The sequence below is a fragment of the Eumetopias jubatus genome, unplaced genomic scaffold, assembly GCF_037043125.1.
Source record: "Eumetopias jubatus isolate StellerSeaLion01/CBP00866 unplaced genomic scaffold, mEumJub1_p1.0 scaffold_8, whole genome shotgun sequence".
Classification (NCBI taxonomy): Eukaryota; Metazoa; Chordata; class Mammalia; order Carnivora; family Otariidae; genus Eumetopias; species Eumetopias jubatus.
Window position 1 is genome coordinate 85,236,454 of NW_028274814.1, and position 135,756 is coordinate 85,372,209.

The 135,756-nt window shown below is 56.9% G+C and overlaps 7 protein-coding genes and 1 long non-coding RNA gene across 26 annotated transcripts in view; 4 read left to right on the forward strand and 4 right to left on the reverse strand.

Annotated features, from left to right (window-relative positions):
- Positions 1-4,218: 4,218 nt before the first annotated feature.
- Positions 4,219-37,359, forward strand: LOC148163779 (prolow-density lipoprotein receptor-related protein 1-like). The gene is made up of 15 exons (XM_088025248.1): positions 4,219-4,757; positions 13,206-13,328; positions 15,747-15,884; positions 17,966-18,085; positions 19,266-19,394; positions 19,510-19,773; positions 29,309-29,471; positions 29,553-29,775; positions 30,778-30,967; positions 31,431-31,574; positions 32,763-32,999; positions 34,162-34,342; positions 35,232-35,454; positions 36,789-36,989; positions 37,274-37,359. The coding sequence occupies exons 1-14, from the start codon at positions 4,691-4,693 to the stop codon at positions 36,921-36,923; spliced, it is 2,337 nt and encodes a 778-aa protein (XP_087881374.1). The 5' UTR covers positions 4,219-4,690; the 3' UTR covers positions 36,924-36,989; positions 37,274-37,359.
- Positions 15,106-24,198, reverse strand: LOC114214892 (uncharacterized). Of its 6 annotated transcripts, none has more exons than XR_003610503.2 (4): positions 24,110-24,198; positions 19,572-19,840; positions 19,252-19,377; positions 15,106-16,261 (listed from the first exon to the last, which is right to left on the reverse strand). It is a non-coding gene; the product is annotated as an uncharacterized LOC114214892 (long non-coding RNA). The 6 variants fall into 6 exon arrangements; XR_003610504.2 differs by lacking the exon at positions 15,106-16,261 and adding an exon at positions 20,792-21,073 and having other exon boundaries at positions 18,173-19,377; positions 24,110-24,191; XR_015768709.1 differs by lacking the exons at positions 15,106-16,261; positions 24,110-24,198 and adding exons at positions 20,792-21,073; positions 21,755-22,912 and having other exon boundaries at positions 18,173-19,377.
- LRP1 (LDL receptor related protein 1) lies at positions 37,274-85,279 on the forward strand. The gene is made up of 75 exons (XM_088025246.1): positions 37,274-37,399; positions 39,569-39,709; positions 39,828-39,953; positions 40,676-40,792; positions 41,241-41,321; positions 42,911-43,078; positions 45,998-46,180; positions 46,611-46,811; positions 47,964-48,209; positions 48,421-48,618; positions 49,852-50,056; positions 50,233-50,397; positions 51,048-51,292; positions 51,514-51,645; positions 51,966-52,193; positions 52,438-52,612; positions 52,697-52,791; positions 52,974-53,123; positions 53,250-53,390; positions 53,736-53,870; positions 55,730-55,861; positions 56,110-56,244; positions 56,451-56,580; positions 56,722-56,848; positions 57,260-57,411; positions 57,512-57,636; positions 57,973-58,350; positions 59,661-59,850; positions 63,293-63,497; positions 63,851-64,043; positions 64,804-64,929; positions 65,128-65,256; positions 65,545-65,664; positions 65,813-65,926; positions 66,193-66,342; positions 66,422-66,544; positions 66,783-66,899; positions 67,081-67,209; positions 67,460-67,582; positions 67,737-67,877; positions 67,965-68,155; positions 68,998-69,181; positions 69,289-69,374; positions 69,552-69,671; positions 70,227-70,414; positions 70,551-70,756; positions 71,265-71,453; positions 72,043-72,191; positions 72,629-72,722; positions 72,842-72,958; positions 73,213-73,332; positions 74,130-74,252; positions 74,368-74,493; positions 74,867-74,983; positions 75,694-75,800; positions 75,904-76,036; positions 76,907-77,026; positions 77,154-77,276; positions 77,584-77,724; positions 77,846-77,980; positions 78,058-78,177; positions 79,005-79,273; positions 79,826-80,004; positions 80,523-80,629; positions 80,885-81,001; positions 81,487-81,663; positions 81,790-81,930; positions 82,041-82,214; positions 82,525-82,686; positions 83,042-83,216; positions 83,362-83,463; positions 83,618-83,682; positions 83,795-83,885; positions 83,975-84,119; positions 84,286-85,279. The coding sequence occupies exons 7-75, from the start codon at positions 46,099-46,101 to the stop codon at positions 84,424-84,426; spliced, it is 10,371 nt and encodes a 3,456-aa protein (XP_087881372.1). The 5' UTR covers positions 37,274-37,399; positions 39,569-39,709; positions 39,828-39,953; positions 40,676-40,792; positions 41,241-41,321; positions 42,911-43,078; positions 45,998-46,098; the 3' UTR covers positions 84,427-85,279.
- Positions 85,280-88,935: 3,656 nt separating this feature from the next.
- On the forward strand, positions 88,936-97,587 carry NXPH4 (neurexophilin 4). The gene is made up of 2 exons (XM_028110741.2): positions 88,936-88,992; positions 96,733-97,587. Exons 1-2 carry the CDS (start codon positions 88,936-88,938, stop codon positions 97,585-97,587), a joined length of 912 nt encoding a protein of 303 aa, XP_027966542.1.
- Positions 97,588-101,026: 3,439 nt separating this feature from the next.
- Positions 101,027-106,036, forward strand: SHMT2 (serine hydroxymethyltransferase 2). The gene is made up of 12 exons (XM_028110986.2): positions 101,027-101,161; positions 102,164-102,361; positions 102,868-102,947; positions 103,118-103,318; positions 103,586-103,667; positions 103,804-103,926; positions 104,055-104,194; positions 104,543-104,708; positions 104,900-104,999; positions 105,087-105,242; positions 105,324-105,431; positions 105,565-106,036. The coding sequence occupies exons 1-12, from the start codon at positions 101,129-101,131 to the stop codon at positions 105,690-105,692; spliced, it is 1,515 nt and encodes a 504-aa protein (XP_027966787.1). The 5' UTR covers positions 101,027-101,128; the 3' UTR covers positions 105,693-106,036.
- Positions 106,037-106,968: 932 nt separating this feature from the next.
- Positions 106,969-108,533, reverse strand: COXFA4L2 (cytochrome c oxidase hypoxia associated subunit FA4L2). 2 transcript variants are annotated; one of them, XM_028111009.2, is made up of 4 exons: positions 108,477-108,533; positions 108,008-108,096; positions 107,127-107,187; positions 106,969-107,025 (listed from the first exon to the last, which is right to left on the reverse strand). In XM_028111009.2, the coding sequence occupies exons 1-4, from the start codon at positions 108,531-108,533 to the stop codon at positions 106,969-106,971; spliced, it is 264 nt and encodes an 87-aa protein (XP_027966810.1). The 2 variants fall into 2 exon arrangements, with proteins under 2 accessions (XP_027966810.1, XP_087881750.1); XM_088025624.1 differs by having other exon boundaries at positions 107,127-107,238.
- A 6,531-nt stretch (positions 108,534-115,064) lies between these two features.
- Positions 115,065-122,661, reverse strand: STAC3 (SH3 and cysteine rich domain 3). 2 transcript variants are annotated; one of them, XM_028111035.2, is made up of 12 exons: positions 121,928-122,661; positions 121,021-121,087; positions 120,484-120,751; positions 119,935-120,032; positions 119,641-119,713; positions 118,644-118,741; positions 116,998-117,064; positions 116,766-116,815; positions 116,379-116,464; positions 116,152-116,203; positions 115,927-116,064; positions 115,065-115,498 (listed from the first exon to the last, which is right to left on the reverse strand). In XM_028111035.2, exons 2-12 carry the CDS (start codon positions 121,084-121,086, stop codon positions 115,400-115,402), a joined length of 1,095 nt encoding a protein of 364 aa, XP_027966836.1. In that variant the 5' UTR covers position 121,087; positions 121,928-122,661; the 3' UTR covers positions 115,065-115,399. The 2 variants fall into 2 exon arrangements, with proteins under 2 accessions (XP_027966836.1, XP_027966837.1); XM_028111036.2 differs by lacking the exon at positions 121,021-121,087.
- A 1,415-nt stretch (positions 122,662-124,076) lies between these two features.
- R3HDM2 (R3H domain containing 2) overlaps positions 124,077-135,756 on the reverse strand; it is a 157,539-nt gene continuing 145,859 nt past the window's right edge. For all 12 annotated transcript variants that reach the window (XM_028110770.2, XM_028110767.2, XM_028110776.2 and 9 more), the window contains 8 exons: positions 135,722-135,756; positions 135,092-135,246; positions 133,849-133,949; positions 128,510-128,679; positions 127,732-127,879; positions 126,327-126,424; positions 125,908-125,992; positions 124,077-125,106 (listed from right to left, as the gene is read on the reverse strand). The exon at positions 135,722-135,756 is cut by the window's right edge and continues 126 nt beyond it. In XM_028110770.2, coding sequence (XP_027966571.1) covers positions 124,766-125,106; positions 125,908-125,992; positions 126,327-126,424; positions 127,732-127,879; positions 128,510-128,679; positions 133,849-133,949; positions 135,092-135,246; positions 135,722-135,756 — 1,133 coding nt within the window. In that variant the 3' untranslated portion in view covers positions 124,077-124,765. The remainder of the gene's footprint in view (positions 125,107-125,907; positions 125,993-126,326; positions 126,425-127,731; positions 127,880-128,509; positions 128,680-133,848; positions 133,950-135,091; positions 135,247-135,721) is intronic.

Consider the following 135,756-nt stretch of genomic DNA (forward strand, 5'->3'; position numbering starts at 1 on the left):
AACTTTTTTTTAAAAGATTTTATTTATTTATTTGACAGAGAGAGACACAGCGAGAGAGGGAACACAAGCAGGGGAAGTGGGAGAGGGAGAAGCAGACTTCCGGCTGAGCAGGACCCTAGGATCATGACCTGAGTGGAAGGCAGATGCTTAATGACTGAGCCACCCAGGCACCCCTGGAAGAAACAGAATTTTATTCTTAAGAATAAAAGGGGGGGTGGGGCGCCTGGGTGGCTCAGTCAGTGGAGGATGCAACTCTAGATCTCAGGGTTGTAAGTTCAAGCTCCACGTTGGGAGTAGAGATTACTTAAAAATAAAAATAAAAAGCCTTTAAAAAATATAAAAGTGGGGTGACAAGAAGCTGAGGCAGAGAAGGACTGAATAATGAGTACTATAGGAGAAATATAGAAAAGAAGGTGTTTATAGCCATATCTCATTTGCCACTGATTAATTATATTGTCTCCTCTCCCAGGGCAGGTACCCCTAGTCCTAACACTCCTATCAGCCTCCTCCAATCAAGAACTCTTCATCCTGGTTGTATATAAAGAAGTAAAAGATATGATCCTTGCCCTTAAGGAGTTTTTGGTCTCCTGGTGGGCACAGAACTCCCAAACTGAGTGCTAAATTCTAGGTAGTGAGATTATCTTGAGTGTAAGTTTGGAAGAGGATAGGAGAGATTTTCTGAGGAAGGTAAGCAGGAGCTGGGAGAACAGTATAACTAAAGGCTCAGGTGGAAATATAGATTCTCTCATCTTACAGAGACACCCTCAGCAGTTCACATACTGGAAATAACCCAAGAGCCCAACAATCCCAGTAGATTGTCTAGCAAGGAGATTCCAAGCAGCCAATATAAAGAGTGAGCTAGATGTGTGTTTAATATGGAAAGGGATCAAGATAAGTTAATTAAAAAGGTAGTTCCAGTACAGTATATATTGTATGAGCTCATTTGTGGTTTTAAAGGATGAAGGATGGGACACCTGGGTGGCTCAGTTGGTTGGGCGTCTGCCTTCAGCTTAGGTCATGATTCCAGGGTCCTGGGGTCAAGCCCCACATCGGGCTCCCCACTTGGTGGGGGGCCTGCTTCTCCCTCTGCCTGCCGCTACCCCCTGCTTACGCTCTCTCTGGCAAATGAGTAAATAAAATCTTTAAAAACATAAATAAATAAAAAATAAAGGATGAAGGATCTCTATTTATATTTGTTTGTCGTTAAAAAAAATTTTAGGGGGGGCGCCTGGGTGGCTCAGTTGGTTGGGCAACTGCCTTCGGCTCAGGTCATGATCCTGGAGTCCCTGGATCGAGTCCCGCATCGGGCTCCCTGCTCGGCAGGGAGTCTGCTTCTCCCTCTGACCCTCCCCCTCTCATGTGCGCTCTCTCTCTCTCTCTCTCTCTCTCTCTCATTCTGTCTGTCTCAAATAAATAAATAAAATCTTAAAAAAAAATTTTAGGGGTGCCTGGGTGGCTCAGCCAGTTGAGTGTCCAACTCTTGATTTTGGCTCAGGTCATGCTCTCAGGCATGGGAGATCAAGTCCAGCCTCAGGCTCCGTGCTGGATGTGGAACCTGCTTAAGATTTTTCTCTCTCCCCCTCTGCCCCTCTCCCCTAAACAATAAACTAAAATTTAAAGATTATAAATTAAAAAAATTGTTTTAAGGGGCGCCTGGGTGGCTCAGGTGGTTGGACGACTGCCTTCGGCTCAGGTCATGATCCTGGAGTCCGGGGATCGAGACCCACATCGGGCTCCCTGCTAGGCAGGGAGTCTGCTTCTCCCTCTGACCCTCTTCCCTCTCGTGCTCTCTATCTCTCATTCTCTCTCTCAAATAAGTAAATAAAATCTTAAAAAAATTGTTTTAAAACACCTTTTGAAGGAGGCCCAATAGTAGGTAGTAGTCGGTATTGTGAGATTGGGACTGAAGAATAAGATCTTGGAGCACGGCAAGTTTACTTTTACCTTCCTGTACTTCCTTCCTACACTTTTCCTGTACCTTTTTATACTCCTTGAGGAGTTTTTTTAACTAAGTATTACCATGTCTAACAGGTAAAGAGTTCACATTTGATTCAGTTGTCTATAGATACCCAGCAGAGTTTCACCACCCAGGACGAGATGCAGAGAAAGCAGTTTGAGGAAGATTACCTTATGAAAGATTAGATACCAGAGAAAAAGGAATGCGATGCCCCTCACAGCTCTCTGGGGCCACACATATGGTCGCTCCAGATAGCTTTTTCCTCTCAGAGCTGTCCTAAGTCTGTTTCACTTGGACCACTATATTAGGAGGGGGGGGGTCCTGGGAAAGGAAGGAACCTAGTAGACGCTCATTAAAAACAGTTGGCGAGGGACGCCTGGGTGGCTCAGTCAGTTAAGCGTCTGCCTTCGGCTCAGGTCATGATCCCAGGGTCCTGGGATCAAGGCCCACATCGGGCTCCTTGCTCAGAGGGGCCTGCTTCTTCCTCTCCCTCTGCCAGCCTGTCTGCCTACTTGTGATTGCTCTCTCTGTCAAATAAATAAATAAAATCTTAAAAAAAAAGAATTTAAAAACAGTTAGTGAGTCCTTGCAATGTGTCTATCATGGTGTTGGCCCATGCGGGCTGGATAAAAAGATGAATACAACCCCAACCCTGCCCAGAGAAACTCTCTGGCAGTGGAAATGGAGGAAATTTGAGCTATATTTCAAAGGACAAAATGACAGGCCTTGAGCATAGGCTTGCAAGATTGGATATAGAAGAGAAAGCCCTGATGAGGAACTGGCAAAATGTTTTAAGTTCGTAGCCCAGGAGACTAAAAACAGGTGGCTTTGGCCCTGAGCAAAGTGAGCCCAGAGGAAGCTCTGGTTTGGGGAAAATGTCCAGTTCCTTCTGGATTCTTCTCCCTTTCCCTGCCATCAGTGGGACAAGTCGCCCATGCTGCTCTGCTTTCCACCAGGGACAGACTGGTGTAAGGACTTGGGGCCCTTCCCATTCCTCAAGTAGAATTTAAAAAGCGAGAAGGGTGGTGCAATCCTCTCTCATCTCTAACATCAATTTCTGTCTGGGAGCCGACGTTGCCTGCTGCCTCCCTGAACTCTGACTTCCAGACACCAGAAAGTCAGACACCCGAGATCCAACCTTAAAACACCGCCCAGAAGGGGGCAGTGGCCAGAACCACATTCACCGGGCTCTGGGAACCGCCCGGCGCCTTCAGGACTCAAAGTAGCATTCCCATGCGGGCTCGGCTCGGGCCGGGACAAAGGTCCGGCACTCAGCCGACACCTCAGAACCCCAGGCCTGGAAGCAGGGGTCCACAGTCCCGCGTCTAATTCCAAATCCCTGTTGCTCGGAATCTAAAACCCCGACTTGTTGGGAAATCAGTCAGAAGGTATAAAAAAAAAAAACAAACAACACCAAACAAAACATAAATGAGCCCAGACCTCTTGGGGTGAAGAGGGGTGGCCCTTCCTCAACCCCACCCGCTGGTGACTCACCTCCCTCCAAACCAGGACTCGCCCCTCCCGTGCCCGGTGCCAGGCGAGCAGGGTGGGGCGGGTACTAAGGTGGGCTCCATCCTCAAGCCCTGGGCGGACCGACAAGCTCCGGCGTGTCCCCGCGGGTGTCCCTGTTTACTCTGAGCCCAGGAGAGAAGTGGGGGCGGGCCCTCGCAGCCCCTCCCCCACCCTGCCCCCCTTCTCCAAAGGCCCCAATCCCGGTCTCGGTTTTACAAAGTCTCCAAATCAAACCTCAGCTTTTCCCCGTATCTTCCTCGCGGACTGGCGGCCCCTGCCCCCACTCCAGGCAGGAGAGGCACAATCAGGGTTCCCCGAGGAAATCAGGCCTCGGCCCGGACCCCGGAGTCTTGGGTCCCTAGACGGAGCCTGAACTCCCAGGGCATGACAAGAGTTTCAAAGAGAAGCCCCTCAGCTCTCGCCCACTGCCAATCTCCCCTCGGCCCTTCAGCTCTCTGAGGCACGAGGGAGAAAGACCCAGTCGGGGGAGAAGGCGCTCCAGACCCCACACGGCTGGAGGGGGTCCGGAGACTTCCACCCTCGGACCGCTGGCCAGAGCTCCAAAACCTTGTCGCTGCTCTGACTCCCCCTCCCCAGGGCAGCGCGCCAAATCGGCGCATGCGCACTCACAGGATTGCCGCGTAGCTCTTTCTCCCCCCCCCCCTTTCCCCGCCCCTTCTCTCCCTCCCTCCTTTGCCCGTCCCCTCCCTCTACCCCCTCGCCCCCCCTCCCCGGTCGCGGCACCTCAGTCCGGGGAACAGTGGTGCGAGCTCCAGGCCCGTGCACTGAGGAGGCGGAAACCGGGGGAGCCCCCAGAGCTCCATCAGGCCCCTTCCAAAGGCTCCCCCACCCGGTCCACGCCCCCCACCCCCTACCCCGCCTCCTCCCAATTGTGCATTTTTGCAGCCGGAGGCGGCTCGGAGATGGGGCTGTGAGCTTCGCTCGGGGAGGGGGAAAGAGGGGAGAAGAGAAAAGCTGGGGGTGAAGGGTTTGGATTTGGGAGCAGGGGGCGGGCGCACCCCCGTCAGCAGGCCCTCCCCAAGGGGCTCTGAACTCTACCTCTTCACCCACGCCCCTGATGCTCTTTGCTTAAGGATAGGATAAGAATAGAGGAGGAGGAGGGGAGAAGGAAGAAAAAGGGGGACCCCCCAACTGGGGGGGCGACGGCAAGAAGCAGCAGGACCAGAGGGGAGGGGGGTGCTGCTTGCATCAGCCCACACCATGCTGACCCCGCCGCTGCTGCTGTTGCTGCCCCTGCTCTCAGCTCTCGTCGCGGCCGCTATCGACGGTGAGTGAGATTCCCCGGCCCCCTTGGACCCCTGGGGACACCCACTCCCCAGCCCCCACTCCTGCGCTCAGATGGGGAAGGGAGACGCGGGAGGGGGTGCCTTTTGTTATCCCAGTCCAGCTGACACAGCAGCGGCCCGACTGGGGGCGGGGATGGGGGTCCGATTTGGAGGATGGGGGCCCTGGGCAAATGATGCTTCCGGGACCCCCCAGCCCAAACAAAGACCAGAGGCCTGGGGAGGGAGAAGAGGGCTCCCCTTTTTTCTGATTCTGGGATCCAGAGGCCTTCTCTTCCTATATCTGGTTGGGGAGGGCCTCAGCCTCCCCTACATCCTCCCCCCACCCCATCTGAAATGTGAAGGAATCCGGATTTGCAATGTACGGCTGCAAAGGGGGGGGGGGGCTTTTGCAGTGGCCTCTGAATCTGAAAGGGGAGCTGGGTCAGGGTTGCCCCGCTGGGCAGAGGGCAGGCAGGCCCAGGAAGGCTGTGGGTGGGGAGAGGGAGGGCCTCGGGGAGGGCCCCCTGCTTGGGTGTGGAATCTGGGCCCGGGAGACCAGGCTTGGAGGCCTGGGTCTAGGATCCAGCGGGGCTGCCCGCCTGGGTTCCTAAGTGGGCACTTCCCCCTCTCAGGGCCTCTGTCAGTAGCCTGGATAGGGCTGTGTTGGGGGGGGGGGCAGCGATGCTATGTGACTTTGAATTTTCCTTCTTAATTCCTGGGAGCTTTGAGACGAAAAACGTCAGATGTCATCATTGGGGAAGGGGACTGGAGAATGGCCTGGAATGCTGAGGTGGGAGCGAGGAGGAAAGCTGGTTTCTCCCTGACTTCTGGCTTGATCACAGTTTGGACTGAAAGGAGAGTTGGAGGTTGGATGGGGGTTATGGCTATGCCCCTGCCCCCCAATTTCCTGCTCCTTTAGTAAATGTGTTTGTTTCTCTCCATCATTTCCCCATCTCCCCCCACACACACTTTGTATACTGCAGTTAGGCTTTAGCTAGAACAGCGTCCTTTTGGGGAAATGAGGAGCCCCCTTTCCCCCTTAATGTCAGCTATTTTTCTTTTCCTTGTGAGTCACTGGTTCAAGTCTTGCCTAAGCTTTGAGCTGGGATCATGGGGTTGGGCTGGGCTGGGCCCCTGATTTGAGGATCTCATACCTTCCTGTCACTTTAGTCCAGCCATCCAGGAAAAAAACTGGGCCCAATACCATCATGCACCCCTCCTCCACCTTCTAAATTTTGCCAGATTGGGATTGGGAAAGTTTTTCTCCGAAACCAGATTATCTCTCCCTATCCTCCCCTCCCCCCAACTCTCTTCAGTTAGAGGAGAGAGGTAAGGGGGTCAAGAAGTAACTGTGCCCAGAAAGACAGTATTTTCTGTGACCCACAATGATGCCATCTTGGGGACTGTCTATCCCCTTGCTCACCACTACCTCAATTATCTGCCCCAGAGGAGGAAAGAGGCTCTTTCCTGAATATTCTCTAGATCATCCCTCACAGGCAGCCCTAGCCCATGACTTCCTCGTTATACATGTTCTTTCCTCTTTCTCTCAACCTTGTGAGGTAGAAGGGGAAACCAAGGCAGAGAGGTTCAGGTGCATGACTTCTAGGAAGAATAGAAAAAACATTTTAAGAGAGAGAGTCCCATCAGGAACGCCATGATGGAGTTAGGCAGAAGCAAGAGGGGTCTCTGTGGAAAGCAGAAAAAGGTCCCCAGCCCACTCAGGAAGGGCCCTGGTTGCTTCACCCCCAAGGTTCTAAGGTGGTTCTATTTACCACGCTATAGGTTGGTTGGTGGTGGGTGGAAGTGGGAGATACTGGTCATGTTCTCCTTAACTGTCTCCCTCCTCTTTCTTAAAATTTCCACTGAGCCCACATCTGTAACCCAGCTCAAACTAAACTGTCTCCAAAATCCCAGGAAGAGGACCCCTCCCCAGACACACTCTACTGCTCTTACCTTGGGAATGGGAATATGAATCATTGGTTCTACCCCGCTCTGAAGGGTGGGAAAGGGGAATTGCACAGACCTTTAGGGCCAGTGCTATCCAGGGCAGCCTAGAGGATTCTCTTATCTCTACCCCTGCCCTCATGCCTTGGGCCCACAGACATGGAACGTTGTTTGCTTTCCAAAGAAGGAAACCTCCTGACCCCAGATACCTTAGTGTCTAACTTTCCTCTCTGCTGCTATCACAGGCCTAGGGGCCTTCCCCACCTCTTCTGCTTTGTCAGCTATGCCTGAACTCACATGGGGTTCCCTTCTCTTTGAGGAGCAATGCCACTCCACTAGTAGGCAGAATTGAGTGTAGTTGCTACCAGGGAGGATGGGGAAACAAATGAGGTGGGGGATGGGCAAAGCGGTTACTGAGGACCCTGCTGAGATTAGGAACATCTTGTTGTGGGAAGGGCAGCCCCAGCAGACCGGGCTCAAGGAAGGCGGACTGCCTCCTACTCTCCACACCCCTCTCCACACACCCCTTCCTTGAGCCAGTGTATTACCAGTTATCAGACAAGCCACACAGTTGAAGTGAGTTATGAGGCTGAGGTGTTTGCCTCCTGGCTCTCTGAGAGAAGGTTCCAAACTCCTTTTTTCCCCAGCCAGACCCAGATCCTTGAACACCTCCCTTCCCCCTGGTCTTTCAAAGCCGAGATGTGTAGCGCATTGATTTGGGCATGGGAGGGGTATTTTGATGTTCGAGGTTGCTTCACAAGACTTCCTTTTCATCCAGTCTTGCTCCCCCTTCCTCCATTTTCTCCATATTTTTCCCCCACCCTTTCCACTGTCACTGAGCTTCTTAAGGATGTCAGCTGGGGTCCTGGCCAGACCCTGTCCACATCCCCCCACCTCTTCCAAACTCCTTCCTCTAGGAAGCCCTTCTTTACTCAAGTCTAACTTTCTTTCCTCCTGCTGCCGTCTTAGCCTTTGCACATCAGAACCCCAAGCTTGTTGCCCTTCAGTAGTCTCTTGTTGGGGTCCCCTCACTCTGTGGACTCGCCAGCATTCAAGCCCTCTGGCTCTGGATTGGGGGGGTCATCACCCTTGGGGAATCTGGGTACAGTTGATTGGGGCCATGCAAGGTCCTTGACCTGGTGGAGCTGGGTGCCGGGTGTGAGCATTTGGAGAACTCAGTCCCACCGCACTGTGTTCAGTCCCAGATTTCAGCCCAGTTAGCAGGATCCTGCATTGTTTGGAGAAGGAAGCAGTTGGCTCTGGAGTGCTTCCGGTGCCGTGTCCCCAGGCACCAGTGTAAAACCTCCCCAGGAAAGAGGTGAAGGATGGTGGGAGAGAGGTATTTGTACCTCTTGCTCCCTCAGAGGAGATGAGAGTCTCTCCCAGGCCTTGGCTTCCCCGGGTGAAGAGCTCCAGTATTCTTCCCCCACCTCCCTATTCTGTGGGAGGCATTAACCCCTGTTCTGGGTATCCCTCGGGTCACACACTGCTAGGGCAGGGACTCTGTCTCCCTGAGTCAGGATATATGCTGCCCCCACCCTACTCTGAGTCTCAGGAGGCTTATTATTTTCTGGGTCATCCCAAGACAACCGTGCCATTATCTTGGCAACTTCTGGGCTAAGACCCCTTCCTGTCTATTTTTCCTCCCATCTGTTGTCATTGGTGTGTGCTTTCTTGGCCTCTTGGGACCTCTGTCTCTCATCCTCTTGGCTCATCTCTCTCTGGTTGCCCACCCTTTGAGGCATTCTCTGTCTCGCTTGGTCTCCATTGCTTGATTTGTCTCTGCCTGTCTCCATCCACTTCCATCCAGGCCTGTGGGTGTCCCCAGAACTACCTGAGAACAGACGTCCCTCCTGGGTTTTCCCACCTGCTCTCTAGTCCCCACCTTGTCATTTTGGAGCTATTGTCCCCCTCCCAGGTCAGAGTTGGGATGTCCCGTTGTACAGCTCCCCCCTCCACTTTCCTCCAAACTTCTCTCTCTTCTTCCCCCTCCACTGAGTTTAGGAATGGGTTTTGGAGAGAATGTTTCCGGAGGAAGGGAACTTGATACCCTTCGTGGGCTGAGTAACAGGGGAAAGGAGATATTTCGGAAGGAAAGGGGGAGGTTAGACTTCTAGCAGAACTTCCCTATGACCTGAGAACTGGGGAAAGGTGTGGGGAATAGGTCAGGAGCTCAGAGCTTCTGCTTCTGCTGAACATAAGCCATGTGTGTGTGTGTTGGAGGGTAGGTGGAAAGGGCTTATAAAGGCCCGGTGAGAGATATATGATGACCTCTGGAGGCATTCAAGGGGTCTGAGTTTTACTTATGGGGAAAGGAAAAGACGGTGGGGAGGTCACTGGTCAGGCTAATATCCTGCTGAGTCAATATTGACTCAGGATGGAGGGGGGGACCCTTCCCCTCCCCTGGCAGTCCAAGCCATCCCGTCTGTACGTCTGTCCAGGCCGCAAAGCAGAGGCCCAGACTCAGGAATGACAAAAATGTGTCTGAGCCTCACTGAGCTGCGGGAAGGAGCCACCGGGTAACACCCAAAATACATAAAATTCAGTGAAAAGCTCTCGGTTTGGGTCTGGGAGGCCCTGCTGCCCCACCCCCATATGTTTGAAAGCTTAGATTCCTGTAGGCTCTGCCCCCCAGCCCCTGGCCACCCCCTGGCTCCTCTGTTCCCTTAGACATTTCATGTGGTTCCCTTTAGAAAATATCCCCCAGCCAACACAGCCTATCTCTCCCTCTGCTGTGTCTGCTCTTGAAAAAGACCTCAAGGGTCTCTTTCACACTTTCATGGCCTCAAGTCTCCTGGTCTTTTAGGAAGAAGTGCCATCTGAGGTCTCGACTCCCTTCCTCACCCTCACTGCTCCCACCGGGATCAATGGATGGGTCTCCTCCTCTGGAGAAGACTCTCTCAGGGTCTGTTCTTTCCTGTCATCCTCTCTTCTCTGGCCAGGCACTCTTACTCCCCCCTTCCCCACCCCACCCCCAAGGTCCCAGAATGGGACAGAGGACGACAGCCAAGGCTCAAGCAGGGCAGTGGGGTCCATGTTGTGTCTGGACACACACCCAAGCCTACACCTCCTGTCCCGGCTCCAGCTTGGTGGCCCTGGGGGCCATGGCTGGGCTGGGTGCCTGGGCTTGAGGGGGGGGGCAGGGGTGCTGGCCAGAGTTAGCATGGCGGTCACATTCATCTCCAGGCAAAGCTGAGAACAGACGGCCCCTGTGTCCTGGCGTTCTCGCTGCAACCTCGCTCCCTCTCCTCCCTCTTCAGTCCTCTCCTCCTTCTTCTCCTTCCTCTGTCTTCCCTCTCTGTTCCGTTCTTGTCCCTCTCTGCCTCTTCCACCACCCCCTCCTCACTCCAAGGAGCCCTGAAGGTCACTGCCACCCCCTACAATCTCTTTCTCCACTCCTCTTGCCAGAGAACCAAAATGTTCTCCCTGCTGGTTCCTTTTCTTCATCCTCTTTCATCTGGCTCCATCCTCATGGCCAGTGAGGAAACCACCTGTTTGTTCAGGTACTAAATCGCTCTGTGCCTCAGTTTCCTCATCTGTGCGGTGGAGATCGCAACAGTTCCCACCTCCCAGGGTTGTGAGGATTTCAGTGAGTTAACGCGTACAGTGTTTCAGATCAGTGGCTGACGCAGTGACCAGGTTGAAAGGTGTTAGTTAGCTCATATCGTTAGGAAGCCCCAGTTCTCATGAGGGGGTTAGGCAGGGGAGGCCAGTGGCTGCTTGCTTCTGAACTTGGGGCCATGTTGTTCCTTCACCTAAGCGGCAGGCCACCAAGATGGGTCTTCTGGGTGCTGGCGTCAGATGCAGAAGGCTCCGCTGAGGGGAGTGGGGTTGGCTGGCAGTTCTAAGCCGATTACAAGTGCCCTACCCCACCCCCACTGCAGCTCCCTCCCACCTCAGGGGGAGGCTTCTCTTGGCTATGTAGACTGCCCCAAAGTAGGTTATTTGTTTCTTTCCTCCCCACTCCCCCTGAAGGAAATCAAAGACAGGCCTCAGCCTTCAAACTCCAGATTCCTGGGGCTTTCTCCACCATCCCTGACAGGAAGGAAGTGCTTTCACATATCTCTCCAGGATCCTTGTGCTGCCCTGTCCCGTGGGAGCAGTGCAGCGCCCCCAAGTCCCTGTGCCCTGGGCCCGAAGAGGTGCTGCTGTGGGACAAGGGGCCTGAGTGCGCCTCTTCCTTTCCCTCCCCCCACCCCCCACTCCCCTCCCTCCACACGAGCACATCTGGTTTGTGAATCTCTCTCATTCCAGCTTTCGGGAGTTTGCCAGCTGCTGTTTCCTCGGCCGAGTTCAGGCCAAAAGTGGGGGTGGGGGACAGCGGCGGCAGGGCGGGGCGGGGGGGGGTGCAAAGTGAAGGCCAATGGAGGGGAGATCGTGGCTGGGACATGGAATGGAGGGGGGGTTGGAGTGGCCAAACAGTGACCTCACGGGGCTATGAGCTCTGCCCTGGGGAGGAGTGGGGGCAGGGACTAAGTCCATGTGAAGGGGTGGGGGTGGCATGGGGGCCATTTCTGGGCTCCAAACAGCCCATCTGCCTTTAGTCCCATTCCAGCCCCTTCTACCCCCACCCCCACCCCCCCACCAGCCAGTCTTGGCTGGCCAGGGGAAGAGGACCGGTCTCCGGCATGCTAACTAGGCTGGCGGGCTGTTTCCCCGGGAAGACCTCACAGCTGGCCCAGTGGGGCAATGAACTCAGCATTATCCACCTCCTCAAGGGGCCTTTATTCGCTGCTCAGGGTGGGAGGTAGGGGAGGAGGACGCCGGGGGTGGGGGAGCCTGGCCAGGCCATCCCTGATGTGTTTCCTGAACTCGGCTCTCATCCTGGCCAGGGGCCTGAGTGCAGTCCCCTCTGCCAGAGATGGGGGTTAGGGAGGGAGGACACGGTCTCCGTGTGGCCCTCCTCAGACTCTACCCTCCCTGCTAGGAGCCCTGACATACTTTATTTATGCTCTGTCCCAGTCCTGAGCTCATTCCACCCTGCATTTGAGTTAGTTGTGTACAGCTGTCTTCCCAGGGGGACTGGGGCTCCCAAGGGGGCAACTCACTCCTCCGTGGCACCCCAGTGCCTAGTGCAGTACCTGGCACAGAGCTGGTCTTCAGTGCATGCCAGCTGAATGGAGATGGAATTGACGACAGGCCAAGGAAAAGGCGATGAAGGGCTGGGAGACTAGGAGCCCAGCCCTGGGTAGGGACAAAGGAGGGTAGAGGGCTTTTTTTCCCATGGAGGACATGGTGATGGGGTTGGAAGGAAGAGCTCCGAGTATCTCTCAGTGGGAGTGGGAAGATTGATGTGGACTGCAAGGGTTAAAAGCGTAGAGTTGGCTCAGCTGGTTTCAGGCCTGGTTTTGTCACTTGCCTGCTATGTGACCTCACCCTCTTTGGGGCTCGGTTTCCTCATCCATGAAATGGTGGTATTAGTATTACCTATTTTGTCATATTATGGAGAGGATTAAATGAGATAATACATGGAAAGAACTGGTTTACCACAGTTCCGGTACATGCTGAGCCCACAACAAGAGTTAGTGTTACCATTCTTAATTCCTCCTTGAAGAAGGAGGTAGGAAATCTGAGTAAGAGCAGAGGAAGCCTGGTGGGGTTGAAGGGTAGGGCAAAGACGTCCTGGGCTGAAACCAGCTCCTGTAGGTCACCTCAGTCATCCTCCTGCCTCGGATCTCCAGTTGTGGCATCCTAAGCAATCTTAGGTGCCTCTTATCTCACACGACATCTACTGAAAGTCCTCCCTGAGGTCTAACCAGCAAGGAGGGCTGTGTCTTTAGAGAACGGAGGTGGAGGCAGGGCTCCCCCCGCCCCGCCCCACCATGCCCTCCTGTACCCTGCTGATACAATCTCCAAGTCACTGCTGTGCCAAGGGCACCCCCCCACACTTCCTGTCCAGGGGCCTGGTGGTTAGGACTTGGAGATGGGCAGGCTGATGGGTTTCAGGCAGCAGGAGTGTCCCAGAGGGCACACTGAGCAGAGAGGTTAGAGAAGAGCAGTAGAGCGTGCAATTCTTGATCTCAGGATCGAGTTCGAGCCCCATGTTGGGTGTAGAGCTTACTCAAAAAAAAAAAAAAAAAAGCAGCTGTGGGGTCCTAGTGGGAGGGAAAGGAAGATAAAGAGAAAACCTGTCAAAGGCCTAAATGCTCCATCCTTCACCATCACTCTCGGTCGGCAAAGCTGGGGCTGCTGGTATCTGACCAGAGTAATGCAGAACGGCAAGGGCTTTGACCCTAAGGACTGGGAGGAGAGGCACACTGGACAGGCGGCATATGGGGCTGGGTCGGGGGCTGTAAAATATGTTCCCTGCCTCCTTCCCCTCCTCCCACCACAGGCACACGGTGTTCAGGAGCGACCCACAGCCACCTGCCACCTCTAGGCACCTGGACTGTAGCTCAGAGTCTGGGCCAGATGGGGACTGATGCTGGGGAAGGAAGAGGAGCCTAGGGGACTTTAAGGGGCCTCCATCCTTCATTTACATCCTCATTTTACTTCCTTACTCCTAGCCCCTAAGACTTGTAGCCCCAAGCAGTTTGCCTGCAGAGACCAGATCACCTGTATCTCAAAGGGCTGGCGGTGTGATGGTGAGAGGGACTGCCCGGATGGATCTGATGAGGCCCCTGAGATTTGTAAGTACCTTTTCTGATCCTTTCCCCTAAACACCTTTTCCTTTTGGCCCTGGCAGTTTGGGATAAGGACAGTTGATCTCTAGCCCGGGGTGGACCTTGCTCTGTGATTGTTTGTCCATGACACAGCTAAAATTCTCCCCCTTTTCAAAGTGCCCGGCATGGTGCCTGACGTGCTCAGAAATGGCACCTCTGATTGCTCCGTTAATGGCTGCACCCCCAAGCCTGTCAGCGACTTTGTTATCTGGGCTGACAGCTTTGCTGGAAGGAGAGAGCCTGGCTTCCCTGCCCTTCTGGCTCGGTCTTCTTCCCATCTCGGAGACTTCTGACTCTTGATAAGTGCCCCCAGGTCTTGCCAGGTCGCCTTCCTATCCTCAGGCTCCCAGGCCAAAGGCTACTGGCTCTTGCTCAGTCTCTGTACCAGAAGCCCCACCCCTGTGCGTTTCCCGCCACCCCCGCCTTCCCCTGCCCTAGTAAGTGGTGTAATCAGAGGCAGCTGTTTAAACTGGGAGAAAGGTCCCCACCCAGCCTTTACCCTGCCAGTGGGGGGTGGAGGACTTGCTGGCAGGACCCCAGAGTCCTGGGCAGCTGGCTGAGTCCTGGGGTCTCCACCTTCAGCCTCTCCCTGCTTGGCTAATCTGGGCCACGGTCTAGGAGACCCTGCATTCCTAGGTCTGTCCCTGTTCTCTCTCACAGCTCCATCCCCTGGCCTCTCCCCATACCCTCACCCACAATTATCAGGGGTAATTTTAGGGCCAGAAAGGGAGCCTCCAGTTCTCTCTGCCTCACCCCCATACCCTGCCCTCGAGGGGTGGGGCCAGAGATATTCTGCAAGCGTTTCTATGGTGAGGGTGGTTCATCTTGACTGATGCCACCTTTATGCCCTACATTTTTTTTACCCTCCCTCGTGCTTGATGTTGGGGTAATGAAAGCCATGCAGAGGGGCCAGGTCTTCCTTTAGTTGGATGCAAACCCCACCTTATACACATCCCCACACTGTTCCCCCTCATATACGCTCCCAGGCCCATCATACACACAGCCCCTCCTGGACACCCATGTGGCCCTCCCCCACCCCTCCCGCCACCCCGAGACTAAGGCAAATGTCAGCACAGACATATTCTAACTGCAACAGAGTCAACACTCTCAAACGGGGATGCAGAAGCCCGACCTCAGACAGACGCCCCCAGACACTCACATACAAACTCAAGACTCAAGATTCAAACTGCGTACTCCTCCCCAGGCACACATGGACAGATGCACTCACATGCGGACACTCTCTCACTCACACACCCTGTCCATTGTGGAAGCCAGTAGGTAGTGATCTGTCTCTCGGCCCACGGGCTCAGCCAGCATCCTAGTCTGCGTGGCTTCCTTAGGCTTCCCTGAGGAGCTCTACCCTGCTCGCCTTGGCCCACCATCAGTAGGCCCCAACCTTTGATGCTTCTCAAATCCTTCCAGCCAGGCAGGCTGCTCTGGGGTCAGGCATTTAAGAGTGGTGCTGTCCAATAGAAATATAATGCAAGCCACATATGCAATTTTGAAATTTTCTAGTAGCTACATTACAAAAGGTAAAAGTAGGGGCACCTGGGTGCCTCAAGCAGTTGGACGTCCGACTCCTGATATCGACTCAGGTCTTGGTCTTGGGGTTGTGGGTTCGGGCCCCCGCACTGGGTTCTGCGCTGGGTGGGGAGCCTACTTAATAAAAATAAAAATAAATTAAAAAAATAGAAAATTTAAAAGTAGTTAGGTGAAGTTAATTTTCACTTTATTTTACCCAACGTATCTGACATATTATTTCAGTATATTAATCATAGAATATTAGTAATGAGATCTTTTGCATTCTTTTGTGTGTGGGTGTGTGTGTAGTATTAAGTCCTCCAGAGCCAGGGTGCATTTTATACTTCCAGTTCAAACTGGTCACATCTCAGGTACTCGATAGCCACATATGGCTGTTGCTATGTGTTGGACAGTGCCGTTCCAGAAAACTTGGTCTGGCTCTCAGCCCCAGGCTCTGGGCCCTGGGGAGCTATGGGAAGGTGGTGTTCTTTAACATGTGAGCCTCCCTGCCGAGGACTCTTGCTTTCCTTGGCTCATCCAACCCTCTCACTTCTAAACCTCGGCCTGTCTCCTGAGTGTACGATGGTGGAGGTGTTGGGATCCATGGGTATCGGGCACGTGGGGAGTGGACTCTGCTGAAGGCCTTAGTTCTCCCCTCTCCCTGGGTGTGCGGCTCCCGTCGGGAATGGTGTAAAAGAGCTCTAGGTGGGAGAATCGAAGCAGCCCCCGAGGCCTCCTGAGATGGAAGAAGTGCAGGTGTCTGAAACGCCACTCTCCCTCTCCTCATCCCCTCTCCCGGTGGACAACTGGCCAGACAGCCAGTGTAGCCGGCTCGCTCACGCCAGCCCTTCCATGTGCCCCCAGGTCCACAGAGTAAGGCCCAGCGATGTCAGCCGAACGAGCACAATTGCCTGGGCACCGAGCTGTGTGTTCTCATGTCCCGCCTCTGCAACGGGGTCCAGGACTGCATGGATGGTTCAGACGAGGGGCCTCACTGCCGAGGTAAGGGCTCTTCCACCTCTCCTGCCCCAGGAGATGGATGCAGTGAGTTCTCAGCTGGGCACGTGATGGGTTTGGAGGCCCAGTGCCCGAGGACTGTCCTCACACCTCCGGTGGGGATGAGGCATTGTCCTATTCCGGTGCTCCCAAAGCAGTGGGCCTTTGGGCTTGGGGCTTAGTCAACAGCCCTGCGGGGATCAGCTGGGGCCCCGGCCCGGGCACTTCTCTTCAGCTGTGTGTGCCTGGGCAAGTCACTACCTCTTTCCGGACCCCAGGATCCCACCTACAAAATGAGAGCCCTGCACTAGATCAGTATTTTCATCTTTTGTTGTTGTTGTACATCGTGGGGTTCTTTCTTCAAATGGTTTCTTAAATGAAACCTGAGTATGAACAGGGAAGGGCAGATGCTGTGATTGAAGCTGGGGGTGGGGATGTGGTGTTTGCTTCACCCTCCTCCCCGCCAGCCAGTGTCCCTGAGGGCATCCCCTGGGGAAGTGCAGATCGTTGAGACACTCTAAAGTGGCTTGATGGGAAGGTCACCCAGGCTGAGGAGGAGGGAACTTTAGGAGGATAGGTCCCTTCCCCTCTACGGCTCAGGTCACCAGCTCTACCGTTCTTCCCCTGAAGGCCCCCGTGGGTCAGGGAGAACCTGGGTCATTTGAGAGCAGTGGGGGAGGATTTGTCCGTAAGGCGGAGCCTCGGGCCTGCGAGGAAGGGACTAGGGTATGGTGACTTCTCCCTTCTACTGCGCTCCCTGGGTGAGGGTGGCGTGCTGCGCCAATACGCTTGTCAGAAACATCTGCCTGTGGGAGGAGACACATCTGGATCCTGTTCGCCGAGGGCAAGGAGCGTGGAGCAAGGAGTTTGTGGAAGATTTTTATCCTTTCCTTGGGTCGAGTTTGCATGTTTTTGTCTAGAGCTCCTGGGATGGGATGCAGAGCTTGGGCCTAGGGGCTGACTTTAATGGCCATGCCCATCACATCTTATCGCACAGTATATGTTCAAGTTTGCTTCCTTTTGAATTCTTTGTCGGCATCGAAGACAACAAAGAACCTTGAGAACCTAGGGTTTGAACTCCCTTCTCTGCTATTAGAGAAGTTGGGCCTCCTTATCCTCCTGCCACATGTCCAGAAGAGAAATTCTTTTCTAGATTTTCCTGAAAAAACAATATCATCCCCGCCCCCCGCCCTCCCCCGCTTTGTGGGGGAAGCCTGGCCAGGCAGCACCTTTGGGCTCCCGGGTGGAGGTGGAGAGGAGAAGAAATCAGTGGGGACTGGCCCCCCCCCCAGCTCCTCCTGGCAGGCTTAGTGCCTCTGAACATCTTAGCATCTCGGGCAACGCTCTCTTCTAGATGGGGGGGAAGCGGGGGTGTGAGGCAGCTGGACAAAGGGGTCTTTGTGGCCAGGCCGCCTGGCCCCACGCAAGGCCATTAATTGGGTCGCTGGTCTTGGGGGGGCAGCTGCTCCCCCACCTCTTCCCCCTCCCGTCTCATTCCCTTCTGTCTCCCCTGTGGAAGTGGGTCAGTGGCAGGAGGAAGATTAGAGAAAGGTCCTGAGGGAACCAGTTTTGTTCCTCTTCCCCTTTTCCACCTGGACCTTGGACCTTCTCTCTGAGGCCTCCAGGGCTTAAGGGATGGGTTAGACGGGTGCTTCCAGACCAGAGCTGGGATCCTGAGGGGAAAGACTCCCGCCCCATGCCCACTCCTCCCCCTCAGCCCCAAAGCCAGCGTTGGAGTTCCTGGGCCGTGCAGATAAGAGGCAAATGAAGGGACCGAGACTCACTGTCCTCGCTCCCTGTTGACCCCAACAACGGCCAGAACCCCTCTCCACGGGGACAGAGGGAGTCCAGAGCTACCAGAGCAGGCAGATATGGCCTCTAAGCCATAATTGGCTATGGGACCTTAGGCCCAACTTGTACCCTCCCTGGGTCTCAGTTTCCTCACTTGCAAAATATATTAGATGATTCCTGAAGCCTCTTCCATCTCCGATGCTGTGGGCCTTGGAAGTGGTTTCCCAAGGGTTGACGGGAGGCGGGGGAAGGTGGCAGTCTGGGGGCCTGAGTGTGTGCTGCCTGCCCCCACGCAGAGCTCCAAGGACCCTGTTCTCAGCTGGGCTGCCAGCACCACTGTGTCCCCACACTCAACGGGCCCACCTGCTACTGCAACAACAGCTTTCAGCTGCAGGCAGATGGCAAGACCTGCAAAGGTATGTGAGCACATGTGCTTATGTGTCCGTGTGTACACCCTGGGGGCGGGGCGTGCGTGGCTGGGGGGCGGGCGTGGGGTAGGGCCGGCGGGTAGGAGGAAAGTGAGATGGAAGGTACAGACAGGAGGCCCGCCCCGAGGCGTGACTGTGAGCCCTGACCACTTGCTGCCACCAGATTTCTAAATTCTTCTTAAAATCTCATGGGTCGGATATGTGAGTTTTCTTGTAAAAACCTTAAAGCATTATAGATAAAACAAAGGCCCCTTTGACCAGTCCTCTTCAGCTCTGCTCCCTTTCCCATCTCTGGAGGTCAACTGTGTTATCGGTTTGCTGCCTCAGTCTCTAGGCCTTTCTCTGCGCATTGGAATGCATGGATCCGCGGATAATCTAATTGAAAGTATTGTTTATGTGCGCATGCCCTTTTCACATAAATATCACACGGTACATACCTTTCTTCAGTTTTTCCACTCAGTATGTTCTGGAGATTTTTCCGTATTAATATGTAGAGATCTACCTGTTCTTTTAGAAACCACTATGAAGTAGGACTATTACCACAGTTTACTTGGCCATCTCCCTATTGGTGAGTGAGATGTTCCAATTTCTCTCTGTCACGAACAGTGCATCCTCTTCTGTTTTAAATTTACCTCCCTCGGCTCTTTGCACAAATGCCACTTTCTCAGAGAGGCCATCCCTAAAATCATAATCCACTGCCTGCGTTCTCTACCCCCATCTCTGTTTAATATTTTTCCCACCAGTCACTTTCCACTGCACTAGCCCTTCTAACATACAATTTACTTTTTTGTTTTGTTTATTACTGAAATACCAATATTTCATTTATTGTCAGAATTTATATTTCATGAGGGCAGCAATTTGAATATATTTTATTCACGGCTGCATCCTCAGAGCCTAGGACGGTACCTGGCATCGAGCAGGTCCTCAAGGAATCTTTTCTGAAGGAACGGATGATGTGCACATATGCGGGGGTTTCACGAGGGCAGATTCCAAGCCTGGACTTGGTAGGGGATGAAGTTTGCACATCTCTCCTTGTGATAGATTCTGTCAAATTGTCCTCCAAAGTAGCCATAAGGATGGACAGCCCCACTGGTGGGGTCTGAGGGCACCCACTTTCCTACCCTCTTTACACGAGGAGATGACCACACTCTTACCCCTCTCCCGGCAGACTTTGACGAATGCTCAGTATACGGCACTTGCAGCCAGCTATGCACCAACACGGACGGCTCTTTTACATGTGGCTGTGTGGAAGGGTACCTGCTGCAGCCAGACAACCGCTCCTGCAAGGCCAAGAATGGTAGGTGGGGTCCCCTGAGGTCGCAGCAATAGATGGTCCCCGTGTTGCTCTGGGGGGCGGCCTGAGAGGTCCTAGAGCCCCTTGTCATATCGCCCCCTCTCTCCTCCATCTACAGAGCCAGTAGACCGGCCCCCCGTGCTGCTGATTGCCAACTCCCAGAACATCCTGGCCACGTACCTGAGCGGGGCCCAAGTGTCTACCATCACACCGACTAGCACACGGCAGACCACAGCCATGGACTTCAGCTACGCCAACGAGACTGTGTGTTGGGTGCATGTTGGGGACAGTGCTGCCCAGACACAGCTCAAGTGTGCCCGCATGCCTGGCCTGAAGGGCTTCGTGGATGAGCACACCATCAACATCTCCCTCAGTCTGCACCGTGAGTCGCCTGCTCCTAACTTGGAGAGCAGGGGAGGGCGGGGAAGATGGAGCAAGCTGGAGCCTCCCTAGGACAGAGGCAGAGGGTTAGACAGGATGACCCCTGTCTGGGGCAGGAGTCTAAATAAGAAGCCCTTGACTGAGGCCAAAGCAGGGGGCTGCACAAGATGACCCCTGTTGGGGGGCAGGGGCAGACTGATGGCTCTGCTTCCTTCCCTCTCTCTGAGCTTGGTCTCTAGATGGCTCCTGATTTTTGGGCCAGGGCCAAGGAAAAATGCTAAGGGGGCAATGAATGGTCAATCTCCAGAGACCGGGGACTGTCCCTTCTCAGAGAGAAGAGTGTTGATTCGACCGCAGAGGGGCTTTCCCATGTAGCAGGAGGCAGGGCAAGGGAAAGAAAAGGCCTGGAGCCCAGGCGGAGCCTTGCTAGGTTGTGGCTGAGGGCAAAGATGCCAGGGTCTGGCTGGGTCTATCTCCATGTTCTGTCGTTTTCCTTGGGAACATCATCAGAACAGACCCATGGCTGCAGGGTGAGTGTGGGGGTCCTGAGGCTGTGTGGGGGGCTTTGTGACAGTGAGTGAGACTAGAGGAGGAGCAGAGAGCACTGGGGCCACAGGAACATTTTAAGACCTCTGGGATGTTTCCATTCAAACTCCTTCCCTGGGCTGTACTTTGCTGTCTTAGGGGTGGAAGAAGGGAAATACCTAGGGATGGGGCCAGGGCACAGATCCACTGCCAGAGGCAACCCTGCTCATCTCAGATGCTGTTACATAAACAAACAAACATCTGGCACCATCACATTTCCAGGAAGCACACTGCAGAGATGAGGGGGAAGATCTGGCCTTGGTTGATCTGACCCCCGGGAGGGAGGATAATTTGATCTGTGACCTTGAGTAAATCAGAATTCCCTGTGCCTGCTTTGATTTCCTAATCTGCATCATGGGTTTGAGCTTGCCTGTCCAGAGCAGATCAATTGAAGTGAAAGCAAGAGGCAACCCATAAGGTTTAGGATTGTGAACCTTGGGCCTGCTGGAAGATCTTCATTCTTTGTTGCATCCCCGTATGATGATCACCACAGAAGACAGATCCCAGGAGGACACATGGGCTTAGTTCTGTACTAGCAGGGGTTCCCCGAGAGCCCTTTCCCTCTGTGGCCTCGTCAGCTCGTCCGCACCTCGGCTCCAGGTCCTCCAGAGCATCCCAGTGGTGTTTCTGGTCTCTTGGTCACCAGGGCTCACTTGCGATCCGACATGTCTTCCTTGGAATGCTGGGCTGGGGGCTGCCACACTTGGTTGGCTGACCTCTCGAGGGGTGGGCAGATCAGGGAACTCAGTGGCAGAGAGGGTAGCATAGGGCGAGACCCCTGAGACAGCTGCCCTCTCCCTGCTCCTTGTTGACGGCCCCACCCAACAGGCCTGTCTGGACAAACAGCTCTGGCAGCTCCCTCCCTGGCCCTGCCTCGGGGCCAGACGATGGGCTCGTGGGTAGGCGGCTGGCGAGGGCGCCCTGATGGGAAACTTCTCGGCTTTTGCTCTGGCCTGGCCCTGTCTCCTGCCTTCCTCCAAAGGAGAAGCAGGAAATAAGCTCAGGCGGGTACCCCTCCCTTGGCAAACAGAGCCTTGCCTCCCAGTCTGTTAGATTCACTGGGCCCCTCTGTGGCAGAGTCCAGGAGGCAGGAACAGACCAAGGTTCCTGGGAGAAATGCTAGTGGGGCAGACGAGGGGGTTCCCATTGCCCCAGCCTCTGTGCCTCCTCCCAGCCCCCACCCCACCCCACCCCCCATGCCGCCTGAATGTCTGGCTGTCACCCTGAGGATAGTTGTTTTGCTCTCATCCCACAGACTAATTATGGGCCCTGCGATGAGGATGTCCGAAGTGTCTCTCCCTCTCCCCAGCACCCTCCCCCATCCCTAGCTCCGCCCCTTCTCAGGAGAAGCTGAGTGGCCTGTCCTGGTGTGCGGGTGGCTGGTCCCAGGCACTCACCTGTGCAGTGGGCTGCTGGCCTGTAATTAGCTCCCCAAGGGGGATGAAGAAGAAAGGTTGCTGCTTTCTCCTGCTTTCTCTCTGCCCCCTAGGGGAGCCCTCCCTGCAATCATCCCATTCCTGGCTATGACTGTGACCTCCATTGCACCCCTGGGAGGGAGCCCCATGCAGGAGGGAGGAGTCTGACAATTGAGAGGTGCTGGAGCCCAGAGGCCAAGAGGCAGAGAGAGCCAGCCTGCTTGCTGGTGTGGGAAGAAGGGGGAGCCTGCCCCAGAGAAAACTCTGGTAACAGAAATAGAATAGAAAAAAGGAAGGAGGCCAGGAAGTGAGCCTGTTTCACATGGGTCCTAGGGCATGTGTGTGCCAGACCTGCTCGGAGTCCTGAGAGCCCTCAGAGGGCCCCTCCAAGACCCTGCCATGCTCAGTGGTCGGTGCAGCTTCCAGGAGAGGCTCTGTGGAGCCAGCTTGGGATCGAAGCTCCTGCTTTTTCCTGTCTTGATCCCAGCTCCTTCCCTCTGTTTCTACTCAAAAGTTGGGGGACACTCTCTGACCAACTTCCTCACATGATCTGGAAAGTGTGTGTGTGTGTGTGTGTGTGTGTGTGTGTGTGTGCGCGCGCACGCGCGCACGCACACATGCACTTTACTCCCTTAACTGAGCCCCGGCTGCCAACACTTCTTCCTCTGTCTGTGACTTTCACTGGCCTGGACTGGGGGGACTTGGGGCTGAGTCCTCACCACTTCCCCTCCCTCCTGGGATGTAAACCCAGGGCCCATCCTCCCCTCTGCCGCTGTCCCAGCAGCATGGGGAGGTCTCTGTGGATTCTGATTCTGTGACTGGAGAACATGGTAGTGAGCCAGAAGACCCTTAGGGAGGACTGAGGCTGACCCCTCAGTTTTGTTTTGTGTTTTTTAAAGATTTTATTTATGTGACAGAGACACAGCAAGAGAGAAAACACAAGCAGGGGGAGTGGGAGAGGGAGAAGAAGGCTCCCAACTGAGCAGGGAGCCCGATGTGGGGCTCCTGGGATCCTGACCCGAGCCAAAGGCAGACGCGTAACAACTGAGCCACCCAGGCGCCCCTGACCCCTCAGTTTTTGATACTGCCTTTCCCAAAGCAGGGATGCCTTGATTTTAAGTGGAACGTGGATGTGCATTTTTTTTTATTGTTATAGTTTTTGTGTAATACCCATTAGGAAACTCCTATAACTAGCACATCAAATCTATGATTTCATAGATTGCTTAGGTTGCAGAAAAATAAGAAACATGAGTTGACTTACAGAAACCGTAGGTAAATGATACCTATGTACATAAATGTACATAACCATGGCAAGCATTTTGAAAGTCATACGCAAAAGACTGAAGTCGTAGAAACTAAGACCCAGAGGGGGCTGTGGGTCTGGTAGTGCCACAGCCAGGCCTGCCCTGCCCCCTCTGCCTCTCACCTCTGACCGCCCACCTCTGACCCGGCTCAGGGAAGCTTAGGCTCCGCCCAGCCCCCTGCAGGGCTGCCCCTAGGCGGGACTGGAGGTCAGATGTACTGACCCACCCCCCCCAGCCCCCCCACTCCCAGCCCTGCATTGCTTTAGCTGTGCTCCTCTGACTTGTCTTCCCCTGGCTTTGAGGATGTTTTCACCCTAGAAAGAGTGAGGGCAGCATGCAGGAATGGAGCCCTGGGAAGGGGTGTGTGTGGGGAAAGAAGGTTCTGACGCTGCACATAGAGGCCTTTTGAAAGGAAATAAGTTTTGCTGAAGTCACTTAGTTTTGGACTGTGTATGCGGGGATGCTCTGGAAGGGCCCTCCAGGGTTCTGGGGTTTCTTCCTTGTACCATGCCACATGGGGAAAGGAGTGAGGAGGCAGAAAAGGCCCCCTACACTGCAAGCAGCAAGGTTGCGAAATGAGTCCCTAAGTCCAGCTGGCCAGTTTCTCGTATCCCTCCCTCCCTCCTTGTGTGCCTGTGTGTATGTGTGTATGTGTGTGCTTAAAATCACAACAGGAAATGGGTAGTGATGTGTCTAGAGGGAAGGCAGAGAGGGGGGCAGAAAGTAGCCCCCCTGAGTCTGCGATGAACTGACCTCCCTGGCTGGAAAGGGATCCGACTTCCCACTGAACTGGGCGGCCTGGGCCCTCTCTGCCTCCCACCCTATACATATGGAACCCTTCCAGATTTTATGTATGAAAGCCAGCCACCACTCCCCACCCTCTCCCTTGGCCTTCCTCACCCTCAGGGTGTCAGAATCCTGGGGGGCTCTTGCCAGCACAACCTTTGGCCTTGGGCCACCCATGCCCTGGTGCTTTTGCTCCCCGCTCCCACTCCCATCCTGAGTTTCCGAATCATTTCACAGCCCTTCTCACCTCTCCCTGGCCGAGCCAGCCCCACGTCTCCCGGCTCAGCTCCAGCCTGGCCTCTCCTCCCCCGCTGTCTCCTTGAAGCTGCCTCTCCACCCAGCCTGCTCCCAACACAGCCCCCCTCCCTGTTTTCAAGCCACAGGAAGTAACTTAAGCAAGAGAGATGCATTTTAGAGCCCAGCAAGGATTTCTCAATAGTGGGAAGACCCTGGTTCTGATTCTGAATCAGAGCTGCAGAATCTGGGCCTCTCATCCCCCGGTCCAGGACTGACCGCCTTTGTGGGCCTGGGCCAGGCAAGGGAAGAAGCGGGGCATACACCCCAGGCCAGAAGTACAAGCAGGGCAGGAAGGGAGCCCAGGACACAGAGGCGATGTGCTGCGGCTGAGCCCTGGCCTCGCTGAGAGCAAGAGGTACTGAAGTCAGGAAACAGGGGCGTGAGGACGTGCCATTTGGCAGAGCTTCTGCCAGGCCTGCCTGGCTGTCTCTTACCTACTTGCAAAGCCCCCAGACTCCTGATCATCTCCCCTGGGCCTCCCTCTCCCCACCAGCCCTCAGGGCAAGAGCCCTGAGTGACTCTAAGAAGCAGGAGGATTACCAGACAGATATGTTCTCCCACCGTCTTGGGGCCAGAGAAGGAAGATCCTGGCAGTCGAAGGGAAGGGAAAAAGTGATGTCCCAGCGCTAGGACAACAGAGTGAGGACTCAGTGCTCAACAAATATTTGTTGAATGAATCAGTATATGTGTGTCAGACACTGGGGACAGAGATGAAAGATAGCACCCTGCCCTCACAGTATTTGTAGTCAGGTAAACAGGCTGTGATAAAAGGAGTGACTGGGGCTTACGGGAGTCTGAAATACAGAAAGCTTTCTTCTGGGGACCTGAGCTGAGTCTTGAAGAATAGTAGGTATTAGCCCCAAATTGCCCACCTGGAGGGCCCACCTGTAGTCAGGAGGCCACGGGGCTCTAGCTGAAGGCACAGACGGTAACTTGTTGGAGAAGGTAGGGAAGAATGGGGTCAAGGTGAGGGGGGACGATGGTACAAACAACAGCTCCCATTTGTGGAGTGTTAATTATGTGCCAGGCCCTGTGCTAAGTGCTATGAATGTACCATACCATTTTGCAGATGAGCAAACTGAGACTCAGACATTAAGTAACTTTCCCATAGTCCCATTTACAGATGAGCAAACTGAGACTCAGACATTAAGTAACTTTCCCATAGTCCCATTTACAGATGAGCAAACTGAGACTCAGACATTAAGTAACTTTCCCATAGTTCCACGGTTGGAAGGTGATAGAACCAGGATTCATACCCACTCTCAGTGTCTGGAGCCCTGTGCTAAATGCTGTTAAGGTACCATACCATTTTACAGTTGAGCAAACTGAGACTCAGACATTAAGTAACTTTCCTGTAGTCACATTTACAGATGAGCAAACTGAGACTCAGACATAAAGTAACTTTCCCATAGTCCCACAGTTGGAAGGTAGTAGAACCAGGATTCAAACCCGCTGTCAGTGCCTGGAGCCTGACTGGGCCCAGGGCAGAGCAGAGTGATGGGAGAGGTGGGGAGGTTCCTGGAATAAGGACCAGAATGCAGTGTGTTCATTGGGGATGTGGTTAAAGTGGGAATGGGGTTTACCCTTGCTCATCCTTCCTCATCCAGAGACCTCATGCCCTGTCCTACAATCTTTGCGTATATGGATGCATTGGGGGATATTTCCTCTGGGCACAGAGGCCCCCTTCCTCTCCCAGATTTATTTTAGGGTGAGTGACTAGAGTCCTGCAGCTGAAGCCAGGGCCTTCTTGGGAATGGTGGGGCAGGGGTGGGGGGTTGTTTTTGGAAAAGCAGCAACTGTTTAGGGAAATATCTCTTGAAGTTGAGAAAAATGGGAGTTATGTAGAGGGCAGGGTGCTGAGCATTGGTGGAGGTGGAAGGAGAGTGCAGGGAGGACTTATCAGTTACAAACACACACCCCATGTCTATTCTGGAGCCTGGAAGTGAAAGTCTTTTGTGACATCACTGGCAAGCTGTGGTCTGTCCTCTGACTGTCTCACCTCCCCCCTCCAGCTTCCTAGCCTCCTCCTCTATGCTCGAATCCCCAAAAACGTGACTCCCAGCCTACCCCAGACCCTTCCCACCACATAGCATTCTTCCCCTTAGGTTTACTTGAGATTCCCCTGTCTTCAAGATTTGGGGCCCTTGGGGGCGCCTGGGTGGCTCAGTCGTTGAGCGTCTGCCTTTGGCTCAGGTCCTGATCCCAGGGTCCTGGGATCAAGCCCCACGTTGGGCTCCCTGCTCCGCGGGAAGCCTGCTTCTCCCTCTCCCACTCCCCCTGCTTGTGTTCCCTCTCTTGCTGTGTCTCTCTCTGTCAAATAAATAAATAAAATCTTAAAAAAAAAAAAAAAGTTTTGGGGCCCTTGGCCAGAGCCCCTCTGGAGGATGCTCTGGGGTCAGCCCTGAGAAGACTGGGCCACAGGGGACCGCTGCCTTCTGAATGTGTGGGGCCAGAATGTTCAGGTCTTCTGGCATCAAACCCAGGGATCAACTTGCCCCCCATGCCATGAGACAGGCCAGTGACCCAGACACTGCCCATAGGGGAGCCCAGGAGGGAAGGTGCCCTCTCCTAATCTGAGCCCATCTGTCTACACTGGCCTTGGATAGGTATGAGTGGCCATGTGTGTGAGTTTGTGTGGTGGGGCAGGCAGAGGAATCTGGACTTTAGGAGAGAGGAAAATAATGTGGTGGAGGGGGGTTGTATAACAAAGGATTTTTGCTTGCGACTAATAGTCTCCAGCTGCAAAAATACCAAAGTGGAGGCCAGGCCGGTCTGGGGACGCCCGTTCTTGCCAACTCCTCACCGGCCTGCTGAGTGGGGCCCTGCCTGGCCTTTGGGAGGTGGAAGGGGAGACCGGCCAAGGGTAAATAATCTAGAGCAAGGACGATCCCTCTGCCTGCTCTCCCGGAATTGGCAGGGAAGCCAGGCCAGGAGGGAGTCTCAAAGGTCGGCCACGTCCTGGGAGGCACAGGGGGGCGATTGTGGAGCTGCACCTGCGATGGGGGGGGCATTCGATCTCTTCATATTTCTTCCTCCTTCCTTCTTGCTGAGGGAAGGGTGGATGGGGAGCAGCACCAGGGTGTTGCTAGCCCTGAGCTGGGCAGTGACTCAGGGAAGCCTCAGGAAGTTAGAGAGAAGGATGCAGCTGCACCAGCTGGTGCTGGGAAAATGGCTTCCAGTGAAGTTTCCTTGCATGCCATCAGCCCCCCCACACCGTGCCCACCGAGTAAAGGACGCGCGGCCCCATTTGCCTTCCAACCTACTTGCCGGCTAGCTGCCCGGTACTGCAGCAGGTCTCCCCCCAGCCACCTTAGGGACTTTGGGTTTCCTCCAGAGGCCGCCTAGTGGCATTCATTTTGATCTGTTTTCTCTGTGGTCACAGTGTGTGGGGCAGTGTGATTGCCTTATCCCAGCCCCGGGCCCTCTTCCTCTGTGGCCTGGGACCCGCACTTCCCAGGCTGCTCTGCCTCTTTCTTCCCCTATCTGCAGGATGAGCCAGTACTAGGAGCCCAGAGGAGACAGTGCTTGGGCTTGGGGGTGCGTCAGCAACCACAGGGGCAGTGCCTCTACTCCGTGACCTCCTTCTCTGGTCACCTTGAAGTGAGGCTTAACAGGGGAGCGGGGGGCCTGGGAGGACCTGAAGAGGAAACCAGTTTGATGAGAGCCCCGAATTGGCTCTTGCTCTTCCTCTTCCTCCGTGGCCTAAGTCCTGTGACTCTGAGTCAGTGTCAGGGCCTAGCCAATTTCCTTGGGAACCACGTTCCTGTTCCCTTTGCCCCCACCCCCACCCACTGTTAGAAAACAGCCCCTGAATCCCTGTGGGGGGCGGGGAGGATTAAAAGGGGGTTGAGCAGAGTGTCTAGTTATTATACCCACAGCTCTGTGGGGGCGGAATAATCCCTACTGGGTTTGAGTGGGGGTAGTGTGTGGGAGTAAGTTGCAGCCAAAGGCAGGTGGTCCCCAGATCTCTTTACCTGTTGGGGCAATTGGTGGAGGTGGAGTGCAAGGCAGGGGTCCCGAGGAGTCACTGTCTTAGGAGATTCCCAGTTTGCAAGAGGTGTTCCCTCTGGTGGTGGTAGTTGGAGGGGGCAGTGAGTGGATGGGAGCCAGTGGGTCTTGGAGAGGAGGAGCCCGAGGAGGCCCGCAGGGGTCCCGGTGCTCAGAGTTCCCACTGAGTGTGGGCGCCCGGTCTCCATCCTCCTCTCGTCTTCACCTTTCTGAAGCTCCCCTTCTTTGTGAACCGTGCCTCGGTTTACTTTCAGAGTCCTTTTATGGCCCTCCTCCTGTGTTCTCTGTCCTCCAGCCCTGTATGTTATTCTCTGCTCCTTCCCACCCTAGGGTAGGAAATTGAGCAATAGGGACATTGAAGAAACGGGAACGGGGGTGAGTAGAGGAAGTTTGGCCTATGTCACTGGTTCCAATCTTTTGATACCATGGACCTTCCCTTTTCCATTTCTGTGGGTGCCATATTTTGACATACTTTTCTCTCAGATTGAATTTATTAATGGTGTGCCCTGCTTTTCCATTTTTAAGAGTCACACAACATGTACATGTCTGGTTAGTGCCCTGGCTGGCATGAGATAACTTGACTTACCATAGAACGATGAAAATTCAGCCAACATCAAACGTGCGTGATGTTTTGTTAGCCTGAGTGCTGGTATCTCAAGCAAAAGCATATGTAAAAATAGCGGAATGAACTTGGGGACCTGTCCTCACTGCCCTTTGGTACCCCAAGAAGATGGTCCCGCTCGGGGAAGGGCTAGAGCTGGGGAAGCTTGTCCATGAACTAATCAGCCAACATGGACCCAGTGCCTCCTGTGTGCGGCCCTGAGCTCGGTGTGTGGAGCAGGACTCTGTGGGAGGGCACTCGGACACTTGTCTTTAGAGAAACCAGATAGGTTTCTCAGACGCTTGTCTTTGGAGAAACCAGATAGAAACCAGCTAGGAAAGATGGCAAAGAGTACAAGGCAAAATGTGCCCTTGCCAAGAACTCCCATAGGAGCTCAGAGAGGAGGGAGAGCTAGAGCCTCCATGGTGAAGGAGGTCGCCCCAGAGGAGGTGGGCTTCCAGGGGTGGGTTCTGCACCAACAAGGGTGGGCATGTCTGTAGGAGGACCTCCCCCCATAGCTCTTTCATTCACATTTTCCAGACGTGGAACAGATGGCCATCGACTGGCTAACAGGCAACTTCTACTTTGTGGATGACATCGATGATAGGATCTTTGTCTGCAACCGAAACGGGGACACGTGTGTCACTTTGCTGGACCTGGAGCTCTACAACCCCAAGGGCATTGCATTGGACCCTGCCATGGGGTAAGAGGCGTGGGCCGAGGCTGTGGTGGGAGGGAGAGTGCCTGATGTCCAGAGCCCAATTAACATGCCCTCTGCCCACAGGAAGGTGTTCTTCACTGACTATGGGCAGATCCCAAAGGTGGAGCGCTGTGACATGGATGGGCAGAACCGCACCAAGCTGGTTGATAGCAAGATCGTGTTTCCTCACGGCATCACGCTAGACCTGGTCAGCCGCCTCGTCTACTGGGCTGATGCCTACCTGGACTACATTGAGGTGGTGGACTACGAGGGCAAGGGCCGGCAGACCATCATCCAGGGCATTTTGGTGAGGGGAAAGCTTTTGCAGGGCAGCCATTCCCTAGGCCTCCCAGTGAGAGGGAGGACAACATGGGAGCACGTTTGCCTTCTGGTGGGAAGCGGGGTAGACATGAGCCCCTCAAGGAAGGGAGTGGATATGGCTTCTACTCTGATGGAAACAGGTCATTTTAGAGACATCTTTTACTTCCCTCTTCTCACTTGATCCTTACAACAACCCCGGGGAGATAAGCAGGCAGGTGTCTCCGTTCCCTTTTGGCATTAGAAAAAGCAGGGTTCAAAGAGGTTAAGAGATTTGCCTGAAGTTACACAGCTGGGAAATAGCACTGGGACCAAGTCTAGAAGCCCTTCCAACTCAGAGATGGCACCTCCATTCTGGGATCATTGAGGTGACCAACCATCCCTGTTAGCCCTGGACGTGCCACAAACCAACAAATCCCTTTGTCTTGGACAAGCTGGAACAGTCAGTCACCTTGGATAAGTTAGGGTGGGTAGCAAGGGCTGTTACCAGGCTTGCTTGGGGCAGGTCTGTCCTCTCAGTCTTCCCAAAGCTGGTGGCTAGAGTTGGGCTAAGAATGTCCTCCTGCAGACAGAGTTTAGGGCCCAACTCCAATTCAGTCCAAAATGGTTCAATCATCCACTGTATGCCTGAGCCTGTGGGGGATGTGGTTCCTGCCCTCAAGGGGTTTGAGCAGAGTGGATGGGGTGAGTCCATAAATCACCAGTCAGTGGATAATAGCCAGAGAGATGGAGCGTGAAAGGAGAGCCTGTGTCTGGTTAGAAGATCCCAGAAGCTCTTCAGAGAGATACTCTGTGAAGGATGATTGGGATTTTGACAAGCAAAGATCTCAAGAGCCAGAGGAGACAGGAGTAAATCGTGGAGTTAGACAGCTGTGGAATGAAGTGGGGAGTGCAAATAATGAAATTTGGATGGGAAGCCGAGGGGCTCTCCAGGACAGAGGGAGAATTCCCTTCTCCTCTCATGCTGACCATTCGTACCCGCCCGTCTCAGATTGAGCATCTGTATGGCCTGACCGTGTTTGAGAACTATCTCTATGCCACCAACTCGGACAATGCCAATGCCCAGCAGAAGACAAGCGTGATCCGAGTGAATCGATTCAACAGCACTGACTACCAGGTCGTCACCCGTGTGGACAAAGGAGGTGCCCTCCATATCTACCACCAGCGGCGTCAGCCCCGAGGTGAGTGGGGCCCCGCAGCCCCTGCATGGGCCCTCCTGTGGGAGTGCCCGGTTCTCTCATATCATGACTGCTTCTTATAGCAATCCATCCCGGACTAGCTCCCCTGGCCCCCCAGCTTCCCCTGCCAGCCCCTTCCTGCCCCTCAGCCTCTAGATCCCACCTCCATGGAGCCCCTGCACCCAGTTCTGCTCAGGACATATGTTGCTCCTCCCAGTTCCCTGGCTGCTTCAGAGTAGAAGCACCTGACCACGGGCAGTGGTGTGACTCTCTCCCCTGGCCACAGAAACGGCCACCTGCAAATCTGAAGGCAGAGAAATCCCAGTCCTGTGGTTTCTAAAGCTTCAAATGGGACAACAGGCTTAAAGACCACAGCAGGAAGGAGTGTGGTCAGACCTCAGGAAGCCTTCTCAAGGCCTGGGCACGGGGGCTCTGGAGGGGCCTGACTACTCTCCCCTGCCTGCAGTGAGGAGCCACGCCTGTGAGAATGACCAGTTCGGGAAGCCAGGCGGCTGCTCCGACATCTGCCTGCTAGCCAACAGCCACAAGGCACGGACCTGCCGCTGCCGCTCCGGCTTCAGCCTGGGCAGTGATGGGAAGTCATGCAAGAGTGAGTGACCGCGGCGGGGCGGGGCGGGGGGGTGTGTGCCTGCTGGGATGGGGTGGGACATGTCCTTGTCTGCCTCCCCACAGCCTGGCCGTTTCTGTCTGAGATGCAGAGAAATGAAGGGATTTACCCATTTCGCCTCTAGTGGGGGGCTGAGACGGAATTTGAACCCACATCCAAGAGCAAGGCTTTTCCCATTACCCTCCTCGGGCTCCGTAGAAGTCTGTCAACTGGCCCATTCAATTCATTCATTCATTCATTCATTCACTCAACAAATACCTCGTAAGCACGGGCTATGTGTCTGGTGCTGTCCTGGCCATGAGGATTCGGCAGTGACGAGATAGATGTCGTCTCTGCCTTACGGAGTTTATAGTCTGGCAGGGGAGACAGACGAGTAAAAGTAACTCCGGGTGGTACCTGGTGTTAGGAAGAAAATAGAGTAGAGCACAGGCCTGCTGATGGCAGTGAGGGCCCCAGCTGGGGTGGAGTGATCAGGGAGGGTTCTCTGTGGAGCAGGGATTTGAGCCAAGTTCTCTATGAAGGGAGGAGTCGAGTCATGTGACCACCTGAAGGCAGAGGGGATCAACAGTGCCAGGCTTCAAGGCTGAGAAGGGCACGACATGAATGAGGGGAGACAGGAAGGAGAGGTTGGATGGGATTCGAAATGGGACGAGGAGCTCTTGGTGACTTTCCAGTAGAGAAGTGACGTGATGTGCTTCACATTTGTCAAAAGATCATGCTGGCTGGCCACTGGGTAGAGGATGGACAGCAGGGGAGTGGCAGGAGGTTCCTTCTGTGGTGTAAGCAAGGGGTGATGTGGCTTAGATAAGGATGATAGCAGTAGAAGTGATCCAGCGTGATCAGAATCCAGCATTTTACCACTGAGCAGTGAGCACCTAACTGGAAACCTGCTACTTGCTACTCTTGCCCCATCTCCTACCCTTAGAGTGGCATAGGCAGACCCCCCCCAGGGTGCTGTCCCTGGCCTTTACGTGTTTATGGATCTGTCCATGTGACCCCAACCTCCTGCCATACCCATATCCCCTGACCCAGGAGAGCTGGGGCATTGCAACCTCTTGGGCCGTGGCCCTGGAGGCATGGTGGTAGTGTGTGTGTGTGTGTGTGTGTGTGTGTGTGTGCACGTGCACACACACGTGCCTGACTTTGTGCCCCTCCTTTTGCCTGCCCTAGAACCAGAACACGAGCTGTTCCTTGTGTATGGCAAGGGCCGGCCAGGCATTATCCGGGGCATGGATATGGGGGCCAAGGTCCCGGACGAACACATGATCCCTATTGAGAACCTCATGAACCCCCGGGCCTTGGACTTCCATGCTGAGACTGGCTTCATCTACTTTGCCGACACCACCAGCTACCTCATTGGCCGCCAGAAGATCGACGGCACCGAGCGGGAGACCATCCTGAAGGACGGTAAGTGCCCCCAAAGTGAGGGCTGTGCAGATGGGACTCCCGAGGGACACCCACCTGGGAAAGGAAGCCACGTGAGGCCTGTGCATCGCCTTCTCAGCGCCCTGTCAGCATGGAGAGTTCCCTGCTGACTGGCTGGCTGGGCTGGTTGGCATGGAGATGAAGGGATAGACAGATTGACCCCTGTGTGACCCCCTTCTTGGCTGAGCCGGAAAGAGGCAGGAGGATGGATGGGTTAGGCAGCGTGGGCCGTCCTTGCCAACCCTTGGGAAAACTCGGAGTCTCTCTGCCGTTGGCTCTGAGCTCCGGAGCTGCACACGGGACACAGCCCAGGAGAGGCCTGAGGCCTTGAATAGAGCAGCTCTGCCAGCACCTGGGTGCCCATAGAGGTCCTGCACAGCCCTCACAGTCACCAAAGCTGCTTGCTTTACTTGTCCTGTGAAGAATATGTTTTGGGACCTGAACCCAGTTTTTCCCTCTGAGCTGCTTGGACAGGACAACACTACATTGTCTCCTCGATTTCCATCTGCCTCTGAGCTCCTGAGTTCTGCCCTTTTCCTGCTGGGTGTCAGGAATTCCCAAACCTGCACTTGGGCCCCCAGGACAGAGCTCTCTACCCAGTGAATCTGGCTGACGCCCAGTTACTGCTCCCCACCCCACCCCCAGTCCTGCTCATTGAACCTCAGCAGTCAGCAATCATAAGACTTTGGGGAAATCAAAAGTAACTCATCAGGAAAAGATTGGGGTTCCCTATACCAGGGGAGCTGCTATGTAAACTTGAGAGGAACACTTTGGCTAAGTGAAAAATCACTTCCTAATTTATTCATTTTGTTAGCTCAGGACTTTTGGGCCTGGGATGTTGTGTCACACTTATGCCCAGAGCCACACGCACATTGCTTCAGCTCACCCTAGCTCAGGCTCAGACAGGCCCTCATATGAGAGCTTGCATCTGCCACATAGGTTCACGGGCTGCTGGCCGCAGTTTTGAGAGCCCCGGGGCCTCAACGCAGTCTCCTCAGCTCCTTTTCCAATGCCCCACCCCAGCCCACCCACCATCTTGGGCACAGGGTGCTCCCTGCACGGCCTGGGCATTGGGTTGCTCAGAGGCAGGCAGTGTTGAGGTTCCTTTGAGGCTCTCCGTCATGACCCCCTTCACTCCCTGCAGGTATCCACAATGTGGAGGGGGTAGCTGTGGACTGGATGGGGGACAATTTGTATTGGACGGATGATGGACCCAAGAAGACCATCAGTGTGGCCAGGCTGGAGAAGGCTGCTCAGACCCGAAAGACTTTAATCGAGGGGAAAATGACACACCCCAGGGCCATTGTGGTGGATCCACTCAATGGGTGAGTCTTCCCCGGGCCCGGGGGTAGGAGGAGTCAGGAACTGTGGGTCTCAGAACTGGGAGGTGAGACAAGAAGTGTACAGGGGAGAGCAACCTAAAGTGGGGTGCTGAGGCAGGAATCAGAGGCTGAATGGGGGAAAGGTGCCCCATCTTCAGGACAATGAGAGTGATGCCTTAGACACATACAGAGAGATCTGGTCCTGTCACTCCCAACTTGGGGCCCCCTGCGGGCTACCCTTGCCCTTGGAGTGAGAACCACATTCCTTATCAGGCCTGGGCTCCCACAGGATCTGCCTGCATCCCCTCAACCTCATCTGCACCTCTCTGCTACCCTTGGAAACTCTGTCCCCACCACTCGCTGTCTATTCCTCAGACCCCCCAGCTCTTCCTGCCTCAAGGCTTTTGCTCTGGGAGTTGCTTTGCCTGGAGCTCCCAGACATTTGCAGATCTAGCCCCTTGTCCACATTCACACCTAGGCTCAAATGCTGCCTCCTCAGGGAGGCCTTCCCCAGCTGCTGCCCAGTCCACTCTCTATACTGTCACCCTGCTTCGTGTCCTTCCTGGTTTTTCTCGATCTCCAATGTGTGTCACCTTCCAGTTGACTTGTTTCTTGTCTGTACCCCTGGGTGGGATGTGATCTCCAGGAGAGTAGGGGCCTTGTCTGCCTGGGTCTCCACTGGGTCCCCGAGTGCCAGAACTATGCCCAGCTCACCGTAGGCACTCGACAAACACTGGCTGAGTGGAGGAATGAACGAAATGTGGGGGCGAGGGTGGAGGAGGCAGGAAGCCCCTGGGGGGGAGCTCTGGTACAGCACACGTGGATCGGGATCACACAGCAGGCTGCGGAAGGCACCGGTGGCCCATGGGTGCTGACCAGTCCCTGCCCACAGGTGGATGTATTGGACAGACTGGGAGGAGGACCCAAAGGACAGTCGGCGAGGGCGGCTGGAGAGGGCCTGGATGGATGGCTCACACCGAGACATCTTCGTCACCTCCAAGACAGTGCTTTGGCCCAATGGGCTGAGCCTGGACATCCCAGCAGGGCGCCTCTACTGGGTGGATGCCTTCTATGACCGCATCGAGACCATACTGCTCAATGGCACAGACCGGAAGGTGGGCAGGCACGCACCTGTGTGGGGGTGTTCTTGTGTGCTTTGCTAGGTCACGTTTGTGTGTGGATGGGGCTTTTTTTTTTTTTAAGATTTTATTTATTTGAGAGAAAGAAGAGAACAAGCAGGGGTGGGGGCAGAGAAAGGGAGAAGCAGACATCCTGCTGAGCAGGGAGCCCCACGTGGGACTCAATCCCAGGACCCCAGGATCATGACCTGAGCTGAAGGCAGACGCTTAACCGACTGAGCCACCCAGGCGCCCCTGGACGGGGCTTTTTGTGTGTGAATGTGTGGGCATCTCTGGATCTAGGCCCATGTGCTTCATGCATGTCCACCTCTGTCCCTGTGGATGTGCGCCTCTCTATGCTGTGTGTGTGACGTGTCCTGTTGCCTGAGGATCGCTTCTCCAAGAGCGTGTCTGGGACTGCATGCTGTCTGTGGGCTTGACCACCCATGTGCGTACCTGAGCGGACAACTCGTGTGCATCTCTGCACGTTTGTGCACACACGCACAGCACACTTTGGTGTGCGCCTGCTGTGTTTGCCTCTGTGCAAGTGCAGGACTCCTAGAGACGGCATCGACACACACTTTTTCACTGGGTTGGCCATATGCTTCGGGAGTCATGTACATATCTAGGCATGTGGACTGAGCCTTTTCCTGGTATAGAAGGCCCTTGATGATCTGGCCCCTGCCTCTCTCTGTGGTCTTATTTCTCCCCCTGTTCCCTGTACCCTGACATTTGAGCAAGTGACACAAGACAGCTTGGAATTCCCGGCACATAGTGTGCAGGGTGCCCCCCCGAGCTGTCGCTGACGCGGTTTCCCCACTCCTCCTCCCCTGTCCCGTGGCTCAGGAGACACCTTCTCCGGATGTTGTCTCCAGACCCCTCTTCCAGCCTGGATTACCGTGTGTGCCCTCCATGAGACAATAGTGGCTTCAGGGCAGGGACAGTGTCTTTTTTCATACCATAGCTTGACCCTTAAGAGACCTGGCAAATGCTTGTTAAGTGAAGAAATGAACGGATGAATTCTGGCTGTCTGCTCAGTACTCTGCGTGTGTGCGGACGCATATACCCATGTTGGAGGGGCATGAATGCATATGAATGGATCCAAGGGAGGACAGTGTGGACAAGTTCCCCATCAGCCTCCTGCTGGGTCCAGGGTCTGGCACCTCAGTGTGTGCAAAGCTGTCACCCTCAGGGGCTCCTAGGCTAAGGGGGGAAACAAGACCCACACCCAGGACATGGACACGTGAATGAACAAAACGGTAACCCCCCCAGGCCTTCCTCAGGCACCCCATTTCTCCTCAGCTGCTCAGTAACTTCCCCTCCATTCTTAGATTGTATACGAGGGTCCTGAGCTGAACCACGCCTTCGGCCTGTGTCACCACGGCAACTACCTCTTCTGGACCGAGTACCGGAGTGGCAGTGTTTACCGCTTAGAGCGGGGCACAGGCGGCGCCCCCCCACTGTGACCCTTCTGCGCAGCGAGCGGCCCCCCATCTTTGAGATTCGCATGTATGATGCCCAGCAGCAGCAAGGTACCCCCTGGGGCTGGGGCCAGTGAATGGGGGGGACCTGGATGGGGAGTGAGGCTACTCGGGGAGTGGGGTGAAGGCACCCACCGGGGAACCTAGCTCTGAGTTTTGAGGTCCTGGAGAAGAGAGTTTGACTCTGTCTTCCCCGTCTCCCTCCCTGTCCCGCGCCTCCGTGTTCTCTCCAACATGCTTATTGTCCTGTCGTCACCGCCTCCCTTTCTGACTCCTCACTCGAACGTGACTTTTCCGTGTCCTCGCCGGCCCTTCCCTCGGCCCTGCCTTTGCAGTGGGCACCAACAAATGTCGCGTGAACAACGGCGGCTGCAGCAGCCTGTGCCTGGCCACCCCTGGGAGCCGACAGTGCGCGTGCGCTGAGGACCAGGTGTTGGACACAGACGGCGTCACCTGCTTGGGTACGAGGTGCCCAGCCAGGGTGGGAGGCCTGGGAGCAGGCCTCAGCGGGAGGGGGCCGTGTGGGGGCAACAGGAGGCAAGGGTTGTGGTGAGAGAAGGCCCTGGGGGGCAGGAGGGGGTTTGGGGAGGACGGGGGATAGGAGGAATTTGGGAGAGCACAAAGATTAGGGGAAACTGAGTGATGACCAGGACAGCTTTGGGAAGAGGAACACATCCTTTTACATTTGTCTCCCCTGGATCAAAGTAATATAACAACAGTTTTAAATACTGGAAATTAGAGAGGGGAAAAAAAGCCCAAATCCCACCAACAGAACCCAGTGTATTGTTAGCAGTGTGGGGAGGGAACACCATCTCTTTAGGACCAGCTGGGTTACATGGTTGGGTTTAGGTAGCTGAGATCATACCGCACATAAAATGTCTTCCACCCTCTTGGGCTCATATATGTCACAGCATTTTCTGTGTTATTGTTACATTTTTTTAAATAGGCTCTTTTTAGATAAAAGTAGGTCATGCTCGTTGCAAAAAAATAAATAAATGAACAGTATAGAAAAACATAAAGAGAAAGTACAAGCCACCCCAAATACCACCATCCATGGATGTCACTGTTACCATTTGGGGGGGACGCCCTCCGAAGCAGTTCTCTACGTGTTTACCTTTCCTTAAACGGAATCGCGCTCCACCTGCTATTCTGTTTTCTGCTTTTTGTCACTCAACAGTAGGTCATAGATAACGTCAGCAGAATTTTTAATGACTGAAATATATTTTATTCGTCAATGTTTCTTAATTTTCTCAACGATTTCTCTCTACTGCAGGATGTTTATGTTGTTTCTCTCTTTTGTTATAGTCACAGCTAACATCGATTTCTTGAGCACAGACAGGAGCTAAGAATTATAAGCACTTCCCACGCAGTCACTTGTTTACTCCTTAAGATATTCCTGTAGGGAACGTATATTGTATTATCCCCAGTATACAGATGAAGAAATTGAGGCCCAAAGTCCAAATAGGGATTTGAACCCAGGAAATCTGGCCCAGAGCCTGTTTTTTTCATCACTTGCCCTATTTCCCACATCTTCCTGCCTTCCCATATTCTGGATTGTTACCCTAAGATAGAATCCCAGAAATGAAAATGGGTCAACGGGTCCTTAGCAGACAGCTAAGAAGGAGTGACTGAGGCCAGGTGGAAGGCAAGAGCATTGGCAGAGAGGGAAACCGAGGGGCCAGGGTGATGGAAGGATCCACACGGACATTGAAATCCTCGAGAATTAGAGCAGGAGAGAATTGGGGAAAAGTGACACCAAGCCAGGAGCTAAAAACCCTTAAGATGCCAGGGAGTGGCCTGGGGGACCGTAGAAGTAGGGCTTGGTGTAGTCTAATAGCATGAAAGTCAGCACTGATTTTTCAGGAAGGAGAGAATGGTTGGGAAGCAGTAGCGAGGAGCAAGGTGACACATACCAAGGCCCAGTGGTCCAGGGCCGCAAGAGAGACAGTGGGCACCCACGGGATGCACAGAACTTTCAGGGATTGGAGCGGGGATGAGAGATGGCTGGGTCAGAACGGCATCCAGCAGAGCTCAGGGGGCAGGGACAGGGGCTGACGTGGGAGTGCTGGGCTTCTTAACGTTACCCATGCAAACACAGACCAAGGACATGGTGATTTTACTGCTGAGAGCTCAAGGCAGACAGGGGTGGTGAGGTAGGAGTGCCGGGGGACAAGAGGGTGCAGCCTGCAGAGTTCTGGGGCCTGTGTTCACTCCTTCCGGTGGAGTTGATGCATCTGTGACGGAAAAAGCCCAGGGACCAGGACAGGGTCCTGGGGGTCCCAGAGGTGACCTGCAAGAGGCAGTTTGTGGAGGAAGCGGGTGAGAAGTGGTCTTCTCAGTAGGGACAAAAGTAACGGGCAGGAGGGTGGGGCTCCAAGCTCTCTCGGAAGCAGCCGGTCTCAGGTCATACTGAAGTACTGAAAGTATTCAAGTAAACATCACCCTTGTGGCTTGAGAAAGAGCTGCGCTTTCCATCCAGATTATTTGTTCATGAAGAATTACGCCCTAGGAAAAATGACTCCCAGGGTATTATTTAAAATAATACGACAGGCAAGCATAGTGCAGAGAGGGGAGCCCCTGCCCCATGACCTGGGTCTGACTTTCCCCCCACACCCCTGTGGTGCCCGCAGCGAACCCATCCTACGTGCCCCCACCCCAGTGCCAGCCCGGCGAGTTCGCCTGCGCCAACAGCCGCTGCATCCAGGAGCGCTGGAAGTGCGATGGCGACAATGACTGCTTGGACAACAGCGATGAGGCCCCGGCCCTCTGCCGTGAGTCCTCGACCCCCCTCCCCGGGGTGGGGGGGGCACGGCAGGCCTGCAGGGCAGCACGTGAGTGAGCTGGGCCCCGCCCTCTCACTGACCCCCCCCCCACCTGTTCGCTCCCCAGATCAGCACACCTGCCCCTCGGACCGCTTCAAGTGTGAGAACAACCGGTGCATCCCCAACCGCTGGCTCTGTGACGGGGACAACGACTGTGGGAACAGTGAAGACGAGTCCAACGCCACTTGCTCAGGTGTGGGGTCCGGGTAGACCGCACAGGGTGCCCCGCAGGCAGGGAGGGGGAGGTGGGGCCGGGGCGGGGGCGGGGGGGCGGGGGGCAGCCAGGCTTGGGAAGACAGAGAGTCCTCGGGAAAGAAAGGAGCGCGGGGTATTAGGGCTGAGAGGATGGGGCTGCGAGGGGGAGAGGAGTGCTCTCCCTGTGCCCAGAAGAACGGGGTTGGCTCTGAGGACTGAGCTTTCAGGGAACAGAGCGTGGCTGCAGATTGGATACAGGAGCAAGGAGGGTGGATCTTCTCCTTGGAGGACACCAGAGAGATGGGGTGAAGCAGATGGGGTGTCAGACCACATGGCTGTTGGTTGTTTTTTTTTTTAAGAGATTTATTAATTTACTTACTTATTTGAGAGAGAGAGAGAGCAAGTGCGAGCAGGTGGAGGGGCGGAGGGAGAGGGAGAGGGAAGGAGAGAATCCCAAGTGGACTCCGTGCTGAGCACAGAGCCCAACGTGGGGCTCGATCCCACGACCCTGAGACCACGACCTGAGCCAAAACCAAGAGTCGGATGCTTAACCGACTGAGCCATCCAGGCGCCCCACACATAGATGGCTTTGAGCTTCTCTAAGAGAAATGGCTTTGAGACCCTTGGGAAGACTTCCCGATAGGCAGAGGGTAGTAGGAAAGAACAGGAAGCTGAGAGGGGGACAGGGCTATGAACACTCGCGCCTATCCCTGTCCCCAGCTCGCACCTGCCCACCCAACCAGTTCTCCTGTGCCAGTGGCCGCTGCATTCCCATCTCCTGGACGTGTGATCTGGACGATGACTGTGGGGACCGCTCCGACGAGTCCGCCTCGTGTGGTAGGAGGGGCAGCAGGGAGGCGAGACTGGCACAGGGGAGGGGGAGCCCGGGAGAACGTGCCCTGGGGCAGGGGTGCTGGAGGGCCCCTGAACCTTAGTCCACGGGTGGCCATGAGCAAGTTACTTCATCTCTGTGGCCTCTGTGAGTTTTGCCTGCAAAATGGGGGATAATATCAGAGCCCTGATGTGGGGATTCAGTGAGATCCTGCATGAAAAGCACTCAGCACAGGGCGAGTGGTTGGTAGCTAGAAGCTTGAGAAAGGGGTGCTCAGAGGGACGGGGATGAATGAGCAGAGCTTCAGGCTGAGCCCCCGCCACTTAGCTTTCCCACCCCTGACTGGCCGGGCTATGGCTGCTGGTTCCATGAGGGACCCCGCACCCACCTTCCTGGGGCTGTGATGCTGTATAATCTTGAGGGCCCTACTCAGCTGTTCTTTCTCTCTGACAGCCTATCCCACCTGCTTCCCTCTGACTCAGTTTACCTGCAACAATGGCAGATGCATCAACATCAACTGGCGATGTGACAATGGTAAGAGCTTGCCCCCCTTAACCTGCCCCGATTCCTAGGAAAGCTAGAAGCTACAGCCAGGTCCTGGATGGGAGGTAAAGGGGTTTTAGAATCAAGCCGGGGCCTCCTTCCAATTCACTGAAGCCCCACTCGGTCGGCTGGGAGCAATGAGGACAAGCCAGAAATGCCATGGGGGAAACCAGTATGGACTGAGCGGAGACCCTCCTGGTCGCCCATCAGCACCATTCCTCCCCAGACGGAGCCTGAGCGGCCCATTCTCTGGCAGAGGCTTGGGGGCCAGGGAGAAATGAGTGAGAAAGGCTAGAGGGAAAGAGCAAGGGGAGCCCAGTGCCCAACTCTCTTCCCCCTGCAAACCCCAGCTCCTGGGGTCCTTGGTGCACCCTCCAGGCTCTGGCTTCAGGCTCGGGAGCCCACCTGGCGGTCAGCCACGGACCACGGGATGTCAGCCCCGAGCCATGGGGGCCAGTGGATCGTCATGTGTGTGCCGTCTGGTGGCTCTGGTCGTGTCTGTGTGTGACGTGTTGTACCAGTGGCTCCAGCCCTGGCTAACGTGTGAGAGGATGTATTGGGTCAACGCCATATTGCTCCTCATCTTTGCTGTGTCTCGTGTGCCAATGGTTGCCCTGGCGGTTTCTGTGTTTCAGAGAAGGATTGTGGGGACGGCTCTGACGAAAAGACCTGTCCTGAGCCTGCCGGTCAGTGCATAGAAGCACATGCACCATCACCCCAGAGCCCCAGCCGGCCTTGGGCCGCCTTTCAGGACCCCCAGGCAGCTCCCCTCTCCAGAGAGCTCCTAGGATGTGAAGGGAAAGACAGAAGGGAGAGAGGAGCTGACAGGCAGAGAAAGACAGTGGAAGGGCAAGAAGCAGAGAGGGCCGAGGAGAGGGTGACAGAGGGGGGAACAAGAAGACCAAGACGCAGAAGGGAGGAGAGACGAGCAAATCCAGGTGGAAAAGAGGCAGGGACACACCTCAAGGGAGGAAGCCATGCCCCAGTTTTCTTAAGTGTCCTGAAAATGTGGAGGGAAGTCCGGTAACCCCCACCCACAAGGCCTCGAAAGCAGGACATTCATTCAGTTACCCTCAGACGCCTTCCAGAAGTGGCCCCCGACCCTTCCCAACTGCAGACCATACCCCCGTGAGCCGGGCGCCCAGAGCCTGGGGCCCCCCAGAGGGGGGCCTGATGAGGCCCTTCCCTCCCCAGCAGGGCACCTCACCTACACTCCACCCACCTCACTCCCTCCCAAACCAGAGAAATCTCTGCCTTTCCCCCAAAGCAAGCTGAACCCTGTTCCCACGCCCTGCCGAAAGGGAAAGGAACGTGTCTAGTCCCCAACCCGCTGCCTTCCGAGACAGGGAAGGGCTGTCGTGGCCCCCCCCCAACCTCTCCTCACCCCTCCTGCGTGGGCCATGGTGCATGCTGCAGTCTATGCAGTTTCTGTGTCTTTTCTGTTTGTTATTTTCTCAGTGGGGGGGTGGGGCGGGCTGAGGTGGGAATGGGGAGGTGGGCGTGGGGGCCCCAAGCTGGGGTCACAGAGAAGGCCGCTTGCTGACCTGCTCCTCGCTTCTGCCATTCTTGCCTCCCCCCAGACAATGACTGTGGGGACAACAGTGATGAGGCCGGTTGCAGCCACTCCTGCTCCAGCACTCAATTCAAGTGTAACAGCGGGCGTTGCATCCCCGAGCACTGGACCTGTGACGGGGACAACGACTGCGGGGACTACAGTGATGAGACCCATGCCAACTGCACCAACCAGGGTGGGTGTCCGGGGGCGGCGGGCACGGCAAGACGGCCCGTGCCAGTCACTCAGCCGTCCCTCCGTCCCTCCATCCCTCCCCCTGTCGTGTGCCGCTGCCATCTGGGAAACGAGATAACCCAGGCATGGCTCTTATCCTCAGGAGTTGCCTGTCGTGAGGGAGGGAGGGAGATTGTCAACAAACTCTCGTCACACGCTGCTAAGATTACGGGCTTTGCAGTTGGGTGGCCTTGGGTTTGTGCTCCAGCTCTGCAACTTACTATCTGGGTGGCCTTGAGCAGGTTACTTCATCTCTGTGGGCCTCTGTGAGTGTCATCTGCAAAGTGGGGATAATAATAGCGCCCACATCACAGCGCTGATGTGGGGGTTCAGTGAGATCATGCACAAAAAGCGTTCAGTGTACAGCCTGTGCTCGAGAGCTGGGAGCTTGAAAAAGGATGCTCGGGTGGGGGAGTGAGGATGAATGAGCACAGTGGGGACCAAAGGAGAGAGGCACTGGCTCTGTGAGGGTCCTCAGGGCCCAAGCCTCCAGGGCCCAGCCAGGGGGCAGTGGGGACTGAGTTTACTGGAAGGCACAGACTTGGCTCTGGCCGATTGTTTCCATGGAAGACTGCAGACCCAGGGTTGCCCAGGCTTTAAGAGAAGTCAGAAAAGCAGGTTTTTATGTGAAACCTACCCACTTCTAAACAACTGGTGTATTAGCTTCCTATGCCTGCCACAACAAAGCACACAAACTGAGTGGCTTAAACAGCAGATATTTATCGTCTCAGTTCTAGAAACTCGAAACCCAAGTCCAAAATGTTGGCAGGGTTGATTCCTTCTGAGAGCTGTGAGGGAGAATCTGCCCAGGGCTCCCTCCTAGCTTGTGATGTTTGCAGGCAATCTTCGGGATTCCTTGGCTTGTATATGCTTCACCCCAATCTCTGCCTCCATCTTCCCATGGTGTTCTCCCTATGTGTGCCTGTCTCTGTGTCTGGATTTCCTCTTTCCACCCCAATGACCTCATCTTAACTCGATCATTTGCAAAGACCTATTTCCAAAGAAGACCACGTTCACAGGTACTATAAGTTAGGACATCAGCATATTTTTAGGGAACACAAATCAACCCAGAACAACTGGCAATGGATTTTAAAAGTTTTAAAAATACTGCAGGCCAAAATCTTTCCACAGGCCTTATCTGGCCCCTGGACCTCCAGCTTACAACCTGTGCCTTGTAGAGTGAAGGTGCATCCAGTGAGAGCAGTATGATTGCACGAGCTCCCGCCAGGGGCCCAGGACTGAGAGGGAGGGCGGGGATGGTCACCTGAGGCCCAGGAAACAGTCGCTGAGTCTCAAGGGCCATCTCAGAAGTGCTGGGCGAGTGGGACAGGTAATAGTGCCTTGAGATTCTCAGAAGGGGGTCCCGAGGCCTGTGGTATGGCAGGAAAAACATTCTGCCCCTCACTACAAGCTGGGTGAACTGGGACAAGCCATTTCTTCTGAGCCTTGGCTTCCTCCTCCATGAAATGAGAGGGGATGTAAGGGACCTGGCCTGTGGGAGCAGGCATGTCATAACTGGTAGCGACTGTTAATGGTGGTGGTGAGCTGAAGTGGTCTGGGGCCATTTAGGAAGAGGTGGGGTCTGAACAGGGCCCTGATGAGGGATACGACTGTGGCCAAAGGGACAGGAGGGCGGGTCCTCAGATGGGAGGTGGGTAGGGCTGGAGAACCCAGCAGCAAGATGTAGAGGGTGAAACCGAGCACTTTTGCCTCTGCCTTTTGGGGCCCATCAGGCTGGAGGGGCCAGCGGGGAATGAGGCTGTGCCCGACGGGGGCAGATGACATCGGCAGGTGAAAGTCAGGCACTGGAGCCTCTGAAAGACTTTGAAGCTGGAAGGTGATAAGATGGAGGAGGTGCTTTCAGAGGACAATCCTAGAAGGGGATCCAATTAGAAAGAGGTTCAGGGGCCCCCGAGGAAGGAAGCTCAGCTCGGAGGCCACTGCTGAGATGCAGGCATTGACCGATTGGCGGCGGGGTGGTGGGGGGTGGTGGGGAGCAGACAGCAGCATGAGAGGGAGGTGACGCTCCTGCACCGTCACCAGTGGGTGCCTCCGGGTGCCGCTCCTGCTGCTTCCCGGCCTCCTGAGTCAGATCTCGGTGCAGCACATGAGTCACATCACTCCCCAGCCCTGCCCTCCAGCCTGCAGGGCTCCCACCGCCTCGCTGACCTGTGTTCCTGTGCTCATTTCCTCCTTCACTCTACTCCAGCCGCGCAGCCTCAAATACACTTTGGGCATTTTACGTATATGCCCTGCATGGTCCTGTCTCTGAGACTTTGCACCTGCCGTTCCCTCTGCTTGAGCTGCACCTCCTGGGATTCTCATGGCTCACGTCATTCAGGCCTCTGTTCAAACATCTCCTGCTTGGAGGCCTTCCTTGGTCATCTTACCCGGTGGCATCCCCACCCCTCTCTCTCACCTTGACCCAGCTTCGTCTCCATGGCTTTGATCACTCCCTGCTAGACCTTGAGCTCCGTCAGCGTGAAGATTTTGTCTTGCTCACACTGGCACCTGGAACAGTGCCCGGCACACCAGAGGCACTCAATAAGTGTTTGTGGAGTTCCTGGGTCAAACGGAGGCTGGGCGAAGGGGGGGGGGTGTGCTATGAGCTCTGGCCTAGCAAATTGCTTAGCCAATAGATCACCGGTGTGTAAAATAGAGATTATTGACTAGCCAGCTGCTTGCTGGGGTTCTGGGAGGGGTGACCTTCCTGACTCCAAGTTAGCTTCTGAGAAGGGTCAGCAGGGCTCAGAGAACTCTCCATCCCTGCCTCAGCTCATAGCTCTGGACTAGGCAGAATAGGAGGGGGGTTGGGAAGGCAGACATGGGAATGGCTGACCTGGAGCCCCTCCCCCCCATGCCCTCCCTCTGTCCCCTGCAGCCACGAGGCCTCCTGGCGGCTGCCACAATGATGAGTTCCAGTGCCGGCTGGATAGTCTGTGCATCCCCCTACGGTGGCGCTGTGATGGAGACACTGACTGCATGGACTCCAGTGATGAAAAGAGCTGTGAGGGAGTGACCCACGTCTGTGACCCCAACGTCAAGTTTGGCTGCAAGGACTCTGGTAAAAAGAAGGATGGGTGGGAGCCTGGACTGGGGCAATATGGACAGGAGGAGACCATACTGAGAGCCGGGGAGTGGCAAGGGAGACAGTGCTATGCTGGGAGGGGTGGGGGGAAGGAACACTGCGAGGCAAAGGGCGCAAACAGAATTTTGTGCATGATGCTTGGGGGAAGTAGTGAAGGGGCCAGGGTCTGCACTAAGGGCCCTGGGAACCAAAACTGTCACCACCAGAGTTGAGCTTCAGCACCCTCTGCAGATTCTTGCTTTCTCTGTTGCCTATATGAATCTGACAGAGAAGGCCTCAAGGTTCCTAGTGGACCCCAAGGCATTACAATCATGGCCCTATTAGAGAAGCCCACTGGGTCTGGGAAGAAGGGCATGGAGAGTCCTCCTGTCCCAGCCTGGCCCCTCATACCATACCCATCCCTCAGCTCGATGCATCAGCAAAGCATGGGTATGTGATGGCGACAGTGACTGTGAGGATAACTCAGATGAGGAGAACTGCGAGTCCCTGGCCTGCAGGCCACCCTCACACCCCTGCGCCAACAACACCTCAGTCTGCCTGCCCCTCGACAAGCTGTGTGATGGCAACGACGACTGTGGAGATGGCTCGGATGAGGGCGAGCTCTGCGGTGAGGCCCAGGCCTAGGAGAGGCCCCAGGACAGGAGTAGGGAGGGTGGCTGGGTGAGGCGTCTGGGCTGGGGCCAGCGCCGGTGGAGCAGGACAGGCTCTGTGGGGAGAGGTCTCAAAGCGGGAAAGCAGGCTGCTGGGCAGGACACCCCCAGAGCAGTTATCAACAACCCTTGTTGAGTTCAGACTCACCTGGGCAAGAGGCTATGCCGAGCCCGCCACACTATTATAGCATATTAATCCCTCAGACGGCCCTGTGAGGCCGATGGAATTATCATCTCCATCTTCCAGATGAGAAAACTGAGGCAGAGGGGTTAAATAACTGGACCAAGGCCACAGGGCTGCTAAAGTGTTGTGGAGAGAGCACAGTGCAACCCCTTCCTGCAGGCACGGCCCCTCGCCCACACCCAGCTGGCAGAACAGCGTGGAGCTGCTTTTAAAAATGAAGGCACCAGGGTTGCGGGTTGATACGGTCAGGGCAGGCTTCCCAGAGGAGGCAGGGATTTAACTGGGTTCCCGAGGACGGATGGTTAGATCTTGTACAGCGACGGGGGCGGGGGGGGGGGGCGGGGTTGGCGAGGAGGCTGTGCGTTCAAGGAGCAGAACAAATAGGGGTCAGGGAGGGCTGCGTGGTGTGACGTGGGGATGAGGAGGAGAGCAGACCGCCTGTCTCCTCTGCAGAGGCAGAGCATCTGTCGCTCGGGGAGAGGAGTGGGAGAGGAAGCAGGCTGGGGCTGGCCCGGAGAACGGCTGACAGCTCTCAGGGTGTGTCAGAGAACCCGGCAGGACATTCCCTACCACACCCCACCCCAATCACACCCAAATCAGGGGAGATCGAGGAAAGGGCAGCCCTCCGAGAGAGGCGAAAAGCCATGGGCTCAAGGAGGGGCAGGGAAACGGAGACCAGATGCTGCCATGATGTGGGGTTGCTCCTCCTGGTCCCAGTGGGGGGTGCCGGGTTCCCAACCCTGGCCCTGAGGGAGCCTGGGAAGTGGTGGGACAGAGGCTTGGCCAGAAATGGAAAAGAAGGATGCCACGGGCAGGGAGCTGGGGCTCTGTCTGGGCCGCCCAGGACTTGGGGCCCAGTCAGGCCGTGGTCCTGCCTCGTCCCGGCTCCTGACCCTGGTCCTGTCCCCTGCTGGCCACCCTGCAGACCAGTGCTCTCTAAATAACGGAGGCTGCAGCCACAACTGCTCAGTGGCACCTGGCGAAGGCATTGTGTGCTCATGCCCGCTGGGCATGGAGCTGGGGCCCGACAACCACACCTGCCAGATCCAGAGCTACTGTGCCAAGCACCTCAAGTGTAGCCAGAAGTGCGACCAGAACAAGTTCAGCGTGAAGTGCTCCTGCTACGAGGGCTGGGTGCTGGAGCCAGACGGCGAGAGCTGCCGCAGCCTAGGTGACATACGGGTGAAAGGTGGCGGGGAAGGCTGGGCAGGCTGAGGCAGGCCCCCGAGCTGCCGTTGGCTGGGTTTGGGCTGCCAGATGCCAAAGGCTGCGGTTTCCACCCATGACCAGGCCGCGGGCCAACAGAGACCCCACCTGCTCCTGGACAGGGTGGCTCTGAGGCAGCAAGCCCCATGCTGACCCCTATCTCCCACCCCTCTCAGACCCCTTCAAGCCATTCATCATCTTCTCCAACCGCCATGAGATCCGGCGCATCGACCTTCACAAAGGAGACTACAGCGTTCTGGTGCCTGGCCTGCGCAACACCATCGCCCTGGACTTCCACCTCAGCCAGAGCGCCCTCTACTGGACCGATGTGGTGGAGGACAAGATCTACCGCGGGAAGCTGCTGGACAACGGAGGTGACCGCCCCCCTCCTGCGGGCCTAGGACTGATGCGGGCGGCGCGCGCAGAGAAGGGGCACTTGGGTGCTCAGAGCTGCAGACCCAGATCCAGGCTGCCCGGAAGCCGAGGCCCTTAGCTCCCCCATCCCCCACATTCTCGTTAATTGGGTTAGATTTTGCTGTGGGTCTCAGTTCCTGACGCCCCGTAATTATCGTCAGCAGAGCCGCCAGCCTGATAATTAACAAAATGATCAGCCTTTCTTTGGAATGGCCTGGAGCTCCCCAAATCCTAGAACGGCAGGCTTAAAAGCAAAAGCCATTTAGGGATAGGGTACCTGAATCCTGCCTTCTGTCCAAAGGCAGCCCGACCCATCACAGACATCTGTCATTATAACACACATGTTGAGCACCTGCCATACACACGGAGCCCTGGGGAGACAGCAGTGACCAAAACAGGCCAAAACGTCTGCCCTCATGGAGCTTACGCACCAGGGGAAACATCAGATATAAACAAAACAAACGGGTACAGCATGGAATATAGCAGAGGGGATAGTGCTGTGGATATCAAGAAAGGAGGTGGAGTGGGGGGTAGGGAGAATGGGGGTTGACATTTTAAATTGGGTGGTCAAGGAAGGCCCCCTGAGAAGGCAACATCTGAGCAAAGACTTGAAAGAAAAACATTTTACTAGAGGAGTTTGTATTGTTTCTAATAGAAAAACTTGGAACCATCCCAAATGTTCATCAACGAGGGGATGGCTAAGTAAACTGTGATAATGTTCACACTATGCAACAGTTTTAAAAAATAATTATAAATATAAATATACATATATTTCCATGGAAAAATATATTTAAAAAATATATATATATATATACTTCCATGGATAAATCTTCAAGACAGTTTATGAAGTGACTTCTAGAAAGTTCTGTCCTCCTCAGATTGACTCTATGTCTATCCCCCAAAGCCTCCACCCTCTGCTCTGACCTCTTTCCATCAGTTAGCCCTTCACAGAGCTGCAAGCAGAGGAAAGCTGTGACCTCCCCTTCTTCAGGGTTCTGGAAACTAGGCCTCTCCTCTCCTATTTGACCTCCTGGTGGGGTAGGGGGCCTGGGTGAGGAGAGTCGGGGGGGAGTCTGTGAACCCCAGGTAAAGCCAGGGTGCATCAGAGATATTGGCAGTGTCAGGGTGGAGGGTGAGTCATCCAGGCTTCCTAGTCTACTGTGATCTCACACCCATGATCTTCTCTTTACTAGCCCTGACTAGCTTCGAGGTGGTGATTCAGTATGGCCTGGCCACCCCCGAGGGTCTGGCTGTAGACTGGATTGCAGGTAACATCTACTGGGTAGAGAGTAACCTGGACCAGATTGAGGTGGCCAAGCTAGATGGAACCCTTCGGACCACCCTCCTGGCTGGTGACATTGAGCACCCGAGGGCAATCGCGCTGGATCCACGGGATGGGTGAGGACCCTGCCCAGCCCTAATCTGGCCCCACGGTCCCCTCTGAAACCTCATTCAGCCAGGTCAGGGACACCTGTCTCTTCAAATGCTATTCACCCCCTCTGCCCTTTACCCCTATAATAGCCCCGCTCCAGGCCCTCGAACTTGGCCCCCCTGACCCCCTCCCCATCCCCCAGGATCCTGTTTTGGACAGACTGGGATGCCAGCCTGCCCCGCATCGAGGCCGCCTCCATGAGTGGGGCTGGGCGCCGCACCATCCACCGGGAGACAGGCTCTGGGGGCTGGCCCAACGGGCTCACCGTGGACTACCTGGAGAAGCGTATCCTCTGGATCGATGCCAGGTCAGCGCCCCCCACCACGTCCCCAGAGGCCTCCATCCCCCCGCCGCCCCGCTTCCCCTCCAGGGACAGGGTGGGGTCGGGAGTCTCAGGACTTGGTAGTAAAAAGGCCTGGGCAGCTGGAGCCAGAACTGGGGCGGCCAAGGGCTAGGCCCGGTGGGAGGACTGAGGTGAAGGGCGAGTGAGGCTGGGCTGGGGGAAGAGGGATGGGAAGAAGAGGGTGGAAGCAGGACAGTCACCCTGCACGGGGATGGTGGGGGACTGGCCCAGGTGTGGGCGAGGCTGGAATGCAGCCTCTCGTCCTCACTCACAAATCTGTGCACTCTGCTCAGGGGCTTTATCTGCCCAGGGGAAGGGGAAACTTCTTCTAACTGGTCTGCTCAGAGGGGGTGCCTTTTCCCAACCTCCTCAAAGCCCCGTGTGTGCCAACTGTGGCCCTATGGAGAAGTGAGCCAGGAGATTCAGGGCCTGGGAATGGGGATCTGAGAGCTGGGATCCTAGACGGCGAACCACTCTGGGTCTCTCCACATTGTTGGCCTGGGAGGAAGGACTGCTCCAGTGTGCTCGGGTGTTGTTGGTGGGGGGGGCCGGGGGGCCAGGGCCAGGGCCTGGCCCCAGCCAGCATCCTCACTCTGCCCCGACCACGCTCTCAGGTCAGACGCCATTTACTCAGCCCGTTACGACGGCTCCGGCCACATGGAGGTGCTTCGGGGACACGAGTTCTTATCGCACCCGTTTGCAGTGACGCTGTATGGGGGGGAGGTGTACTGGACGGACTGGCGGACAAACACGCTGGCCAAGGCCAACAAGTGGACCGGCCACAATGTCACCGTGGTACAGAGGACCAATACCCAGCCCTTTGATCTGCAGGTGTACCACCCCTCCCGGCAGCCCATGGGTAAGGGGCCATAGAGGGGCCAGCAGCCTCTGCAGAAGCCCTCGGGAAGAGAGGGGGCCGTGAGAGCATGAGGGGCTGTGCCAAGATGGGGGGGATGGGCCAGCCGCGGGCGTTGCTGCAACGGGGAGGAGGAGAGTGGTGAGGAGGGGGTGGCCCAGGTGAGAAAGGTAGGGGCCAGCAAGTCACAGGACGCCCTCACTTCTCCTCTCCCCCAACCCCAGCTCCCAATCCTTGTGAGGCCAATGGGGGCCGGGGCCCCTGCTCCCACCTGTGTCTCATCAACTACAACCGGACCGTCTCCTGCGCCTGCCCCCACCTCATGAAGCTCCACAGGGACAACACCACCTGCTATGGTAGGAGGCCCCTCCCTCAAGAGCCACTGGTGAACTGAAGCCGACAGGGAAGGGGTCGGGTACCCAGGCTCACGGCTGTAAGCGAAGGTAGACAGTCCCAGTCGGGGGAGTGGGGGGCTGCTGGGAGAGGCTCCAGAGACAGCCACTGTAAGAAGATGCAGGAACTCAGGCAGGGAGGTGACGCCCAACGGGGGCACTTCCTGAAAGCCAATGGCCAGCTGCAAATGGAAGGGACCAGAAGAAGGAGGGACCCTCATTTGGGTGGGTGGGAAGCATGAAGGTAGGGGGCTGCCCTCAGTGACCTGCCCCGTGCCCCACAGAGTTTAAGAAGTTCCTGCTGTACGCACGTCAGATGGAGATCCGGGGGGTGGACCTAGATGCCCCCTACTACAACTACATCATCTCCTTCACGGTGCCTGATATTGACAATGTCACGGTGCTGGACTATGATGCCCGCGAGCAGCGCGTCTACTGGTCCGACGTGAGGACACAGGCCATCAAACGGGCCTTCATCAACGGCACGGGCGTGGAGACTGTCGTCTCTGCAGGTTCTGCCCTCGCCCTGGACCCCCGCAGTGGGTGTGGGCGCCCCCCCACCCAGGCCTTCCTCCCATCCCTGGTCCCCTTGTTCCTGATACTCCTTTTCCAAATCTTCCTCCTTCTCAGTGCTCCAACCCTGGGGTCCCAATCCCCATTGCCCCCCCAAACCAGGCCAATCCCCCACTTCCTCCAGCCTCCTGACCTATGCCCCACAAACACCCAACCTCCAACTCCCTTCTGTGCCCCCCCCAGACTTGCCAAATGCCCACGGGCTGGCTGTGGACTGGGTGTCCCGAAACCTGTTCTGGACAAGCTACGACACTAACAAGAAGCAGATCAATGTGGCCCGGCTGGACGGCTCCTTCAAGAATGCGGTGGTGCAGGGCCTGGAGCAGCCCCATGGCCTGGTGGTCCACCCACTGCGTGGGTGAGTCCAGGGCCCAGGGTTGGGGAGTGTGGGGTGTGGGGCAGGAGCAGAGGGGTCTGACTTCACCTTCCTGCACCTTCCCAGGAAGCTCTACTGGACCGACGGGGACAACATCAGCATGGCCAACATGGACGGCAGCAACCGTACCCTGCTCTTCAGTGGCCAGAAGGGCCCTGTGGGTACGAGCTTGCCTTGCCTGCGCTACAGCTCTTCCCTAATTCCTCGGGGTCCCTCTATTGTCCCTCTGTCTCCCGAACTCCTAGCTTAGTGCGTGTCCTCACCATCCTCCCCCAAGACCACACATCCCTCAGCCCCCAGCCCAGGGGCCAGGCTTTCTGGCAGTGACACCCACCTCTTTCAGGCCTGGCTATCGACTTCCCTGAAAGCAAACTCTATTGGATCAGCTCTGGCAACCACACCATCAGCCGCTGCAACCTGGACGGAAGTGGGCTGGAGGTCATCGACACCATGCGGAGCCAGCTGGGCAAGGCCACTGCCCTGGCCATCATGGGTGAGGGCTGCTGGGTGGGAGCAGGGACGGGGATGGGCTGGGCTGGGCTGGGCTGGGCTGGGCTGGGGGTGGGACCCTCCGGGGGTGGGACCCTCCCCGGGGTCTCATCCCCTCCTGCCTACCCAGGGGACAAGCTGTGGTGGGCAGATCAGGTGTCAGAGAAGATGGGCACGTGCAACAAGGCTGACGGCTCGGAGTCCGTGGTCCTGCGGAACAGCACCACCCTGGTGATGCACATGAAGGTCTACGACGAGAGCATCCAGTTGGGTGAGACTGGGGCCAGGGCCACAGGCAGGGGCTGGGGTACAGAGAGGAATCCCTGGGCAAGGAGGTGAATGGGAATGAGCACGGGTTAGACTCTGCTCAGCACCCAAAGGGGCTCCTCTTTCTCATTCTCACAAAGGTAACCATACGTGCTGACAGCCACCCTGGTCACAAGAGCCAGGGGCCTGCCGGGACAAAAGACTTGGGTGGGGTTTGGGTGGTAACCCCCACAAGGTCCAGGGTGAAGGCAGTGACCATCCTGTCCCCGGGCAGCGCAAGCCTGACACTGAGGTCCCAAGGAGGGCCACCTCAACCCTTTCTTTCTCTGTGCCTCCCACCCACCCCCAGACCACGAGGGCACCAACCCCTGCAGCGTCAACAACGGTGACTGCTCCCAGCTCTGCCTGCCCACATCCGAGTCGACCCGCTCCTGCATGTGCACCGCCGGCTACAGCCTCCGGAGCGGCCAGCAAGCCTGCGAGGGTCGGTGCCCAAACCGCCCAGCTGCCCCCCCCCCCGCCGGCCCTGACCCCTCCCCCCACCCTCCCGCCCCACCTGCTGCCTCTCACCCTGGGGACAGGGCTGAATTTATCACATATTATTAAGTGCCTCCTGGGTTAGGTGCTTAGTAAGCCCCCACCATGTCGGGTGCTGCCAGGGAAGCCAGGGGGCAGAAGTCCCTGTCCCTGTGCCACAGTCTTAACCTGAGAGGGGGCTAACCCGGAGGGGAAACTGGACTGTGAGGAGGCTCTCCAGTGCCTGCAGGAGGGTTTTGGAGACAGAGATGTCGGCAGGCAGCGCCAGGGCGGGCTTCATGGAAGAGGTGTGCTGTGAGCTGGGTTCTGTAGGACAAGCAGGATTTGAGCTCGTGGATCAAAGGAGAGAGGACAAGTGAGGCACGGGGTCCAGAGCAAGAGGAGGATGTGTGCAGCCCCCTGCCCCAGGCACCAAGCCCGAGGGGCGGGCAGAGTGTGGGGGGCGGATCGTAGGTGATGGGCTGTGGGGTAGGGCGGGCCTCCTGTGGCTTCTCAGCAAGGAGTGCCTGGAAAGTGGTGTTTGGGGCAGATTAACCTGGCGGCAGAGAGCCGGCTGGGTGGGGGAGGGAGAAACCGAGGCAGTTAGACCAGTTAGGAGGCTATTAGCGTGATCCCGGTGTGAGGAGATGGGGCTTAGCAGCTGGGCTGAAGAGAAGGGGTGAGACTCAGACATTTCACAAGAACTTGCTGACTGATTTATGAATTTGCCCCAGGACAGCACTTCCCAAAGTGCGCTCTGGGAACCTCCCTCTTTGATGTGGGTAGATGTTACAGAAAGAAGCACTGGGTTGAACAAAGTTTAAGTGTTTTTTGCTGCAGAACTTCTCAGAGTCTTGAATATGCAGATCTGCACTGAGATATTTTCTCAAGAGAAAACTCTAATGTTTGGGGTTGCTCCAAACTCCCTTGACCACGAATCCTTTTTTTCACGGAGGCTGAGAAACCAGAGCTTACTGGGGGATTCATCCGGGGCACACTGTAGCAAGGGATAAAGGCAGTGGAGGATTCTGGCTCATGTTGATAGTGGTGCCACATAAGGAATGGGAAAACAGAGGGGCGCCTGGGTGGCTCAGTCGGTTAAGCGTCTGCCTTTGGCTCAGGTCATAGTCCTGGGGATTCGGGATCGAGTCCCGAATCAGGCTCCCTGTTCAGTGGGGAGTCTGCTTCTCCCTCTCCCTCTGCCCCTCCCCCTGAGTCCTGCTCTCTCTCGCTCTCTGTCTCTCTCTCTCTCAAATGAGTAATTTTTTAAAATCTTAAAAAAAAAAGAAGAAATGGGAAAACAGAATGAGACTGGCTCAGGAGTGAGGAATCAGGGATGTTGAGTTTTAGGTGTTTGAGAGAGGGTATGGATGGCACAGGCCAGACTGGGGAGGACGAAGAGCAACCCAAGATGGAAGTCTTCATTGAGGAGTCATCTAGTTCCATTGTCTTGTCTGAACCTCCCCAGGTTCTCCCTAACAGCTTTTGAGGGTGCAGTGTTGCCTTGAGTGAAGCAGGACTAAAGGGCCCCCTTCAGGAGAGAGAAATCCAGGTCTCTTCTGCCCTCTAGTGGGCGCTAGCAGTCTTGCAGGTGCTTCCCCAGAGCTTCTCTCCTTTCCCACCCCCCACACCCCATCAGCCAGATGACCTCCCAGCCCAAGCTGCAGGCCTCAGGCTAAGGTGAGTGTATCTGTGCGTTGAGCGGGGAGGAGTGATGGCTGGGAGAAGATACCAAAAAGAAGCAGAGAACAATAGGTTTGAGAGTGACAGACCCCAAGCTTAAACGGGTGTCAGTGAGGCCCGTGCCTGAGTGTCCTTGTGTTTCAGGTGTGGGTTCCTTTCTCCTGTACTCTGTGCATGAGGGAATCCGGGGAATCCCCTTGGATCCCAATGACAAGTCAGATGCCCTGGTCCCAGTGTCGGGGACGTCCCTGGCTGTCGGCATTGATTTCCATGCTGGTGAGTGATTTGGTGGCAGGAGGGAGTGGGACATTACCTTGGCGGTGGTGTGGGAGCCCAGTGAGAGGCTGCCTGACCATAGCAGGAGGGGGAGACAACACAGCTACCCTCCCCCTCAGGCTCCGTCTTCCCTCCCAAGCCTCCTCCCCCCCAGTACTCACCTCCATCTTGACACCATTTGATTCTGACCCCCCCCCACTTTTCCCCCACCTTGCGGGACATCCTCATGTTGGCCCCTCTACCTACAGAAAATGACACCATCTACTGGGTGGACATGGGCCTAAGCACCATTAGCCGGGCTAAGCGAGACCAGACATGGCGCGAGGATGTGGTGACCAATGGCATTGGCCGCGTGGAGGGCATCGCCGTGGACTGGATCGCAGGTGAGCCATGAGAGGGTCCTGGGTGGACTGGGGGCCTCCAGGTGAGGCAGAGGCCTGGTGGGGGCATGTGGGATCTCAGAAGCAGTCCGAGGAGGAGTAAGCCAGAATAGATGGGGAAGCAGCAGGGATCTAGAGGCTGGAAAGGGACCGGGTACATGCGTTCGTTTCCACCCAGTCCCCCTGATCTCCACCCGCTTCCTCCTCAGGCAACATCTACTGGACTGACCAGGGCTTTGATGTCATCGAGGTCGCCCGGCTCAATGGCTCTTTCCGCTACGTGGTCATCTCCCAGGGTCTGGATAAGCCCCGGGCCATCACTGTCCACCCAGAGAAGGGGTGAGAAGCTGGACAGGCTGCCCAGTTCCCAACCCTGGCTCGGGTCTGGCCCGGTCACTCTCCACAGCCTGCACTGACGAGACCCTCTCTCCTCCATGGTCTGGGGACTGACCCCCAACTCCTACCTCCTCCGCCCCACAGGTATCTGTTCTGGACTGAGTGGGGCCAGTATCCACGTATTGAGCGGTCTCGGCTAGATGGTACTGAGCGAGTCGTGCTGGTTAATGTCAGCATCAGCTGGCCCAATGGCATCTCGGTGGACTACCAGGTTTGGGTGCAGGCTTGGCCCTGGAGCCCAGGGGACATCCGGACCCCATGCTCTGGGCGGGGAGGCTCCCCTTACCCTGTGCTCTGCTCCCCGTTGACTCTCCCTGTGATGAGGCCCTATTCGGTGGGGAGATATGGACCCAGGTAGTCACGGGGTCTTCTGGCCCAGCTCCCGACCCAGAGTGGGACTCCTCCCACCCCAGAGAGGGTAGGGGGGCCGTCACGCAGAAGCAAGGACTGAAGCCATGCCTAGAGGTTGTCAGATCGGCAGGTCAGAGGGCGGGGAGGATATGGAGGAAGAAAGAGAAGACACGGGAGGCAGGAGTGAGTGGGACACGCCCTGTGGCCCAGGACACTGGGGCTGACGGGGAGCACTGGGCATTGGAGGTGAGGTGGGTGCCTCTGGCTATAGGATGGGAAGCTATACTGGTGTGACGCTCGGACAGACAAGATTGAGCGGATTGACCTGGAGACGGGCGAGAACCGTGAGGTGGTTCTGTCCAGCAATAACATGGACATGTTCTCCGTGTCTGTGTTTGAGGATTTCATCTACTGGAGTGACAGGTGAGGGCTTCTACCCTGGTCTTCTCCTCCGCCATCCATTCCCGCCCTCCTGGCCTCCGTCAAGGCCCTGCTCACGGCCTAGCCCTTCCCTCCCCTCCAGGACTCATGCCAATGGCTCCATCAAACGTGGGAGTAAGGACAATGCTACAGAGTCTGTGCCGCTGAGAACGGGCATCGGTGTCCAGCTCAAAGACATCAAAGTCTTCAACCGGGACCGCCAGAAAGGTGAGGCTGGGGCCCTGGGCCAGGCAGGAGAGGCACACGGGGGGGCCCCCTGGCCTGGGAGTGATCCCCCGGAGTGAGAGGGGCTGGGAGAGATGCAGGACCCACAGGGGCACTTTGCAGCAGCCCCAGAGAGCCGAGAGTGGGGAAGAGAGGCTGAGGAGCTCTAGGACTGGTCCGGGTGCCGAGCACAGAGGCCAGGAGGGCTGCCTGTGCTGAGGCCCAGTGGTGCCGCAGCCAGAGTCTCCACCAGCCGAGAGGTTGGAGGCACCAGTGAGCCTTTGCCCAAGGTGGGCCCTACCCTCTGTGACCATCTCCTTCCCCGCACCCTCCCACCAGGCACCAATGTGTGTGCGGTGGCTAATGGTGGGTGCCAGCAGCTGTGCCTGTACCGGGGCGGTGGGCAGCGGGCCTGTGCCTGTGCCCACGGGATGCTGGCTGAAGACGGGGCATCGTGCCGCGAGTACGCCGGCTACCTGCTTTACTCAGAGCGCACCATTCTCAAGAGCATCCACCTGTCTGACGAGCGCAACCTCAACGCGCCCGTGCAGCCCTTCGAGGATCCTGAGCACATGAAGAATGTCATCGCTCTGGCCTTCGACTACCGAGCAGGCACCTCCCCGGGCACCCCCAACCGCATCTTCTTCAGCGACATCCACTTCGGGAACATCCAGCAGATCAATGACGATGGCTCGGAGAGGACCACCATTGTGGAAAGTGAGCCCAGACCCTGATCCTCCCCGGGAAGGGGAGGGTAGAGGGCTCTGGGGAGGACCGGCACCGCCTGAGGGGAGAAAAGCCCTCAGCCCGCCCACCGTGCCCCAGATCTGAATCCCAGCTGTGACTGCATCCCTGACAATTCGCCAGCTAACCACACTGCACCCATTATAGTTACTTGGAAAGTTTCTCCTCATTTGGAGTCGGAGTCGCCTCCCCTCTTCCTTCATCCTCTGGCCCTAGTTTGCCCCCAGGTGGCAGAGAATAAGCCAAAGCTCTGCTCTCTGTGGCCGGGACTCACGGCACAGGCTGCAGAGAGAGTCTGGGTTCAACCCCAGACACAGGATTTCAGGCACTTGGGCCAGTTTCCTCCGCTGTCCAAGCCTCAGATGTCTCGTGTGCATAGAGAGAGAGGGTCACCTGAAGGGCAGGTATGACAGCTTAGCTCAGCACAGGACGTGTGCATGCTCCACAGAGAGTACTGAGAGCTAGAGATAGCAGCCTAGAACAGCTGTTCGGATCTTTGCAAAGCGCTGTTTTGTTCCGCTACGGTTTTCTCTTCTGGCTGGATAACCCCTGGTCCTTTGACTCACTCATTTGCTCATTCCTTCATTCATCCTGTCCACAAAGACCTGCCAGTCACAGAACTAGATGCTGGTATCCAGCGGTGGTATACATATGTCCGTTGAACTTCCTCTGGACATGTCCCGCTCCACGCAGAACGCGCCTGTCTAAAAATGTGTCCAAAGCTAAACTAGATACTCTTCAACCGTAGCTTGATCAGGAGAGACTGGCAAGAACTGTCCCCTCCCTTCAGACCATTGTTTAAGCTACAGTACTTCTAATGCTGCAGCCTTCTGGCAAGCGCAGCGTCATACAGCTAGAAGCCACGAAAACCCGAGGCTTTTTCTCTTGGGCTATGGTTGCACTAGTCATCGTGCACTTAATTCTTTAACCAGAGTTTAGGATGTTTACGAACAATCCGGTTCAGGTCTTGTTCAGTTGGAAGCTCCCAGGACAGCCCAAGTCGGGTGTGATTTACCAAAATCCATAAAGCCATTTCTCCCCGGCTGTGGGGAGACGCAGGAAGAGGGGTCAGGGAGATGCACCATGGATCATTTGCATAGAAAATAGGGAAGGACGGGGGGGTTGGGGGTGCCCAGGGCTGCGCTTCCACGTGCCCCCCAGCTCCCACACATCCCCATACAGCCCCACATATGCCAGAGGAGTGGGTGCTCCAGGCCGTCATCCCCCTTCGGCTCTGCTCCCTGGCCCCATCCCGACCCACGATGGCTCCTCTCCCCTTGCAGATGTGGGCTCTGTGGAAGGCCTGGCCTATCACCGTGGCTGGGACACCCTCTACTGGACAAGCTACACAACATCCACCATCACCCGCCACACAGTCGACCAGACCCGCCCAGGGGCCTTCGAGCGTGAGACGGTCATTACCATGTCAGGAGACGACCACCCACGGGCCTTTGTGCTGGATGAGTGCCAGAAGTGAGCTGCTGGGTGCAGGGAGTAGGGAGCGGGGAGGGCTAGGCCACAGGGTGGCAGGAGCTGCCCCAGGCAGCCCCGGGTGGGGGTGTAGCGGTAGGAGAGACTGACTGTCCCCCGAGATCCGCTACCTCCTTGCTTTGTGACCTTGGACCAGCTATATGAACTGTCTGAGCTTCAGTTTCCTCATCTGTAATATGACAATAATATTTCCGGTGCCTGAACCAAGGGGAGGATCAGGGGGACTCTGAAGGACAATTCTGGCTCAATGATGAATTGATTCATTCATCATAGAGCCATGGTCAAGGTACGTAGTAGGTCCTCTGTGTTTCTGGCATGCCAAGCTTCAGGCAAAGATTGTTCACTGAACACTTGCTGTATGGAAGCCTTCATCTGGGCCCATTTAAACCACCTAGCTGGGGAGAGAAACCATAGTGCTGGGAAGCGCAGAGCCCGGTATAGGACATTGTGTGATGACCAAGAGGCATCCCAGAGGCCATGCTGTGGCCCTGGGCCTAGACATGGGAAGGCCAGGGAAGGGCAGCCCGGACACAGGGCAATGCTTTGAGCAACTGCTGGAGGAGGAAGTGTGCTCTAGGCAGGGAAGGACTGTGAGGGGCCTCCCCATGCCCAGTCAAGGAGTCCCCATGGGCAGGAGCAGGCATGCAGATGGCCCATGAGGCTGGGCTCAGGTTGTGAGGGAGTCCAGAGCACGAGTCAAGAGGACGTGGGAGGAAATACCCCCCAGGTCTCCACCTGCTCCGCTCTCCTGCAGGGCCAGTCCCCCCTCCATTTCCAATGTGTGGGCCTCTGGTGAACCACCCCCTCACCTTAGAAATCCTGGCCCACGTGAAAGCAAAACTGTTTTCCCCAGAACTCAGCAACCCTTGGAATGTTTTCCCAAAGCTTTGCTAGGAAACTAAGGGACAAACAAAACCCCAAAACAGCTGCTTAGAAACGGGGAGTGTACCGAACCTAGATTCCTTACCCTGATGTCACTCAAGTCCAGCCTCAGCCCGGCCTGCCTGGCCCTGCAGACCGGCACAAGGGCCCTCTCCCTGGTCTGCCTCACCCTGGCCTGCACATACATGGCTCATGACAAAGATCCTCTCTTTCCTCTGTGACCCTTGGTGACTTTACCTGTCTTGGGCTGGCCCCAGGGCCTGTCGCTTCTGGGCCTGGAGCCTCCATGAAGAGGTGGTGCTGCTGGGTACCCCTGCCTGCCTCCCACCCCCAATCCAGAGGTGATGGAGCACTGTGGCTTCTAGAAGCTCCCTCATGGCTGCCCACCAGGTTCCTTTGCTCTGAGCCCAAGGGATTCCATCATTCACTCAGCAAATGGCTTTTGAGAACCAACGATGTGCCGAGGAGCCAGGGAAGGAAGAGATGGACCTTGGCTCTACCTCAGGCCTATTTGATGTTAACTGTGAGGCTTCGGGGAGCTTTATGAGTGTGTAACAGGACCTGACCCAGCTGGATATCAAGGAACGTGTCCTCAAGGAGGCAGCACCTGAGCTGGGGTCTGGAGGATGACCTGGGTGAACTGAAGCCAGGGCAGGGTGCAGGAGAAAGAGCTGAACTGTCTGGGAGAGGCCCTCTCTTGGCCAGAAGGAGTGAGTGCTGGTGGGGTGGGGGGGGGGCAGTGTGCACCCAGATGAAGGGGACAGGGACTCCTGCTGAGCCTACGCTACAGCTGGCCCTCAGGAAAGCCCCTCGTCCCGGCCCTCCCCCACCGCCACCCCAGCACCTTCTTGGGGCGTGGTTTTACCAAGCCTGGAACCCTCAGCTGTGGTACATGTCCTTCCACATGTAACAGTTTGTCACGGTAAAAGGAAAGCCACTTCCTACCACAGAGTCAATTGGGCCCTACCTGAGGGTATGGAAGTCCCTGGCTGGGGACCAACAACGCCAAGAGGCTGACTCTAGCAGCACCCATTTTCTCCTGTGGAGGCCACAGAGAGATGCCACCATCCTTGATGGCATCATGCCACCATCCGAACTCCCATCCTGATTCCAAGAGCTATCCAGAACCGCCCCCCCGCACTTCCCCCAGGATGAGGGCCTTCAAAATCAGAGCCTCAGCTTCCTGAGCTCCCGGTGGCTTGGGAGCAGCCAGCACCTCCCAGAGTGGAAGGGAGTGTCCTTTTCCTTCCTGAGCATAGCAGCAGGCGGTTATAGCTCAGACGCGCTGGAGAGACTTGTGGGGGAGAGGGTGTGTTAAAAAGAGAGAGACCTTGGGGACACCCAGCTGGCTCAGTCGGTAGAGCATGTGACTCTTGATCTCGGGGTTGTGAGTTCAAAGCCCACGTTGGGTGTAGAGATTACTTTTCAAAAGAGAGAGAGAGACCTGGAGAGGTTTGAGGAGACAATTCCACCAGCTAGAAGACAACTCTGTGTCCAGAGCAGCAGGACATGGAAACATCGGGGCGGGAGGCAGGGGCAGTCCTGTGAGCAAGCGGGAAAGCAGAGCTGACTCTTCTGTCGCTAGGTGCTTCTCAAACTCCGGGGCACATGCAGCGTGTCTGGGGAGTGCTTGGAAAGTGCTGGTTCCCCAGCCCCGCCCCAGACCTAACTGAGTATGAATCTCTGGGACAGAGGACCCAGGGATCAAGATCCAAAGCAGGTGGTCTGGGGATCACACTGTCACACCTAGTGTAGTACCTGCGCAGCCCTAAAGTGACGCACACCCATCTCTGGAGCCTCACCACCCTGCAAAAGGAACCCATCATGGCCAGGTCCCACCACCTCCTTTACTGAGAGGGGCCGAGGTGCAGAGACAAGAGGCTGGTTCAAGGTCAGAGCTAGTAAGGAGCAGAGCTGGGGCTCGGACTCCAAATATGCAAAAGCCTGAAATTATGGAGAGGGTGCTTTTCAAGAACTTCTTGAGGGTAGGATCTGTGTGTCCCTGGCACTGGCATACACGAGACACTCACAGGGGTGTCCTGGATGCTGGGCGAAAAGCAGTTAAGAATAAAAGAATGGGAAATAGTCATGTGACATCATTAGATGAACATTAACTCTTAATCCTTCAATCATTCTACGAGGCAGGTAGTAGTATTATCCCTGCCTCATAGAGAAGGAAACTGAGGCACAGAGAAGATAAGTCACTTGCTGAGGTTCCTCACTGGTAAGTGGCAGTGCTCCGATCGGAACCCAGAACCTGCCTTACTTGGCTACACTGTCTCTCAGTAAAAGCAGATGGTCATTTCCCAGACGCTGAGAAATACGTGCGCATACCCACACAGAGACCCTGCAGCAGCTGGGGCCCCTCTGGGCGCCAGGGCTGTGTTGGCCTTGGTGGCTGTGAGGCTGCCTGGGGTGCTAGCATCTGGGTCACACCCTGGCTGACCCTTGGGTTCTGGTCAATTCCTGGCCCTCGCCCGGGCCCTCCACGACAGACTCCCCGGCTTTGACTCCTGATCCCCGTGGCCCTCCCTTCCCCCAGCCTGATGTTCTGGACCAACTGGAACGAGCAGCACCCCAGCATCATGCGGGCAGCCCTGTCGGGAGCCAATGTCCTAACTCTCATCGAGAAGGACATCCGCACCCCCAACGGCCTGGCCATCGACCACCGTGCCGAGAAGCTCTACTTCTCCGATGCCACCCTGGACAAGATCGAGCGGTGCGAGTATGACGGCTCTCACCGCTATGTGAGTCTGGGGCCGCCAACGGAGCAGGGGGCTCGAGGTGGGCTGGGGTCAGGGGACGGCTGGTCAGCCAAGAAGGAGATGGCCCAGGCAGAAAGGGAGGCCCCCTGGTGGGAAGATTCCGGAGGAGAATGAGGCACAAACATTGCCACTTAGCTGTGTGGCCGCGTGTGGCCCTCATCCTGTGCAGGCTCGGCTTCCTCGTCAGTTCAGTGTGGAAACGGCAAGATGCCTCTTTGGGTCCTTCCCGTTCTGGACCATGTCCGGAGACCCTTGCCCGTGGGGCCAGCTGCAGTGGGGTGGGCTTGGGGAGAGGCCCGAGCCTGCCCGCGATGGGCCCTGTGCTGTTGCCACAGGTGATCCTGAAGTCGGAGCCAGTCCACCCCTTCGGGCTGGCTGTGTACGGGGAGCACATCTTCTGGACCGACTGGGTGCGGCGAGCCGTGCAGCGGGCCAACAAGTACGTGGGCAGCGACATGAAGCTGCTGCGCGTGGACATCCCCCAGCAGCCCATGGGCATCATCGCCGTGGCCAATGACACCAACAGCTGTGAGTGGGGCCACTGCCACCAGCCTTGCTCTCCTGTCCACAGTGCCAGCACGTACACACACACGCACACACACACGTACACACTACGCCCTGGTCTCATTCTCCCAGAGCCTCCATGTGCAGACATACACTTGTACACACCTTCACCCCCAAGAAACTCCAAAACACCTAACACTCCTCTACTCCAGCTCCCTCAAGACATCTTTGCACGCGTGCACACACACACACACACGTACGCACATTCATACTACCCCACCACTGGTCTCACCTGAATCCTTAGACACCCCAGCACATGCCCTAGTCCTTCTCCCACCCAGAATCACATGTGCCCCCAGAGCTGATCACACACATCCCAGGCTCTGCCCGTGCTCTGCGTGCACGTGTGCGTGTACATGCCTGTGCACAGAGACACTCCCACCCTGGATCTGCCTTGCCCAGTGGCCCCCACCCAGATCCATAGCTTTCCCAGGCCTCTCACACATACTCCCGGGCCCCACCACGATGCTCCTTAGACTTGAATCTTCCCAAGCACACAATGAAGCCCACATCATCCCCCTAAGAGCAACCCCCCTCCACCCCAGGCCCACCCCAAACACTCCCCCTGGCCCTCCCATAGCACCATTTCTGCTCCCCCAGCTGGGTGCCGCTGTGCCAGGGCTGGGGCTAGGAAGCTCCCTGAAGCTGTGTGAGTGGGTGTGGGCATCCTGTGTGTGCACAGCCGGGGACACTCCTAGCCCATTGTCGTCCGTCCCTGTTCCAGGCGAGCTCTCCCCTTGCCGTGTCAACAATGGGGGCTGCCAGGACCTGTGTCTGCTCACTCACCAAGGCCATGTCAACTGCTCTTGCCGAGGGGGCCGCATCCTCCAAGAGGACCTCACCTGCCGCGGTGAGAGACGGGGCACACTGGTGGGGGACCCTGGGCACACACTGGGGACCATCGCCTCCCAGACTCCAACAGCCTGGCCCCCCAAATAGTTTCACCAAGGAGAAACTGAGGATGACCTGAGTTCCGGGGGGCAGAGGGGGAGAAGCATTCGAGGCCCCAGGGCCCTGGCTCATGAGGCTCCCTCCACACCCCCTCCAGCTGTGAACTCCTCCTGCCGGGCACAAGATGAGTTCGAGTGTGCCAACGGCGAATGCATCAACTTCAGCCTGACTTGTGATGGTGTCTCCCACTGCAAGGACAAGTCTGACGAGAAGCCATCCTACTGTAGTAAGGCGCCTCCTGCAGCCTCAGCGCCCCGCCTTCCTCCCTTCCCCCTGGCCTCCAGGCTCCCCAGCCTCTGCCTCCAGCAGGGCTGGGTGTGGGAGTGAGGGGAGCAAAAGCTCCATGACCCACTCTGTGGCTGAGGAGTCTGGGGAGGTCATGAAGGGCAGAAGCACCACTAACCCTGGGCCAGGCCCAGAGCAGGGCTGAGCAGGTTGTCAAGGGAACAGACGAGTGAGGTCCCACCGGGAGCTGCTGCTGACTGGTGGCCCGCTCCCCCCCTCCCTTCCGCAGACTCGCGCCGCTGCAAGAAGACCTTCCGCCAATGCAACAACGGACGCTGTGTGTCCAACATGCTCTGGTGCAATGGGGCGGATGACTGCGGGGACGGCTCGGACGAGATTCCCTGCAACAGTGAGTGGGACCCCACTTCCGCCCCACCCCACCTCCCCAGGCCCCACGGGGTCTGCTTCAGCATGCTCTGCGGGGGTGCCTGGGGTCTCCTGGCCCCCATGGCGGGGGGTACTCTGGCCTGATGGTCTTGGGGTGGGTGCTGTTCTAGAGACGGCCTGCGGCGTGGGCGAGTTCCGCTGCCGGGACGGCACCTGCATTGGTAACTCCAGCCGCTGCAACCAGTTTGTGGACTGCGAGGACGCCTCTGACGAGATGAACTGCAGTGAGTGACACCCCTCCCCGGTGCCTCCTAGTCCTGCTCCCTCGCCTCCTGTCTGGCCTGCTCGCTTGGCGGCCTCAGTCCCCTCACAGCCTGTGTGCTCCTGCCCCCTGCCTCCAGGCCTGGGCTCTGGGGTGGTGTGAGTAGAAGGGGCGGTCAGCATCTCCTCCCCTGAAGGGTACCAGGCCACTTTCTAAAACACCAAGGGCAGCTCCGGGGGAGGGAGTGTGGAGGGAACCGGGTGTCACCTGCATCCCTGCCCCTACCAGGCGCCACCGACTGCAGCAGCTACTTCCGCCTGGGGGTGAAAGGAGTGCGCTTCCAGCCCTGTGAGCGGACCTCCCTCTGCTACGCCCCCAGCTGGGTGTGTGACGGTGCCAATGACTGCGGGGACTACAGCGACGAGCGCGACTGCCCAGGTCCTGCCTCGGGCCAGGTGTGCGGAGGGCGGCGGGCCCTCCAGGGCGCCAGTGCCCTCATGCCTCCCTCTCCCCCCAGGAGTGAAGCGCCCCAGATGCCCCCTGAATTACTTCGCCTGCCCCAGCGGGCGCTGCATCCCCATGAGCTGGACGTGTGACAAGGAGGACGACTGTGAACACGGCGAGGATGAGACCCACTGCAGTGAGTGACCCACCCCAGCGCCCACCCACTATGGCCACTGGAGTCCCAGTCCACCTTTCAGTTCCCTCCCGGGAAGTGTCCCCTTGGGAGAAGGACACCCAGGGCTCCCCTGTCTAGCTCATGCTGAGCCCCCACAAAGGGATGCCTTGGGTCTCTCCCGGCCGTCCTCCACCTGCCTGCCCAGCAGAGTGACCTGCCGTCCCCTCCCCCATCTCACTTTGGTTTCCAACCGCCCCAGACAAGTTCTGCTCGGAGGCCCAGTTTGAGTGCCAGAACCATCGCTGCATCTCCAAGCAGTGGCTGTGTGACGGCAGTGACGACTGCGGGGACGGCTCAGACGAGGCGGCTCACTGTGGTGAGGGGTGGCTATGGTCAGCTCAGGGAGGGGCTCCTGAGGGACAGACGCCCCCACCCCACCCACACACCCACACACCCTCCTACAGGAGGGGCGGCATGAGTGTGGGGATGTCACGCCGACCGCCCGGCCCGCTGTGCCTGCTCCTGAATCTCTTGGCGGCTCCCTGTCCCCCCAACAGAAGGCAAGACATGTGGCCCCTCCTCCTTCTCCTGCCCCGGCACCCACGTGTGTGTCCCCGAGCGCTGGCTCTGTGACGGTGACAAGGACTGTGCGGACGGTGCTGATGAGAGCATCACAGCTGGCTGCTGTGAGTGGCGTGGGGGGGTGAGGAGTGGGGTGGGTGGCAGGTGGCCACAGTCTCACTCTGCAGAAGGGGAAACTGAGGACAAGGAGAGGCGGTGCTTCAGCCGGCGTCACTCAGGTGGTTAGTGGCAGAGCCCTGTCTACAACCCAGACGGCTGTTGTCTGTGCACTCGGACCCCACGAAGGTCCCAGGGACAGGCAGCAGCTGGTCAGGTGGGGGCTGAGGGGCCACGTCCGCCCGTCTCCTTCCGCAGTGTACAACAGCACGTGCGACGACCGCGAATTCATGTGCCAGAATCGCCAGTGCATCCCCAAGCACTTCGTGTGCGACCACGACCGGGACTGCGCGGACGGCTCCGACGAGTCCCCCGAGTGTGGTGAGGGTGCTGGGCCCCCAGCGGGCGGGCCGGCCTGCAGGGGGGATGGGGGGGCCGAGTGGGGGTGGCAGCAGGGGTGTGCCCTGCCCTCCCTGTACCTGGGCCCCGCCGGAGCCTCCAGCCTCACCCCCTCACCCCGCCCCTCCACCCCCAGAGTACCCAACCTGTGGCCCCAACGAGTTCCGCTGCGCCAACGGGCGCTGTCTGAGCTCCCGCCAGTGGGCGTGCGACGGCGAAAATGACTGCCACGACCAGAGCGACGAGGCCCCCAAGAACCCGCACTGCAGCAGCTCAGGTGGGCCCAAATCCCAGCCCCTCCCCAGCTTCGCCCCCCATCCCCGCGGCCCCCTCCCCCCGCTGACCTGCCCCTCCCCCCCCCCAGAGCACAAGTGCAACGCCTCCTCGCAGTTCCTGTGCAGCAGTGGGCGCTGTGTGGCCGAGGCTCTGCTCTGCAACGGGCAGGACGACTGCGGGGACGGCTCAGACGAGCGCGGCTGCCACGTCAACGAGTGTCTCAGCCGCAAGCTCAGTGGCTGCAGCCAGGACTGCGAGGACCTCAAGATTGGCTTCAAGGTGTGCCCCACCCTGGAGTGGGAGCTCCCACACCCCCAAAGCCAGCAGGAGCTCCGTTCCCCACCCCCTAGTCATTCATTTGTTGGCTCATTCATTCGTTCGTTCACCGAGGGCACATTGGGCACCTAGGCTGCTGGGCAGTGTTCTAGGCGCCGAGGCCCCAGTGGGGAACAGAAGCGAAGCCTGTGCTTGGTGGGGTCCTGCCTCTCTTTGGAAGGTAGAGCCACCAAGGGCTGCGGGAGAAGGAGGGATGTGCAGATGTCAGGGGGCGCCAGAGGTAGGGTACCCAGCTCAAGGGCGAGGCCTGACGGCAGCACCAAATCTGGGAGTTTTCACCGTAGAGATAGCATTTAAATCCGTGAGCCCGGAGAAGATCCCCAAGGGAGTGAGTGTAGATGGAAAAGAGGGGAGGCCCAAGGCCTGAGCCCTGTGCTCAGCCACACCGAGGCTGGGGCAGGGGGTGAGGGCAGCCGGCAGAGAAGCCTGAGAAGGGGCAGCGGCTGGGGTGGGAGAGCAGCCAAGTGAAGAAAGCCTCGGAGGAGGAGCGTGATCAGCTCCGTCAGATAATGCTCACGGGCCACATAAGATGAGGCCTAAGCATCGTCCTCTGGGGATAGAAGCAGGGCGGTCATGGGTCACCGCCGTGTGAGAGCCAGACTGCTGGCACGGGGCAGCTCAGTCCCTGCTTGCTGCCTGCCCACCCTGCCAGCCTCGGTTTCCCCAGCAGAGCCAGCCGCCCCGGGGTGGAGGGAGCCGGAGCCCCAGTCTCCAGAGGCTGGGTGGGGGGACAGGGAAGGCCCCGACCCTGCCCATGCCCAGCCCAAGGCTCTCTGTGCCTGCAGTGCCGCTGCCGCCCCGGCTTCCGCCTGAAGGACGACGGCCGGACGTGTGCTGACGTGGACGAGTGCAGCTCCACGTTCCCCTGCAGTCAGCGCTGCATCAACACGCACGGCAGCTACAAGTGTCTGTGTGTGGAGGGCTATGCCCCCCGCGGTGGCGACCCCCACAGCTGCAAAGCCGTGACTGGTAAGATGGGCACCTGGAGGGCATCCGATGGCTCGCACAGCTGGGGGCCGGGGGTGCTGGCACGTGCCGCAGCTGAGCCAGGCTGAGCCAGGACGCTCTCTCTACAGATGAGGAGCCGTTCCTGATCTTTGCCAACCGGTACTATCTGCGCAAGCTCAACCTGGATGGCTCCAACTACACGCTGCTTAAGCAGGTGCCGGGCCTGGCCCTCCTTACCCCGCCAGTCTCCCCAGGCCCAGAGCCGCGTACCCTGCCCTGTACAGCCCCCTCATCCTCCCCACTTGGGCCCATGTTCGCCACCCCTGCTGACCTCTCCAGCCACGCATGTCCTGATCTGTGGCCCTCCTTCTCCCCCACCCCCCATATCCAGGGCCTGAACAACGCTGTCGCCTTGGACTTTGACTACCGAGAGCAGATGATTTACTGGACGGACGTGACGACCCAGGGCAGCATGATCCGAAGAATGCACCTTAACGGGAGCAACGTGCAGGTGAGGCCAGGGCAGCCCACTCATCAGCAGACAGACCGGTGTGTCGGGGGGGGGAGATGGGGGCGGGGGGGCGGGATGAGGCAGAGATCGAGCCCCGGTGTCCCTCCCCAGAGGGCTCTTTTGCAAGGCCATCTCCCCTTCACCCCACGCATCCCACTGAATTCTTCCTTCCTCCCCCTTCCCCACGGGTCACTGCACAACTCTGCATGTCCTGGCTTCTCTCTCCCCTCCAAGCTCAGAAAGTGAGGTCTGGGAGATTCCTCCTGTTCTTTTCCTAGTCATCGGTAGCTTCCCCCTTAGGGCTGGCCTCTCTTAAATGCATGCCCCAGGCACTGTGGAGCTTGGGGTACGGTCTCTCTCACCTGGAGACCCCTGTCCTAGAGCCTCCGCTGACACGAGGCCCAGGGCTGGGCCTTTTCCATCCGTTGTCCTCCCTGCCAAGCTGGAGGACGGAGCTCTTCTTCACTTCACACCTGGGGGAAGCTGGGCCCCAGAAAGACTGAGGGTCCGGCCCCAGGTCACCCAGAGCTCTTCCTTCCCTGCCCCTGCCCACAGGTGCTGCATCGGACAGGCCTCAGCAACCCGGACGGACTGGCTGTGGACTGGGTGGGCGGCAACCTGTACTGGTGTGACAAAGGCCGGGACACCATCGAGGTGTCCAAGCTCAACGGGGCCTACCGTACAGTGCTGGTCAGCTCTGGCCTCCGTGAGCCCAGGGCTCTGGTGGTGGACGTCCAGAACGGGTACGTGGGTAAAGAGGGTTGGGGGAGCCCCTGAAAGCCAGCGGTGTGCTCAGGCATCCAGGCCCAGCCTCCCTGTGGACTCCCGGTGGGACCAGTCGCAGGATCTCTTGGGGCTCACTGCCCGCCCACCTGCCAGGTACCTATACTGGACAGACTGGGGTGACCACTCACTGATCGGCCGGATAGGCATGGATGGGTCTGGCCGCAGTGTCATCGTGGACACCAAGATCACATGGCCCAACGGCCTGACACTGGACTACGTCACCGAGCGCATCTACTGGGCTGATGCCCGTGAGGACTACATTGAGTTTGCCAGCCTGGACGGCTCTAATCGCCATGTCGGTCAGTGAGGCTGCCTGCGCACAGCAGACCTGGGGGCTGGGGGTCTGAGGCTCCGGAGGATCAGGCCACTGGGGCAAGAGCATAGGATTAAAAGTCAGAGGGCATGGTCTGAGGACATCACCCACCAGGGGTATGGGGTGTCCAGAGCATCCCAGCCTACGGCCCTGGACAAGCCCAGGCATGAGGCCACCAACTACAGCCTCGGGAAGGAGAAAGAGAGGTCCCTTCTTATGCACAGTTCGGGGGGCTCTGAGAAAGGTGAGGGTGGGAGGCCTGGGGGTGGGTTACTTCGGTACAGGGAATCATACAATATTACGGAGTAGGAACCTGTTGTCAGAGGCCCAAGTTCGAGTTCCAAGTCTGCCACTTAACTGCACAACCTTGGGAAGCCATTTAACCATCCAGAAGCAGGGCAAGCGCCCACCTCAAGGGGTTATTGTGGGTTTAAGGGCGTCCTGTAGGGAAGATGCTGACCAGCTGCCGGGCCTATTCCCTCCCCGGTCTGCAGTGCTGAGCCAGGACATCCCACACATCTTTGCACTGACCCTGTTTGAGGACTACGTCTACTGGACCGACTGGGAGACCAAGTCCATCAACCGAGCCCACAAGACCACAGGCACCAACAAGACACTCCTCATCAGCACCCTGCACCGGCCCATGGACCTGCATGTCTTCCACGCCTTGCGCCAGCCAGATGGTGAGTAGCCGGGGCCGGGGCGGGGGTGGGGAGTGGTGGGGAGCAGATGAAGGGTGAGCCTGGCACCAGGGGCCCCTATGGGAGGATGGGGCCCAGCAGGAGTGGTTGTAGCGCACCCCTTCTCCAGCATTGCCTGAGACGTGCTTGCCAGACACTGGGAGATTAGGGGGCCTGTAGACAGGCCAAGATCTGGCTTTCAGGAGTTACAGCTCAGCCCAGGGCCGGCCACGGAGTCTCGTAGCAACAAGCCCCTGAGGGTGCGGACCACCGAGGTGGGACCCCAAAGGCAGGCAGGCCGTAGCTGAGGGCGGGCCCAGGGGAGGCAGTGTACGAGGTTTCAGGGCTGGCCTGATCCTGGGACCTCAAGAAGAGTCCTCTCCTTTCTCTGGCTTCAGCCTCCTCCTAAGCGAGTAGGATTTGGATCCATCCTACCTCTGCCAGGATAGAGTGGGCTAGGCAGCCTTCAGAAGACCAGAAAGTGTGGCACCAGGGAGCGCCGGCCTCACTCTGCCGGAGGCCCGTGGCTCAGGGAGCCCGGCCCATACAGTGGGCCCAGTCGGCTGCGCTTTAGCCACTTTCTCTCCGGCAGTGCCCAATCACCCCTGCAAGGTCAACAATGGTGGCTGCAGCAACCTGTGCCTCCTGTCCCCCGGGGGGGGCCACAAATGTGCCTGTCCCACCAACTTCTACCTGGGCAGCGATGGGCGCACCTGTGTGTCCAACTGCACAGCAAGCCAGGTGAGGCTCTTCCCCCGACCCCCATTCACCAATGCCTCGCTCCCCCAACCCCCCACACCAGTACCCCCACTCCTCAGACCCCAACACCCGCTCTAATGTCCTCATGCCATCTGGTTTTTTCCACGCTAACGCCCCCACATTTCTTGCCTACCTCTTGTCTCCCCACAGCAATACTTTTATACCCGTCACCTCACACAAACACCCCCACACCCTAACCCTGGCCCTCCCTCCCCAGTACCCCCCACACTGACCCCCCCACAGATACCCCATCACCTGGCCTTCCTGCACTCCTCACATCCCAACCTTCCATCCAGCTCAGCTCCCCCACAAAATACCATGACCTTCCCACTTCTTTGAAACATCCCAGCCCCTCAAAAGAAATCCTCCCGAGTTCCCCAGACCCCCACCAACCCCTCTTGCCCCCACCTGCCCTCCAGTTTGTGTGCAAGAACGACAAGTGCATCCCCTTCTGGTGGAAGTGTGACACAGAGGACGATTGTGGAGACCACTCAGACGAGCCCCCGGACTGTCGTAAGTGCCCAGAGCAGGGGTGGCAAGAAGGTCCTGGCTGGGGGCAGCCCGACCCCTGAGGCTCTGAGTGGCCATGCCCAGCCCCAGCCCTTCTGACTCTGAGGCTCCCCTCCTGGCAGCCGAGTTCAAGTGCCGCCCGGGACAGTTCCAGTGTTCAACGGGCATCTGCACCAACCCTGCCTTCATCTGTGATGGGGACAATGACTGCCAGGACAACAGTGACGAGGCCAACTGCGGTAAAGGGCTGCCCAGCCACCGGCTGCCCTTCCTCTCCCCACCCTTCTCCCTCCCTGGGATTTGGAGGTTTCATACTACACTCCAGGGGCAAGGAAGCTCAGCCCGCAGCAGCCTCTTCTCCGGGCTGGACTCCTGCTCCTCTGAGCCCTGAAGCCAAAGGCTCACTCCCGCGGAGGGGGTGGGGCGTCCCCTCCCTGCCCCCGCATCCTGCCCCCTCCATTAGTTACCCTCCCCTCCTTCCCCCCTCCCACAGATATCCATGTCTGCTTGCCCAGTCAGTTCAAGTGCACCAACACCAACCGCTGTATCCCCGGCATCTTCCGCTGCAACGGGCAAGACAACTGTGGGGACGGGGAGGACGAGAGGGACTGCCGTGAGTGCCTGCGACCGCGGGCAGGGGGCGGGCTGGGGGGACTGCCGTGAGCGCCCGAGACCGTGGGCAGGGGGCGGGCTGGGGGGACTGCCGTGAGCGCCCGAGACCGCGGGCAGGGGGCGGGCTGGGGGGACTGCCGTGAGCGCCCGCGACCGCGGGCAGGGGGCGGGCTGGGGGGACTGCCGTGAGTGCTCGCGACCTTGGGCAGGGGGCGGGCTGGGGGGACTGCCGTGAGTGCCCGCGACCGCGGGCAGGGGGCGGACTGGGGGGCACACAGGCACAGGGCGCAGTCCGCAGTGAGGTCTACCCGCCGCTGCTCCTAGCGGCCGCGCCGCTCCCCAGGAACGTTCTTAGATGGGCAACATAAATTACATTGGGTGTGTCTTGGCTCGCTCATAAAATCATCATGCTCGGCATAGAGGTGTGCAGACAAAAAGCACCAAAACTGGAGCGAAATGGTCCCTTTCTCCTAAGAAATTGCTGGCAGGGGGGCGCCTGGGTGGCTCAGTCGGTTAAGCGACTGCCTTCGGCTCAGGTCATGATCCTGGAGTCCAGGGATCGAGCCCCGCATCGGGCTCCCTGCTCGGCGGGGAGTCTGCTTCTCCCTCTGACCCTCTTCCCTCTCGTGCTCTCTCTCATTCTCTCTCTCTCAAATAAATGAATAAAATCTTTAAAAAAAAAAAAAAAGAAATTGCTGGCAGGACCAGGGCCAGAGCTTGGAAGAGGGAGAAGGTGGTGATCTTGAGCTGTGGTGCGGGTGGAACGGGCAGGTCCTCACTCTCTCCCCCGCTCTGCAGCCGAAGTGACCTGTGCCCCCAACCAGTTCCAGTGCTCCATCACCAAGCGCTGTATCCCCCGAGTCTGGGTCTGTGACCGGGACAACGACTGTGTGGATGGCAGCGATGAGCCCGCCAATTGCAGTGAGTGGCCTGGTGCCCCTGGATCCCACCTGCCCTCCGTAGTGTCAGCTGCTCCCGCACCGCCCCCCCAACTCCTGCGAGGAGCCTCCCCCTCACCACCAGCCGCCCCTTGCAGCCCAGATGACCTGCGGGGTGGATGAGTTCCGCTGCAAGGACTCGGGCCGCTGTATCCCGGCGCGCTGGAAGTGTGACGGAGAGGACGACTGCGGCGACGGCTCCGACGAGCCCAAGGAAGAGTGTGGTGAGCCTCCCTGTCCCCGCTCTCAGGGGAAGGCGTCCAGCTGGCCTCCCGTGCCCACCACCTCCCATCTGATTCCTCGTCCCCCCCTCCCTCCGGCCCTCAGCAGCACACACCTGTGTGGAATCTTCTCTGCCCACCCCACTCAGGGGGCTCTGTTGTCCCCGCCCCAGGGCAGCTCCTCTCGCTCGTGCCCCTCCCACCTCATCACCGCCTTGCAGACCCCGTATCTCAACCGGAGCGCTGCGTGGCCTCCCCCTTGCCTCCCTCGATCCCACTCCTGGCCATACTGCCGTGCCCGTCCGAAACCCTCAAACCTGCCCCCGCTCCCTCCCTGACGGCCCCGACGTTTGCCCCCCAATCTCGCCTCCCCTAGACGAGCGTACCTGCGAGCCCTACCAGTTCCGCTGCAAGAACAACCGTTGTGTGCCCGGTCGCTGGCAGTGCGATTATGACAACGACTGTGGGGACAACTCAGACGAGGAGAGCTGCAGTATGTGCCCACCCACCCCCCGCCCAGCCCGCAGGCCCCCCGCGCCCAGACACCCGGGCCACCTCCCCTCTCAGCACCCCTGCCCCCGCCAGGCCGCAGCGGGGGCAGGCGGCCACCTCCCAGGGCTGGGGGTCAGGTGCCCCCTCCCTGCTCAACCCCCCCACCCCCACCCCGCTCCATGTCGTGTATTTGAGTTTGTGCCATTTCACCTCATCTCATGTTTCTCTCCATTTTCACACTGTCCTCTCGGGGTTGCAGAGGTAGGTGTCTCTGATGTGCCCGTGCTCCCACCACACCCCCTGCCACTGCCCCAGAGCCCGCCCATCCCTGTGCTGTGCCTCAGCCCATCATCCGGTACCGGCCTCTCCCTAAACCCTGGCGCTTGTCTCAGTGGCCTGTCCCTCTCCTGTTCCCCTCGACCCCCCTGCACACAGTCAGTCCTGAGGGCAGAGCCAGGGACCCATGCCCTCTCTCGTGTGTCTGCCCCAGAGGAGTAAGTGTGAGCCCCTGCTGGACCCAGCTGATCCCATGAGGGCAGCCGGTTGGCTTGTTCGCCATTGGCTGAGCATCTTGGTCATTACGTCAGTCACCTGTGGCTCTCAGGGACACAGGGATGGGTGGTATCACTCTGCCAAGGGCTGGAGAAACCCCGAGGGCTGAGTCCCTGTGCCCACCCTCCTGGGGCCTGTCTCTCCCCTGTCCTTCTCCAGCCCCTCGGCCCTGCTCCGAGAGTGAGTTCTCCTGTGCCAACGGCCGCTGCATTGCTGGGCGCTGGAAATGCGATGGGGACCATGACTGCGCAGATGGCTCCGACGAGGTGGGGAGGGAGACCCCCAGAGGGAGGGATGGCTTCCGAAGGATCAGGGCGGGCCTGCAGGGGTGCCCCGATCTGACCGGGATGCCTGCTCCTGTGCCCACAGAAAGACTGCACTCCCCGTTGTGACATGGACCAGTTCCAGTGCAAGAGCGGCCACTGCATTCCCCTGCGCTGGCGCTGTGATGCGGATGCCGACTGCATGGACGGCAGCGACGAGGAAGCCTGCGGCACTGGCGGTGAGCCCCTCCCACCGCCACCCCCCCCAACCCCCCGTGAAGCCCAGTCACCGTGCCTTCTCTCCTGCAGTCACTGCTCAGGCAAAAAATTGTTCTTAAGCACCTACCGTGTGCCAGGCGCTCTCCCAGGCATCGGGGATAGAGCAGTGGATGAGACCCAGGGCCTCTGGCTACATTTTTGTGCGGGTTGTGCCCTCCACAGCGGCACTTAGTCAAGGGGCCAGTTGGGCCCAAATCCCGCAGAAACCTGTTGGCTGTGTCCATCCAGGCTCCATGCCACAAGTTCCCACAGGGCAGTCCCCGCTCAGTTTCCTTTCCCTTTCCTGGGGCAAAGAAGCAGCCCCTGCCCCCGGCTGACCTACCTGGGCTCCGTGGCCCAAGGCCACATGGTGAAGCTTGCGTAAGAGAAGTCTGGGGCTTGGAGCAGAGACCCCCACCCCCACCCTCACCCCCACCCCCACCCCCACGCCGACAGTGAGGACAGACGCTCTGGCTCTGCCCTAGTGGGCTGGAACCTAGGTCTCCTGACTCCCAGCCCAGTGCTCCTCCTTTGTGCCTGCCATTGAACTAGGGTAGGCCCCGATGCCCTGCCACAGCCAGCAGAGAATGAGGGCCCCCTGGACCTCTCTGTACATGCTTCCCCAAAAAGGCCTCTTCTCCCCTAAATAACCAGAGGAGCCCGTTCTGCTCAGCTGCAGGGCTGGTATAAAATTAGGAGGCCTGGGTTCGTTCGTTCTGGCCGGACTACTACTTGCCTGGTGATCCCTCTGGGCCTCCACCTGTGGGGGTGGGGGGGCAAGATCCTGCCGCCAGCAGCCAGCCTGGGGCTCAGGGCTCACTGTGGGCTCTTTGCGGTCCGCCGGTGCCCAGTGCGGACTTGCCCCCTGGACGAGTTCCAGTGCAACAACACTCTGTGCAAGCCGCTGGCATGGAAGTGCGACGGCGAGGACGACTGCGGGGACAACTCCGACGAAAACCCGGAGGAGTGCGGTGAGGCGGGGGCGGGGGGGGGGCCCGGGGGCCGGGGGCGGGGGCGGGGGCAGGGCTCTCACGCCGCGCGGGGCTCCAGCGCCGCCTCCCAGGCTGATTCCGGCTCCGTCCGCTCCCACCGCTGCAGCCCGGTTCGTGTGCCCTCCTAACCGGCCCTTCCGTTGCAAGAACGACCGCGTCTGCCTGTGGATCGGGCGCCAGTGCGACGGCACCGACAACTGTGGGGATGGGACTGACGAGGAGGACTGTGGTGAGCGGGGAGCCAGTTTGCGCCCTAGTTTGGGTGCTGCCCAAGGGCTGGGGGGTGGGCCAAGTGCGAAATACGCCGGGGGAGGGGGAGGAGCCAAGCCCGGGAACCCGGGGGCACTTCCTTGCGAGAGAGAAGCCCCTGGAGAAAGCCCGGGAGGCTTCCGGGCGCCTAGGTCTTGAGGTGGAGCTTGGGACTCTGAATGTTTAGGCAGCATTCCCCGAAGCTTGACAGCCAGCCCCAGGGGGTCCCAGCGGCAGGAGGCCGTGGGGTGGTGAATAGTCAGATCTGAAGCCCCCGCCCTCCCCAGAGCCCCCCACGGCCCAGACCCCCCACTGCAAAGACAAGAAGGAGTTTCTGTGCCGGAACCAGCGCTGCCTGTCCTCCTCGCTGCGCTGCAACATGCTGGACGACTGCGGGGACGGCTCGGACGAGGAGGACTGCAGCATCGGTAAGCCCCGTGCTGGGCTGCGGGGCGGGGCGGGGGGGCGGGGGGAGCCCGCGGGGGGGCAGAGAATCGAGGCCCTGGCCCAGAGCGGCTCAGGGCAGGGGACCCGCTCTGTCCCCCGCAGACCCCAAGCTGACCAGCTGCGCCACCAACGCCAGCATCTGTGGGGATGAGGCCCGCTGCGTGCGCACCGAGAAAGCCGCCTACTGCGCCTGCCGCTCGGGCTTCCACACCGTGCCAGGCCAGCCCGGATGCCAGGGTAGGAAGGCGGGACTCGGAGGGGGCCGGCAGACACCCAGACTCTCCATGACCCTCCCACCCCCGTGTAACCCCTAGACATCAACGAGTGCCTGCGCTTCGGCACCTGCTCGCAGCTCTGCAACAACACCAAGGGTGGCCACCTCTGCAGCTGCGCGCGCAACTTCATGAAGACGCACAACACCTGCAAGGCCGAGGGTACTGCCCCCAGCCCGCAGAGGACAGGAGTGGTTGGGGCTAGCAACACCTGGATGTAAACCAGTGCTGACATGTGGGAGGGGATGCTTCCCTCGCCGCACTGTGCCAAAGCACAGAACCCCAGACCCACAGGCCCGCTGCCGGGTAGAGGGTGCTGCTTTGGGGGTTGGCTCATCTGAGGAAGTTTGGGGTGGGGACAGCACACCTATATCCCACATGTGCCTCCTCACCCACCACTCCCCAGAGGAGAACACACAGGCACGCATCACCACACAATCACGTGTACCCCATTTGCTTTTTATTTTCAGGTTTAGCAGAGTGTAATTGACAATATTGTCAGATATTTAATGTGTACAGGTGATGATTTGATATATGTATACCTTGTGAAAAGTTTCCTTTCATTGAATTAACACATCATCATCTCATATTTACCTTCTCTGGGGGCAATGAGAACACGTAAGTTCTACTTTTCCATGTCCTTTGGCGCACACCTGCACCTGCCTGAGTACACATAGCCCCAGCCAGCCGTGCGCACACCCATGCACCCATGAAGGCATGTGTATACACGCAGTCCCACCATGGGCGCTCACAAGCACATATCACACAGCATGTGGCAGAGTGTGGTGATGCCAGCCGGAGACCATGGGGAGGCAGAAGTCCCTGGGACTGGAGAGGCCCAGAAGGTTTTCTGGAGTGGCAGGTCATGCCAGATTAGCTTAGGGAAGGAGAGGAGGAAGCCCATCCCAGCAGCAGGCCCAGCATCCCCCAGCCTGGCCTCCTGCCTCTGCCTTTTCCCTCACCCAACACCTGGCCTCTTGCCCGTCCAGGCTCTGAGTATCAGGTCCTCTACATCGCCGACGACAATGAGATCCGCAGCCTGTTTCCCAGTCACCCCCATTCGGCTTACGAGCAGGCCTTCCAGGGCGACGAGAGTGTCCGCATCGATGCCATGGATGTCCATGTCAAAGCCGGCCGTGTCTATTGGACCAACTGGCACACGGGCACCATCTCCTACCGCAGCCTGCCACCTGCCGCGCCTCCCACCACTTCCAACCGCCACCGGCGACAGATTGACCGGGGTGTCACCCACCTCAATGTGAGCACCCCACCTGGGATGGGATCCACACAGATTAGATGGGAAGGCTGCAAAGAGCAGATGGTTCAGAGCAGAGTTTGAAAGGGCCAGTGGAAGGGGGCAAAGGGTGAGACTGGTGGGCAGGGCAGGCAGGATCGTGTTGTGGGCACGATGACAGGTGGGCAGAGCCATGCCAGTTGTCAGTAGTTGGCTCTACCGCCTCACAGCCCAAGGTGGCAGGGGACAGGGGGGCACACTGGCCTTGAGCCTCAGAGCCACATTCAGCTCCTGATGGTCGATGCCACCTGCTGTGTCGGCCTTGGCCGCCCATTTGACCTCTGTGGGCCTCACTTTGTTCCTCAGTAGAGCAAGGTAATATCTAATCTAGCAAAACATGAGAAAGCTCTAAGTAGGGCTCATAAGGTAAGTGTCAGTGAACCTCTTCAAAATCAGAGAACTGGCTCTCCGCCTGGGATGACTTGGTAGCAGGGACAAGCCGGCAGGTGGTGGTGGGGATAATGGGCAAGAAGACAAAAGGTAGTAGCGCCTGAAATTGTCATCCACCCCATGCAGATTTCAGGGCTCAAGATGCCAAGGGGTATCGCCATTGACTGGGTGGCTGGGAACGTGTACTGGACGGATTCGGGCCGAGATGTGATTGAGGTTGCACAAATGAAGGGCGAGAACCGCAAGACACTCATCTCGGGCATGATCGACGAGCCGCACGCCATTGTGGTGGACCCGCTGAGGGGGTGTGCAGGGTTTCTGCTCGGGGGAGGCATCCGGGCGGTGCTAGGAAGCCCCTGGGAGGGGAGTGGCTATCCAGCATCCCCAAGCATGTGCTTCCCCTTCCAAACCATCCTGACCTGAGGTCAGAGTCCTCCTCTGGCCCTTGTGTCTTCAGGCCGCCCCCAGCTCTGGCCCTCCCCAGTGCTGCCTTTGCCAGAACTCCCAGCTGGCCTGCTGGGCAGGGGCCTGACCTCCACTTGGCTGGCTGTCATGTGCCTCCAAGTTCCGGCTCCTCCTTTGCTCCACAGGGCAGTTCTGCCCACTTTGATGACTCTGGATCAGCACAGTGTGGTTTTAGAGTAAAAGATCCTTAACCCGGGCAGAGAGCTGACTCCCCTGGTTTTCTCTGGAGGAGGTAGACAGGCCACCCTCCTCCCAATACCCAGCAGGTCCCTGTGCCCAGGCCATGACCTGGTGGCCCACCTTGCTCAGCCTCCTCTGGCAGTCCCGAGGCCTACCCACACTTCTTCTCCTTCCCTAGCACCATGTACTGGTCTGACTGGGGGAATCACCCCAAAATTGAAACAGCAGCAATGGATGGGACCCTTCGGGAGACACTGGTACAGGACAACATCCAATGGCCCACAGGTCTGTGGCAGCAGGGGGCAGGGGATGTGGGAGGGGTGGGCTTGCTGAGCCTGAGGTCATGTAAAAGCTAGGAGGGGGAGAGGCTTGGACTGGGATTGACAATGAGTCGTGGAGGCTTTTCCTCGACGTGACTAGGAGTGGTCGTGGAAACAGGACGGAGCTGTCCCAAACATGGAGACAGTTCTGCTTTTCCTCGAGCCTAGGGTGGGAGAGGCTGGGCCTTCACAGTGCTCTCTACCTCCCGCCCCCGCCCAGGGCTGGCTGTGGATTATCACAATGAACGGCTGTACTGGGCAGATGCCAAGCTCTCAGTCATCGGCAGCATCCGGCTCAATGGCACAGACCCCATCGTGGCTGCTGATAGCAAACGAGGTCAGCATCTGAGAGCAGCCTCAGCTGGCCCTGCCCTTGGGCCTCTTGTCCTCCCCACTGAGTCCAAGACCTCATCCAGCACCTGCTATCCTCCTCATCCTGGCGCCCAGCAGTCCTGCAGTTGTCAGGTCGAGGCCTTCCAGGCCTCGACCCCTCCTCTCCCACGCTGGACTCCCTCTGTACCAGCCCTGTCTGGCCCACTTGCCCATTCATTCATTCCACCAATGAGTATTGAGCTGCATGGAGGCAACAGAGGTGGCAGGAGGAGCTTATTAAATGTAGGGAGAGGGAGCAGAAGTCCATCCTGATCCCAGAAGTCTAGGGCTGATGGGACCTTTTGCCAGTAGTGGCCGCAGGAGGAGGAACAGGTTGGGGGGAGTTCTGTTTGGGACGTGTTGAGTTTGGGGTGCCTGGGAGCCGTGGGAGCCAGTGTCCTGGAGAGTGACCAGGGCCTGAGTCCCCTCTGAGTCTACCTCCTCCCCCAGGCCTGAGTCACCCCTTCAGCATCGATGTCTTTGAGGATTACATCTATGGCGTCACCTACATTAACAATCGTGTCTTCAAGATCCATAAGTTTGGACATAGCCCCTTGATCAACCTGACGGGGGGCCTGAGCCACGCCTCTGATGTGGTCCTATACCACCAACACAAGCAGCCTGAAGGTAGGCGTAGAGGGCAGGCCTGGGGGTAGAGTCTCCAGGCTGTCGCCTCAAATCTCAGTGGGCGGGGGGTGGGAGGTCCTGGGTCCCCAAGGCTCAGCATCCTCCCACCCCTGCCCGCACCCGCAGTGACCAACCCCTGTGACCGCAAGAAGTGTGAGTGGCTCTGCCTGCTGAGCCCCAGTGGGCCTGTCTGCACCTGTCCCAACGGGAAGCGGCTGGACAATGGCACCTGTGTGGCCGTGCCCTCGCCAACACCCCCACCAGATGGTATGCTTGGGCCCCTCCCGCGTCCCCACCTCTGGCCCTGGGACCCTCTGCCCCGCGACCTCTGAGTTCCCCTCTTTCCCTGGCTCTGTGCCTGACGGTCCTTCCCGCAGCTCCTCGACCCGGAACCTGTAACCTGCAGTGCTTCAATGGCGGCAGCTGCTTCCTCAATGCGCGGAGGCAGCCCAAGTGCCGCTGCCAGCCCCGTTACACGGGCGACAAGTGTGAGCTGGACCAGTGCTGGGAGTACTGTCGCAACGGAGGCACATGCGCTGCCTCCCCCTCCGGTATGGCCTTCCGTTCTGCTGCCAAGCCTGCCCTCGGCTCCTCGGCGCCCCCCCCCCCCGCCCCAGCCTCTCGGCCCGCAGGCTCCACCTCGGGCTGATCCCCAGCCACCCCACCCCACCCCACCCCCGGCCGTCCTCCCTGGCTTCACCTCTGCCCCCCGCCCCCTCACGCCTCACGCCTCCAGCCCACAGCCCCAGCATCGCATCCCTCTGCCGCCCGCCCTCCACCCAGGTCCTCCTGGCCCTGCTCCCCCCGCGGGGCCGGCGCCTCAGTGGGCCACAGCCCCGCTCACACATCCTCTCCCGCCAGGCATGCCCACGTGCCGGTGCCCCACGGGCTTCACGGGCCCCAAATGCACCCAGCAGGTGTGTGCGGGCTACTGTGCCAACAACAGCACCTGCACCGTCAACCAGGGCAACCAGCCCCAGTGCCGATGTCTACCTGGCTTCCTGGGGGACCGCTGCCAGTACCGTGAGTGAGCCACCCCCGGGCCCCAGGTCGGGGGACACCCAGGCTGGCCGTCACAGAAGCATGCTTTAGGGAGGGAGGCCACTCGCGGCTTTGGCAGGCTCGGGTTCTCCCCTGTAGAGGCTCAAGGTGGTGAGCCCCCTGGCATCAGGTTTATTCAAGCGAAAGCAGTGCCCTGTCAGGCTGTTTGGGGCCGTGTCCTTATGCTCTGAGTCTGTGACAGGGGGGTTGGCCACAGGGGGCTCAGGAGGAGGTGGGAGTCACCTACAAGACTTGGGGGTCCCCTCAGGTGTCCACAAGCTGTGGAGGACCCTCGTGAGGGCGGGGCTTGAGGCACCTCCTCCCCCCGCCCCCACAGGGCAGTGCTCTGGCTACTGTGAGAACCTGGGCACGTGCCAGATGGCCGCCGACGGCTCCCGGCAGTGCCGCTGCACTGCCTACTTCGAGGGACCAAGGTGTGACGTAAACAAGTGCAGCCGCTGTCTCGACGGAGCCTGCGTGGTCAACAAGCAGAGTGGGGACGTCACCTGCAAGTGAGTAGGGCCTGCCCCCCACAGTTCCGCCCGGCCTAGACCCTGCCCTCCTGGCCCGGCCTTAGGCGCCCTGGCCTGTCCGCCCCTCCCTCAGCGCCTCAGCCACCCCCTCCCAGCCCAGCCAGCCTGCCATTCCTTCCCACAGCTGCTCCGATGGCCGGGTGGCCCCCAGCTGTCTGACCTGCGTCGGCCACTGCAGCAACGGCGGCTCCTGCACCATGAACAGCAAAATGATGCCCGAGTGCCAGTGAGTTGGACCCAAGCCTTCCCGAGACCTAGCTCATCCCCACCCCTCCCCAAATCTGAGCAGGGACACTTGGGACCCTGTGGCCCCTCCCAGTTCCGTGGCAGCCATGGCTGTAGAGGTCGTGCCTGCTCAGGTCTGCCCCTCCTGCCTACAGGTGCCCACCCCACATGGCAGGACCCCGGTGTGAGGAGCAGGTGGTCAGCCAACAGCAGCCCGGACGTAGGTGGCAGGGGATGGGGAGGCAGAGCTCCAGGGGCCTGCAGCAGGGAGATTTTAGCCTCCTGTTTTCCCTGATCCTCTCTGATTCCGTCTCCCACCTCCTCCCCTCCAGATATGGCCTCCATCCTAATCCCTCTGCTGTTGCTGCTGCTGATGCTTCTGGTAGCGGGAGTGGTCTTCTGGTACAAGCGGCGAGTCCGAGGGTGAGTTATGGAAAATTCTGGCTATTAGTTTACCATCCTAGCCTTGCCCTCCTAGAATCCCTGCCCCCTTCAAATCCTGCTTCCCCCAGGGCTAAGGGCTTCCAGCACCAGCGGATGACCAACGGGGCCATGAATGTGGAGATTGGGAACCCCACCTATAAGATGTATGAAGGCGGGGAGCCTGATGATGTAGGGGGCCTACTGGATGCCGACTTTGCCCTGGACCCTGACAAGGTGGGCCGGGAGGACAGAGGAGGAGGCTTCCAGGGTAGAGACAAGAGGCTGTGGGTGGGACGACGAAGGGCACTGGGTTGGATGATGGAATGGAGGTGGGGTGCCGGGCACCTGGGCCACAGATCCCATCCCCTGAGCCACACTTGAACCCTCTGTCACCTTGCAGCCCACCAACTTCACCAACCCCGTGTACGCCACACTCTACATGGGTGGTCACGGCAGCCGCCACTCCCTGGCCAGCACGGACGAGAAGCGAGAACTCCTGGGCCGGGGCCCTGAGGACGAGATAGGGGACCCGTTGGCATAGGGCCCTGATCACTGGACTCACCCCAGAGAGCCTCCTGCCCCCTGCCAGAGAAGTCCTTCGATGAGCCCCCTCCTGCCCAGCCAGCCCTTCCCCGGCCCTGCCGGGGTGTATAAATGTAAAAATGAAGGAATTACTTTTTATATGTGAGTGAGCAAGTGAGCAAGCGAGCACAGTATTATCTCTTTCCGTTCTCCTCCTTCCTGCCTGCTCCTCAGCACCCCCCCCCCATGCTGCCTTCACGGAGAGGGGCAGGGAGGGCTCTGGGGGCTCCTGCGGCTCACAGGTACCTGCCTCCCACCTTCCACCAAAATGCGCCCCCACTGGGAGAGCTGGTGGTGCTGCCTCCCCTCCCTGTACGAGTCACTTTGTCAAGGCTCTCCCCTCCCTCGCCCCACCCCCACTCTCGTCCCCCCCACCCCCCACCAGCTCCCTGAGGGCTCCTTCTGGGGAGGGAGAGTCCTTTGCTGCCCCTGTCAGGAAGACTTGGCTCTGGCTAAGGGAGCAAGGAAAGGATGGAATTTTTTAGTTCTTCCTTGGGGGCGGGGGGTGGGTGTTCCATGCACCAGCCCCCACTCTGGGGCACCTCTGAGATGGCCATGCTCAATACCCCTCCCAGACAGGCCCTCCCCCTCTCCAGTGCCCCCACCGTGGCTCCCAGGGCTGGAGACTTTCTTTGGTAAATGGTCCCCCCGGCCTCCCCCACCCTCCCCTTGGGACGAGGAGAAGGTGGGGCACACCCAGAAAGGGCAAGCGGGCAGCCCCGCTTTGGGGACATGAACGTTTTAATAATTTTTGCTGAACTCCTTTACAACTAAATAACACAGATATTGTTATAAATAAAATTGTAAAAAAAAGAAAAAAAAAATCACTTGTGTCTACCTATGAGTGTGAGACTCTGGGAGCTGGGCTGTGCTTGCCTGCTTCCGCCACCAGAGGGAGGCCTGCTCTGTGCTGGAGGCAGGCTGGAGAGTCTGGTCTTCAGTACCCTTCTCCCTGAGCTCCCTCCCTCTCCATCTGGCTGCCAGGGGAAGGGGGTGGCACTGGACTTGAGGTGGAAGACCTGTTTCTCCAGGCTATGTGACCTTGAGCCAGAGACTTGACCTTTCTGGATCTCGTATTCTCTCTGGCTCTGCGACGGTAACTCCAAAACCCGCTTTTCCGCATTGTCACTTACAGGATAACACCACCAGCCCTCCCCAAAACGATCTGCCACGGTGAGAAATCCCACCATAAGAACTGAACACACTGGGGTTGTGAAGGGCTTTCTAATCAGTCCTTCAGGGTGTTCCCACATAGCTCTCTCTGCCTGAGTTTGCTCTTGAAGCACTAGCGCCCCCATGGAGAATAATTAATCAGGAGAAAAGGGGGGTGCCCCTGGACTGAAGGAGAGCTGGGAAGACCAGTTTGCCAGGCCCCACTGGCCACCAACAGATCCAGCTCACCAATCATTTTAGACATCCCAGGGGTTGACAGGAAAGGACTGCTATAATCAGAGGGGCCATAGGTCTACTGCGACCCTCACCCAGAGAGGGGACCCTCTTGCAGAAAGTCACACAGCTTTACACTGTCCAAGCGTGAGAGAGAGAGCACCGCCCTCCCCTTAACAGCAAACGTGAGTTCAGGGAGGGCGTCCGCAAACACTGGAAGAACCGTTACCCAACTCCCAAAGGAGGGCACTATGTTGCTTCTGCCTCCCTCCCTGGTTCAACTTCCTGAGCTTATTCCCTTCTTGAGGAAGCTATGGGTCTAGGCACCTCTAGAAACAAGAGCCTTCCCCATCCCTCTTAGCCCTGAGACCCCATCTCCAGCCTCAGCCTCCAAGACAGTTCTGAGATCGTCCACTGTCTGGGGCACCCCAGAGCCCCAGGGCAGAGTCACCCTGCTGGGGAGAAGAGGCATCCTCCCCTGTTGCTTAGGAAGGTTTGTGACCTCATCTGTCCACCAGGTGGCGTACGCACTCCTGCAGCGCTGCTCACCCGTAAGCCCGGCACAGCCTCCTCCCCAACACTAATTATGCACCTGCAGGCGGACCCCTGCCTAGCCTCTCACTTCCTTCCCTTGGGCTCTTCTGCCACACCCCCTCCACCCTCCACCCTCCGCCAGCCGGCTCCCCTCCCTCCCCCAGCGCCTGCCGGCTCCCCACCACCACCAGCCCCACCCCCTCGCTCCCTCCCTCTGCCAGCCGCGCATCTGGCGCCCCCGGGGAGCCACTGATTCTCAGCCTGTCGCCTCAAGATCCTGGGCAGAGCGAGAGGGGCCCCCAGCTGCGGCTTGGAACACACACCCCTCCAGTCAGCTTCCTCCCTCTGCCCCTCAGGACCGGCCAGGAAAGAGTCTACCAGGAGGCAGTCCTCGAACTCCTCACCTGGCAAGGACAGCGGGCCTAAGACAGAGATGAAGAGACAGGGACCGAGGCTGATACAGACAGAATGAGAGACAGAGATATGGGGATGCAGAGATGCAAGGGCAGAGGCAAAGACCCAGAGACGGGATTGGTGTGTGTGTGTGTGTATGTCTATAGCTGGAGACAGAAGGAGGTGACCTAAGACTAGCAAAAGGAGAATAGATGAGGTGGGTTAGTCAGGACTCCAGAAGATCAAGACCCTAGTGATGGGCTGCTACCCTGGGTACCCTAGGCCTGGGAGTATCCACTGGCCCCATCTACTACCTCACAGCGGCCCCTGTGCTTGGCACCTGGGCTCAGGATTCTGGTTGGAGCCTTGGGGCATCGGGCCTGGTCATTCCTGCCCCTTCCGGCCTCTCTCCTCTCTGCCCCATCTGCACCCAGGTCCCTGCCTCCTGGCTTCTGTCTGTCTCTCCGGGTATCTCTGAGTCTGCCTCATCTTCTCAGCATCACTGATCCTTTTCTGCTGTCTGTCACATATTTGGATCTGAATATCTCTTTGTATGTGGCTGGGCTTGTCTTTGGGACGGCCAGGGCCAGTGTATACCTGTGTGTGTCCATCTCTGTCTGTGGATGTTTGCCTCTCTGCCAAGGCAAGGAAGGGGGTTGGGGTCCGAGTACCTGGCTGGGTGTGCTTGTCTCTTGCTGCAAATGTGCATTTGTCTGTGTGTGTGTGTGTGTGTGTGCTCCTGTGCGTGTGTGTGTGTTCATCTGTGTGCGTCAGTGTGCCTCTAGGTGTGCACCTGCCTGCATGTGTGTGCTGGTCTCTGCATGAACATGCTTCACTCCGCTCGTGTGCTCACCTCTGTGGTGTGGCCTGCCCCTGTGAATGCATCTGCGTGCGTGCCTGGGGGGGGGGTGTTGGTGTCTCGGGGTATGCGTCTGTCTCTCTGTCTCTTTGCTTGTCCCCATCTCTCACTGTCTAGGTGTCGGTCATACCACAACCTCAGCCACAGCCTCAGCGCATAGCAACAGCTGACAGCTGAAGACTCCCCGGGCAGGGAAGAGAGCGAGACTAGGGGGAGGAGGGAGCCGAGCCCATGAAGAAACAGCCAAGAGGATAGGGACAGAGACAATGCTGGGGCTGGGGACAGAGACAAGGGCAGAGACGGAAAAGGAAAGGGACAAGGACCGAGAGGAGCTGGTGGTGAAAGATGGGACAGTGGAAGGGAAGGGGTAGAGACTGCACCAAGAGGCTGGGCAGGCGGCGCTGAGGGGACTTCCTGCCCCACCCCCACCCCCTGCAGGGACTCTCTGGGCCGCGCGGGGGTCAGCGGTGCGGGGCGAGGGGCAAAAGTGAACGGCCGGTCCAGCAGAGGGGTCCCGAGGCCGCGGAGGTGCCTTGGGGACGGGGGTGGGGGCGGCGGGCGCCGTTTGTCAGCCCTATTGACAGACGTGATGGGGTTTCCGTCCGTGATCAATGATTCTCATCTCCGGGCCAAATGAGCCGCGGGGCGCCCATTCATCCCCGTCAGCGCCGCGCGGCCGCAGCCGCCCGAGGCCCCGCCCGGCCTCACCTCGGCCCCTGCCCTACTCCTGCCCCGGACCCACCTTAGCCCGGAGCCTAGAAGGGGCCCGAAGCACCGAGGGACCCTGGTCTTGTGGGGCCTCTGAGCCTCGCCGGGCTCCTGCTCCGCCGTGCACCCCTTCGGGGACATGGTCCTGGAGCCTAGGGCCCCACGCCCGGCCCCATCCCTCATCGGCGCACAGACCTAGCCCCTCGGGTACGCGACCCCTAGGCCCCGCAGTCCTCCGCGCTTCGCACCTGGGCCGGGGGCGTGTCCGGGGCGTGTCGGGGTGAAAGTCACCTTCGGTGCCCCCAGCTGGGCGGGAGGGGGCGCGCGGGGCGCGGCCGGGATTGGAGCGACGCGGAGCCCCGCCCCCCCCCCCGCCCGCCCGAGTCCGACCCAACTTTCTCCCCCGCCCGCGCCCCGCCCCCAGCGCCGAGCTCCGCTCCTCTCTCTCAGTCCGCGCGGGCCACGCCGCCTGCTCCCGCCGCTCCGGCAGCTGCCCCACGGCGCGCCAGCCCGGGGCCCCTCGCCCCCAGGCCCGGCTCCGGCCTGCCCGGGACCAGTCCCGCCCGCCCCGCTCGGCCGCCCGGGAAGATGCGGCTGCTCCCGGAATGGCTTCTCTTGCTCTTTGGTCCGTGGCTCCTGAGGAAGGTAAGGGCGAGCCCGGCTGGAGCGGGAGTGCCGGGGTCCGGGACGCAAAGGTCCCAGAGTGCGAGGGGCTCAGTGCGCCCGCCCGGCCCCCAGCGCAGAGCGTCCCAACTTTGCGCGGCGCCGGGGACGCGGACAGACAGACTCCCCGATCCAGGACGGGCGTTCTCCCAGCCCAAGTTGGCTGAGGGTTGGGGGTGGGTGCCGGGGTGGAGGCCCGACTTGGATCTGGCTCCCCGCTCGGCGGGGGAGGGGACGACGCCCGACCCGCGAGTGCGCCAGACTGAGCGGGAGTGCGAGACAGACAGACAAGCCAGCAGGGTGTCAGCCTTGCCGTCTTTCCGCGCCAACCTCGCTCGCCTTCCTCGCTGTCTGTCCTTCCACCCTTCCACCCCGCCTTCCCATTTCTCTTCTCTGCACTTGTCACAATGCCAGGTGGGCACTGTGTTCCGAGCATACACGACCCGAACACACGCGCGCACACAGATTCGGCCGAACTTGGCTACAATCTCCCATCACATTTCTCGCGGAGACACCTTCCCCCCTGCACAAACCTCGCAGACACACCCCTCTCTCGAGCCCAGCTGATGAGGGTAGGGGCTGTCTGGGAGGGGTGCCTCTCTTCCTGTGCTCTCCTTGCTCCCACATCCCACGGCTGCCTCTTCCCTCCCCCCACCCCCCAGGCTCTGGGGCGAGAACCGAGGCTAAGGAGGCCCAGATTTGATCTGCCTCCCTCCCAACTTAGAGGCTTCAACTCCCGAGCGCCCGTGTGCTCCTATGTGCTGGTGTGGGGTGTGTGGGTCAGCGCTTGCACCTCTGTGCACGCATGTGTGTGGGGCAGCCAGGCTTCGGTCTCTAGTGCTGAGGTCCAGGGTGCATGTGTAAGCTACTGTGGTGTGTGGTGTTGGCTTTGAAGGGGTGAGTCAGTGCCCTGCCCTGTGCCCCACAATGGGGGCCTAGGCCCTGGACCCCACCTCCTTTCATGGCCTCCTTGCCCATGACTTTTTCGTTTCCTGCACCCTAACTGCGACTTCCCTGGCTTGGCGGCAGGCACGTAGCTTCCTAAACCCCTACTCCCTGCACACCAGCCCCAAGCCCCTGCAGAATCTGCAAGGGGTGTAGTACTCCTACCTTTCCTCTGCCAACACTTGGACCCCACCTGCTCAGCCAAATCGAACTCAACAACTCCAGCAGGGTAGGGGCTGTCCTAGAAGGTGGTGATTGAGCTTCCTGATTCTCCGAAACGTGCCTGGTGACCTTGAGGGGCTGGAATGTGGGCAGAGGCCCCCTTCACAAAAATTGCTTCCCCTGGCAGGAGCTCCCTTTGGACTCGCTGCCCAGCTCTGCCCTTAGCCTACTGCAGGAGGGGGCCTGGGCCCCACAACCCATCTGTGTATGTGAAGGCCTGGGGGAGAGGAGGTAAGGATGCTACTCCCCTGCCCCTCCTTTGTACTTCCTCCCCACTCTCCTCTCCACTCTCCCCATCAAATAAACTCCCCTGTGGACAGATCTGGTTTAATTTCCTTTGCCCCCTGAAGGGGAATGAAACATCTGGTGAAGACTTGAAGGAGAGTAAGTGTGAGGATGTGAGCGATGGGGATCTGAGTGTGTGTGAGCTGGTTGTGGGCCTCCGTGTTGGAGTCAGTGGGGGAGAGTGTATCTGCCATTTGGTCCAGCTTGTGTGCATGTGAGAATCAGTGTTTACACGCATGTAAGGCCTGTGGGTGTGTCCATATGTGTAATTGCACGGCAGAGTGTGTGTAGAGAAGTGTTTGTGTGTCCAAGTACCTATCTGTGTAGGCTTATGTGCACTTGTGAGTACAGTATGGGCACATGTGCATGTCCCAAGGTGGGTCTCCAAGTGCATCTGTGTGCTGGGGTGCACATATTGCCTGTAGGTGAGTCTCTGGCATTTGTGAGAGTCTGTGTGCTTGTGGTTTTGAGTGCCTTTGAGTGTGGGTATGGGATTGTGAGCCTCAGGATGTGTTCACGTATCTGAGTGTGGCTTGTGTGTGTGTGTGTGTGTGTGTGTGTGTGTGTGTGTGAGCTCAGGGCTGTCTCAGTGCCAGGGCTGGGAGTATGTTGACATGGTAAGAGGCTGGTGGGGGACAGTTTACAAGGTAGCTCTTTGGAAAATCCTAATTGTCCAACGCTAACAACCCTGCCTCCCCAGCCCCCTCCTGGGCCTGGGACTCCAGGCTTCTGCTACCCCTGGGGCTGTGGCCTCTTGGCCAGACCTTCTTCAGGATCTTTCTGATAAGGTCTCTGACTCCTCTCCCCCTCTGTCTCTTGTCTTCCCCACCCCTTCCCAAAGCAGCTGCCTACTGGGAGAAGCAGCAGGAGATCAATAGTCACTAATCACTAATCACTAATTACTAATTAGCTGGGGGAGGGCAGGGGTGGGGCCCTGTGGGACCTTCCAGCTCTATCCTGCCTCAGGGCAGGATTAGGCCTGAGAGAGCCTCTCAGAGCCGGCGGGGCCCCAGACCTGCATCTAGCCACCCCCTCCTGCCTCATACCCCTCTCCAGCCCCCCAGCTAATCTCTGGCTGGGCCACTTAGGCACGTGCAGCCTGGGTGAGGGCCCAGAGCCTTGGCGGGGATTTGGGGTAATCAGGGGCCGCAGCTGGGCCAGGGGCACAGGAGAAGGGGGGCCCTGTGACAGCTCCCTTGGGCCAGAGCCTGCATGTATGAGAGAGGTGCTCGTTGGAAAGGAGAATTTAGAGGGTCATGGGGTTAGGGTGGGGGAGGAATTGGAGATCCAGGACTGGGTGACTGGGGAAGAGGTAAGGTAATTGGGAGACAGAAAAAAGGTAATGAAGGGTCACTGGGGTCAGAGGCGAGGTCCCTGGATAAACGTTGGAAGAGACCAGGTAAGTGGAGGGGGCATCCCAGGGCTCAGAGATGAAGTCATTGTAAAGGAGATGGGGAACTTTGAACAGAGCCCAGCAACTCCACATGGGTGGGGTCCAGGAAGGGGACAGGGTGACAGAGAGAGGGCATGGGGTAGGTAGGGGTCCCAGGGCTCAAGCACGGCTGGGCGCAATGGGGAGTCACAGGGTGTGGGGTGCAAGCGAGCTGCGGGGTGGGAATGGGGAGCAGGAAGCGCTGCCTTGAGCGCTAGAAATTGGCGAGTCTCCCCCTCTCCCTCTCCTGCCCCTCCTCCACCTCCACCCCGCCCACTCCCCCTCCGGCTCTGGCTTCGGGAAATTACATCCCCGCTCCGCGGCTCTTCCCCCACCACCACCACCGCGCCCCGGAGCCCGCGCCTTTATAGGCACATTTATTGCAATAATAAAGTGAGGCGCGGGGCGGGGGGCGGGGGGGCGGCCGTTCCCGGAGGGACCGCGCCGGCTCTAGGAAGCAGGGAAATAAAATAAAATAAAATAAAATCAAAATTCAGATAACGGTAGCCTTGCGCTGCAGGCCTAGAGCAAGCGGGCAGGCGGGGCTGAGGGGGAGGGGGTGCCCGGCCCAAGGGCAGAGCCCGCCCCACCAGCGGTCCCCGCCCCCCACGCTATAGTGGGGTCTGGAAGGAGGTGTCATCGCTTCCACCTGCCTGGCCCCCTCCCATAGCCTAATCCTGCCCCTCTTCTGCCTTTTCCTCTGACTTGTCCTCCATACCTGTCCTCAGCTCCTGTCTCTGTCCCTGTTTCCCATCTCCTTCCTTGTCCCCCATGGCCCATTCCAGTCCCCATTCACATTTGCCATCCCCATCTCCTGGGTCTCTGCATCCCTCCGCACCCCTGTTCCTGCCCAGTAACCCATCCCCCATTTCTGTTCCCGCCCCCGTCTGCTCCCCATCCCCATCCCCCAGTTCCTATCCCACTCTCAGTCCTGCTTGCTGTCCCCAGTGCCCATCCCTCATCCACCATCCCTGTCCTCCTTCATCCCCATTTTGGCTCCCATACCATTCTCTACCCCTCGTCATTCCCCTAGTTCCTACCCCATCTACATCCCTGTCTCTGTCCAACGGCTAACCGCCATGTAGGATCTCCTCTCCATCCCAGTTCCCGTGCCTATCCTTGTTCCATCCTTATCTGTGCACCATATACCTGTGCCTGCCGAGTCCCAAACCCCAGTCCCCCCCTCTCTCCATCGCAGCCCTCACCCCGGCCTGTCCTGTCCACACGCCTCTGTCCTTACCCCCATCTCTGTCCCTGGTTCCCAACCAGACCCTGTCTATTCCACCCCGCCCTGTCTGCAGTGGCCCCCACCCCCACCCCTTGCTAGGTACAAGGGCTTCATACGCTATTCCCTGCCCTTCCTCAGCCCAGGCCTGGAGCACTGTTCCTTCCCCAACCACAGGGTGCCGTTCCCTTCCCCTGGTCCGGAATCCTGAGCAGCCCCGCCTGACCCACGCAGCCGGAGAGAAGCCAGGGACTGGCCTGGAAGCCTGGGGGAGGTGCGCCCTGCAATGCGGATGGGGGGCCGACAGCCTGAACCTCCCCCCTTCCCCCCCCGCGGTCCCATCCCGCAAGAACCCCCCCACACACACACACAGTGGAGTTTGTTCAGCAGCAAGAGGCTGCCTCAACTCCCCTCCATTGCGTGGGCTCACTGCCTCAGGGGCAAAGCGCTCCTGGCTGGGCTCCCGCCCCGCATGGGCCTGGAGGCGCCTGGTGAGGAGCACCCCCCACCCCCACCCCCACCCCCGCCTGCCACCAAGCACCTCCGCCCCCTGCGCCGACAGCCAGACTAGCCTCTCCCCTCGGCAAATGTCACTGTGCCCAATTAGCTTAATTAAACCAGCTCTGGAGCGAGGGGGACCCCTCTTCGGACAGCACCCTGCTCCCACTCTCAGTCAGAAAGAGGGAGGGACAGCACCATGGGTCTGGGGAAAGAGGGGCTCTTTTATCACCCTGCTTTCCCTCACTCCCACCGCACCCACAGATGGAGACAGACAGCCTGAAGGATAGAGGGAAAGAACCAAGAGAGACAGACATAAACAGGGAGAAAAACAGAATCACGGAAGGAGAAAATTCGAGACAGAGTGAGGGACTGAGAGAAGAGTCGCAGAAAGAGATGGAAAAACAGTGAAAGAGGGAGCACGCGAGAGAGGGAGAGTGATCGTGCAAGCGAGGAAGCCAGAGGGAGGATTTGATTTTATTTTATTCCATGTTCCCATTTCTCGGCTCGTTTCCTCACAGGCTCTCACCCCTCCCTGTCTGAGCTCCCCCAAGGTCGCTTTGGCTGCCCCCCCAACTCTTCCCTTTTATCTTGGCAGTCTCCCGCAGCGGGTGGGGGTGCGGGTGCCCAAAGCCCAGGGATTTGCCAGGATCAGAGAAGCGCAGACAGCAATTTGTCTGGGATCGCCGGGTGGTGGGGGCCGGGGGGGACCCCCAGCACCCCTCACCACCCAGCCAAACCTCCTTCCCTCTCCCAGTCCCTGCCTGCGAGGAGTCGCTGGACTGAAGCAGCCCTTGACAAGTCCTGGGCTGGATGCAGGACTATGAGTGCTGCGGGGGTGTACTGGGAGGGGGTGCCTCAGAGGCATTCGGGGTCATAAGAGCAGGTGACTGGAGACTGATGGATGCCCCTGGAAAGGCAGTGTTGGGCCCAGAAGGGTGAGGAGATTAGGAGTCAGAGTTCAAATGATTCCCCCCTTCTTTGACTTTCTCTGGAAGCCTCATGCACTCCCTTTCTCCAATGACCTCCCTGAGGCTCAGGCCCTGCCCTCTCCAAGCCCACCTCCTTGGACGCCTGCCTTGCCCCCTCTCCCCCCAACGGTGGCCTGGGACCCTTTCCACCGTCCTTCTCAGGCCCACCCTCCTGGTGTTAGCTGCCAGCTCAAGCTTGTCTGTCTGAGTCAATCACTCTTGCCGCCCCCGCCCCCCTCACCTGAGCTGGGAGGAGGGATGGACGGGAGGAGGAATGAGGGGGGCGATAAATATGTATGATGAGCGGGTGGCGGCCGCAGCATTAATAACCCGGGATCGCAGTGCTGCAGGGATGGGGACCAGGCGGTGGAGATTCTAGCCCAGCAGCTTGACTCCGGCATTCCTGTCCCTTGTGGACTCATGGTGTGTACACAGGGTGTGTCCAAACAGAGGGGGGCACCCATGCTACCAGGCCTCTTTACCTACCCAAAGCTCAGCCTGCAGGCCAGTGTGGGGAACCCCCCAGGGACCAGTCATATACAACTCACACAAATGCACCCCCCCCAACAGACCGCACTTGTTCATTCTGTCATTGTGGATATAGTGACACACACCCTCGAGAAAGAGCTTGAGACATGGACAGAGGATGATAGGGGCTCACACAGGAAAAGTAACAGTTCCAGAGAACCAGACACAGCCAACCTAGGCATACAACTACACCAGTCACACAGACGCAACCACTACAAACTGACAGACAGCCTCATTCAGATCAACACACCGACACACACAGCCAACCCAGACACATAATACAACCCAGGCACATATACATAGCCCCCACAGACTGACACAACAGTCAGCACCACAGGCAGACACATACACACACACACACACACACACACACACACACACACACACACACAGGCTCCTCAGACCACCGTGCACAGCCACTCCAGGCAGACACATACACCCATAACCATAGGTTGAGACACATGGTGAGCATGCACGAGCACACATGCTCTCCCACACACCGTCACGCCAGGCACACAGACACACACACACACAACCAAGCCCGGGCTAACAGAAACACCACCACCCCAGGCTGACACACACACGCTACCCACTCCGGACAATCTGAACCTGGGCTGCAGGGGCCACACCGACCGGCCGCAGCTAACAGTCTGACTGACACACTCTGACACCCCGGGCTCCTCTCCCTGCCGCTCCCCTCGCTGGAGCGGCATCTCCATATTTCTTCCCCTGGCTCTCACACATCTCCTTCCCTCCCGGCCACCCCCCACCCCACCCCACCAGCCCCAGATAATTGATGGCCCGGGCCTGGCCCGGCCGCTCCCGCCTCTCGATCCATCTTGTACTCGCGCCCGCGCTGTCTCCCTGGATCGGCCGCCACCTGAGACAGGCGGAGACGGGTGAGGGCGGGCGGGGTTGGTCCTCCCGCCCCCTCCAAGCCCAGTGAAGGACCACTAGGCGGCCTCCCCCACAGTAAGAATGCCGGAGACGGAGAGGGGTGCCCGTAGAGCCCCCCAGCCTCAACCCACAGCGCGGAGACTCTCCAGGGCTCTTAGTTCAATCGGTTTCCCGGGCCCCTCCCGGCAAGGGAGTGGAGGCTGAGGCCTGCGTGGGGGGCTTTAGTCTCAGCAGAGGTGTTGGGAGGTCTTCACTTCTTTCCTGATGCTGGGATGTTGACAGCGGTCATGGCCTGGACTGCCTGAGTCCACCTCCTCCCTGGTCCACCATTACTCGGAACCAAGCAGGTTCCAGGCCAGGGGAGACTCAGACCGCGTCCACAGCTCCACTCCCTATTCTACCCCTGCGGGCTTTGGCTTTTTTGCCTTTCTCAGCTCGCATCGGAGTTCTCTGAGAACACAAGGATTCTCAGTGTCATTTCACAGATGGAGAAACTGAGTACTGGTCAGTGACTTGGCCAAGAGCACAGAGGGTTGAAGGGCTGCAGGCCTGCACCAGTACACGCTCCCGGAACCACTGACTGTGGACTGCCCAGTTCCCTTTGGGCTCCTAGCGGCTGGGAAAAGGGGTTGGCCGGGTGGGGGGTGGGGGGGGTAGGGCCCTGGGATGGCCAAGGACAACTCCGGCGTCTCTCTTTTCTGCTCTTTCTCCGTCCACAGGTCGTCAGTGCCCAGATTCCGGAGTCCGGGAGGCCCCAGTACCTGGAGCTGCGCCCCACCGCGGCCAGAGGGGGCGCCCCCGGCCAACAGCTCGCGGTGCCGAGGGCTTCCCACGGCCTGGGCACAGCCCGCGCCTGGAGCTGGGCCTGGCCGGCTAATCACACCGAGGCGCTGGCCCGGGCGGGGGCGCTGCCTGCGCCGCGCACCAAGAGGAAGCCGTCTATCAAAGCGGCCCGCGCCAAAAAGATCTTTGGCTGGGGGGACTTCTACTTCCGGGTACACACGCTCAAGTTCTCGCTGCTGGTGACCGGCAAGATCGTGGACCACGTGAACGGTACCTTCAGCGTGTACTTCCGCCACAACTCGTCTAGCCTGGGCAACCTCAGCGTCAGTATCGTGCCGCCCTCCAAGCGTGTCGAGTTCGGGGGCGTCTGGCTGCCCGGGCCGGCTCCCCACCCGCTGCAGTCTACGCTGGCCCTGGAAGGGGTGCTCCCCGGGCTGGGGCCCCCGCTGGGGATAGCGGCCGCGGGACCCGGGCTAGGGGGTACCCTCGGGGGCGCGCTGGCGGGCCCATTCGGGGGTGCGCTGGGAGTGCCCGGGGCCAAAGAGTCTCGCGCTTTCAACTGCCACGTGGAGTATGAGAAGACCAACCGCGCGCGCAAGCACCGCCCGTGCCTGTACGACCCGTCGCAGGTGTGCTTCACCGAGCACACGCAGAGCCAGGCCGCCTGGCTCTGCGCCAAGCCCTTCAAAGTCATCTGCATCTTCGTCTCCTTCCTCAGCTTTGACTACAAACTGGTGCAGAAGGTGTGCCCAGACTATAACTTCCAGAGTGAGCACCCTTACTTTGGGTAGCGCGCCTCGCCCTCGCCTGGGCCCTAAGCTTCCCGCCAAATCCCGGCCTCCCTAAGTGGGACCCCTCCCTGTGCCCCGCAGCTCCTGTGGCCGCGTCCACCCCTTCCATTCCGAGGGCGAAAGGAACAGCCCTCCCGGGGACCAAGAGCCATCAGCCGGCGTAGGTCCACCCTTTCCTTATGGGGAGTGCCCACGAGGCAGTGGGGCGGCGAGGGGGGGAGAGGTAGCCCCCTCCGCTGCCTCCCAAAGTGGAGAGGCAAGAGCGCAGGCCTAGAATAGGCGGGGCTTGGAGGCGGTCCCGGCGTCCCTCACGTCTGCCGTGGGTCCCCGCCTCATGCCGCAGGCGCTGGGCTGGACGTTCCCTTTGTCCGCATCTTTAATGACGCCTGGCCTGGCACCCTCGTCGCACCCTTTCTTACCCCCAGGCCCTTGTCCTCCTGTTCCACCCTGTCGCCACGTAAAGACTGTGAGGCCTATAAACTGCGGCCTATCCCCGACCCCTTCTGCCTGCCGGTATGCCTGTCCGCCTTTCCCCGAAACCCTAATTAGGGTGCGGAAGCAGCACTCCTGGGCCTAGGCGATCGACTGGGCGCCTGCCCTCTCTGCCCGCCTCCCTCCCGTCCCTGCAGTCCTGCTCCACCTGCCCCTTTCCGGCTGCTTCCTCTTGGTGATATTTTTCTACGCCAAAACAGACGGGAAAGGGAACAAAATAAAGTGAAATCCAATACGTGTCTGTGTGAGAGACCTTCGTAGGGAAGGGGGTGGTGCTGTGGCAGAGACCTGGCCAGGGCCTCCTCCCTCGGCGGCTCGTGGAAACTGAGGCAAATATTGAGGGAGCTAGCACCTTGGAGGTCATCCAGGACCAGATCAGGGAGAGAGGAGGGCGACCCTTGCGGTAGGAGCTCTGACAGGTGGGGATTTTCTCCCTGAGGTGGGCGAGGGGAAGCTGCAGCAGAGCGAGTGGGGATAAGACCTGAGAGGGGACTACCAGCGGACAGTTGACACGACTTGAGGGAGGAGGTACAAGGCCTTGAAATGGGGTGGAGTAGCAGGGACAGCGTAGGCAGAGCGCTGACAACCTGCTAACCTCCGAGGGGCTGGCGGGAGGCGGCAGGTTGGGGGGAGGGGGAACGGTGTTTGCGGCATCTGGAGTCATCGATCTTCCTTTTCCTTCCTAATTTCGTGGGCGCTGAGTTTGCAGACGGCTGAGAGAAGGAGGGAGGCCAGAGACGAGGGGGTGGGGGAAGGGACGAGCGCGAGTTTGGAGAGCCGGGCCGCGTCGCTGCCGCTCGCCGCCTGCAAACGAGGCCCCCTTCAGCCAGCTGCCCACCCTCCCCACCCCGCCCCTGCAGCTCCCTCCTGCCGCCGCCGCTGCTAATTTTATCCGCCCCCAACTCTGGCCCGGGCGTTAATTGGCTGCGGCTTCATTAGCAGTTCTCAAGCTCAGCCGCCCCCCTCCCCTGGGGACCCCCGACTGGGGCGAGAGAGGGGGTAGGGACAAGCTGAGGCACAGAACGACACCTCAACACCTCGTCTTCTGCCCTCCTTCTCCTTGAGTCCTGGGCCAAGATACCGACTCAGAGAGAGTGCAGGACTCTCCAGGGAATTGCCCACTGGTTCTAGCAGGAAACTGAGTCAGAGGTGAGTCTGATCTAGACATGCCTGGAAGTGAAAAGTCGTTGAGGGGAAAATAAATCATGGATGGATGGATGGATGGATGGATGGATGGATGGATGGACGGGTGGGTGGACGGGTGGGTGGACGGGTGGGTGGATGTGTGGATGGGTGGGTGGATGTGTGGGTGGATGGGTGGGTGGATGTGTGGGTGGATGGGTGGGTGGATGTGTGGGTGGATGGGTGGATGGGTGGGTGGATGGGTGGATGGGTGGGTGGATGGGTGGGTGGGTGGGTGGGTGGGTGGGTGGGTGTGTGGCAAGATCAAGCTGAAAGGAAGAGGGAGGTGGGAGGTGGTTGTAGGTCAGAGATTGGAGGAAGGAGAAGAACCCCCAAAGAGAGCCCATTGCTGGAAAGACCTGAGAATGCCTGAGGCTAGAGTAGGAGGGAAGGAGGTTAGAGCTAAGCCAGGACTTCTGAGGCCTGGTATGAGAGCCAAGTGGGAATGTTTAGAATTAGCAGGTTAGCCTATCTGGGCCTCAGTTTCCTCACTTGTAAGGCAATGATAAAATAGCATGTCCTGGAGATTAAATGAGACTTTGCATGGGAACGTGTTTTGTGATGGATTGTCCTTCTCTTCCTCTGACTCACAAACTGTGCCCTTTACAGCTGTCCTCTTCTCCTTTTCCCCCACCCCTTCCCCCTGGGACATCTGGACCTCTGGGAGCTGAGCTGCCCCTGCCCATAACTGCACTTGTTGCATTTTGTTACCTGCTGTCCCAGCAGTCAGTGATCTATTCTTATACCTCCAAGGCTAGGCCATGTCTGGCACAGAGTAGGAGCTCAACACGTCTGTTGAATGAATGAGTGAATGAATGAATGAATGAATGTGTAATTTTGCTAAGTAAGGCAATGGTTCTCAAAATCACTGCTTATTAGAATCACTGACAGGTTTCATTGTCACCATGAGTGGGCAAATGTCTACTCATTAAGATCCATTGAATTAGAACCTCTGAAGAGAAGCCTCACACTCATATATTTATATTACATGCCCCAGCCAATTCTGATACCGAGGTTTGGGGACCTACTTCTAAGAGGGGTCAGTGAGTCCCTCTCCCAAAGGATGAGTCCAGACAAAGTCAGGCTAAAAGGAAGATCCTGTGCGGTTCCAAGGATCTAGAGCCCCAGGGATATAAAGAGAGCTCACTGACTGCTGGAGCAGCAAGAGGTGAACAGGTAGCAAAAGTGCAACAGGAAGGGGGCACCTCACTCATCTCCAGGATATCGCAGGAGAAGGAGATAACCAAGGAGTAGTCAGAGGATCAGGGGAGGGTGATCCATCCCAGAGCATGTTTACATACAGTCTCACTTAATCCTCACTACATATTATTTTTGAATTACAAGTGAGGAAACTGAGGGCCAGATAGGCTAATTTGCTAGTTTGTCCCAGAGGTGGAACTTGAACTCAGGTCTCACCCTTCCAAGCCAGAGGGCTTTCCAGTGCACCAAGGCTCTCTAGCTCGAAGAGGAGTCTTTATATTTTCAAAGAGTCTAATAATGCTAGGTATTCAGTAGGCACCCAGTAAATGGTTGTTGTTTGGACAACAGTGGGGGGAAAACCCACTAAGCTCCGGGACAATGAGGAGGTGGTGCAGAACTGGATCTCTTTTCTGTCAGGCAAGGAGCTTCTGTCTGACCATGGGCTACAGATGAGGAACTGAAGCGGAAGAGGGAGGGGGAAAAAAAACTACAATTCCCAAGAGACCATAAAGGGGCCACCTCACGCATGCGTAGGTCCCTCCCCTTAATCTGGTGGTTTCTCGGGCCGGGCAGTTCTCGCGCACGCGCTCTCGGATCGGTCTTCTTCCTACCGTTTGGTTACCCCGGCCAGAGTTGGTGGCTGGACCTCCTGAGACCTCGGGTTGCGATGCTGCCCTTCTCTTTGCTCTGGGCGACTCGGGTAAGAATGGGGCTTCGGAGATTGGGTGACCAATAGAAAGCGAGCTCCCCTCCTACCTCAGTTCCCATTCACAAACTCTGGGGTTCTCCTGGCTTTTCCACGCACGTGGTTTTGGTCCTCGGGGAGCGGACTTGCAACTAGGGAATCCTTGAGAACCCCTCCACCCCCAGTGCCCGCGGAGCACCTGGGGCCCCTCCCCATTCCGGCAACCAGACGCCCGAGGGCCTGCGACCACCCGTTTCACGTGGCATTAAGGAGAGAACTGCACCAGATGCCCCGTGGACCCTGGTGAACAAGCCGGTTTCCTGGACTGGACCTGCGAGCCGAGTCTTTCCTGCCGGCTCTGAGCCGTGCAGATGATGCAACGCGGCCCCACTACTTACATCAGGCGTCCCTTGGCTTTGTGGGCTGGAAGGACATGGGAAGAGTGGGGGGCACAGCGGGCAGGATGTAGGTTCTGGCTTCCCTGCCAGCAGGCTCCCCACTACCCACCACCACCATCCCCCTTTCCCCAGAGACTGCTAATGGTCTCCTCTGCCACCTCCATTGCTCTGAAAACCCCCTACAGCCTATTGCCTGAATCTTTGCCAACTCAGCCTCCAACCCCCTGACTGCCATTGAGGTCCTGCAGGAAGACCCTTTTGTTCCTGTGGGTTGGGGAGGTTCTGGAACCTCAGTAGACTGACCCTGAGCCCCAGAGACATAGGCTTCTAGAGGACAAACTTTGCCCTATGGCTTTGCAGAGTGGTTCATGGGCCAAGGTGGAGGGAAATTCTGAGGTGAGGTAAATGGACCAAATCAGAACCACCCCCTGGACATTGATCTTGACCTGGGCTCTGGAACTGGCATTTGAAGGCGGAGGTGGGGGTGGTGAGAATTGGAAAAGTCTGGCTCGACCACTGGCTGCTAGATTTGGAGCCAGAAAGCCTGATAAGCATGGTTGAGGGTTGTTGGGAGACTGTTTGGATGCTTTTTATTTGACTCTCGTTTTTCCTCTCCTAGCCTCTGCAGAGATGTGGTCAGCTGGTCAGGAGGGCCATCCGGTGCCAGCACAGTGAGGTGGCCCAGACCCAGACTGGAGAAGCAACCAGGGGCTGGACAGGCCAGGAGAGTCTGTCAGACAGTGACCCTGAGATGTGGGAGCTGCTGCAGAGGGAGAAGGACAGGCAGTGTCGTGGCCTGGAGCTCATTGCCTCAGAGGTGGGGCTTGGGGAGCAAGGCTAAGGCATGGGCCACAGTGGGTGCAGGAAGTAACAGGTCATCGTACTGCTGTTTCTCCACATTTCCCTTTCAGACACAGGGCCTTCTTGCTGGGCCTTATCTCCTTCTCTTCTTACTGTCCTCTGAAGAAAAGGCAGGGCCAGTCTGGATTATGGGATGGGGACATTAGAGAGCTTCCAAAGCTGTCCGGGGCCCCTGTAATCTAGTCTGGTCCCTTCCCCTTCCCAAGAGGAAAGAGGAGCCTGGAAGCATAGGTTCGAGTGGACAGGTAGCCTTGCTGGGGACACCTGTCACAGCAGCTGGGTTTCTCAGGATGCTTCCTCTGGCCTTTCTTCAGGCCTGACAAGGAACACTGAATGAACAGAGCTTTCTGTAGAGCCCAGCTCCTCCCTGCAGCCTCGGGCTCTGGCAGGGAGGGGCTGTGGGGGGCTCCAGGGAAAGGGACTCAATACCTTCTGACATTAACCCCCCCCACCCCCCCCCAGAACTTCTGCAGCCGAGCGGCACTGGAGGCCCTGGGGTCCTGTCTCAACAACAAGTACTCGGAGGGTTATCCTGGGAAGAGGTGAGGGCTAGGCACCAGAGGGCTGGAAGGCAGCCTCGGGGATGGTGCTCCCCGTGGGGGACACCTGCCTGTACCTTCCCAGTGTGTATAGAGGAGTGGCCTTTGCTGCTGGTTGTGGGGGATCCTGGAACCCTTTTTGTGTGCCCTGATATACCCTCTTCTCATGGCAGATATTATGGAGGAGCAGAGGTAGTGGATGAAATTGAGCTGCTGTGTCAGCGGCGGGCCTTGGAGGCCTTTGACCTGGATCCTGCACAGTGGGGAGTCAACGTCCAGCCATACTCAGGCTCTCCGGCTAATCTGGCTGCCTACACAGCCCTTCTGCAGCCTCATGACCGAATCATGGGGCTGGACTTGCCTGATGGGGGCCAGTGAGTATGGATGGGGTGGGTGATGGGTTTGGTGGGCAGGATGGGCATTGTTATGGAACACCTCCTGTGGGCCCTGCCCTGCAAGTCAGTGGATGAGGACGAGAAGAGCCTAGTCGCCAGTGTTCACCATGGAATGGACCAGGCAGGGGCTTGTGTATACGAGGAGCAGCGTTCCAGGGACGGGCCTTTGGAGCCGGGCGGGAAGGGTGTGGTGAAGTCAGGGAGTTACTCGTTTCTGAAGCTCTCTTCTCTCTCATCCGCTGCCAGTCTTACTCACGGTTACATGTCTGATGTCAAGCGGGTCTCAGCCACGTCCATCTTCTTTGAGTCCATGCCCTATAAGCTAAATGTGAGTGCTGGGGCCCTGGCGGCCCTCCACTGGGGACGGTGAGGGGCTGGAGTCCTGGGCACCCTCCAGGGTCAAGGAGGAGAGCGAGCTGCCCTGCTTCCTTCTCAGGGCTTCAGCTTTTTGTTTGTCCACCCAGCCTAAAACCGGCCTCATCGACTACGACCAGTTGGCACTGACTGCCCGACTTTTCCGCCCGCGGCTCATTATAGCTGGCACCAGTGCCTACGCGCGCCTCATTGACTACGCCCGCATGAGAGAGGTTGGTGGAGGGCTGGTGTGCCAGCCACTTCCCAGGGCGGGTAGTGGGGAGATTTTGGAAGGGGGGCAGTCTTGGGGAGGCCTGTGTGGGCCCTCCCCAGGCTAAGGCCTGCCTCTGTACCTGCCCAGGTGTGTGATGAGGTCAAGGCACACCTCCTGGCAGACATGGCCCACATCAGTGGCCTGGTGGCTGCCAAGGTGATCCCCTCACCTTTCAAGCATGCGGATGTTGTCACGACCACTACTCACAAGACCCTTCGAGGGGCCAGGTCAGGCTCCCCTGAGGTCAGGCCTTGTCTTTCCCTGCCTTCACGCCCTATTCCAGGGGCATGGTCGGGCTGCATCTGAGAGGAGTTCGTTCCCACCTGAAACCCTGCGGACTTCTGCGCAGGCTGTGCTGACTCCCCTTGTCTTGCCTGTGGTGGCAGTTCCCTGCTAGGGGGTTTGGGGGTGGGACTGAAAGGCTGCTCTCCTTGACCACTGGAGTCCTGCACACCGGCCCCACTGAGGTAGACTCCCGAGAGCACAGGGGGCCCAGGCCAGCCAGCTTCCTCTGCTTTCCCAACCCCTCGTCCTTTCTTCTCAACTTAGATTCTAATCATCCACTTCCCACGTAGGTCAGGACTCATCTTCTACCGGAAGGGGACGCGGGCTGTGGACCCCAAGACTGGCCGGGAGATCCCTTACACATTTGAGGACCGAATCAACTTTGCTGTGTTCCCATCCCTGCAGGGGGGGCCCCACAACCATGCCATTGCTGCCGTGGCTGTGGCCCTAAAGCAGGTTGGGGAGCTGACTCTTGCAGTGGGGGGGCATTGGCCTGGGGCCTTAGACCCTGCTCCTTGCTAAGTGAATTGGAGCTGATAGAAGGGAAGTGTCTGGGTGGGGTCAAGCCTGGAGTGACAACTGTGCTGGAGGGGGAAGGGCAGAGGGGGTGGCGCTTGGGGTCCCAGGTGCTACTGTTTCATCTCCAGGCCTGCACCCCCATGTTCCGCGAGTACGCCCTGCAGGTTCTGAAGAATGCTCGGGCCATGGCTGATGCCCTGCTAGAGCGAGGCTACTCACTCGTGTCTGGTGAGCCAGGGGGGTGGGTGAGAGCCTCTGTAGCCTCAGACAGAGGCCTAGAACTCACCCCTCCCTGCTGACTGTCCCTCCCCTCAGGTGGCACCGACAACCACCTAGTGCTAGTGGATCTGCGGCCCAAGGGTCTGGATGGAGCTCGGGCTGAGCGGGTGCTGGAACTGGTCTCCATCACAGCCAACAAGAACACCTGTCCTGGAGACCGAAGTGCCATCACACCCGGGGGCCTGCGGCTCGGTGAGACCTGGGGTTTGAGGAAGGAATGATGGCTGCCAGGTGGGCTTGGACTGTGCTGATCCTCTTCTGCCTCTCTCCCAGGGGCCCCAGCCTTGACCTCTCGACAGTTCCGTGAGGATGACTTCCGGAGAGTTGTGAACTTTATAGATGAAGGTGTCAGCATTGGCTTGGAGGTGAAGAGCAAGACTGGTGAGTGGGAAGAACCCGGCTGGGCCAGCCATATGCTATCCGTCCCTTCCCCCCCCCCCCCCCCCCCCCCCCCCGCTGATCTAACTGCCTTCTCTATAGAGTTCTGACCGCTCTTTTCCTCATCCCCCTCTAGCCAAACTCCAGGATTTCAAATCCTTCCTGCTCAAGGACCCAGAAACAAGTCATCGGCTGGCCGACCTCAGGCAACGGGTGGAGCAGTTTGCCAGGGCCTTCCCCATGCCTGGTTTTGATGAGCGCTGAGGGCCCTTAGGAAATGAGGCCCACAGACTGAAGTTTATTCTCCTTCTGTCTCCCGGGGCCAATGGAGAGGAGAGCTATCTTTCCATTTTTTGCTGGAGGAGGGAAGGGCTCTTACCTTGGGAAAGACCCAGCTATATCCTGGACTTTGTAGCTGAGAAGATTTCTTTTTGTAACTAGACTTAGAAGGAGGAAGCCTGGGGCTTTCTGCCCTGAGCTCTCCCATTATCTCAGTGTTACAGACTCCTTGCTCTTACTTGAAGAGAGGGGAGTTGCCCTTGTGAGCCAGAGGAAGGGGTGGGTAGGCACCCACCTTTCTGTTTTTATCTAATAAAATGCTATCCTGCCTTGAGCTCTCCTTTCACTGTGGGAGGGGTCCCCTGGGCCAGGTGGTGACTTGTCTTCCTCAATGTGTTCCTCCCTCCCCTCCCACCACCACCACCACCAGGACTCCCCCCCCGCCCCCCCCCCCGGGGCCGCAGCCTCCTTTCTCTGTCTCTGATCAGAGCCAACACCAGACGTGATTAGCAGGCGCAGCAAATTCAATTTGTTAAATGAAATTGTATTTTGCCCACGGCTGCTTCTGTTTGATCCCAGGGGACTGAGGGGAGCAAGGGAGGGGCAGAATGGCAGGGGGAGGCCCAGGTGCAAGGCTGTGGGAGGGGATGCCTGTTGGCCCGGGAAGCAGTGGGCTTGGGCACGGGGAGGCGCTTGCTGCGCTTCTCCGGGGCGAAGGTGCCTCATCCAGGGCAGGCCCGGCGGCGGCAGGCAGGGCGGCCAGCGACGAGCCCAGTCGAGCCAGAGCAGCACCGCCCCTTCGCGGCGCCAGAGCCTGGCCTAACGCCTAACGCGGGGCCTGCCACGTCACTTGGCACCGAGAGGCCTCCGCTTGCTCTTGGCTCACGTTGGCCACGCTCAACACGTAGCCTGAGCCACACCCTGCAAGGCCCCGGTAGGGGGGCAGAGGGGCTGGCTTGAGCCTTTTGGGTCAACACACTGCCTGTCCTCCTAACTCCCCCCACTCCCCCGCCCCCCCCCCCCCCCGCGTGGGACTCAAGCTGAGGGTCAGAGGCGCTTCCGCTGCGGGAGCAAGGGAAGGGGGTGGGGAGCTGTCTCCCCTCCTGTGGGAACCAAGCCTGTGGAAGCAGCAGCTGGGCAGGGTGGCTAGAGTGGCGCCCTGGGGGCAGGGGGCAGAGAGTGGAAGAAATGAGTCGGCAGGCTGACTGGGGCAGGCTGACTGGCTGACGGTGGTTTACTGCTCGCTGGCACCCCAGCCAGCTCAGAAGTCCGGCCGGTCCTTCTTCAGCTTCTTATAGTCAGTGGAAACTGCAAGAAACTATAGGAGGGAAAGGGGCACTGAGTGCCCCAGACTTCCCTTCATGGCCTGGGGGTGGGGAGGGTGGTCCTGGGACCAAGAGGAACAGATGGAGGAGGTACCTTGTATTGGTCATTGGGGCTCAGGCGGTTCCAGGGCTCTGGGTTGTTCTTTCTGTCCCAGCTACAGAGAGGGAGGGGGAAGGTAAGGGTTTCCTCTCTGGAAGCTAGGACCCTGGGGCCTAAAGTGACAGGGTCTCTGCCCCCCCCAACACCCCTGTCCTATCCTGGAGAGGGGGCTATTTCCCAGAGACTGACAGGGGTGGGGGCAAGTTAGCAGGTGCTGACAAGTGAAACAGAAGGTTGTTGCCACTGTCAGTATGGGGCCAGGTGACAGACTGACAACCCACCCAGGGCCTCCCGCCTGCTTCTTGCCTCCCTAGGTTCACCCCCCAGAGCGGAGCGGCGGGAAGGAAGCAGAGATCCTGAGGGGCTGGGGTTTCAGTGATCGCCTGCAATTCCGACGCCAGAGGTGCTCCTGGCACGGCCCGAGAGACCCCCACTCCCCACCCCCGCCGCCCTTGCTGGGGCTGGGAGTCTCCGCTCCACTCCAGCCCCAAAGGCGCCCCTCGCCCCTCACCCGGCCACACCCCCAGCGCTCAGGCGGGGAGGTGGAGGTACCTAAAGGCCTCCGGCCGGCCGAGCACGTCGCCATGGCAACCGGGCCGGGAGCGGCGCGGGTTCCGCAGCCCAAAGCGGGTCGAGTTTGGGGCCCCGAGGAGTGAGTGGTGGGTTGGACGCGTGGAGGGGAAGGCCGGCGCCGCCCGGGTCAGGAGCGGGCTGCAGGCTGCAGCCTGCAGTTGCCGCGCGGTGCACACGCAGGTGCGCTGCCCGGGGATCCCTGCTAAGACCACCCGTTCGCACTGTTCCTGAGAGGCCCTTGCGTTCCTACCCTTCCTTGCCTCACCCGGGCCCCCTGCTTGCGTCCCAGACCCGGCCTTTACCAGACGTCGGGGCTGCGCAGGGCGAGTCTCAGCAAGTACAGCGCCGCACTGCCCATTCCCAGGCCAATGAAGCCGATCATCGGGATGAGCTGCGGAGAAGACGGAGGGCACTTTAGCGGTCAGCCCCCTCCCTGCAGTCCCGAGCGCCCTTTACAATCTTCTCTGCCAGCACCCGCCCCCGCCCCCACCCCAACCCAAGTCTGGCACTCCCTCCCGTCTGGGAGAGAGAGGACCTGGAACCTCCCACACTACATTTCCAGCCTTGTCTCCCTCATCCCACAGCGAGCGGGTCCCAGGTGGTTTCAAGGGACACGGGGCATATTGCAGGGATAGATTGAGGGCACGCTGGAGAAAGATGAGGAGCACTGGGGGAACTGGGCAAGAGGCAGGGTACTGGGAGATTTGGGGGCCCGCCAGGGAAACGGGAGAATCAGGAGTTAGATACAGTGGCTCTGGGGACCGAACTCACTGCGGGATGTCTCTTGATCTGCCGGTAGAAGCGGGCCCCGAGGTTCGTTCCCGCCATAGTGCCTCTCCGCCGTCTGATGCTCCCCGGCGGCTCTGCTCCCTCGCTCCTCCTGGGGTCCCGCCCCCGACTGGGGAGGGGTCAGTCCAGCCCAGCCCGGCCCAGCCCGGCCCAGCGGGGCCCCGCTTCAGCAGGCTCACCCCACCCCCACTCATCTCTTCCTCCCGCAGTTCCCAGCTCCGAGCGGGAGAAGTGTCAGCAAGCAGAGGGCTTTCTGCTCTTGCACTCCTTCTGATGGCCGCACCCTGGTCCAGGGGACACCCTCACACCTGGGGCTCTGAACTGGTCTGAGAGAGAGGCAATGCAGGCTTTGACCAAGAGACTGAGGGAGGATCCAGAGGTGGCAGAAGAACTCACTGCGGGACAGGCAGTCAGACAGAGAGACTTGCAAGCAAAGTGCGGGGGTGGAGGGTTCAGGGGTGGGACCAGGAGGGGCCAGGGACCAGTGAGGGCATCTGAAGCACTTCCCGCACAGCCCTTGAGCTAATCCCCAGGGAGCTGGCAGATTCCCAAAGGCCCTAGTTCTGTCTCCCTACACAGTGTAGTGGGAGGAGGAGAGGGACAGACAGACCCACAGCACTGAAGCAGCCCCAGCTCCTCTAGTCATGGGTAGTTCTCTGAGTTGTGTTGTGGTTGGCTTGGAATAGTGTTTAGAGGTCAGAGGAGCTGGGTGTATTTTAAACCTGGCTCAGGATAGAGTAAGTCAGTTGTTAAGTTTGGGGTTTTGATAGACTTGCTTGCGCTGCCTCCCTCCCATCAGGATGAAGCCGGGGCCACCCAAGGAGGCTCTCTGTTTCTGGCTGTGATAGAGAGGAAGAGAATGGGGTAAGGGAAATAGTCAAGGAAAGATAGAAAAGATGGTGAAGGAGGAAAGAGAACAAGACACAAGGAGATAGAAGGGCAGAGCAATCGCCTCCCTTTCTGCAGCCAAGTTCAGTGCCGGCTATGCTGCTGGAGTGGGAAGGCTCACTGCCATCATCGTTGGGGAACTGCGGTCCTAGGGACCGAGCCTAGTCCTAACCACCTCTCCCCACCGCCATGCTAACTTCCGCCCTCTCATCTTCCTCCCTCTCACGCCGCCGGCGAATCCGGCAGAGCTCCCCCACTCCTCCGGTCCAGAGCCCTGTGGTGGCATGGACAGCGGTGAGTTGTGCACCCACCACTGGACCTGCGGGGCGGGGAGAGGTGTAGAGGGAAGGAAGCTACCCTTCTTGGCCTCCCCCCTCTTTCCCCGCGCTGATACCTCCCCCGCCCCCTGCGCTGACAAGCGCGGCTGTAATTAGGCTGCGGGGTCCCAGGCTCTCCGCCTCCCTCCGGCGGATAATGAGATAAAGTGTCAGAGACACGGCGAGAACAAAGAGACAGAGACTCGAAGCGATGCGTTTGGTGGGGGTGGCGCGGAGGAAGGGAACTGACGGGATGTCAGAACCTGGAGCAGCGCAGAGCCCGGCCCTCCCTGAGCACTCGCACCTCCAGGACCCGGCCGGGGAGCGGAATGTCCTGGCCCTTGTGCCCCCCAGCCCTCCAGTCTCCGGGACTAAAAATCAATCCCGGAGCTCGAGCTCCAGGGGCTGCACATCTGGGCTGCACATCTGGCTCTGCATGGCACAGCTGGGGCGCCCGGACGCAGGCAGGGACGTCTGCCCCCCCCCCTGCCGCGCCCCCTTGGCTTCTCGCGCCCTCGCCCCGGCTCTTGTACCATTTCTTGTGACTTTTGGTGACCCGGGTCTAGCGCGTTCCGAACTCTCCGCGCCGCTCCTTTCCTAGAGCCGCGGCTGTTCCTCCTGCCCTGGGCCTCCGCCCCCACTTTCCAAGCGCCTTATTACATTATTGCTTCTGCTCTGGCCTCTCCAGGGCTCCTTGACCCTGCACCCGTTCCTGGTGCCAGTCCCTGACCCCGCCATTCTGCGATCCTACTTCTAAGCCCCCACCCATCTCTGGATCGTGATCTCTGGGGCCGAGCTGGGATACAGAACTCTGTGAGTTCCGGATCCCATGTCTCCCCACCTTCCCGCACTTTCCCATCAGAAAGACTCAGGCCGCGCTGACCGAGCCGCGTGAGGGACGGCAGAAGTCATTAGCTGCGGATCAGGCGTGGCCTGGGGCGTGCTGGGGTCCCGTGGGGACCAGATTCCGAACGCTAAATCGCACCGGGACACTAATCCGCGCGCTGGCGGCGCTGCTCGTCAAAAGCAGCTGGGCTGGGCGGAGCGAGCTGGCTGCCGGGGTTGTAGGCGCGGGCGCCCCCTGGAGGTTGAGCTGCTCCCAAGCTCTTAGGGGAGATGCCTCGGGCGCCCCCTGTCGGGTCGTGCAGACTCTGCGCCCCACAGTTTTGGGCAGGTTAAGTCAGGGCCTGGAGCGTCGGTCCAAGCCCCGCCTGCCGCTCCTGCCACTCCCGCCGCCAAGGCATTGGGTCCCGCAGCTTCCCCTCTTCTGGTTTGAGGTGGGGCCGGGGGCAAGCGCGGAGAGGGGACGAGGGATCTGCCACCTAGCCAGCTGTGGGAGGCACCACAGGTTCAGGCTTGTCCCTCTCCCGGGGCTGGGTCTCTGCCCTAAGACTGCCCTCTGCCCCTGCCTGCCCCAGTCTCTGGCTGCCTTTCTTTCTGCTTCTTTCTTCTTCCGGCCCTGTCTACCTCGGTCTTTCTGTGTCTGTCTCTGTGTCTGTCTGTGTCTCTCTGTTCCTTATCATTCTGGCTGTGTCTGTCGGTCTCTCCCTCTGCCGCCCCCTCTACCAGGCTTTGTCCCTCTGCATCTGTTTCTGTGTCTCTCTCTGTCTCTCCTTCCCTCTACATCTCTCTGCGCTCTGTGTCTCTCTTTACAAATACCTGTCTCTGTCTTTATCTCGTTCTCCCCCCTCTCATCCCCCAGTTCTATTCCTATTCTCCAGCTTGCTGCCCCTGGGGGGCTGCAGCAGTCCAACGAGACCAGCCTGGGGACACCTCAGGGCACTGCCCCGGGTACACTTCCCGGTCACCTCCACATGCCCGTCACCTCGGCGCGGACTCCGTCTTCCCTCTGCAGCCGTGGGGCGTGGAGGGGGCGTCCGGGAGGGAAGACACAGTGCCCAGCATCTGCTCGGGAGCCCCGGAGCCCCTGACCCCCTCTGCAGCTATTAAGGGCGCCGGGTCCCGAGGCTCCGAGAGATGATCATGATTGCATCAGCCAGACAGCCGCGGAGCTGGGAGCCGCGGGGCGAGCGAACGAGCGAGACAAAGACGCCCGCGCCATCTGTTTATGCAAAGCGCTCTCCGCCGGGGACCCCGGCGTCCCGGTGCCTGGCCCGGCTCGGGGCAAGGGGTCAGGAGCCCGCTCCCGCCCGGCGCCCCCGCCGCGCCGCGGCTCCCCCCACCCCAGCACCCAGAGGGGCTGCGGGGCGAGCTGAACGGAGGGGGCGGGGGGTGTTGATGTGATTGGAGCGGACGCGGCTCTTTCTTCAATAATGGATGGAGATGATGCGGACGGCGGAGCCAAGCCCGCCCGGAGAGGAGAGAGGAATAGAAATAGGGAGAAGAAGGGGCGGGTGCGGGAGACTTACCCGGGCGCGCGCGCGCGCACACACACACACATACACACACACACGCACACACGCACACACGAGCGCGCGTGCGTCACAGTCATTCGGATACACGCTGTCGCGCGGCTCACACCCGGGCACACGCCCCCGCACTGTCACGGAGATACACGCACCTGCAGGCAGAGATGCCAGGGCAACACACACTCACCAGCGGCTCTTCGTGATTCTCACACATACACAGTCCTGCAGGCAGAGACACGCGGAAATGCCCACACTCGGGGCACACCCAGGCGTGAAGATTGCACAGACACATAGACAAGCCAAAGCATGTATGCACATCTAGACCCTCAGGGGCTAAGCCGAACAAAAATCATAGACGTGGGGGGGACAGAATGGGGACAAGTCCGACCAATACATACTTAAGGGCACAGACACACACCGGGGCACACATACCAACTTACACTAACAACTGGTGCTCTGATATACACACCTCACACATTTGGGGCACAGGCACACACACACACTTACACATCAGAGGCACAGACACCCATAATCTCCAGGGACTCAGAGGGACCCCCCACCAACCCCCATGCATTCAGAGGTTCGCACACACACATGCAGGAGCTGCTGTCTGTGCTCTGCGGTGGTGGAGTGTGGCAGAGAGGTTGCTGGGGTTCTAGAAGCAGGCCTTGTTAGCGTAGCCACATAATGAGGTCTTAGTGACAGGAGATGCCTGGGGCTGTGGACCCTGCTCCCCTGCTTGACTGCCTACTAGCTTCCTTCCTTGGCCCCCAGGGTGGGTGGCGCAGACCCTGGGCCACTCTGACAACAGCCAGGCCAGCTGGTCCCAGCCCCAGCACTTGGGGAGGGGTGGGGAGCCACAGAGGGACATTGGTGGCTGCATAGGGGCTGCCAGGATTGCCCACACAGCCGTGAGGCAGGTGTGGAAAGGATGGTCTCTCTGGACTTCCCCTCATTCCCCCGTGCTGCCCAATCTTCCCACTTGTAAGGGGTACTTTCTTTGCTAAGAGTGGAGTGGGTACCGCAGAGGAGTAGGGTGCAGATTGTGTCCTGGACCCGGGTAACCTGGCCCCTCCTCCAGTCTGTTTTCAATTCAGTTCGTTCCTTGGCTCAGACTTATGACCTTTGCTGCGTGTGGCAACATCATCCATCACCTAGGCGGCCGTTTGTGGGAGTGAGGGGCGTTGGGGGCTCACACAGGGGCGCTGATGCTCCTGCCTCCTTCATGAGTCCTGCTCTCCGCTGGCAGGCCTGGGCTCAACCCGCGGGCCAGTACTGGGGGGAGGGTGCTGATCATGGGGCTCAATCGCGATCCTGGGCTCGTGTCCCCATCCCCGGCACCCCAAGCACCGGTCCTTCCAGCTCGGCACAGCCGGCCTCCCCGCTCCTCCTGCCCTCCCTCTCTCGGGCCCTTTGCTTAATTTCCTATTAACTGCTGATAAATCCAATTAAACCGCCGCTCTAATTAGGGACAGCTGCCGGCTCCGCAAGGCGGGGGGGGGTGCCCCCCGAGTGTAGAGGGGGAGAACAGCAGCTCTCTCTGCTTCTCGGCACCCCCACACTAGCATCACCGCCCAATGAGCCAGTAAATTGGTTTTGCTTCTGCATTGTGGGGGGGGCCCTCTCGAGGACCTCAGGGGCTCTGGTTTGGAGTCCCTCAGATCTCTGGATGAAGAGATGCGACCCGAGTACTAGCATCCCCGCACCGGGTCTCCGACCCTCGCCACCACGCCTTTCTTAGTAGGCGTATCCCGAGGAGGGATGGGGGCAAAAGGCTGGATTTGTGTGTGGTGGTGGAGGGGGACTGCTTGTGATCGTCTCCTATTCCAGCCCAAGCGTGATTACAGGGGGGCTGCCTGAGGCTTCCTTTATGACCCCGCCGCCGCCCCCAGGCGTCCGGGACAGTCAAGGGCAAAGGGAACAGGAAACCGAACCCGGTTCCGCAATGGGTTTTCCTGTGTGCTTTCCTACCCCCTCCACACTTCAGCCTTCTGGAAGGAAGGGGGGCGCGTCCGTCCCGGGCCCTTCTCTTCCTCAGCCCAGCTGAGCCTCTGCCCTCCCCCAGTCAGCAGCAGATGGTGCCCGGGCTCCCGCTGCCAACCTTGCTAGGCGGTGCCAACCTCAGGCCTGGCAGACAACGGGCAGAAGAGGATCTCCTGACTGGCGGGGCTGACCCTCCCCCATCCGCCATCAAGCTCCAGACCCTCAGCCTGCCCTACTCCAGGGACCACCCCAGGCTGCCTCTCACTGGTCCGCTCCCAGGTCCCCAAACTCCTCGTATCCTTCAGCTCCCTTCCCCACACCTTCCCGCTCCCCGCCACCTGCCACCGTGACCGTGGCCGGCACATTTGCATATTTGCATATGCAAACAATAACATTTGCATACGGCGCGCCGCAGGGGGGTCTCCGCGTGAGCCGGTTTGCTGTCTGCCCGGCGCCCTCTCACTCGGTACCTGTCGCAAAGGGCTGGGGCGGGGCCGCGCGGGAGGGGTTAGGCCCCCCCGGCCTTGCTCGCTTGGTTCCCAGAGGACTTGAGGAAGTGTTGCCATGGAGACGGCACGCACCCCACCCCCTCCCAGGCCCAGGGTCTCCCGCACGGTGTCTCAGGTTCTCTCCTTCCGCCCCCCCTTCCCCCGCCGCGTCCCTCGCTCTCCAACCGAGATCTTTCATCGCCCCCTGGCGGCCTAGCTCGGCACGAAGCCAGGTTCCAAAATGTAAGGGGCGCTGCTCGCGGCTAAATCGCCAAGAGCTAGGGGGACCTACCCTGGTGTCACGTCCTTCTAGCCGCCGGGGCGCGGGGGCCTGACTCCAGTCAGGCTCCCCTTTCTTCACTGACAACAGAGGCCTCGCCTCGGGGACGCACCTGTCTCCTTACCTCCCACCGGCCTCAGCCCAGGTGGATGTCGGGTTACCCGACGCTAGTGAGGTGACACAGCTGGGGAAGATTCTCCACCGCTTCACAGGCCCTCTACTCGGCCCCCAGGTAAAGAACAAACTTTTCTAACCTTTTTCAAAACTTTAATACATTCGCAGCGTTCGACAGTTCGCCTTCCACACCCCCGGGGCGCCTCCTAGTGGAGACGCGTTCTTTCTCCAGCTCCCGCGGGCTGGGCCTGAGGAGTTGCAGGTGAGGCTGCTCTGCCCACCAGGTATCCAAGGCCCGAGGCCGGGGGAGGGGGGCGGGAACCAGTCCCTTCCCGGAAGCCCTCCGCCGGGCCTTCCCACCCCTCCCCCATCCAGCATAGTTGCTTTCGCCCCTTTCCTCCCCAACCTCCACTGGGCCTGCCCAGAATGGGGCATGGGTATCTCCCGTCAGCAGGCGCCTGCACGCCTAAATCTCCTCCAGGAAGTCGGTGGGGAACAGCCCCACCTTGCGGCCGGTGTAGACCTTGACGTAGCCGCCGGCTTCATCTCCTTTCTGGACCACGATCTGAATGAAGGATTAAAGGTTTAGGTAGGATAAGGATTAAGGGAAAAGGTAGAAGAGGAGAGCAGGAGACCCCGGATTTATGGAGGTCTATCCTAGCCCCATTAATGAGTTAAGATCTGCAAGGAGTATGGTTTGCCGAGGAACCCTGGGGCCTGGGGTTGGATTGGGGCACCAGAGCTACCTAGTCCTTTATCTATCTATCTATCATCTATCTATATTTATTTTATATATTTTAAAGATTTTATTTATTTATTTTAGAGAAAGAGAGAACACAAGCAGGAAGGGCAGAGGGAGAGAGAGAAAGAATCTCAGGTGACTCCATCCTAAGCACAGAGTCCACGCAGGGCTCAATCTTCCCACCCTGAGATCACGAGCTGAGAAACCTAGAGGCGGTTGCTGAACCCACTGTGCCACCCAGGCACCCCTACCTGGTCCTTCTTGAGAGTGATCTGCCCTATTTCGCGGTTTCCCACGAAGGATCTGGTCACACGGTGCACACGCTCTCCAGACCGGACCCGAATGATGAAGTTTGGAGGGAAAAATCCAACCTTCTCCCCTATTTTCCCCTGGAGGAGATGGTAGGGAGAATCAGTCTCTCAGTCTGATTCTAAAGTCAAATGATGTCCCACCCTAGCCTCAGCCATTTCTCTTACCCGCCACCATTCCTCATTGGAGTCATCAATGACTGTGATCTTCTCTCCAGGCCTGGGAGAGGAAGGGAGAGGCCTCTGAGATTTAGGGGGCTTACTTACCTATCTGGCCCAGGTCCAGCCCCAACAGGCTCCAAGCCGTGAGTGCCCCCTTTTCCTTTCCCATAGGGAGCCAGGCTTTCCCCTCTCCACTCCCGGTACACCCCCATCCCAGTCCTAAGGCCTCTCACGGGAAATCCAGATCGTCCTTCTCCAGGGCTTTGAACCGATACAGAGCCACAAAGTAATGAGACTGCTGGAAGCCAGGCTGCTTGTGCTGGGGGTGAAAAGAGGTGATAAGTCTCCGGACTCCTCTGTCCCACATTGAGGGGCAGGAGTCCAAGGCGGGGGCATTCTCCAGACATACTACATTACAACCCTCTTCCAGATTCCTGAACTAAGAGGATTCTGTTGCGTGCATGCATGCTCACGCACATGTGTGTGAGGTGGTGGAAAAGGTAGGTTACGGGTGATGGGAAGCCATAGGAGTAAGTGTGAGCTTCTGCTGAGGCCATGAGTGGTGTCAGACCTGGGTTGGGGAGAGGACTGGGGTCCCTGCAGGGAGAAAGGAGTCTCACTTTGTCATCAGGTGTCTTCTTTTCAGCCTTCTTATTCCCTTCAGGGTTTCCTGGGATGGGAAACACCAAGTTGTCTCTAGCTTCTGGAGGGTAGCCCTCATTCTTTTATTCTTCTGTTGCAGAGCCTCTTTGATCTCCAAACCTGGCATACCCTTTGGCCCTCCATCCCCTGTACTACAGCAGAGTCCCTGACCCTACTCCCTCTCTAGGGATGGAGGTGGGTGACACTCACCATCCTGGGGTTTGCCTTCCTCTGGTCTGGCAGACTCTGGCTCTTCTTCCATCATGGCTGCTAGAGGCTGGAGGGGGTTCCAGAGTTAGGAAGATGCTCTCTTGGGAACCCACACTTGCCCTGGCTCTCCAGCCAGGCCAGCCAACTACAGAATAATAGGATCTCAGGGTTGGAAGAAACCTTGGAGGAAATACCTAGTTCAACCACCAGCCTAATGCCTGAGCTTCCTGTAAAACACCCTGGCAGGTGGACCATCCACATTTGTGCTTGAATGTAGCTAATGACAAGAAACTCACTACCTTACAAAGTAAGCCCATGCCATTTGAGGGCAATTCCCTAAATTAAACCTATTCTGTCTCCCTGTAACTTTTAATAATTGGTCCTGGTTTGGCCTCTGGAGCAATATAGAACAAACATAGTCCCCTTAAAGATCTGAGGATAGCTGGTAAGTCCCTCCTGTCTTTTCTTCCTTAATTAATCCCTTCAAATCACCCCCTTCCCCATGATGCCGATTCCAGGATTTTTACTACGTCTGTTCTTAAAAATACTCTAGTGTGTAAAAAACTTCCAGCACAGTTTTTATAATTCCCTTAAAAGAATAGAACCTGAGTGTGCTTGCCTTTCTGGAAGCAGTCAAATCACATGGCTACAGCCTTGTAAATCATAGTTCATTCTACAGAAATCTCTAATTTGCACCCAACCTCCATATCAACTACTCTGAGGCCAATCCCTAGTTCTGTTTTTGTATGGTTGATTTTTTTGATCCAAGAACAGACATGTACATTTTTCCTTACAAAATTTCAAATTATTGGTTTTGGGCTTTTCTTCTAGTCTGTAAGATATTTGAATATACTGTTCAGTGTATAACTTTCCCCTCCTAGATTTCCCACAAATATAAGGGATAATACCATTTATATTTTCATTTGCATGTGTGAGAAAAATCTCCATAGGTGAGCACTGAGGACCAAATCATGTTATAAGGTATCAGAAATCTCCCTCTAGCTAGACACTCCCTAAAGGACCTGGATCCTTTGGGCACAGTCATTCATCCAATTTTAGGACTCCATCTAACTGTTAACCACATCAGTCCATCCTGGTGGTCCAGAAAGATATAAAGATATGCTAACAAATTCTTTGCCAAACTGAATGCAAGTCTGTGCCATTACCAATCTAGTAACTCTATTTCAAAAAGAAATGAAGTTGCTTTTGGCTGCTAGTCTGGGGCCTCAGTTTCCTCATCTATAGGATAAATGAGTCAGACTAGATGATATTCATGGACCTTTCATGGATCTTCATGGACCCTTCATGGCTCTAGAATTCTGATTACTTGGCATGATAGGTTTGCTTCCCCAAATCCAAAAGTATGGTTCTTGCCTCTGTTGTCCAGCAATGCCAGGGGCCTGGGACCCAGACCTCAGTGGGGTATGGTACTTAATCTGACAATTCCAGGAATTGGAATTCCAGACAATGGCAGGAATTCTCAACCTGAGGCCCTCTAATATTGCATGCAAAATGTGTCTGTTGGGTTATGTGTGATTTTAGGGGAAGAGAATCCCTAGCTTCTATCAGTTTTCCAGAGAGGAGACAGGACCCAATGCTCAATGGAATCTCTCAGAGGGACCTCAGGAGGAAAATATGGTGCTCACATTTTTCTTATCTGCCTGGCCCTTCTTCCGTTCCTTGTTTGCCATGATCACCCCAGTGCGCAGGGTTTCAAACACAGGATCATTATGATTGGCAGCAGCTAGTGGGAATGGGAAGAAGAAAGAAGCCATTACTGGGGAAGCAGAGAAAGAGCTAGAGGAAAGAGAGACCTTCTAAGTAAGGGAGAGGTGGGATTGAGTAGATGGATATGCGCATGTGTGTGTGTGTGTGTGTGTGTGTGTAATTAGGGTAGGGTCACCTGGGCCTATCTAGGTCATCAATCTATAAAGAGCTCTAAAAACATCACTGGAAATGTAATGTGATGGAAAAAAAATACCAGCACTGCTTCCAGGCAGAGCATTATATGATGTTGGAAAGACAACCTTGCTACTAAGTTGCTTGGGATTTGGGGGATGCTCACAATCATTATTCTCCTTCTAGGGAGAGCGGTCCTTTAACTGCTGGCTTTTTTGTTCCACTGAGTGGCATGTGCAAGCTGGGGTGCTGCCACCAGTGGGTTCTTCCGTTTTCCACCCATGCTCCTCATAAAGTTCAGCCTCTCCTCCAAATAAATGTTGAGTAAATTGTCAACAAATTTGTAAGTGTTGCCGAATTATGAACCTGCCCAGGAAGCCCACAGCTCTTGGTCTAGCCCTGAGACTGGTATTACTCTGTAACAAGGACAGTCAAGAATCCTTGTTCTTGCTTAGAAATAGTTTTACAGAGGAAGAGCCCAGATTTTGAAGCTAGGCAGATGAAGGTTTCAGTCTTGTCTCAGCCTCCTGTTAGCTATGTAGAGCCCTCGCTAAATCTTATCTCCCTCGGCTATTGAAACAGGAACATTTGACTCTGTATTCAAGTTGGCTAAAATATTAGGTTGAGAGAGAACTATGGGAAACAGAATCTTTCTGTTTCAGAATTTGGCTTCCAAATCTAGAGGTGGTGCTGGAACCATCTCTAGGTTTGCCCTTCTCCTTGGGTCCCACGTGGAGCACTTACAGAGATCTTTGACACAAGCATACTGCTGGTTGCTGTAGAGTGGGGAGCTATAGGCCCGACGGAAACCAGGCGGCTGTAGGGTGGGATGGAAGAAAGCATTAGAGGCAGCAGGGTATGGCCCAGAACCCCATCTCTCCTGTGAGTGCAGCCCCTTCTTAGAGTAAGGGATGGGCTGAGAAAGAAAAAACAGGGAAATGGAAGTGATGACTTGGGAGGGACTGGAAGGCGGGGGGGGGGGGGAGCTGGCAACACGTCCCCTCCCTTCTACTTTCTCGCTCCCCAGAGCCTACTCACGATCTTGCCGAAGCATCTCTGCATCTCCACATAGGACTGACAGTGTTCATGGATGTTAGTTTTGCAGTTCTTACAGCGGAGCCCAAATTTGTTGTTGACTTGGGAGAGGGAAGAACGTTTGGGTGAGGTTCTTGATTTCCCCTTCCCTTTGTACCAGTGCTGCTACTCTAGCTCTCAGGTCCCTTTTCCGTCTAGGACCCAACACTCTCAGTTTCTAATAGTGTTGTTTTTATTTTTTAAAGATTATTTATTTGAGAGAGAGAGAGAGTGTGCAGGCAGGGAAGTAACAGAGGGAGAGGGACAAGCAGATTCCCTGCTGAACTGGGAGCTCCCCATGGGCTCAAACTCAAGACACTGAGATTTCGACCTGAGCTGAAATCAAGAGTCGGATACTGACTGAGCCCCCCCAGGCACACCTCTAATAGTGTTTTCTTAAAGCCACTTCTTGCCCCAGCCTGCCTGCTATACAAATGCTCCTCTCCTGAGCCCGTTCCCCCGCTGCCTCCTCCCTTCAACATCACTCTCTCTCCACTTCCCTTCGTGACTCACGCACAATCATCCGGGCACAGACATCACAGAACTTGGGCTTCTTGAAGAAATGATCTTTGAATTTGTGAGGCTTGTCATTGACAAGCTTGGGAGGTTCTGGGGGTGGTTCCTCCTCCTCCTCCTCTTCTTCCTCCTCTTCCTCATAGATGTAGTAGATGGGCCCACCCCCAGCTCCCACTGCCTCCCCATTGGCCTGGGGCTCTGGGGGAAGCTCCATCTCCTTTGTCCCCGGAGGTTCCTTCCTGAATAACTGCTTCAGCCGCTGTAGCTGAGGGCGGGAATGGGGGAGGGGAGGGGAGGAAACCCAAAGTTAAAAGAACTGTCATGCTCTCTACAGCAGGTAAGGCTGAAGCTAACTAAACATTTTCTAGCGTGGGCAAGGGGCACACCCCAGGATTAGGAGGTATTGGGGGCTGCAGGTGCTGGCTAGCATTCTGACGATGGATGAGTCACATACAAGTGAGATCAATTCAAACATTCAAGGGCTGCGGTGGCTTCCCAGCTCCCCACACCAGGTGATCACAGGCCCAGACTCACCCCACTTTGCCGAGTCTCTGCTGGCAAGGAGGGCTTAGGAGACTCCAGCACCTCCTTTTCTGTCATCCTGCAAGAGGTTGGACCCCACTATGAAATCTAATCCCTGACTGCCATTCTTCCCTGTCCCTGTCCTAATTCCTGTCCCTCACTGTAGGGTGGTCCTTGAATGGGAGACTTTGGGAGAAACTTGGTTAAACAGAAATCCTTTCACAGGCTTATCGACAGAAAGATTCCATGGAGGTCCTCACTGTAGGGTGGTCCTTGAATGGGAGACTTTGGGAGAAACTTGGTTAAACAGAAATCCTTTCACAGGCTTATCGACAGAAAGATTCCATGGAGGTCCAGAGAAAAAAGCAACAGACCAAAGAACTTCCCAACCAGTTCCTCAAACTGATACACAGTTTGAGGCCCCTACAGGGCCACCCGAGTTTCCAGCCCCAACACAGTGCTCAGAGCTGCATGGTTTAGGGATTTTCCCTGGTTTGTTTCTCCTGGGAATCTGTGGGCAAGAGAGATGTGACACACATCTTCCCAGATCCCCTTTCTTCAAGAGGTTTAATGTGTGTGTCCAAGAGCATGCTTGGAGGGATGGGCTGGGGCATTTGTTCACCCCAGCCCCTTTCTTGAGTCCGGGGGGCCCGGGGCCTAGTTCCCAGCCTGCTTCAGTCCTCAGCTATTTTAAGTTTTCAGAGTAATATGAGCCTTTCCTTCCCTTACTACTCCATTCCCTTGACCCCACCCCCACCCCACCCTCCAATCCTAGCTCTTGTCCTGGAGTCATAATTTCACTCCTAAAACCCTAACTACTCACAGGCAAGAGAGGAACGAAGACACTGAATAGGCTACAGATTGGGGAAGCTGCGGGGAGCAGTTCTGGCAATGGACAGAGGATGAAGAGGCAACTTACGTTTGGGATTCCCTAAGTCAGTCCACAGTCTGTGGAGGGAAGAGGGAGCCCCTGGGGTCTTGATGGTGGTGCTGGGGGAGGACTGGTCCTCTTCCTTGGGGGCTAAGCCCCCCCAGTACCCTCTGTACTCACACCGGCTACCCAGACGTTATTTGTAGACCTCCCAGTCTCTCGCCTTGGTGTCAGAGCTGAAATGACAGGGCTGGAGGAAAGTGGACAGCTGAGCGACACAGCTGACACAGAGAAATTGGACACGGGGAGGTCTGGGCTGGGCTGGACCCTAACTCCTCCCATCCCCCAGAGCTGCTATGCCCTGGTTTTTTATCTATGGTGTACAGGTCAGTTCTAGCTAAATTCAAGAAGGGACAGTGTCTGTTCATGCTGCATACTCATTTAGGTGATTTTGGATGACTGAAGGTAAAGATGAAATTGTAAACAGCTTTCTCCACAGTCCAAACATCTCTCCAATTCTACCTTCCCTGGACCTACTTAAGGAACTAGCTTTTGATTTTTCAGCCATTGTCTTTCCTGCGGCCATGTGTTTTTACACCCTCAAACATTGATCTACCTCTACCTCAGACCTTTAGGAAGGAAAGGGCTAGGAACTGGTGAAGAAAGAAGAATTTCAGTTCTCAGAGGCTTCCTACCAGCCACTCTAGATTGCATCCTTATCCATGGGTAGTTGGAGGGGTACCTCGCTGCCATCCTGAAAGGGAGTGAAGAACATGCAGAGTACTGCTTTATTCCCTCCAGTGCCCCCAGGAACATCCCCCCACCCCCCTTCTAAAATCTTGTCCTCAGGGTGAAGGGAAATCTAAGAGCTACTGAAAAAATCCAGGCTGGGACTTCTGTCTGAGGGACTCTGGGGTAGCGTAGAGATGATCTCGTTCCCACTGGACAGAAGACAATAGCTACCACATGGCAGGGGGCGGGGGTTATCTTCTCTAAATAACATCTGCCTCCCCACGAGGCCTGCAAACTTCTGGAGGTAAGATAGTCAAGCCCCACACTTCCGAAATCATTGGGATTCCCTGATTCTGTCTCCCTCATCCGATGCCCCGGCATATGAACTTATGGGTCAGTGAGGTATCTGGCATGGTTATCTCACAGGGATGCAGCCTTCTCCTACTCTGGGCTATGACATGGCTGAAAGAGAAGATACTCCCATCTCGGAGGACAGCCATTTGGATGTGGTCATGTAGTGCTGCTTTATCCCTTGTATCTGTAAGTAAAGGATTACGTTGGAGGTTGGGTCAGACAAGCCTCAGAGGAGCCTGGCTAGAGATACTGCTACCCAAACCCGAGAGATTTCCAGGGTAATGTGCTTTGTCATTTCTGTCACTACTCTTTTACTTTCTTTAAGGGGTGGGTGAGATTGAATAGGGGCTGCTGGATGGCTCTTAATGGCCCCGGTCTGATAGGCTGCACAACAGGGCTAGCTTTGAGAAGCTGCAGAGAGAGGAAAAGCTCCGTCCATGCGGGGTAGGGAATGTCTGCTTTTCACCTTTCTTCAGTTGCATAGGACAGAGACTGCTGAGCATGCCTGGATAATATGGCATCTTGGCACTGCAAGTTCAACTGATGTAGCTTTTATTATAAAAACATCCACTTCTGTTCTGCCACGCAACACCCAATGGCTTTTGTAGTAAAGACGGGCCCAAGTCCTCCAGCCCTGAAACATTTTCAGAAGATCGGATTCTGGACACGTATGAGGCCACCATCTCAACCCAGTTTTGGACCTCACTCACCCCCAGACAGCCATGAGGACCCTAAATGAGTATCACAGAATTAACATAGTGAAAGGAACCTCAGAGGTGAGCTAGTTAGTCCAAGTCTCTTATTTTACTAATAAGGACTCAGAGGTCTGGAGTTGAAAACGGATGTGCTTGATGAAACCACACTTATTGGGAGTTGGGAGTTGGGAGAGCCCAGAACAAAGGTCCCACTGGACACCCAGCCACCTGTCCGAATATTATGCGCAGGGAGGAGAATGGGATGAGGGAATAGTGTTAGGAAGGTATGTGTGCATATGCTAGGGAAAGCCATCCCAACCCACATGAGATCCCTTCAACAGCTGTGGGACTGTACCTACCCAGGACCTCCAACCCCCACCCATACCAGGGCAGCAACAGAGAAACAGGGACTGACGTCCAGTGACAGATTTTTTTTTTTATATTTAAAAACAAAATCAACCTCCCCCCAAGTAACCCCCAAACAAACAAAAAATCAGATTAAATAAAATTTACAGTGAATATACCCAGCAAACATCTGTATGTGCAATTAAATACTGTCTGTTACTGCCGCACGAACCTCAAACAAACAATATACAAGTGTTCTGGGACGTGGGGGGAGGCCCAAGTTTTCACTCTTTGGGGTTTGGGGAGACAAGATGGGAGAAGTGAGAGAAAGGGGAAATCAATTTTGCTTTTCTTAATTCTGTCCATATAAATATATTCATAAAGACTAGAAATGAAAAGGGAGCTTGGGATGGTAAGGAGATCGAAGAGGGGAGTGTGGGACCCTCCCAATTCTACCTGACCAAAAAAATATGAAAAAAATTAATTTCATGGTGGGAGAAGAGATAAAAAATAACAGAAGAGGATGGGAAGGAGAGGGAAGCAAGGGGGGCCAACCAGGGGAAAAAGAGGGGACCCGTGGCAGGGGAGCGAGGAGGAGTCCAGTGCCAGTGTGTCTGTTCCATCTTCATCCCCACTGTCTCAGGCTCCAGTTCAGTGTCTGTCACCTTCCTTTCTGCCTCTGTCCGTGATCTGTCAGGATCCCTCGACCCCCTCCACCCTGCCCCCACCCCTACTGTGCCGGTCCCTTCCCCTCCTCCGTTTATTGGGAGCTGGCTCGCTCCAGGATCCTCAGGTCATAGTTCTTTTTTGCCACTCGAAGTTTGAAGCGACTCACAGAGTTGTTGAGGCGAAGAGAGGCATTCTGGGCAGCCAGGGGGCTGGGAAACACAGCCACGATGGTGTACAAGGCAGCGAGGTCCGCATGGCGGCCGTTCTCAGCAGTCCCACCGTTGTCCCCCCCGCCCCCGCCAGGCAGCCCCTGAGCATCCTTGAGCCATTGGATCTTGGCGCCAGACATGGCAAGCTGAGTGAAGAGTTTGTCCGCCTCGGTCCGAGTGATGCCCTCAGGGAGATCTGTCACCTCCAGCACCCGGCCCAGGACTGGAAGGGGAGGAGAGAGGACATGGTTGTGAGAGGACTAGCAAGCGGCCAGCAGAGAAGTCTGCAGCTGACCCAAGTCTATAGACGGCGTCCTCAAAAGCCTGGCCTTGCCCACTTGGCCCATTCCTCCTTCCCCAAATCAATGCAACACCCCACCATCTAGGCAGCTAGGAGAAACAAAAAAAAACCTTTTTCTTCTCTTAGACCAAGAAGAAACTGGGGGTCAGAATCTCAGATTTCTTCAGATCTGGAGACCTACACTCAGTTCTTGTGCCAAGTCAGTAGCCCAATCTGAAATATATCCCACAGTCGTCCCCTTCCCAGAGGTCCCTCTTCCTTCTCATCTAGGGAAGTCCATTTCCCTGACTTTCCTTGTTTAGCAAACCACTCCAGGTGAGGGTAACCTAAGAGATCTTGTATGCTTAGAGGGGAAGGCCTGCAGGGGGGTTACTCCCCCATATTCTCTTGTAGAGCTTCTCCTAAAGGACTAGGAAGACTACCAAGGCCGACATCCTAGATTAGGGTCAGGACCACTCTCTTAAGACTCTCCTGTTAATGGGCTCAGCAACCCCTGCCACTGTGTTATACTCAGTTTTCCCCATCACCTTTCCCAGGACCTGAAATGGCCTGATAAGGAGGACTGAGACGCTTCAATTCTCCAGTTTCTCCTTGCTCTTGAGTACAGAAGGGTCCTATTTCTACTCCCCACCCTAAGCTGGCTTTTCCCACTCCTCCTGGGCTGGTAATGCAGGCTGGAGGGGTGAGCACCTTCTCTTGGGGATTCAGCATTCTGTCACTCACCGACATCTGTTGTCCCCAGGTCAGTGGAGGCAGATTTGAGTGCTTGTCTCTTGCTCCGGTTTCCATGCTTCAATCCACTCTGTCCCTTCAACATTTGAAAGATAACTCTCATCCCAGGTAAACAACATTGACTCCCTTGCATCCTAATGTCTGTCTGAAAGATTAAGGAGCAGCACCCAACCCTGAGAATCCTGCCCCACCAGGCAGGCAGACTGGCCAGAGTGGCCACTGAGAAACAGAGTCCTTCCCCCTTGGCACTGGGGTCAGGTGGGAAGAATGAGTATGGGAGAGGGGTAAGGCCCCTCCCACTTTGTTCATTCTCACTGTGCTATCTCCCCTGTCCACCCCACTGGTTGAGGTGGATGGCTCAGAGATAGGGGCCTGGATGAGAAGAGGGGTCTGTTGGTGGGCACCCTTACCTGGTGTACCGTGTAAGTTGACTGGCCATGGAGCAAGGGAGGGCAGATAGACAGATTGTACTGTAATGGCTGGCCCAAGAGGGAGTAGCGCCCATCACCTAGGGAGGAAGAACAGATGGCTTTCTGGGAGTTAGAACTTCATGATATGACTTTTATGGGGGCTCTGGAGATAGATGACAACAATGCATACTTTTCCCACTTTTTCTATGATAGGAGTGTCCATGTGACTGATTGAAAAGTTGTCTCTCTTCCTAAACCCCCTGGCTCTCAGCCTAAGTATCTCAGGCAAATGGGGCTTTTAGGTTCCCTCACCCTTGAAGAAGGGCTCTGTCCACTGCAGATGAAAGGCCCTGGAGGAAACCTACAGATGCTTATGAATGTTTTTCATTCATTCATTTCCTTCCTTCCTTCCTTCCCTCCTTCCCTCCCTCCCTCTCTCTCTTTCTTTTTAAGTAATCTGTATGCCCAACATGGAGCTTGAGCTCACAACCCTGAGATCAAGAGTCACATGCTCTACCGACTGAGCCAGCCCGGTTCCCCTAATTTCTTATATAGATTCTCCTACCCCAAACCCAGGGCTCAAATTTCGAACTCCTGTTGAGTGGCAATACAGTGAGTGGATAAGAGCACAGGCTTAGAGCCAAACAGCCTAGGTTCAAATCCTGGCTCTGTTACTGGAAATGAGAGGTTGGGTACATTTTCTCTTCATCAGTGTTGAAGGTTGAGTGAATACAAGACACACAAAGCACTTATAGTAATGCTCTGTACACAGTAAGCACCATAAATGTTACTTTATTGTTGATAAATGTTAGATTTCAGAGCACTTTAAAGTTTTTAAACCATATTCTCATCTGATTTTTAATACTGCTTGTGACAGCCAAGGCAGAAACAGATAAGATTATTTCCATCTTATATGTGATTAATCCCATTTTATAGATTAGGACTGAGGCCTGGTTCCAAGGTTAAGTAACATGCTCAACATCACAAAGCTAATTAGTGGTAGAACATGAACTTGAACCCAAGTCTTTCAATCCAACTCCAGCGTTCTCTCTTCTAAAACTACAGTGTTTCTGACACAGCCCCATAGTCTCAGCCCTCAGACTCAGTCCTGATGAGTTAAACTCTTAGGTTCGTTAGAAAGTTTCTTTTCTGGGCTCATAGTCCCCTACCTTGTAGACTTGGTAGTAAATACTAAATATGTAAAGGAGGTCTGCAGTAAGCTGACTATGGGCAGCACTAAAGAGGGGCAGGTGTCCTTGACCTAAACAGGGATATTAAAGGAAGAGTTGGCTCCAAGAGCTGGATGACCAGCCACACTGGTTTCCTGCCGGTTGCTACCATCTGGATCTTCGCACTTGGGAATGGGCTGTGAAGGGCAGCAGCCAGCTCTAATCTAACCCCTTACCCTGTGCTGGACCCCCAGGCCTGGGGAACTGTGTGAGGACAGGAAGGGGACTGAGTCCTGTGCAGACACTGCTGAGGCTGGTGACAGGAGAGGGTGCTGGAGACTGGGTAGGAGATGTGACGGGGCTGCTGCTCATCTGAGTGTTGGCCTGTTGGAGAGAGGAGCACACATCATATGTACACCAAACATGACCCTCTGGATATTCCTATGGCTTGGCTTAAAATTCACCTCGCTCAGAAAACTTCTCTTGCAGAACTCTGTCAAAGTTGGACTGCTCCTTCCAACAGCCCCCTTAGTCCCTAATTAATTTGTATTAATTAATGTATTTAGTTAAAAGATTTACTTTAGAGAGAGACAGAGTGAGCGGGGGGTGGGGGTGGGGAGGAGCAGAGGGAGAAGGACAGGGAGAGAAGTTTAGAATCTCAAGGCAGACTCCCTGCTGAGCTCAGAGCCCCACGATCCTGAGATCATGACCTGAGCCCAAATCAAGAGTCGGACGCTTAATGGACTGAGTTACCCAGGTGCCCCAATTTGTATTATTTTAACATCCACTTTTTGACATAGTGTTTTAAGTATTCTCTTGGCATTTCCAAGTATGTGTCCCTTAGATCTTAGGTTCCTTGAAAGCAGATACTCTCCTCTATTTCTTATGATTCCCCCCTGAAGAGTGCCCATGGAAAGACAAGTAGAAGAGGCTGCTCAGTCAATGGCAAAGATTATTCCCCGAGAAAAATCTGGTCTCCTCCTTGCCAAGATAATGTTGGGCTGCAGGACTCACCTGGGGGCTACTGTCAGGATTGTATAGGTCTCCAGGTTTCTGCCCACGCTGGTCCATGCTGTAATATTTACAGTGACTCCACTGGACCATGGATGGGTTCTGGGGGGGCTGGGGTCCATTAGGGACATTCAGCTGCATGACCACCACACCTGGTCCAGAAGGTGACACTCCTGAGTGGCAGGAAGAAAGGGATTAGTTGTGAATTTAGACTATATTTTGACCTTCCAACTAACCCTGAGTGTGAAAGCCAGTAAGCAATCTACCCACTCGCCTCAGGGTCACTTAAACTGTGTCTTGCCAGGAATCTGAGATAGTTGCTGATTTAGTGTTCGACTCCCCTCTCCCCAAACCAAGTGAAAGTTTGAGTGGAAGAGACATGGGTCCCAGATGCCAATGCTCTCGTGGCCTTGACCTGGTAAGGGGTGCCTCATATGCTTGGCAGAAAACTACTCCATTTGTCAAAATCCGATATTACCAAATGCCCAGGTCAGATTGCTTAACTGTCTGGGCATGGTACAGGTCCCAGCCTGGGGCTTGGGCCAGGGCCATAGGCACGTGCAGGCTTTTCTGGTAATGGCTGCAGATAGGTCAGCGATCTCTGGTTGCTCTGGAGATGGATGCACACAGCTTCCCTAAGCCAGGCCAGGAAGCACTTGAATTGGGAATGGCACAGAGCTGTATGTCACATTCAGGAAATGACAAATAATTCAAGGTGCTGAGGCACAGGGGTTGTGTAGGGGAAGTGGGAGATATGTTCATTCATTTAGTCAACATTTATTGAACATTTACTAGGTGCCAGTTCCTATGCTGGGCACTGGGTGTACAACAAACAAAAGTGGTCCTTGCCCTTACGGGATGGACAGTCTATCAGGGAGTCACACATTAAGCAAACAGCTGGTGTCAGAGTTTGAAGCACGTTCTTGTAAGGGCCTTTATCCTGTAGGTGTTGGGAACAGAACTTCAGAGAGCTAATTCAAGTGGCCAGATGTAAAATGGCTGAAGAGAGGGAGGGACTGGAGGCAGAAACACGAATTGGAAAGCCACAGAAAAAAGAATGAGGAGGTTATGAATTAGAGCCATGATGGCGGGAATCGAGTGGGAGGGTCAGACTCTCTGAAGGTTTCGCTGACAGGTTCAGGTGACTGATGTGAGCCTGAGGTTTTAGCACAAACAACCATGGGTAGCCTTACCCTCTCATAGGCTGGGGGAAGTGAAGAGCTCAATGTGGAAGAACATTAAGTCCTGAATCTTCCTCATAGTGAAAGGCAAGGTAAGGGATCAGGGAAAAGCAGTCTGAACGACAGTCCCCGCTGGGAGGGATGGACAGGAGCCCTGCTTCCCCACGGGGACTGTCCAGCCTGAGCGTTTGCTCCTGACCTCTCAGGCTAGATCTCCGTTGAGGGACAGGCTGAGTCCGTGTGTGTGTGTGGCGGGAGAGAAACGGGACTGGGGGTGGCTAGTGCGAAAACCTGCCGCAGTGCTGCCATTGTCACGGCTCGGTGCTCTGAGGTTACCACTGGCTGCCGCCGTCACACTGCTTCCTGGGACAGGAAATGCTGCAGCCTCTGCCCTGGGCACCGGTCATGCTGGGAAGTGAGCGTGACTGCTTTTCTCAGGTAGCACCGGTCAAAGGGAAGGAAAAGCAGCAGCAGGAGGCCTCAGAGGGCAGCTTGGGAGACACAGCATCTGTCGTACCCTATTCTCCAGTCAATTTGTGGCCCCCACCCTCTGGGGTCCATCTAATCAGAGAACACAAATACTCAGAGCGACAGGCTCGCCTCTCCCCATCCTCTGCCATAGGGGACAGGGTATTCGTCAGCACGGCTTGTGGAAGGGCCACCAGAAAATCGAAGAGCTGTGGAGTGTCATACATTTAACAACTCCCCCCTTACTAGAGCTGCTCTGGGCATTTTCTTTCCCCATCCAAAGAGCCCCACCTGCTCCAACATCCTCTTCCAACAAAATTGCAATTGACCTTATTCAAACACCTCATTGCTACCTGAGGGGGCCAACGCAAAAATAATCAAATCTACAGCTTTCTAGAAGGCAGCTCATAATCTGAGCCTAGTGCCTCAGGCCAGGAAAGGATGGGGGGGGGGACATGTGAGTGTGAAGAGTGTGGGCATAAGGAAAACGGTGGAAGCTCTTTCTAATACCAACATGTAGCCATAAGGAGCTATTAGAGGGCTCAAGGGGAGGGGGAAAGAGAACAAAGTCCTCATATTATTTTCTCTGATCCTGACAAAAACAAAGCCAGGGTTTTCAATCCCAGCCTTGGTCCTCCCTACACTGAGCCCTCCCCCCTGGCCTGGCGCATTGTTCCTTCACTCAGCTGGGACACAGAGCACTATGCTGATGAGCTGATTTTTATGCTTCTCTTCCTCAAGCCAAAAGCAGGTGGCATCCGTTAACAGCTAAACTGTCACTACTTCTTAATGGACGTGGCAATAAAAAAAAAAAGAAAGAAAGAAAAGAGGAGAGAAGAGAAAAACCACCCCACTACCCAGGGACAGCACTTCCATATAATCAGGTTGGGGAAAGGGGCCTGGGTTGAAGTGGGAAGGGGGAGAGGAGGGTTGAATAAGGAAATCAATTTCAGCCTGAAAGCTCTGAAAGGAGAGGGGAACGTGTGAATGGCTTTTTAAGTGGCATCATTAAACCTGGGCAGAAAGGTCGATTGGGCAGAGCAAACCGCATAAATACAAACAGATGACATTTATGTCTAGCAGAATTGGTTTTTGTTTAGGTTTTTTTTATTTTTAAATCACTAAGGTAGAAGACTGATAAGGCTTCTTCCTTACCACCAGGAACCCAATCTATGGAAAGGAATGTCCAGAGAAATAATATCAACAATCATCTTTCCTATATTACAGGAAACAATCTAACAGTATCTTAGTGTTTTTCCCCTTTTTTGGTGAAGGAAAGAAGTATCCTTACAGAGTGGGAGAGAAAAGTGTTCGTTTCAGCTTTGAAATCCCCTCAGCTACAAAATGAGCCAGTAAGTGTGAGAGGCTATTTCTGTATATACCTCACTCTGGCCATGGTGCTGTGTCACAGTGAGTTGGGAGTCTGTGTATATGTATCACTGACATTTCACGTCTGTGTGCATCTTCCCCAGACAAGTGCTTCTGGAGTAACCTCAAGGGACCCGTGGGCCATCATTTTAGTGGGAAGAAAAGTGTTTCCTGGGGTTATAGTGCTGTCTAATACCACAATGGAGGAATTTAGGTCTAGGCCTAGGGGTAAAATGGACAACTACAAAAATGTATTAATAAGCCAGAACAGTTGTTCCAGGAACAGCCAATCTTAATCCCTGCCTTTATTTTTGGAAAAGTGACCATGTTGCTACATGGAAGAAGGGCGGGTGACTGTCCTCTGAAGGTGACATAGCAGCCCTTGTGGGCTATGCTGGCTTTCTCTCTTCCCAATAAAGGGCAAACTGGAAAGGAAGAAGCAGCACTTGTTTTTTTCCTTCCAGCTCCTCTTATATTCCCATGAGCAGAGACTGAAGACTTTTAAAATCAATGATATGGTGAATACGGTCTCTTAGGTGACACAGCTGGAACATAGGGTCCCATCACCTAGGAAGAGTACAAGGGATCAGTCAGAGAAGTCTAGAATCAATCAATCAGGGAAGCTTGAAAGAAAAGACATATAACAGGAAATTCCAAAGAAGTAAGGGAACTAGATGATGAAGAGGGCTTCCTCCATTACTATTGATTTGGGAAGAGCACAGATGACCTCCTTCTAATCCCAGGCCAGACCTCCAGTGCTGCCAACGTTCAGAACAACAGCTGTTCCAGTTTGCTTAACCTAGCACTAAGTCCAGAGTAGGTAGTGAAAAATTCTTCTCACTTGCTTTGTTTCTAAGACCTTGTACTTGAAGATGAAGCGATACAACCACAGAGACCCAATACATATACTGAGATACCACTAAGGATTCACATAAAAATGCACATACAAGTATACCCATATGTATATGCACACACTTGTTTTAACAAACAAGAGAAAAAAATGCCCTGCAGGAGCAAGAACCACCAGAGGCTACAGCGGTTCTTGGAGCTGGTTTCTACAATTTCCATATCCCGCTGGGAATTTCAAGGTCAAGTGTCCCTGGCGGACACTAGGAGAAACAGCTAGAGAGACCAGTAATGTAATAAAGGGTAAAGGCTGTTGAATTTAAAACCTCTCAGCCTGTGAGAGAGGCATGTTTGGTCTAGATGAAGGGAGAAGTCATTGCTCCTTGAAGGTAAGAACTGATCATGTCTTATGAGCAAGATTAATTCTGGAATCCATTCCACAGCATCTAACACAGAGTGCAAAAACTCCTAGGTGAAAATCTTATTTCTAAAATGGGGAAAACTGTCAAAATATTTCCCTCTCACCAGAAGAGGGCACTCTGATATTCCCACAACAGAGGGAAATGGGGATGGCTGGAGACTGCATTAAGACGTCCCCCACTGGAGAAGCCCCCCGAAGTTGCTTTAGCTGCAGTGTAATGCTGTGCCAGGGTGAGGTGAAAGGGCAACAAACAAGGGTAGCTGTACTTGGTGTGTTGGGAGAATTTGCCAGGAATTTGGCAAAGGCAGAAAGTGAGAGACTGCATGGCATCAGCCTATTCATGGGACAGCTGCCCCTTCAAAGAAAGCCTTTAGCTATTGAACATGATAGCCATTTATTTCCCACTGGAGGGAAAGGAATAGAGTACAGAGACCTGTTGGTAGTGTGATATTGAGGGTGCAGGATGGGTTATGAAAAGGCAAAAGACCCAAGTTCAAGGTCTAGGATCGTGACCTCAGGCAAGTCATTTATCCTCTTTGAGTCTTATATCTTGTTTTCACAGAGTTGTGCTGAGAATTAAAATGACACAATGTATGTGAGCACATATGAAAAACTGCCAAACAAATCTAAGATATGACTTAAAAAGCATTTTATCAGCCTCCCTCACACTCCCAACAGAAAAGTAAAGCTGTCTATAGGAAGAATGAGTACTGGAGACAGAGGTAAGCACTTCATGTCTCAAAGGCATGTGAGTGGTGAGTGTAATGCTGGATACAGGGAGGAAAAAAAAATAAGAAAGAAAGAAAACAAGGAACCCAATCAAGGATGTGGCTTCCCAGGGATGGAGATAGGCCAACCAGCCTCACCTCTCAACAGGTCAACTTCAGCACCCCTGGAAAATACCAGTCAGAACTCTGGTCTTTCCTTGCGGTGGTGTTACAGCTGGGGACAGAGCCAATCCCTGAACTCTCTTGTCGTTCCCAGCTCTAGAGCACAAATCCTTCAGCAGTGTTTGCTCTTGCTGGTACCCAACACCTCCCAATTCTTTATCCTCTTACCTGAGTACTGCTGTGGCATCTGTGGTGGACTGCAGGGAGAGGGAGACTGAGGCATCTGGTACTGCTCAGAGCCGGGAGGTTGCAGAAACCCCACAGAAGGGCTGGGGGATGGAGAAGAGTAGTGTTAAAGTGGGAGAGGGAGGAGTACAGCTCCTGGCAAACAGCTGCTGCTTGCCGGGCCTCCCCGTGGGAAGCAGAGGCAGCAGCCAGTCATTCCCAGACCAATTTGCCATGCAATTTCTAAAATCACTCATCAGTTCAAAGTTAATTATATATATTTGTACTTGATCATCTTTCAATTAGGAAGCTGCTAATCAGTGCTACAGATGGAATGTTAGTGACAAAGGCTCATCCCAACAGTGTGGAAACACCAGACACATACACATGCGTGCGCGCGCACACACACACACACACACACACACTGAGAAACACGAAGTGCCAGAAACAGGCACACAGTGCCAGAGAGAGATGGGTAAAACAGAACTAAGGAGATGTCTGATTTAGGATATTTACACAATGGCAAACAGAGTTACCTAAAGACAAAGGGGGAATCCCCCCGCAATACTCAAGATAACATGGAGACATACACACAAAAAGAGAAGTAAACATACATACTGCGAGCAACACAGAAATACATACAAGTAGGTCCAGAGTTGACTTCTAGTTCCAGCTCTACTTCTAACTAGCTGGTTGACTTTGAGTAAGTTTCTTAATCTCCCTAGCTGGAATTTTCTCATTTATAAGAGGGAGAAAAATAAAACAAGGGAAGTGGACTAAATACTTCTAAGGTGGCTTCTACCTCTAAAATTCTATCAGCTATGACATATACTAATATATATATATATATATATATAGACATACAGAAATAGACCATCTGAGATTCATCCATGGATATAAACAGGTACATAGAAAAATTTACATATATGTGTATATATATATATATATATATTGCTTCTTTTAATGATGAGCAGTCTCTATCCCATAATTCTAAATCCCACTGATAAGAAAAACAAAACACTGGGGACATCATAAAGCCTCTGTCTCTAGAGTAAGAATTTTTTTCTGCTAATGAGCTCTTATTCAAATGTCAAAACAACAAGGAGAAAAGAAGAATGAACTCCCTCACATTCTACCTGCTTTAGGGCACCACTGGAATCTTTACCCCTGCCTTTCTTTCCTTAGGTCAGTGGAAAGTTGCTGAAGGTCTATGGGAGATGTGCCCCGACTCTCTGGGAGTCCTCACCTCGTACCGTTCTGCTGAGCCGGTGGGATCACGCTGTAGTACACCGGTACGCCCCCTGCTGGGAGGCCCCCTTGCACAGATTGGCTCGCAGGGACCAGCATGGGTTGCTGGAAAGGCGGCTGGACCACATTTTGTGAGTCATTACCCACTGGGACCTGGGTAGAGATAAGAAGAGAATGACCACTTGTACTCCCAATGAGCTCATCCAGAGAATGGCCAAATAAGTCATCACTACACCAGGACACTGACTTCCTTCCCTACCTGTAGAGACTCCTCCTACTCTCCTCATCTGCCTAAAGAAAATGTGTACAGAGCTTTCTGCACTTCCCTCTTCTCCAAACACCTCCCTCGGGCATCTGATGTAGAGAAAGGAGCCTGACTTCCTTTAGATCCTACTTTTCTGGGCCACATACTCATTTGCACGGCTGTATAAAGACCAAACAATTTAAATAAAGACAATCTTCTCAGACTCTCTGCGCTTTCTCTCAGAGGAAAAACACCCACAAATTCTAGGGGGAAAGTGAACAGTATTTTAGTGTTGGAGTTGTCACACTGGATGATGTGGGAGACTGTCTTCCTTTTCCTCATCCCAAGGACTGGGTGATCTTTCCCAGTGCAGAATGCACCCACTTGGTAAGAAGGCAGTGGAGTGTACTGAACCACCA

Excerpts from the sequence above, each read along its gene's own strand:
- LOC148163779 (XM_088025248.1), top strand. The coding sequence starts at position 4,691 with ATGCTGACCCCGCCGCTGCTGCTGTTGCTGCCCCTGCTCTCAGCTCTC. Across the intron at positions 18,086-19,265 it reads AGATGGCAAGACCTGCAAAG|ACTTTGACGAATGCTCAGTA; the intron begins GTATGTGAGCAC and ends CTCTCCCGGCAG. Across the intron at positions 30,968-31,430 it reads CCAGCGGCGTCAGCCCCGAG|TGAGGAGCCACGCCTGTGAG; the intron begins GTGAGTGGGGCC and ends CCCTGCCTGCAG.
- LRP1 (XM_088025246.1), top strand. The coding sequence starts at position 46,099 with ATGGACTCCAGTGATGAAAAGAGCTGTGAGGGAGTGACCCACGTCTGT. Across the intron at positions 73,333-74,129 it reads GGAGGACGAGAGGGACTGCC|CCGAAGTGACCTGTGCCCCC; the intron begins GTGAGTGCCTGC and ends CCCGCTCTGCAG. Across the intron at positions 74,984-75,693 it reads CTCAGACGAGGAGAGCTGCA|CCCCTCGGCCCTGCTCCGAG; the intron begins GTATGTGCCCAC and ends GTCCTTCTCCAG.
- NXPH4 (XM_028110741.2), top strand. The coding sequence starts at position 88,936 with ATGCGGCTGCTCCCGGAATGGCTTCTCTTGCTCTTTGGTCCGTGGCTC. Across the intron at positions 88,993-96,732 it reads GTCCGTGGCTCCTGAGGAAG|GTCGTCAGTGCCCAGATTCC; the intron begins GTAAGGGCGAGC and ends CTCCGTCCACAG.
- SHMT2 (XM_028110986.2), top strand. The coding sequence starts at position 101,129 with ATGCTGCCCTTCTCTTTGCTCTGGGCGACTCGG. Across the intron at positions 102,362-102,867 it reads TGGAGCTCATTGCCTCAGAG|AACTTCTGCAGCCGAGCGGC; the intron begins GTGGGGCTTGGG and ends ACCCCCCCCCAG. Across the intron at positions 105,432-105,564 it reads GGAGGTGAAGAGCAAGACTG|CCAAACTCCAGGATTTCAAA; the intron begins GTGAGTGGGAAG and ends ATCCCCCTCTAG.
- COXFA4L2 (XM_088025624.1), bottom strand. The coding sequence starts at position 108,533 with ATGGCGGGAACGAACCTCGGGGCCCGCTTCTACCGGCAGATCAAGAGA. Across the intron at positions 108,097-108,476 it reads AGATCAAGAGACATCCCGCA|CTCATCCCGATGATCGGCTT; the intron begins GTGAGTTCGGTC and ends TCTTCTCCGCAG. Across the intron at positions 107,239-108,007 it reads CTGCGCAGCCCCGACGTCTG|GGTCCTAGCTTCCAGAGAGG; the intron begins GTAAAGGCCGGG and ends TTTAGGCCCCAG.
- STAC3 (XM_028111035.2), bottom strand. The coding sequence starts at position 121,086 with ATGACAGAAAAGGAGGTGCTGGAGTCTCCTAAGCCCTCCTTGCCAGCA. Across the intron at positions 120,033-120,483 it reads CTGTGCCCGGATGATTGTGC|TCAACAACAAATTTGGGCTC; the intron begins GTGAGTCACGAA and ends CCCTCTCCCAAG. Across the intron at positions 116,204-116,378 it reads AAGGACGATCTGGATTTCCC|GCCTGGAGAGAAGATCACAG; the intron begins GTGAGAGGCCTT and ends TTCCTCTCCCAG.